This window comes from Diplotaxodon limnothrissa, linkage group LG13 (assembly GCF_057381915.1).
Source record: "Diplotaxodon limnothrissa isolate DT_005_m linkage group LG13, D_limnothrissa_male_GT1.1, whole genome shotgun sequence".
NCBI lineage: Eukaryota > Metazoa > Chordata > Actinopteri > Cichliformes > Cichlidae > Diplotaxodon > Diplotaxodon limnothrissa.
Window position 1 is genome coordinate 27,960,669 of NC_140608.1, and position 121,896 is coordinate 28,082,564.

The 121,896-nt window shown below is 40.1% G+C and overlaps 2 protein-coding genes across 2 annotated transcripts in view; both read right to left on the bottom strand.

The window, feature by feature from the left end:
* ltbp1 (latent transforming growth factor beta binding protein 1) overlaps nt 1-25,516 on the bottom strand; it is a 131,255-nt gene extending 105,739 nt beyond the window's left edge. The window contains exons 1-2 of the mRNA XM_085368952.1: nt 24,846-25,516; nt 15,533-15,603 (exon numbers count right to left, since the gene is read on the bottom strand). Coding sequence (XP_085225078.1) covers nt 15,533-15,603; nt 24,846-25,189 — 415 coding nt within the window. The 5' untranslated portion in view covers nt 25,190-25,516. The remainder of the gene's footprint in view (nt 1-15,532; nt 15,604-24,845) is intronic.
* A 13,268-nt stretch (nt 25,517-38,784) lies between these two features.
* On the bottom strand, nt 38,785-120,890 carry ttc27 (tetratricopeptide repeat domain 27). The gene is made up of 20 exons (XM_085369606.1): nt 120,612-120,890; nt 115,140-115,323; nt 112,659-112,782; nt 109,815-109,958; nt 105,587-105,689; nt 102,440-102,598; nt 101,066-101,205; nt 95,113-95,225; nt 87,128-87,194; nt 78,687-78,800; nt 74,421-74,516; nt 67,012-67,134; nt 60,681-60,908; nt 59,636-59,734; nt 58,481-58,533; nt 53,882-54,047; nt 47,761-47,958; nt 44,002-44,113; nt 40,070-40,170; nt 38,785-39,129 (listed from the first exon to the last, which is right to left on the bottom strand). Exons 1-20 carry the CDS (start codon nt 120,703-120,705, stop codon nt 39,004-39,006), a joined length of 2,544 nt encoding a protein of 847 aa, XP_085225732.1. The 5' UTR covers nt 120,706-120,890; the 3' UTR covers nt 38,785-39,003.
* Nucleotides 120,891-121,896: the final 1,006 nt, after the last annotated feature.

The window sequence follows — 121,896 nt, forward strand, 5'->3', positions numbered from 1 at the left end:
GTAACAAAACACGGGTGATAATAATAAGACAAAGAAAAAAAATGTGAGAAACAGCATTTGGCCTAAACTGTTGCTAACAGGGATTATTTTGACTACATAAATGTCCTGCACATATAATGTGCTTTTCAGTATCCCAAGTGAAATACACATCACATGCACATTTGGTTTGTATTAGCAATTTTCTGTGATACCAACGAATTTGACCCATGAACATGCTTAAAAAGTAATTTGAAACAAATTAATTTAAAAGTGGTTTTTTTTTGTATTTCCTCTTTCTAACTGAGAAACCATTATTCCAAAAACAAGGTACTAGGGGTGCAACGATACTTGTATCGATATTGAACCGTTCGATACAGTGCTTTCGGTTCGGTACGCATATGTATCGAACAATACAAAATTTGTAATTTATTTTATCAACTTTCCTTCTGACGATGCTGTCTGTGTTGAGCGCTCAGTGAATCTGCGTTCGATTACTCCGCCTAGGCTGCACTGTCGAGCGCAGATCCACTGAGCGCTCAACACAGGCTGTATCCCAATTCAGGGTCTGCAGCCTTAAAGGCCGCATTTCAAGACCGATTACGTCACAGCGGCGCGCCGAAGGCTGTCCCAATTCAAAGGCTGCTCGAAATGCGGCCCTGAACTGCGTCCTTCATTTCCCTGAATTTTAAGGCTGTGGCAGTGTAGACTTCGTGGCCCAACATATCCCAGAATGCATAGCGCAGCGGTGCGTGTGGATAATTTTGCCGGAAAAAAAAAAACGGCGGATGAGGGGTGCCCGAAGAGTAAACTTTAAGTAAGTACTGAATATTATGTCACTTATTTATGTGCAAATGTTTAATAACGAAGAACATTAAAACATTACTGTTGGCCACATGTCGGCAAAGTTATGTGACATTAGTGACGTTTGTACTAACTTGGTTTTAAAGCCTTTACTTTAAAATATACGCCGTTCAATAGCTGAGCTTAATCCTACAGAGAATGATCAAAGCTCATGTAGAAAGAAACAAACAAATGAACAAAAGATTTTCTCCTTCATTTCTGTCAAACAAAGCTGTACGACACGTTTCCAGCTGTTAGTATCATGGTTGCTAGGCAACCTGGGCAGCGCAACGGAGGCTAGACCGTCCCATTTCACAAGCCTCGCACTTCCGGCCTTAGCGGTCTTTAAGTATGCGGCCCTTGAGGATCGTTGAGGCTGCGTACTTTAAGGCTGCAGAATCTGAATTGGGATACAGCCACAGACAGCATCGTCAGAAGGAAGAGCGAAGGGCAAGCTAGCGAGACAGAAGTTAAGCTCTCCTTGCAACATGGCAAATTGACCCTCCCCCACCCTCATTCAGATCTGGCGTTTGGAATTATTTTGGTTTTCATGTGAAGTATGACCCTGAAGGTAAGCGCGTCATGGACTAAAGTAAAACAGTATGTTGGATGTGCCACGCAATGCTCAATTACATGGGTGGGAACTAGTGTGTTAGCGCAGTTAGCTCGTTAACGTGTTGGCCGTCTAGCCCCACGCACAGGCAATCAGGGGTAGCTCGTTAACGGAGATTTGCCGTGTTGTGGCGTTAACGTCATTTCAACGAGATTAATGCTGACAGCACTAGTGGGAACACAACGAATATGACTGCTAATTTACGCCGACATCATCCTAGTGCAAAGACAAGTGGAAGCAGACAAAACAACAAGCATGCATGCTACAAACTTTACCCGAGTCATTTAGACAGCCGTTAGCACATGATTCTTCTTATGGGGACCTGATATGTTTAATATTGTGGCGAGCTCAGACAAGGAGGAGACGGAGGTATCGTTTGGTCTTGCTTCCCGTGAGCTAGCCAGGGAGCACAGCCGTTTATTGACATCTGCAGAAGAACACTGCCGCTAGCTAACTGCTCAGCGCGGCAACCGCACAGCAACAACAACAACAACACACAGGGCGCCCTCTGACCCCGGAAGGACACACCGTCGCAGTGAGAGGGCGTCACCCGTCACTATGGCAACATAAACAAAACATAACTGTACAAACAGAACCCCGAACAGCCCTGGCCCGCTACAATATGCTGCTGAGAATATAGCCCAGAAGAAGCGTATAGTATAGCTTTTATTTTGGAAAGAGCCATTTCTCTGTAATAAACTCTCTTTTCCAAAGATGAGTGATTCCTCAATCAGATACAGGGCTCGCAAAATCGCCTGCCTGACGTCCCAGGGCTAGCGATTTTTTCAGTCGGGCTACCAAAATCTATCTCTGCCCTGCCCGTCGGGCTATTGTAGGAAGGAAAAATATATGTCAATGCTTTTGCATTCTTTCGGAAATGTAGCTGGGTAATTATGTCATTGGCATCGGTGAGCCACTGTCAATATGTGACATATTGAAATCGCGTTTGAATTTGCGCTTGTTTTTTGCTTTCACTTTGCAATCGTGCGAACTGTGTATAGAGAGCGACAGCACTGATTGGTGAGTGACGATCATTTGCGCACCAATTCCTCTGACATCGTCTTATCAATCGTTAGCTTACTATGCAAACATGACAAGTGAAATCTCCCGCAGCTTAAACATGTGAGAGGTTGATCGCGCAGAGAATCGCTGACCGTTATGTGTGCGTGTGTAAAAGCAGCAGGATATATATTTTAGTTCTGCTGAGCCAAATAAGACAGGTCAGGGTGAAGAAGTGACAGCCAAAGAAAAGCTTACCACAAAACAGAAAAGTTATGACAAATCAGACTATAAGGCAAAAAGAAAGTGCAGCGTTATGGTTTCATGGACAAAATAATTTCTGTGGCTGCAATATGACGAGCTATATAACCAGGGCTGCACATAAGTGGTCCGCAGGTGCGCATTCGCTGTCAAAAAAAAAAAAAAAAACGCGCACAAGATATGAAGTTGCAACGCGTGTTTGCATACATAGGATTTTCTGGAGGACAGACATTTGTTTAGAACTCTTAAAGATGTCGAAGAAGCTCCTTTAAGCAATTACTTTGGTGTTCCTCCACCTCCAAAGAAATGTCAGCAGGCTGAACCACAAAAGAAGCGCGTATTCTCGGAAAAGTGGTTGCAGGAGGTGAGCTGGCTTCAAACAAATGATGAACGCACAGAGATGTGGTGCAGAATGTGCCGTGAAAATCCCACTCTAGGACAAAAACACTGCTTTTTATATGGACGCAAACGCGCGTTGCAACTTCTTATCTGGTGCGCGTCTTTTATTTTGACAGCGAATGCGCACATGCGGACCACTTATGTGCACCCGTGTAAATAACATAATGTTCTGCCGGGTGTGTTGTTGGTTTTCCCTCGATTTCTGAGTCGACAAGCGCCTTTGTTACTGGGACCAGTCATATTAAGAAAGGCCCACATTAGAACGCATGAGAAATGCAAGAAATGCATTATTGCTCAGTCTGCAATATCTTTCCCAGAACAAACACCAATTGCAAATAACATACTAAAAATAAACCCGAAAAATCTGTTTAGAACAGCTACTATGTTGCAAAGAGTGAACTACCACTGGCACAATTTAGCAGTCTTTGCAAACTTCAAAAAGCAAATGGCCTCGATCTTGGTTCCACTTGCCTCTTACCCGTAACTTCAGTGGAAATTTCAAATTCAGGCTCTGACACAGACTGATTCATGTCCTACACAGTTCTTACAAGTTCATAGACATTTCTGTTCAATTAGAACCAAGTATTTGAGTTGATGATTGTAATTTTTATACAATCTTGTAATTTGTTTTTCAACAATTTTTTGATTAATGTTTTGTTTCCTTTACAATATTATACTTTAATGTATAATATTGTAAAGGAAACAAAACATTAATCAAAAAATTGCTCCCTTTTTTATTCGGGCTACTTAAATTTATTTTGGGCTACCAAAAACGGAAGAGTCCCTGCCCGAAGGGCTACCAGGGATTTTGAAATTTTGAGAGCCCTGAGATTTTTTTTTTTTTTTTAATTACTTTTGTTTCAGCAACATTAAATTTAAAAACTGTACTTTTGAGTTAAAATATATATTTATAATTTTAATAAATGACAAATTAAAAAGGCATGAACATTTTTTTTGTATCGAAAAAATATCGAACCGTGATACCAAAGTATCGAACCGAACCGTGAATTTTGTGTATCGTTGCACCCCTACAAGGTACATATCAAACTGGGAATTCTGTGTAAAGGCATGTATCCAAAACTACAAAATCAAAAGTACTTGAGCATACCACAGAACATGTGGGTACATCTGACCAGCTGTTAATGTGAAATTAATGTGAAATGTCACTTAACAACTGATATTTTCAGGAGACAGTTTAGAAATACTTTTCGTCTATATACTTGACCTAATTATGAAATTTTGTGTGTGTGTGTGTGTGTGTGTGTGTGTGTGTGTGTGTGTGTGTGTGTGTGTGTGTGTGTGTGTGTGTGTGTGTGTGTGTGTGTGTGCGCTTAAAGGTCTTTGTGTATGTTTATAAAGGAGACCAGCCAAAAGCATGTAATTAGACAAGGCACTATTCTTGCCGAGCAGATGATAGGGGCATCCATCTATCAACTACAAAGCCCGTCTCACAGGCAGCATAGCAGAAGTTTACATACTGTACTCAAACACACATGCACATACATGCATAGATATGTTTGGATAAACCATACAAAGGAAACTGACTGAAGATAAGCCACACATCTGGACCTCCATCTGACTATTCACTGCCCAACTTAAAAAGAAAACCTTAGTTCCACATTCTAACCCTAAACTAAATAACTTTAATTAAATTCTGTCTATAAAGTCAAAAATTCTACTGCTTCTGTGTGTTTGTGTGTTTGTGTGTGTGCGTGTGTGTGTGTGTGTCAGCAGCAGGAGAAATGACTCAGAAAGAGTCCCTCTTTTTCTCCCCATGGGCCCTGAGGGTGTGTCACCTCCTCACTAAGCTTGTTAGACTAATTGGCAGTTTTGAGGTTGGTGAAAATGATTAATGAAAGGAAACTAAATGATGGCTGAAAGACATCTCCTGCAACAAGGACAACATACACCCTGTGTGGTCATCCACGTGGCTCACGACAATGCTAATATACTGAGTGAGATCTGTACACATTTCCTCCTCACATGATGGATATGATGCAGTTTCACTGATGACATACAGTTTGAAGTCGCTTTTTTGGGAATACTTCGTTACACTTTCTACATTGTTCAGCCGTGCAACAGCAAGCACTCTTTTGCTTTCACCCTCACAAACCGTCTGAAAAGCTCCAATGCAAGTTAGTAATGCAAGTCCCCCCTTATGGTCACCCCTTGTGGAAGGATTTAAAATTCTTTCACAACACTGGACAGCCACACCCCAAACTTAATTAAATGCAAGACTTACTTTTAGCTGCAATGAACGAGACTGTTATTTTAAAATCAACAGATTGTTCTGTGATCAAGCTCTGATCATCTGTACATATACTGATTACTTCTACACTCTTATTTTAGCCCTAACACTAAAAAAGTTAAAGTTGAAAGATGTATCGTTTTAGGTTAAGCACAAACTTTAGCAGCACTGAAATGCACTAAATCCAGGATATCCACAATACATTTATACTCCAACAACCACAGCCCAAAGAAGTGTGGACTCCCTTTCACCATATAATATCAGTCGAGTTACACCCATCTTCTATAAAGTGATTACCTCACAGATTACATCATTGCTGTCCTTTCTCCCCTGAAGCTGAATTATGTTAGTATTTTGAAACAACCCCACAGTTAATTTTCCAGTTTGGGTGAAGCTTTTTGCTTTCTTTTCTGACTAGCATAAATAGTTTTCATTTCCCCCACCCCTCACTGGCCTGGAGCAAAGGCTGCCATCTGTTCTGCAAATAGTTTTCTCTCTCGCTCTTTCTCTGAGGTCAGCTACATGAGAGCAGCGGTCTGTGACAAGAGTGACGGAATAAGTGATGGTAATTTACTCGTTAGCTGGGGACAGGAAATAGTCATGCTGATGTCCTCACCCTTTTGATCAAACCACGCTGGGCCTGGTGTTCAGAGAGCCCCTTCATATCCTCGCCGGGGTCTGTAAGAGTAGAAATTATTCGTTGTGTGTGCTGCTGTTTTCATGTTGTATGGTTTCAAGGTGAGAGGCAGAAACTGTGAGGCATAATGACTTTCTTTGTGTCTCTGCCTTGATGCAGGAACTACAAATTCCCAAGTGAAAAAAAAAATGCTGAGATTTTATGGGTAAGTGCTAGAGCCTGTTTAACCTTGTATGTGGCTGGGACAGATGTTCACTGAATTCAGAAGCAGGTAGCAGTGGAAAGATATGACATCGATATATGAGATATTGAATTCCACATTATCTGAGTCACTGCTGGCCCTCAAATTCAGATTAGCTCAGATAAGAGTGTCTGCTGAGAATCTATTGGCCTCTCTAATCCCTATCTTTCTGTTGGCCAACAATAACACTAAAGAATCCCTGTTATATTAACAATCCGAATAAGTCAGCGTAATGCACTAAATGCACTTTGGTTTGATGTAACACTAACAGAAAGCAATTCTAACCTACAGCTGTTTAGTGGGTGTTGATAGCCATGTTACCATGTGAACAAAGCCAGCTAGGGATCTCTGGGTACAAATGGTGGTTGTACCCTAATCGCTCAACATTGTGCTATACAGAATCCTGTCAGTACGAAAACACACAACCTTTTCTAGGAATCCCCTGCAGGTGTCTGTCTTAGAAGATACACTTGAGAACATAAGGATTCAGTGCAGTCAGATCAAAGTGCTACCACAATAAGTTTAAGTCTGTGTCATAAGACATTGGGCCATTATACAAACCTAAAAGTCAGGTGTGTATTGCAAATCAGCTATCTAGGCAGATCGCTCACACGAACTTAATGTGTAATGTGACATGTTCGAAAGACAGCCTTCAAAAATTTCCTGACATGATTCTTCTGAAAATGTTACAAATTCACACGTAAAAACAGCCTTGCTCATCAGGTCAGGTCAGTCATTTCTGGTAACAAAGGGTTTCGTTTTTGCTGAAACTGAAATCCTGCAGGTTCACAAACATAAATGGTTGTTTGGTCTGAAACAGGATAAACACAACGTGCTAGCTAATACTGTCAGATTAGCTACATCTTTGCTTACACATAGACTTGTCAAAAACACAAAGTAATTCTACATGCATGTTTCAAGAGCACCATATAATGAACATTCAACACAGAAGGAACAGTCACTTTACTTTTTCAAGCAGATGCAAGATCAATATGCTTCTTGGGAAAAGGCAAAGATATTCATAAAGCTAAGGAACAATTCATTAGCTCTTGGCTGACTTGTACTTGTAGGCTGCCCTCTGCTAGGTACAATTACCAATATATTAATATCAAAGTTTAGAAAATAGGGATCAGAGAATATGCCAAATGGCACATGAAATATTCCATAAGTTAAAACAGCACTCTTTCTGTTAAAAGCTAAAGTTATCCCATATGACAACCGAACCTTATCAGGGGACCAGTTCCTCCTACCCAGGATAGAGTTACCAGTGCCAACCCGTGGATCTTAAGGGAGAGCACCTGATTGCAAGGTCTTAGCCCAATGGAGGAGACATAAGCTTGCTCTCCTATAGGCCCATCACATGCACGGGGGGCCGGAAGAGGCTTTGGTTGCAAAGCATTTCAAGAGGCAGTCAAAGGTGGAGGTCCTGGTGGTGCATGAGGTCGAGAGACACTGATCAGATACAGTCAGGCTCACCTCAATGCACAGTTTGGAGTCTGGTGGAGAGAGGCTGGACTGTTCCAATCTGGAGTTGCCCTCGTTAAGAAGCAGGGGGCATGGGTGGGTATTTTTGTATACCCCAGTTCGCTGAGTGTATGTTTGGGTTTTTTCCAGTGGATGAAGCTGCTAGAGCAGTTAGCTGCTACTGCGATTGAAAGCAGAAATGGGAATAAAAAAATGACAAATTGAAAGCCCTTCCATCAGTGGGAAGAAGAAATCACCTGTGTGAAAAGACCTGAAAACACTCCTCATTTCCATGACTGTGGACTTGCCCACTGCAGTGGTGCTTGTGAGATACTCCTCAATAAATATAGGAAGAGTGAATAGAGGGTAATGGCTAAAATAGTTATTTATACATTTTAAATAAAAAAAACATTTTATCTTGATCTTTGTAAATATCTAATATGTCTTAATTGAAATAAAACACCACTTATTTTTTCTTACAGTGAAGCCACAAGCGTTCTGTTAATGCATACTGATTGGGCCATTAAGTATTTATGAGAGGGAACACAACAGTTAATACCAAGATGCTGCTGCTACAAATTCTCTACTGCTACTTGCTTCATGCCTGAAATCAAAATGCAGTAAAGTGATGCTGTGACATTCCTAATAAAGTATTGTGTTGCAATCAGTCAATTAGAATTTATACTGCAATCAAGACCTACAATTCTTCTTAACTGTTTTCTCAACCCTTTCCATTAAAATAAAAACACAATGACAAATGAGGAAAATGTTCACCCCAAGATTTTGTTTTAACAGGGCCCCATTTATTCTGGACATCCGGACATGTTGCACTCTGTCTTAATAGGCAATAGAAACATGACAACAGATACATTTCATTTTAACCTGCTATCAGCATACTTTAACACAAAGTCAAGTACCCACTATTTACCCTCATGTCTGGCTGCTATCTTCCAGAAAGTAAACTAAGCAGTTCTAAAATTTTGCAAAGCTATTTTCTGAATGAGGTAATCGTAACATGTTTACTTCAAGCAGACTTGACAAAGCACTATTCTGCCCTGCAATTCAATAATCTGCAGACATTTGTTTTCATCCAGAGAGGAAGACTAATCGGAATGTCTCCTGATAATTCCGCCTGAATCAGATGATTCCTGTGTAGCAGAATCACATGTTGTCAGCCACGAATGCCAAAGAGACAAAGAGAAACACTGCTCTGCAGCAGTAACTAAATACCCAACATTCGTGTTTGTCCAATTTCTGTCACTTATTGGAAGCAAGGAAGAACACAAGGAACTGACTGATAATTATTGGGGTTACATGGTTGTTTGGTGGCTTCTTTAATGTATAGCATAATTTTTTTTTAAATTGAACTTTCTTGACTCTTACAGTTGCCTCAGTTGGATGGTGGAAGGATTTTCCACTAAAAAATAAAATTGAAGAACAAATTTCTTAGATTATCTGACTAATAAGTCATGGCATCTTCCCTTCCATTAATAACATCAACAGTGTCCCTAAAGAACAGAGTCTCTCAGTAAGAACAACAAAACAAGGAATCGTAGCTTCAGATATTATAATATATAATAATAATATTTTTAGTAGTAACATTGTTAGATAGCAAGCAAGGTAAGGTTAGCCAGCTTCCTGCCTACTAAGAAGGGACGGGGATCCAAACCTGAACGGTCTTTTTTATGGCTAGTATTAGCTAACACTAGTGTGCCTGCTAACACTGATAAATTCCAAGCACAGGAAATTACAATCTTGAGTAGATAACATCAGATAATATAACAAAACTCTTAGGGAAGATGTGACATGTCTGGGTTTCTAACACTACCATATGTCTGAGTGGGGTTTGTCAGACAAATTTGCCAGCAGATAGGAACTATGATAGTAATTTATGTTAGTATCAGTGTTGATTTTAACTGACAGTTAACCAAAACAAAGCTAACGTTACACTAGCTTTGTAAAGTAATACGCAATGGGGTTAGCTGAGTTAACCACATAAACGTATCCAGCTTTGGTAGCTTTGTTGCATCCAAGTCTGTTTTGTTGAGTATACAGTGCACACTCAGGTGTACCTACAATGATCACCCTGTTTTTGTAAGACACCTGGCATACAGTAGTTATAGTTTTGCCAGATTAAAATGCACAGCAGTCTTCCATATGTCATCATTGATTTAACCAATGCTAACTTGCTCAAGGTAGGTGAGCAAACACAAACATCAAAAACAGAATGCTGACTTTCATTCAGCAAACAGCCAAAAGTGGTAATAGTAACACTTTTCTAAGCATTCACAGAGCTTCTTTGTCATGTCAACATGAAATAACTCCATTTACATGACATAAATAGTCCTGCTCAGAATATGAAAGGAGAGGAGAAGCCTCCAAATGAAAATTAAGCCATAATTTAAAAGAAAGGTGCGTAATACCTTCATACATTACAGGCTGTATTCAGCCACAGAGTAGTAAGCAGATCCAGAGGCGACACTTTAAATGTCACACGTATTACTGTGTGGTTGCTTTGGGGGTGGGAGGGCATTTGCATAATGTTTTCGCCCTGTCTGCCATATGAATGAGAATGTGAAGCTACGATCTAAAGAGCGACCCTCCTCTCTGAACCCAACCCTACTGGCCACAAATAAACTGTGGCTGTTGCACAAGGCATGCACAGCTATAAAAAATATTGATTCAGCTGGTGCAAACTATTTAAACCATGTATTTAATACATGGGAATTGTATTCCACAGTTGCTCCAAATCTAAAAGAAGGAAATGTATGCCTCACAGCCTATCTCAGTATAGAAACGGAGAAAAAATACAGCAAAACAAATCACTACTTACCAACTACAATATCCTGCACAGGCAGAAAAACATTAAAGTTTGCTTTGAGGTGGGTATTATCAATCCAAAGATAAACTATTGCTTCGTCAATTGCATCATAACTTCAGCATGTGATTATGAGACCTCCTATGAACAGATTACAGAGACTGCATACCAAACCACCAGAGGAATGTCCCCTATTGGTCATTGTGCTGTGGGTTTGCAGTGTTTCCTGTGCCTGTATAAACAAAAGCAGTCTCTCCACCCACATGCTGCAACTCTTCAAGTCCAAGCTGATATGAGCTGTTAAGCCCAACGCAGACACATCACTGGCAAGCAAACAAATCGTATCCTTTTGATGGGAATAAAAGCAGTAAAAAAAATTGAAAGACTGGTACTAAAGAGACGGTAACATCAACATCCCTCATCTTGGCCATACCCCTTTACCACCATGCAGTGCAGGGCAGCGAGTCGCCTGCTTCTTCTGGGTACAGTGCGAGTGGCTGTCTGGGCCTATTAATACAGTATTTTTGCAGTATTTCTTTTATACAAAACAGAAAAGCTGCCAGCTCAATGAGATACTAGGAGAAGAAGACCAAGAGGTCCTTAAAACCATCAAGGACTACAGATTTTATGGATATAAGATTGTTGTTGTTGTTTTTAATATCAACATCACAGCACACTGAACAAATAGAAATAATAACACTGTGACAGTTCCAAATGATTAGAATATATTTTCTAGTGCCTTTAAAAGGGATCCTGAACTGCTCCCATATCCCCTTCTATTCAGTCTCAGTGAGGTGGTAATCACAGAAGCTTTTTTTTCTGAAAAGACCTCAACAACCTGCCTGAGATAGGGACTCAAACATTCTGGGAAAAACAAATTTAAGTCTCTCGTAGCAATTACCTTTTTAATCTTATTTTTTCATCTTTATCCATCTCATAATCAAGTTAGGACTGCAATGAGTCCTCTTAGTTTTATTCAAGCTAAAGTCAACCTTCAAATTTTCCTTATAGTTACTTGAAATTTTAACTAATAAAAAAGCAATAACATGATTTTTAAAAACTCATCATTAATGTTTTGGCTATCACCAAAAACGATACTTTTTTCCCCTCAAAGTAACTGTATCAAAAGAGGGGATCCATCCAACCATTCTCTTCTGCTTATCCTTTTCAGGGTCACGGGAGTGTGATGTGCTATTGTCAGAAGGTGTGCTGTGCCTCCCAGCACAGCCTCAAGAGCATCATAGAGCTGTTTTTAACCCATTACAAGGACTGTTATCTGCTCCTTTGTGCAAGAAGGAATGTCCTGTCCTTACAAATTGACTTCTAACAGGCAACTGGTGTGAATCCAATCAGAAACAGACTTCATGAGGATGTCCTGCAGCCCTCTTGTAGGCCCTGTGCTCCCTGCCCGGGACGGTAGAGCAAGACTGGCATTGGACATGAAACACCAGAGTTGGCAGGTCCACCACCCTGTGCTTTTTACAGATGAGAGCAGGCTCACCCTGAGCACATGTGTAAGATATGAAAAGGTGTGGAGAAAGTTATGCTGCCTGCAGCATCATTCAGCATGACTGGTTTTGGTGGTGGGTCAGTGACGCTCTGGGGAGGCATCTCCACTGAGAGCAACAAAGACCTCTACAGGCTAGTCAACGGCACCCTGACTGCCATTACATATTAAGATAAAATCCTGGGACCCAGGGTCAAACCTTACGCTAGTGCAGTAGGTCCTGGTTTCCTCCTGGTGTATGAAAATGCCTTGTCTCATGTGGCATGAGAATGCAGGCAGTTCCTGGAGGATTAAGGAAGTGATGCCATGGTCTGGTCCCATGCTCATCTTACGTAAATCCAACGGAAGATGTTTTGGGTGTCTTTGAATTCAGCCCTCTGTAGGTTGATCATTTTCATCAGACAATTTGTGTTTGGTATCCTTTCACTCCTTTCACATTACTTAGTCTGTATCAGTATAGATATCCAGCATGATTGCTTCCCCATTAAGATCTGATCTGTTTTTTATGTTTGTAACAGTGTTTGGGCACAAACAGCCCAAACACTGTGGATGGGTCTGGTTCAGTCATTTTTATTAGCAAAGGGGAAGCAGATGGATTTGGGTAGATCCACATCCACAATCAACAAAGGTTAGCATCAGTCTCTCTGGCACAGGCAACCAGGACGTGTTGCATCCAACTTGGGTTTGTTTTGTGTGGCAGCTGTGAAGTTAAATGCAGAAGTTTTCCAACAAGAGTCCACAAAACAATACAGACAATACAAAGTTCTCTTTACAGCAACTCTCTTCTACATTTACACCAGCATTTTGTCTCATTATAGTTAATCTCTCTGTGCTGTCAAGCGTCATTTGTACAGAACCCTCCACAATGTTTAGGACAAAGATGTAATTCTTGTGGCTTTGACTTTCAGCTTTAATTCAAGGGGTTTTAAAATATTTTTGCATGAACTGTTTAAGAATTACACCAATTTTTTATAAACAATCGCCCATTTTCATTGGTTCAAAATTAACAGCACAACTGACTAAGGAGCAGTTTCATGACAAACAAAGCAGGAATAATATTAGTTGATTCAAAGTGTTGTATTTTATAGCTGTTTTATAGCTTTTTACTGTACTTTTTAATGCAATTTAAAATAAAAGACTCAAAGAGATGTTAGTGAGAGATGTCATCATGAGGCTGAAAAACCCAAATAGACCTATAAGAGAGAGTAAAAACTTTAGAAGTGGCCAAGTCAACAATCTAGTGCATTGTGGAAAAAATGAATAAATGCATTGATTAGCTCAGCAACACCAAAAGGCCTGAAAGAAGACACACAGAAGACAGAAGTGCATGACGAACAATTATTTCCCTGGTTATAAAAAAAAACAAAAAACTTTTAACCAAGTCAAGAAAGCTCATGAGGAGGCACGTGTACCGGAGTCTACGATCACGAGATGAGCAGAAATACAGAGGCTTACAACAAGGTGCAAACTACTGGTTACATCCAGAACTGAAAGGTCAGATTAGACTTCAACCGTAAAACATTTAAGAGCCGTCAGAGTTCTGTAAAAAAAAAAAAAAAAAAAAAAAAAGTAGAACAAAACCAGGCGACTAGTGTTCATCAATGGTGTCCGTGTGTTGTAGACTTGAGGCACTAGCTGCAAAGTCAATTTAACCCTTTCTCACATTGCGGTCACTACAGTGGACAGCTATTCAAAGGCAGTTTTCTTGTCTTTGTGTCAGTGTTGATGGTATACTTGCAGATAAACCACTACATATGTCACTCCATACTCTGCCATCCGCTGGTCGTTTAATGTTACTATAGATGTATGACGTGTTTCATTGTAATTATTGTTATTTAACCCTTTCATGCATGAATTATGATAACCTCAATCAGGATTTTTTCTTAAGTATTTTATTAATCTTTTCATGCCTAAAGATTAATAAAAATACTTAAGAAAAAAAATCCTGATTGCGGTTGTCATAAATTCTCATCTCAGCATGTCACGTAAGGCCATTTGTCACATGCTGCCTACGTCTCACCATTAAGCACAACTGCTCTTTAAACATCTGGACCACAGCAATGCTGGCTGCTGATAGAAGAACTTTCCCATTTTAGAGGCCTAAAGATAGTTTTAGGTTGGTTGGTATTAGGAAGTTTGTGGGGAAATTGTGGCATTAGTCACAAGTTCATCAGCCAGGAGAGTGTGGTTTGCCTCCCACTTGGACCTTTGTGTTATGCTCTTGGTTTTGCTTTTTCCCCACTTATTGATTAGTTTCTATTTATTTATATATTTTTTTATTTTGCTTTAACTTGCTTTTTAGTTTTAGGCACTAACAAATAGTAGTAGGCACTTAAAGGTCAGGGTTAAGAAAAGGGTTAGGGACCACAGCCCCCCACAACAGTAGCATTGCACTTTGAAAAATGATGAGTTGTCAAAGCTTCATAGGTAATCCACTGCTGCCAAAAGACACGTTGTCTGTTTTGTCAAAAAGCAGAAGCTTTGACAGTATGTCTTAAAGGAAGCCAGAGGCAAACACAGGGAGAGCCGTTCAACGGGACCACATGGCGATGCTCTACAGAGAAAACAACCTTCTTTCCCAACTACAACTGATGGGCACAACACTGGAGAAAAGCTGTTTACTTCCTGAATAGCAAGTGAGTTACCCAAATAAGAAAACAGCCTGAACAATGTTTCTGAGCCAAGAGACACAGTCCATTTCAAATCTGTTTCTCTTTCACTCTGACTCATGTTCTCCCCAGTTGGACGGTACAATAATAACCTCCTCATGACTCTGCAGACAGCAATTTAAAAATGTAAAACATCCAGACACTACGACTCATTCACGAGACGCATGTTCTCCTTGGGAAAAGAATTAAACGAGAAGCCGGCAGATAAAAGATGGAGAGGATTGCAGAGGAAAAACAATGCATGGATGGATGGAAACAATAATGGGAGCTGCTGCAACTGACTGCTAGCGATATGGGAAAAAATACAAGGCACACTGTTAACTGGGAGATCTTCCTCGCTACCACCAAGTACTTGCTCATCAGGCAGTGGTTTCAATTTCTTTCCTGGCCACGTTCCTCGACCACACAATTGTTTATACCATAAAAGCACCAAATGAGGGAATATCTTTTAGAATAATGGTATTATTTTACACCAGAGCTCCATTTAATCAAAGAATCCATGTCAAGATACCCTGAAGCTTTTCTGGTGACTTTTTCTAACACTGCAAACGGGTATATTTTCATAACTCTGAGTATACGTAGGAAAAACACACTTTATATTGTCTTTGCTTTAAAATGTTGCCCATCTGTAGTTCATCTACACAATGCCCATCTACACAATTACAGAACATCAGTTTTTGCTTTGTTAAGTATCCCATTTTTGTGAAAGAAAATGATTTTAGAACTTCTGCAGGAGTCGAACCAGAAGAAGAATGAGAGACAGTTGCAACACAGCATCTAGTGCTCTTACGTAGCCTGGAGTAGCAGTTTTAATGTAAAGGTGCTGTTGTGCTGAAAGGTGTTCAGTGCAAACTTACGCATCGTGCACCGCTGTGATCCCTGAGATTTACTCCAGCCGTGACAGCACTGCCCTCCACAGACATTCACCCTGCAAACACCAAACAAGAAAAGGCAGATAAAACAACTAGAACCATAGAAAGCCAGTTAACGTACATGCTGGCACATAACTTGATGCTATCCCAGCATCACCTCTTTTTCTACATTCTTGCACCTAAACACGTGTGTAATTTGGCAGTCTGGTTTCGTCTTCAAATTTCTTCAGCGTCAGATTTAAATAAAGAAATGGAACATATTAATGTTTATTTGAATTTTTAACACCTAAAAGTTTGATCTTCATGCACATGTTCCATCATAGTTAGGCAGACGTTTTCCAGACTTGAATGCTCACAGAGGGCTTGAGATGTGGTTTGGCCTCGTGACATTAAGTATGACTGGAAAGGCAAGATTTGTCTGTAAAACAGTGTTTATTGTGGTAAGTTTGTTACACTTAAAAAGCGAACTTGAATCTTAAAGAGATTCACACAGACTTGGTTAAGTTAAACTGTAGGAGCTGGATCAGCTAGAGTTTCCAACAAACATCATCAACAAAGAGAGTGGTTAGGTGATGAAGTTAGTCTTAACCTCTTGAGGAGTTTGAGACACATGGCAGAAGCTTGTAAGACACGGGTCTGTTCAAAACAGGATCAAACTGCACTGAGCCATATATATTTGACAGCTGTAATTTCATACACAGATGAATTACTATTCACCCTTTGAGGTGCAAGCCTTGACTGACGATAAGTAATCCTTACCCTAAAGCTATTAGGGTTTTAAAGAAAAATAAAAAAGACATTTTAGGAAAAAAACTGCAATAATTTCATAGAAAAAAACTCAAGTTTTTTGTGTTTTATAACGTTTTAAATGTACGTGTCATAACTAATGCTGACTTTAAACTTATAGGAACTCAGAGATAGACAGGAGATAGACACCATATCTCTGTTCTATCATCACAGACGATATGACATAGCAGGACAATAAGATTGCACAAGCTAACTGCCATAGTAACAAATTGAGTGCATTAATTAACAATGATGTTTTCACTACCTTAACTGCTACTTTCAGATATTTGGACCAGACAACAGTAATTCTATGAACAGAAGAAATGAGGCCAACAAATGGCACAACTCTGATCTCTTTACTGTGAAGGAACATTTCCAAAGTCAGTCAGTCTTCTAGGCTGTTTACATCCCTCTCTCTGCTAACTAACTGCATACATCATCTTGCTGTAACTGACGACTATCCTGCAACTAGGAAATAATTTGTACTTCCTGACCTCGCTTTCTGTCATTTGTGGAAAATGTATTTGAACCTGTTGACATCAATGCAACAATTTGTTGGGAGAGAGTGAGATAGTGTGTTTGCTCAGGGATGACGTGGCAGAAAGGGCCCAAAAAATATCTGCACTGAGGTCACTCCAGTCTATGAGTGTGCAGTGTCGATCTTTGTTTTTTGTTTTTTTACTGAAAATCACGCAATTACGTCAATACCAATAAAACACCTGATGAGGTTTATTTGCTTGTTGTGTATTATGTGAAGGCGACATGTCTTTTTTTATTTTGCAAGTGTATTCATTAGTTTTCTCCTTTGCAATGGAGAGTCTTTTCCAGCTGACTGCGTTAGCAGTTCTGCGGGAATCCCAGAGGAGGCATGGAGGAGACGCTGGGATTTCAGAGCAAGAGCAGTTCCCGTGACAGTCATGGGGTAACTCTTCACTGATAACTCGTCTCTAGTATCCAGGGAAGAGATACCAGATGACATGGAGAGTGCAGCTTCAGTGCTGAAGGAAACTGTCAAGAAGGTGTTCGATATATCCTCTGGACAGAGAAAAGAGGATAAGAAGAGGTGGTAGTGGAATGAAGAAGTGTAGGAAAGTATCCAAATTAAATGATTAGGAAAAAAAGTGGGGAGATGAAGAAAGTAGACAAGAGAACTGGGAGGGTAGGTATATGCCAAAGAGAGAGTTTTAAAGACAGATGGAAAGATGAACATTTAAGGAATAGAGATAGTCAAGATAGATGAGTTAAATTACCCAGAGGTTAAAAGAGTGCAGGCAGGGTGGAGTGGGCCAAGACGAGTCTCAGCTGATTTTTGACATAAGGACAGCAGCAAAGGGGAACAGGAAGATTTACAAGATGGTAATGAGACCTGTTGTTATTAGAGGTGGGAATCACCATACATCCCACGATACGATATTATTGCAATTTTTAAAAATATTTTGCGATATTCAGATTCTGTACATAAAGGTAAACTTTATCAATATTCATTTTATCTAATATCAAAGTCTCACACTCAGTCTTTCTCTCATTTCAGTCAGTTTTATTGTTGACAAACTGAACGGTTTGTATTACAGTCTAGTCCAACTTAACTGAATGCAACCATCTGGCACAATTATAGCTATTCTGAACTATGCAATTTATGAAAACTATGCAGCCCCTTCAGCAACTGAAGAATTTGAAAGTAACTTAAAACAAAATATAATTTTACATTAAATAAAAAAGTTTTAAACTTAATTAAAATAAAACATGTCTTAAATTAAAATAAGTAAACTGTCATGTTTATTGCTGCCAAAAAACAAGTTAAACACATTTGGACAGTGTCAGGATTCTTGCTCAGAAAAAGGATCGACATGCTCTGAAGTCGGAGCACAAAAACCTTTGTTGTAACAAAATATCGATTTCTGCTGTCCCTGTATCGATACATTATTAGCAAACAAAATATCACGATGCTACACAGTATCGATTTTTTCCCCCACCCCTAGTTGTTATGTATGTTTTGGAGTTGGTGGCACTGACAAAACAACAGGAGGCCAAGCTGGAGGTGGTAGAGTTGAAGATGTTATGATTTCCTTTGTGAGTGAGTAGAAGCGACAGGATTAGATACGAGTACATCAGATGAACAGCTCAGGTTCAGCAAAGTTAAACAGGCAAGGTTAAGATGGTTTGGAATGAGGGGTATACTGGTTATACTGGACAAGAATTTTGAATATGGAAGTGCCAGGCAGGAGAAAAAAGGAAGATCTCAGAGGATGTAGTGGAGGAGGACATACAGAGGGCTGTGTGACAGAGGAGTCACGGGGATAGGATGAGATGGAGGTTTGTGATCTCTTATTCTTTTTTCACACTCTTTTCCCTCCTCTGGGGGAGACGTAGCCATCGAGGACAGCAGAGGGTTTTTAAGTTCAGCTGAAAAGTCCCGACCCATTCACACATACTGCCAGTGCTGTTTTGCCTTGCATCACATTGTCAGTGATTGCAGACTAATGTGTGTGAAAACTATAACCACTCTTTGCAGTAATTGACCCCAGAGAATGGGGGAGGGGTTTTCATGCGCTCTTAAGAAGCTCCAACATATGAGTCAGCTCTGAAAGAGCTCTGCTTAAGCATTAGTCTATTCTTCCCCATAATTTAGTCAAAAACAGTTTTCAAATCTATCAACACACACTCATGTATAGCACAGGAACAAGGCGTTCACCAGGAAAAGCATGCTGTAAATTATAACTGCAGGAACAGAAACACACTTACAGACTTATTTTGTAACCAAATCAGGTTATGGAGACACTTCGTACTTTGACACACACTTGCAGCCTTGTGTATTCTGGTAAAAATTCAGACTCTTTTCCTTTTGGTAGGGGTGACAGAAATTCACAGCTGAATTTTATTCACTGATTACACATCCCAACATTTTGCCAGGCCACAGAGTGAGCAGCTGAAGCCAGGCGGCGAGACCACACACAGACTGGTGGATTTGTGTTCCCGTACTGGTCGCTTTCCCTCTTTTCATTCTAACCAAAGATTCCTGAGGACACAACTAAACTACTCGACATGTTTAAGCCAACAAACAAACAGATTGAAATCAGCTCCTTCAGCCACTGGTCTGCAGTTTTAATGACTCACGCTTGGCTGGAAACACGCAAGCTTAACGTTGTAGTTTACTCTGCATGTATTTGTGCAACGTTTTGTTGTTTAATTCACAGATCTGCTTTTCAAACTGTGGTTTGACTTTACTGATTACCTGAAGTTCAGTTCACACACCAAGCTGCTGGAATGCACGCAGAATGTGGTTTTGGCAGTGTCCTGTTAAAAGTCCTTCCCTGAAAGAGACACTGTACAGATGGCAGCACCTGTCCTAATGACCCCCAAACCATCAATACCACCATAGAAGATGGATATTTTACACTGATAGCAACTTCCAGTTACCTCTAATTTTCTGCCTGTTGTCTAAAGATCCTCCAGTGCTGATTTTCATTCTTGTCCTTTGCACATAAAGATTTCTTCAGTTTCTCTAAAAGACATGAAATCCCTAAATGCTTTTCAGTTTTATGTTGTTTGCACTTACAATCTTTCACAGAGTGGTGATCAGAGATGGGCAGTAACGCGTTACTTGTAAAGCGTTACCGCGTTACTGTAATCCAATTACTTTTTTCAAGCAACGAGTAAAGTAAGGGATTACTATTGCAAAAACGGTAATTAGATTACCATTACTTTCCCGTAGGAACGCTGCCTTACTGCGTTACTAAAACCGTGATTTTTTTGCGAGAATGTCTCACGACAGTGACGTAAGCGAGTGCGACGTTCGTGACAACAGCTGTGTGCAGATCAACAATGGATCACATATCGATTGTGGGAGAGAGTATGAGCGTGCAGCGTTTAAAGCGTGGAAGTACTGACCTTACTTTGAGTTTGGTTCCATAAAGAGTGACAAAAACATTAGCGTCCATCGTGTGTGGGAAGAAAACTTCTTTTTACAGCGAAAAAAACCCCTAAACTTCCAAACAAGCACCGAGTGCGCAACGACGTAATGGGAAACTCACAGAGAAACTCGCGGATTCTTCCACTGACCGCTGCACACCTGCACCAGGGTAACCCTCCGCCTACCCCACTCCTGCTTTACAGGTGAAAATAGAGCAACAGGACCGCTGAGTCTTTGACTTTATTTATTTTCTGCTGTGTTTTACTTGCATCTATTTGAAAGAGTGAGTGTAAACACACACAAAAATATATTTTATGTGCTGGAATGTGCAGAAAATAGGTTTAAACGTTAAACAAATTTCTTCCAGTCAGTGAATGTTGCATATAATTAAATTTTTGCTTGATGCATAAAGTTAAAAGGTTAAAACTAATAAAACAAGTTAAAAAAAGAGACTTTTCCATTTGATTACATTTTGTATGATGGATTATGCAGAAAAAGTAGAATTGGGCTGAAAGATCTATCGATTTATCACCTCTTCAGGTTGTAAATCCTGTTTTTAAAAAGTAACTAAGTAATTAATTACTTTTGAAAATAAGTAATCAGTAAAGTAACGGGATTATTTTTTGGGGCGGTAATCAGTAATTAGTTACTGATTACTTTTTTCAAGTAACTTGACCAACACTGGTGGTGATACCCTTGCAAACTGTTTTCTGAAAGACTGGATGAATTATCTTTTTACAGCCTGTAAAAACCTGCTGCTGGAAGGCTACTGCAGGGGCCCAGGCTTGAATTTGCCCTGGGCTTCCCGTGTGTTGTTTCCCTTGCACTCCCTCCCTGCTTTCCCGTCTGTTCTACTGTCCTGTCCAAAATAAAGCCATGTTTAGTGCAACCTGTTGCTAGCTTCAACGTCAAAAGAGGGACATTTGTTTTTTTCACCACTGTGGATCCTGTCACTCTCACCAAGTGACAGCCGGGACAGACTCCAACCCCCTGCTACCCTGTACTGGATGGATGTTCTTACAGGTTAATTTGTCACTCATTTTGTGTGTTGTAGTAAAAAATGTTAAGATTTGGTACTACACTCTAGAGATCAATTTCATTTCAATTCAAATCAGTTCAATGTTATTTATATAACAGCAAATCACAATAACAGTGGCCTCAAAGTGCTTTCTAAGGTCAAGACCCTACAATATCCTGGTACTCGGTGAATAACAAGAACACTGTCCTTTGGAAAATAAGATACAGACCACATCCAGGTCCCATTTAGATGGCACTACTTAAAAATCCCCACACAGAAATGGGCAGGGTCTACATAAATGTATGAACATTTTGTTGTTCATGCTAAATCAGCCCCAGGAGTCAAGCATTAAAAGGCCATCAGTCATGGTACAGACTAATTAGACCCAGTCCACAAAGACCCACAGTTTTATCCGGACAAAGAATGACAACAATATGAGGTATTATGAGAAGCACATCCAAGGGCACAACTCCCCTTGCTCACTAGCAAAGTCCAATCAGAACAGATGTTGGCAGACATGAATACAGCACGGAAAGTGAGCGCTCAGGTTTCACTGACAGTAATCTTAGAAGCACCTGGGTATAAAATCAAGAATGGATGATGAGAACGCTCCAACATGGAGAAGAAGCCTGGAAGCCAGAATCACGAGATTCTGATGAGACTCAAAATGAGAGACGGGTCCTGAATGAATAAGAGGCACAACAAGTTGTACAAAAAGGCAGACCCAACTAGAACTGAAACTGAGCAACACTGGAAGAATATCTGTGAGAAAGGCATTACACACGACCAACACAAAGTGCTTGGTGGACCTAGGAGCAGACCACAGCAACCTCCCAGAACAAGAAGTGGTCAACATCACAATAGCAGACATCCGACAAAGAGACTCCAGATCAACACCAGGGCACAGCTCAGAAGGGCAATGGGAGTAATTGCAGTGTGTCAAAGCACCAGTAATTGGTTGATAGAGCAATACAGCAGAACTTTAACACCTGATTTGAATTGGCTCCAAGAAACCCTACGACTCAACGCCCTGCTCGTGGATCCTGGAGAGCTTGTGTTAAAAACATTCATCAGGTGTTCAGTGGAACTGTGGAAAACAACACTGATTCCAAGGCACACAAGTCACCATCAAGCTTGGAATATACACACTTGATGGTGACTTGATGGCCCACTGCTGTTCTGCATAGAACTAAGCCAGCTCATCACTAAGAGTGGATACAGAGGTAGGCATCATGTAGTGGCCATCAGCCACCTCCTGTACCTATAGGTACCTGTATAGGTATCCCCTTAGAAGGACTGTTTACTAGAGAGCCACCAAGTGTATTTCTTTTAACCAAATCCAATTTCCAATATTTTGCTGACTGTGTGAATAGTGATTTTTGTAGATTCTGAGTTTTTCTCTAAGAACTCTAATTGACGGCATATACAAACAAAAAACAACTTTTCATTAATATGAAATATAATTGTCATTAAAAAAATATTCAACTTTACATTTTATTTCTCCTAAACAGCAGTAGGTCACAGGATCTTCCCTCACTAATAAAAAACTGAAAATCTATTTCTCTGGTACTGGGAGGAGCTACAAATAGTTACCTGTGAAGGTGACTGTACATCCACTATGAGCTCATATAGTTAACCTTACAAAACAATACCAGGAACAACAGATTTATATCACAAAACAAATGTCCATTACTTACATCAGGACCTTTTCTCTTTTTCACTGGTCTCCAAAAATTTCTGAATAACTGCTTTGATTTTTTGCTCATAATAAGACTGCTAGCTTGTGGCTTCTGGCCTTCATGGTTAGCAGATCTCAAACCCACTGAAACCTCATGGAGGCTGTAGCAGGTCACCTATGAATGTACAAGTTGTGAAAAGCACTTTGAATGTTCATATAGAGTAGAAAAGCGCTTTATAAGAACGAGTTCATTTACCGTTTTCAAATAGTAATTAAGAAATTGCCTCTATGTCTCTACCACCATCAAAACATCACATGAAGGAAAAGACTTGTAAGAGAAACTTGGAGTGTCAATACTAAGATACAGCAAATGGACTGGTTCTCATACAGTATTGGGCTTTTCTAGTCTACCTGAGCACTCACTTTACTACATGCCTTAGTCACACATTCACTTCTTTCTATGCTTAAATGCTTTCTATCTAACATTTACACTCCAGTGGATGTATCAGAAAGCAACGGATATTTGGCCTGCAGAGCAGCCTGGGATCAAACCACCAACCTGCTCTACCTCCTCAGCTACAGCCACCCCAAGTAGCATTGAATCTGCTCTTGCAGCACATGCTCAACGCCATACAAACATGTATGTTCATTGTACCTTTAGTTGTGTCAGTTTTATACTGAAAAACAATTACTACAAAATTGCTTTGTGATTCTGTTGGAATACTGCATCATTAGTGCAGGCAGGCCGAGAAGTCGAACTCAGCCACAATCTCAGATCTCTATGCGAGTCCACATTCAGTGTTTGCTCAGCTGATACCCTTCTACAACTGGTAAATCTCATAGTGCATGCTATTTAGGCAGCTTTAGCCTGGCCATAGTTGCTTTGAATGTGCAAGCCACTTTCCAACCCCCTCTTCCATTTCCTGCTGGTTCAGACATAATCAGTGTCATCACTGTTGTAAGTGGTGCCTGCTCTGTTCTGTGCTAATGCTCTTCTCCTTGGATGCAATCCAGATATTCAGCTGTAATAGCAGGCAAGTCAATGAAGAGTGCCATACCACCAAATACAAATTACTGTGGATAAATACTGTCCTACAACTTACCTGAAATTCATTTAAACTGATCGTGACCTATTAAACAGTTAATACAAATGAGTAGGTCTAGTGTAGCTAAGACAACTCTTGTTCTTATTTAGTATTGTTATTCAATAACAACCTTTACAACCTTGATTAAAGAGTCACAAAGAAATTATATGAGGTCGCTGCCAATAAGAATGATGAGAAAGTGCAACTTGTCTGCTGTTGCGGGTAAAGCAAACTAACAGGACCAGGGTCAGTCAACTTCACCCTGAAGAGGAGAGGCCTAACAAGGCATGACTGGAAGAAACACACCTGTGTGGATATTCCAAGAGGATACTAAGCCTTTGCAACAACGCAGGCCTACACTTAGAGTAACAAAGTGCAGCACGGATTCAGTCACATTCTAACTCTGGAAATAGTCTCAGTTACTGTTATCTGTCTGAAGAGTCGTGTGTTAGCCAGCTAATTTTATTGGGCAATCATCACTGGCCTACTTGGTCCATTAGGCGGGTTAGACGATGTTTGACCTGCGCATTAAGAGAGCAACCAAACTCAAATACACACTGTCAGCTCCTGATAGCGTCAAACAAAAGTCAGCACCTGATGATTGCGGTGTGCTCCTGTGCGCAGGAGAGAGCCGCTTCATGCACAATTGCACAATAAAGTTATGCATACCACTCAGATAGCGCTGTAATATAACCTATAGGTGTCTCGATTTTCTGCTTTTCTAAACTATTTGCTTTAACATAAAAGTTTACAAAAAGTCATGAAATCCATTCCCCGCTAGCAAACCCTGTTTCCCTCTTGACACGGTGCCAGTCTCTTACCCGGACAGCTTCAGGAGCTGCTTCTGGCTCTGTTCCTGCCGGACTGCCGGCTGCTGCGGGGCTGACGCCGCTTGCTTCCCCATCCTGCGGCTCCGGACCTGGCCGCCAAAGTTGGCTGTGAGCTCCACATTATACGTGTGCGGTTGCCCCGACAGGCCGTGAAGACTCGAGATGGAGCTGACTCGCACCCCGCCGTTGGCTCCGGCCGTCCCGGGCCCCGGCCCGGGCTGCAGTACGTACAGCCTCCTGAAGCCGCTCTGGCTCTGCTGCCGCTCCGGTGACACACAAAGCGTGAAGAGAAACATCCCAAAGGAAAGGAAAAACCCCAAATATATCCGAGCCATATCCACACACAATGAAGAAGTAAAGATAAAAGTTTGCAAGGGGGGAAAAGGGTCCAGATTCTGTTCTGTAAAAAAAACCTCCTCACTTCTTACGAGTAAGAAAAACGTGTGTATTCCTCAACATATTCTTGTAGATACGGAATTCCAACCATCAGAATGAGCTAACTTAGCCCTGACAAATTAAAGAGAAATTGTAACGTTGCAGTGTTCCTCGGCTGTAGACGAGCCCGTCGCCCTCCTCTGTCTGCCTGTAGCGCCGAGGCTGTGCGGGCTGCAGCGGGTTTCTCTCAGCCTGTTTGACTTGAGCCAGGAGAGCCCGAGAACTCCAAAAAGTTCCTCCGTTGGAGGTGAACGGTGTCAGCAGCGCGAGCAGCCTGCCTCCAGACGTGACGTCAGGAGGGGGGGAGTCTACACGCCAACCCCGAGAACGTTTGCTTCGAGTTTCTCGGGCCCAAGTTTGTCAGGGGACTCAAACCGAAGCCCCCACCCACACAGACTCACTGACTGACCCACCTCAACACCCACACACATTCTCCAGTTAGGCCTCTCTAAGAACATAATGACTTCCAGTTTAAATGACTAAACTCTAAAATAAATAAGCAGACTGTGTTCAACAAATATTACACATGTTAACTGAGTCATCTCTCAGCAGGTGGCACTGATGGAGACCAGATTAGTAATTATTAAAATATTTTTATATCTTTCAGTGTTTCTCACTTGATTAGCTCCATGACCAAGTCGTAAAAAATGTAGTCTGGATAAATCTGGATTTGGAAATCCCCTCTTTGTGCTGTCCATGATCAAATAAGCTGTTACTTTCACACTGTGTTCCCCCCCAACAACACACACACACTGTGTAGGTTAAAGAATAATATATAGAACATATAATAACATATACAATAATTATTATATCTAACATTACTAGTTTTTCTCTCTCTACACTAAATGATACACATGTTGTATTGGTTGACCAGTCTAAATATTAATTATCATTTAATTAATATTGATACTATATATATAGCAGACTAGGTCCTAGTGTACTTGGAGATGTAAACTGCAATTTTGTGGTGCAGTCCCACAACAAATTGTATTTGGTTTACTTCACTTGTATACTGGCTTATGTAAAAGCAGTGTCTGTAAAACATATGCAGCTGATGTGCAGACTAACACTCACCTCACTAATGGTTAAAAAACAAAAAACAACACTTTCATTACTAACATAAACCAAATCAAATCTCCTGTGGAGGCACATTCCAAACTTTGGTGTTTGATGCGTGATTTTTAACTGTGAATCATTAGTTGATTCCCTAACGTGAACCTCAGACATCAAACCTTTGAGACTCATAATGGACTGCTGGACTGAGGAAAATATTTCCAAGAAGAACTCACAGGAAAACAGCACAAAGGATATCTTCTTGTTTCTTTGTTCCTGTGCAGCTTTTAATGCGGGGATAAAATACATGGAAAATGTGATCCACGTGATAGCCTGGTTCTAGAACCAGAGCTTTTTTTGTTGTTGGAAAGCAGATTCCTAAAGACGAATATTGAGGCTACAACCAAGCTTAGCCCTGGCTGTCGGGAACCTCTGTGTACTGGTCTGTTCCCATCTTAGAAATATAAGCAATCCTCACAATTTTTGTACATTTATTCAAGCTTAATGCTTCTTCACATCCTGCAACAACAATTTTGGCAATAAAAAATACTGTTGTCTGGCTGTAAAGTTTAATTCTGAATTTGTTAATGTAGACTTGAATATGTCATGTCAGTCATAGTTACTGTGTATTGCTATTTATGACACATAAAAGAAACTTTTTTGTTACAGGTCATGAAAAATATAGTCAAGTCAACATTGTCAGCCACCAGTAGGTGGCCTCTCTTTCTGTTGCCCCACCCAGTGTTGTGTCCAGTGTCGTTTCCACATTTTCAGTGTCTTCTCTTTTTACTTCAGGTGGTCTTTTAGAACAAGGCTCTGTACACACTACACATCTGTAGCCAAAAGCTTCCCTTGCTTCTCCATTGTTCAAATCTTTTTGTTCTTGTAAATTTCCACCAGGAGCATCACAAAAAAACATTATCCATCTAACGTTTTAGCCTTGAAAGGCTAAAACTAGTTGTAGCCTTTCAAGAGCCTAGTCTTCAAATCATTTGACTAAAAACACGATTTATGACACACTTTTTTTTATGTGAGAGGGTGTCTGACTGTTTATGGTCTTTTTGTCTATGGGAGGCATTATTGTCAAATCTACTCATTTCCATGCAAATATATCCATCCATCCAACCATCCATGCAAATATAAAACATTAAATGCATGTCAATTCCTGACTGGTTGAAGACTTTAATAATTTTCCCAGTATCTGCTTTCTTAGGTAACGTCCTAAAGTGTACCTAAGCCTTGTATGGTGTGTGACTTGTTCTATACTTTGCATCTGTAAAAGCTGTGTGACATCACCTGCAGACATTAGCTTCATGAAAAAATGTAGAAAGACTCAGACAGTTGCACCAGACCTAACAAAACACATGTGCTCTGCTGTGGATCAAGGTAATGGACACGTTCCATAAAGAGAAAAGTGAACATCAGCAGACACACATCTGGTTTGGAGAAATTCCATGCACATAGCTGTCTGACAGGTGTAATGCTGTAAATTCAGATATATTCCAAATGTTGTTATCAACTCCTTCTATGCACATGTAGTAGATCATATCTGGATTCAGTCCACCTACTGTGATCTTTGAGTCAGAAAGTATGTGTGTGTTTGAACAAAAAAAAGACTTGCTTATCGAGCAGTCTCTTTTTATACTAACAGCTGCATTAGTCAGCTTATATTTAACCTGGCATAATTTGTATTCATTCTGTCAAGATAAATATTGTCCTTAACAATGTTGTGGGGATGATCTCTTTTCCACAGAATGCTGGATGAAAGTGACAGCATTTATTTCCCCCAGTTTGTCTCCATGATGGCATTTCTGTCTGACTGTTACAATAAATGATCCCAACCATAACATATGATGCAGAAACAACTGAGCATCACGTTGGGGCAGAAAAGCATCCCCCAAATGAAAATGCATTTTGTCTGTCACAACAGTAATAATATACACTGGTCAAAAAATGAAAGGGAAACGTTGTAATTGTGTAAACTTCTGTGATATTAAACTGGTCCGTTAAGTAGCAGAGGCGTTGTTAATCAGTTTTGTGACCATGCTAGCTTGTTTTTAGCACTCTAGTGCCAGAACTCACTAACATGCTTACTGGATAATAACATGTTGTTCAGAAAGACCTGACACATATAATTGGACAAGTTTTCTATATTCCTGCTACAATAAAAATCTCTGTGCTGTCTTTAAGCTGGCCTTTTAAGATAAGATAAGATAAGATATGATAAGATAGAACTTTATTAATCCCTCGGGTGGGTTCCTCTGGGAAATTCGGTTTCCAAAAAAGCACAGCACCGACAGAAGTTACAGTTACAGAATGTTATATATATATATATATACACACACACACACACACACACATATAAATACAGAGACAAATATAAATAAAATATACGAAGGGGATAAATAGAATAAATAGGAATAAAAAATAAAAATACAAGTGAATTGCACATTTCAAGTATTGAGGTCTATTGCACCGTTGACTATTTACAAAGGTATTGCACAGTGAGGTGAAGAGGCACTACAGCTTAGTTGTTCCCCCCTCCTTTGTCCTCCTGTTTCCCCTCCCTCTCCCCTCCAGAGAGGAGTTAAACAGTCTGATGGCGTGTGGGACAAAGGAGTTTTTAAGTCTGTTAGTTCTTGTCTTGGGGAGAAGCAACCTGTCACTGAACAGACTCTTCTGGTTGTTAATGGCCGTGTGCAGAGGATGCCCGGCATTGTCCATAATGTCCAGCAGTTTTTTTAGTGTCCTTTTCTCTGCCACTGTCACCAGAGTGTCCAGCTTCATGCCAACCACAGAGCTAGCCTTCCTGATTTTCCAGCCACTGCAAGGATTTCTTGTTGACAGCCAGTGCGATGCACTGAGGCTTCCGCCCCAAACTCAGCACTCTGAGGCTATGAAAGGATTTCAGACAGTAAATGAACTGAGGGGCTGCACCAAGGCCCGATATACTTTGGTAGATTCCAGGAATTAAAATATTTAACCCAAAGCTAGAAGAATATATTCCCCTTGAAGGCACAAGGGGGAATTAATTTATTTCATGTGCACAAATCCCCACAACCACTCCCTTAAGTGCACCATTTTCCACCACATCACGCCAGTGGACACACAAAGTTGTGGGTGTAACATGATTTCATTATTAACTGATTCCACAAAAATTATAGCAAGGCTGATTTCTTTCATCTATTGCTACATTTGATTGCAGACGTCTTCTGCTTGCTTTGGTGGCATGAGAAAGTTTCACACATTTTACCAAAAGATTTTCCACAACACTGAAAGGTGATACTCAACAGAACCCAGAAACACATGTTTGAGAAAGAGGGTGGAGGCCATACTGTAGAAGTTGTTTGCTGAAACCAGTGGAAAAGGTTTGAGTGATGAGTTCTAGCCATGATTTCATGATAATCATAGATGATGGTGATGCAGTGTTTTCAGATCTTTTTCATCCAAATACTGTTTTCTTAGTTCCTTCTCGCAAGGATGTGACAGAAAGATCTGAGGAAGGGATGCAAGGACAACCATTCAACTTCATCCAGATGTCTGTTGAGTGGAGGTGGGGAGGTCATTTTTGATTATTATCACCATGGAAACACATGCAGTAACAGGTTCATTTTAACTTATCTCTTACGGCCTCACAACGATGGACTGATTCTTATATAGTGCTTTTCTACTCTCCCGCAGCACTCAAAGCGCTCTATACAACATGCCACATTCACTGACTCTAAACTGAGTGCTTTTCTAACAACATTCACACTCTGATGGATGCATCGTAGAGCAACTTGGTATCGAAGTCAGCCCATGCAGACTGGAGGAGCCACCAACCTTCCGATCAGTAGGTGACCTGCGCTACCTCCTGAGCTACAGCCACACCACTGTAGTACATGTACTATAGTTAGGCTGCCATAAACCCAATGTGTATTTAGCCTTGCTAAACATAAAGACAACTGCAATGTGTATAAGAATGGAACAAACAGCCCATCAAGCACATGTCCTAGCAGACTGACCAGACAGGGTCAGCATACCAAACAAGCACACTCATTTACAGAATTTCTAAAACCACAATTGTTTCCAGTTGACCAGAAAATAGATATATCACACATGCATATTAGAGTGAGAGAGCACATTTTCACATAAATGTTAACGATGTTTCAACACTTTACAAAAAACCCCACAAACTACTCACCCATCAAAACTTGGTCTTTTGGGCCTCCTGCTCAACAAAGACATTAACAACAGTTCTCTGGTGCAAATTCCTGGCGATATATACATGCTCCCTCCTCTTTTGAATACCACTTTTGTTTGATTGTGCATAATTTATAATGCCACTCTGCTTACGAACTACTCTGTAAGAGCTTGCCAAAAAAGCAAATTGTTAAATAATTGTTGTCAACATGTTCACGCGCATTTTCCACCAAATACAAAGAGGAATGCCAGGAAGAACAACTGATGTACTTCCCAGCATGTCCCACATCCCTCACCTCTACCCCTGCCATCAAAACCTTTCAGAAGGTCGCCTATTTTAAATTAGTTCAATGGAAAAATGATGTTGAGGATATATCTGCAAAGGATGTGCACTCCTCAAAAAAACAAACAGCATGCATGCTTTTAAAGGAATTAAGGAATTGACCGACCTCCACACTTGCCTGTTATAAATCCAATAGAACACCTCTGGGATGTTAATATTTGGTCTATCCGACACCACCAGGCTGCACCTCCAATTGCTCAGGAGTTCACTGATGTCTGAGTCTAAATGTGGGAGGAGAACCATGTAATGACACAACCATTCGTTGTCTCATTAGGCCAATGCCCTGATGTTGTCAGTCATGCATACAAATGTGTGGGGGCCATACAAACTGCTCAGTACCATTATGAGTGGCTGCAATGAAATTTCTAGACAAAGGACTAGTGTAAAACAAAAATTTTTTACTTTGGGTTTCAAGAAGTCTTTGAATTTGGCTCTCTGTAGGCTGACCATTTTTATTTCCATCAAAAATATGCCCCCCAACATTCGTGAGATCTGATATGTTTTCAAATTGTCCCTTTAATTTTTTTGCTTAAAAAGTAAATGGACAGTGTGTTTCTTCATTCATCAGTTATCCAACCAGGTTGACTGGTTGGATAACTGAAGTTAACAACCATCAATATTACAACCTTTTAATTAAAACATAGGTTTACAATCAATCAAGTTAACTGTGTCTTCCCGCTAACCTTTGTTGAAAATGTGATTTATGTGATGCTGAGCAGGTTATCTCAAGTATGTGGCTTATTTTGGTGACACTGTTGAGCTAATGTGATTAAATTATAAATATATTGTAATTTAATCACAATTTAATATATTGTGATTAAACTATCATGCATTGGTGTGTAGGGCTGTTATATGCCTTATGGGGATACTGCTGACACATGACAAATTGTTGTGTTTATATATCAACCTTTTAGCCTGTGACAAAGTGGATGAGCAGTTGTAATACTCTCCACTTGTCCAGAAGTGCTGACTTTTTGCACATTATGCACATTATTCTCTCTGTCTTTTTATTTGCTATCATTTGCTATTGTCAAATTAACATTGCTGCACTTACTATCCCGGCTTTGTTTGTGTAAGCCTCCTGTTGCTGGCAAAACAAACATTCAGCAAATTAAAGCAAATGCTGGAGCCTGGATCTCCTTCATCTGAGCATTCATGCCCTGGAGGACGGGGCTATGGCTCCCCACAACTCTAGCAGATACATGTAGGAACCTTTTAAAAACAAGCGTGTCCATGCTCACAGGTGTACACACAGGTGCTCACAGACACAAACTACACCCTTTTTGGCTCCTACCTCAAAGCACACTGTGCGCCGTCGATTCTACGTGCTGCACAATAATATACAATATTTAGTATTTACTTTTATATTCACATAGATCATCGCGATGATGTTGTTTATTATATTGCTTTTTTTTTTTGCTTGTTTTTACCACCGTTCCTCTTCCCCGCTGTTTTTCTTTCCCTATACCTCTCTTTCTTTCCCCCTTTTCTTTCCCCCAGTCATGTCTGTCCCGTGTGTAGCAAGTGAAACTAAAATAAAATAAACAATAAAAGCAAAGGTGAATCAAATAGACCAATACGGCAAGGCTGTAAATCTGTTGGGCATCTTTCTTTGCCTTTAGACAATAATTCTGATGGCAAAAGAACCAAACGGGACAGGAAAAAAAAAAGGATACAAAGGGATTTGCAAAATATTTTTTCTTATATAGAGCCATTTAGTTGCGTAAATGTGTTAATCAGAAGAGTGGGGAGCTTTAGGTAATTCATTCAGTTGTGTTGAGTTTTAAATTCTAGCTAGTGGTACTGGCTAGACTAACTGAAGGGAAATTGATAGCTCTATTTAAAGTCTCTGCTTGATTCACGAGAGGTGAGCTGTGTTACCAAATCCATGTGTTGTTGAGTTTTGTTAATTAAGTTGATTCAGGGGAAGTTTTGTTAAATTTCACATATGTGAGACTTGTGTATCTTATATGTGTGTATGTATGTGTATATATATATATTTATATATATGTGTGTGTGTGTGTGTGTATATATATATATATGATGGGGGTATCATATAATCACATAGGAGAAGAATAAAAAGCCTGATGACCTTCTCTACAAAAACAGTTAAACGTTATGATTGAATCATATCTGTTATTAATCTCTGTCTCTGTTCCACAGCACGTCTTTATCCTGTCTTCCTTCTCTCTCCCCAACTGGTTGTGGCAGATGGCCCTGCCCCGCCCCTCCCTGAGCCTGGTTCTGCCTTCCTGTTAAAAGGGAGTTTTTCCTCCCCGCTGTCGCCAAAGTGCTTGGTCACAGGGGGTCATATGACTGTTGGGTTTTTCTCTGCATGTATTATTGTAGGGTCTACCTTACAATATAAAGTGCCTTGAAGCGACTGTTGTTGTGATTTGGTGCTGCATAAATAAAATTGAATTGAATGCTACTGTAATTCTAAACTGCTTATAATGCAACTATTTAATTCTATTAATTTTATCTACTTTATATTGCTTTGAATTTATGAATGTATTGCTTTTTTAAACATCTGTTCTTTTCAGTTATCAGCTTGTTTAATAATTAGTGAAGCAATTCGAACTGCACTAGCTTGAATGAAGGGTTCTGTACAAAAAAGTTTTAGAACTTTTCTGAATTATTAATCAAACATGATACAAAAGACACAGAACAATAATATCACTACACTGGATCAAATTGCAATTTAATATTTAGTAGAGAAACACCATATAAGAACCAGTTGATTTACACAATTTCAAGAAAACAATACCTTCTGGGATGCTGTAAACATTTGTTTTTCAAGTGCAAGTGACAGATTTTGTTGTTGCTTCTTTTGAGAAGAGATTTTGTCCAACTGAAATAAAATCCCTGCCGCATGAACTAAAGTGTGAGGTAATGGGAGTTTTGTGAATGCTGACATCAGCTTTGCAGCCCCTGCTGAGAAATACCAGGAATTCTGGGAGCGTAAGTCTGGCACGAAACAATCAAACTTGTGTTTTCTTTTATCAAAGCTGTCCTCTGGGTGATGACAGAACAGCAGCAAATCACTCTTGTGGACTTTATCTAATAATAGCATTTGGTAAATTTACAATCATATTAGGAAGATTAGTCACCAGTGCTGAGAGATCCTGTGGGTGTGATATAATGTGGTCATGAATGATGATCCAGAGCCTAAAATAGGTCATTTCTTCTTGCCATTTTTATTTAATAACTGGAGTGAGGCTGGAAATGTGGATTCAAACATGAATATTAGCTCAGAGAATTTACCATGAAGACAACTGTCAAAGTGCAATCATCAACATTTTACATTGTCACAGTGCTCCACTCCCTCATGCGAGATCATCCATTTATAGGGGCCTTTAAGTCCTTACCCATATGGAAAAGATATATATAAATCTTATAAAGTTTGTATCTGTCTTGTGTGAAACTTGTATGAAAAGCATATAAAGTGAAAACAGATATAAGATCCCTTGAAAAATTATATAATGAAACTTGTATGTTTTGGGTACTTACTAAAACAATGTATGAAAGTAATGAGAAAGTGGCCACTTTCATGAGTAAATCATGTAAGCCTTATATGATTTAGAGATGGCACGATACCACTTTTTTTTATGTCCGATACCGATACCGATATCATAAATTTGGATATCTGCCGATACCGATATGAATCCGATATAGTGTTTTTTAATCAACAAAACTGTTTTTTAAAATATCTTGCTGCATTTTGCAAGTCTGCAAGTTCATACTCAAGTTTAAAACAACAACTACACTAAAGCTATTCTGTTATACCTGTATACAAAAAAAATATTTCATAGTTCAGCAATACTGATCAATCTAATAAACTTAGACCTACACCATCCTCCCTATTCTGGTATTTTAAAGAGTACTTAGCGTAAATATTAAGCAACCTAACTAATAGGGTTCCAACTCCCAGCAACAACAAAAATAAATAAATAAAAAATAGGGAACCACCCCTCACGCGCCACCTCATGATGCTTAATCAACGTAATCAACCTTAATTTGATGCAGTGTGAAAAAAAATGCACAGAAATCAATTATTTTTCAAGAAATATTAAATAGATTCAACATCTTTCTTCAACAAAATTGCAGACTGCACAGATGGTACCTTCCCAAAGGAAAAAGTACTATAGCTTACTAGGGTATATATATTAGACTTAATAGTCACTATATACAGTAATTGACTTCTATTCATTTTACATCAAATTAAAACTTTGTGTGTCAGATAATTATTTATTAAAAGCTAGACATTTTAAATGAGAATAAGAAAGAAAAGTATGTCTTTGTGCCCCCTTTTCCCAGTTAATGCCCTATCGGCCCCCCTGGCTAAACTTTGCTAGATCCGCCCCTGCACAGTTACCAGCGTCAGCTACGTAGAAAAAGATCCTCGAGTAGAAAGAAATATTAAATAAATTCTAACAACAGCTTATCAAGCTTAAACGTGCTGCTGTTGTTCAGCCGCTGGTTTCCTCTTTCTGGTGCAAAGTGGACCAAAAACAAACAAGAGAGACTCACGACAGAAAAGCCGATCAGCTGATCATTTAAGCAGTTTCACGATTGAAGTAGCAGCCGGAGAGCGAGAGGCAGTCGCTCGTTAAGCTTAACGCAGGAATGCTTTACAAACATTCAGAGATGGACTTACACACTTGCTTTACTTCTCTCGGGGATAACTTTGTCGGAGATGAAATGCCGGGTTGCTAGCGAAGCTCCAAATGCTATCCAGACCACTGACAGGTCCGGCATGCCACAGCCGCTCTATCACGTGATGCATATTCCTTTGGCTCAAACTTTGAAAAGGCAATAGAATCGTTGCAGAAAGCTTTTGACGTGGTTCAGCACACACTTCTGGAGCTGAAATTGGTTCTCAATGCTGAAAAGACAAAGCTAATGTTGTTTTCAAACATGAAGAGATTTCCTCAAACTGTCCCCTTGGTGTCCACTCTTGAGGGAAACCTCATAGAAGTGGTGCATACGTATAAATATCTTGGCTTTTTAATTGATGATTCTCTGACCTTTAAACCTCACATAGACAATCTTGTGAAAAAACTCAAACTAAAATTGGGATTTTTCTTTCGAAACAAATTTTGCTTTTCTTTTGAGACAAAAAAGCGTCTTGTAAATGCTACATTTTTATCTGTTTTAGATTATGGTGATCTGCTGTACATGAATGCTTCCGCCCAGTGTCTTCATAAGATTGACTCAGTTTATCATGCCTCCTTACGGTTTATTACAAACTGTAGGGCCTTGACCCATTGTTGTGATCTGTACGCTCGAGTGGGATGGCCTTCGTTGTCCTCCAGGAGGTTTGCTCACTGGTGCATCTTTATTTATAAGGCCCTGCTTGGACAAATGCCCACCTACATTTGCGATCTGCTCACACGGAGAAGTACTGTTTCTTACAGCCTGCGTTCAAGCGATCTTTTATTGCTCAATGTTCCATTTGCCAGAACTGAACTGGGAAAGAGGGCTTTTACTTATGCTGCCCCTTTCACATGGAACATGATGCAAAAAGACTGGAAGATAGCAGATCTTATTTCATTAAATGCTTTTAAGTCCAGATTGAGAGAGCCAGAGAAAAATGTTTTTAAAATGTAATTGTTATTTATAATATGTATGTAACTTTGTAATTTCAACGTGTTGTCGCCTCTTGGCCAGGACTCCCTTGCAAAAGAGGTTTTTAATCTCAATGGGACTTTTCCTGGTTAAATAAAGGTTAATAAATAAATAAATAAATAATACTGCTCCGACATGCTAACGTTCTGAGGTGAGTTACGGCGTGTTGCAAGTTTTGTGAGGTGCTTTCGTGATATTTAATGGATCGGATTACATTTTTTATTTTTCTCCGATATCCGATCCAGTCATTTAGGTCAGTATCGGACCGATACCGATACGTAATATCGGATCGGTCCATCTCTAATATGATTTATATCACATATAAGTTTTTACTATTTCTTTTCTGTATGGGTATCGCTGTGGTAATACTTTCAAAACAGAGGTTCTGGCTCTTGTGACAAATGGGCAGAGAAAAATAAAACACGAGCTCCAATACAGTGAAAAAAGAAGGGAGATAAAAAACCTGAGCAATGTCAAGGTCATTTTCCTTCTAGTTGAGGAAACAAATGGTGGTCTCCTCCCTGTATGAACTGCAGGGCAATGGGATGCGTGTGTGTGTGCTCACCATGTCGGATGAGTTGGGAAATGATCTCGCAGAGCATCAGAGCATGGCTCGTGGTTTTTAATAGCCTTTTTATTAGTGAGAACACAATGAGTGGAGGTGGTGTTCGAGAGCTGAGTACTAAACTTAGGTAGTTAGGAGATTAAAGGGAAAGGTAAGTCTGCTTCTCTAGTATACAATTTTTCTTTATGCAACCAATTCTTTAAGAGATAAGACTTGGTGTTAGGAATTTCATTTAAATATTCATGAAGGACGGAAAAAGTCAATCATTTTGAGTTATTCTAGAAAGAACTTACACTGCAGCTACAATATCAAAACAACTCCGATATAATAAAACATTCTGCTTGGATGTTTTTTTAATTGCTGCCATTTATGTATCTATCACTTTGTTGCTGACATAAGCACCTTAATAGCAGCCTCGCCTTTCTTAATATGAGTCACTGTACTGTTGTGCTACTGTTGTATCTATAGAAAATAATTTGACTTCAGCTTTGATGTGTACATTTATAGTACTTTACTAATCTGTTAGTTACTATTGTATAAAGCGCTTTGAGTGCTCGAGTAGAAAAGCGCTATATAACCAGTCTATTTTCCATTTACCAACTAGCATGTAAAGTTTATGTATGCAAGTTGTTAAGCTAGTGGCAGTTTATAAAATAGCACACAACTACCTCATACAAATCTAGTCTTAGCAACTATTTGGATACATACATGTGTTATTGGCTGAAAGGGGAAGACAAGACAAACACCAATACATCCGTTTGTTTATTCCAGGCTGGTTAAGATCAGTGCCATTTCCTAGTTGACTATAAAATTATTTTAGCACAAATAGAGCTATATTGGCTTCCCTTCATTTATTCAAAATCCTGCTCCTCACATACAAGGTCTTGAATAACCAGCCCCCATCTTATCTTAATGACCTTATAGTATCATATCACCCCATTAGTGCACTTCCCTCTCGAACTGCGGATTTACTTCAGATGAGGTAGGGCTGGATCAGGAGACCCTGAATCCTTCCTTATTTATGCTGCAATAGGTGTAGCCTGCTGGGGAATCAGTCACCTTTCTCACTCACTGTGTGTTAATAGACCTCTCTGCACTGAATCGTCACTTGTTATTAATCTCTGGCTCTCTTCCCTGTCTTCCTCCCCTCACCCAAACTGGTCGTGGTGGACGGCCATCCCTCCCTGAGGCTGGTTCTGCTGGAGGTTTCTTCCTGTTAAAAGGGAGTTTTTCTTTCCCACTGTCGTGTTTCCCAGTGCTTGCTGATAGTGGGTATAAGTACAATGAAACTGAACTAAATAGGTATAAAAAAAACGAAAGAGCCTAGATTTAATATTTTTAGAGTATGCATTTTGAAATATGTCCGACAAAGAAGTTGGAATAGAGGCTCGATTTTTCTTCCATGTTCTGTTCTGCAGAAATTACCACAATGGGTACAGTAACCTACTGTATCAATCACATTTTTACAATCTAGGTCTATTTCTTTTACTACATTTACATGTGTCTCTTCAGTGGATGAGAGAGGGATCTAAATATTTACAGATACAGATGACCTAAAGCTGCATCCTGTCCCGAGAGCCTATTCTGTATGGATGCAGCTTCAAAATCTGTCAACTGATCACTTTGTTTATCACAGATAAAGGTGATTTTATCACTTCATTTACAACAACAAAAAAATCAAAGCAAGCATTCAAATTTTTAACACTGTATTTTAAGATGCCACCCAGTAAGTGTTTACATTTCAAAGTGGACATAAAGGTATGAAAATAGGATTACAAATTCAGTCCTTTGGCTTGCTTTATTTAACAGGTTCAGTAATACACTGTGATGATAAATGCAGGTGTAGAGCTGGTTTGGGTCTTTATTACTCAGTCTTACTGAGGACCCCTGAGAACCAAAGGTTGTCTCTTTTGCCACAAAAGGGGCATATTAGAGATGGATGGTCACTGTGACTGGTTACGCAGCTTCCCACTCAGATCTTGCAGCTCGGTGATGACTTGCTCCACAGCAGTAACGCCGTCCTGCAGCTCAGCATGGATCCTCCCTGTGGCCACGTCTGTGTGGATTTGCTGGAAGACGATATACAATGGAAGAGTCAAGTATAAAGTCATTAATGTTAACTTATACCACTGAGAAGAACGACTTAACAACCCAAACGCCTGTGTCTAAATCTTCACGTCTGACATTTGTCTTGATCGCCTGCTGGAGGAGTTTGTTCAGGCAGAACAGATGCTTTGAATGGTGTCACAACCTGGTAAAGACTTTGTGTCAGGCTGCATGCTGACAACATCTGCATGAGCATGTGCTGCCGTCATCACTTACTGAGTGAAGACCACGAGCTAAAGAGGTTCCAGATACCTTATTGTTATTTTGCAGTTTAAAATAATCCTTATTTATCTTATACTAGGCCTTGATGCAACCATTGACTTCACCCTGTGTCTGATGAAAGTAATTTAGTCTTGCCCCCTTTAAGGTCTGCATTTCTTCAAGCCAACTTTTCTTCTGATTGGCTGCCCATGGTGAAGTGAGGCAGGAAGGTGTGGCTTTCTTGCTCATAGCCAAAGCTGTACACCTAGAATGACCATATAAGGATGCCCATTCTTACTAATATCATGGAGAGCCAAGAACAGAAAGAAAATGAATCAGTGATCATAGCACTCCTAAACCTAAGCTTTTACTTATATGGATGGTATGAAAATGTACTTATCTTTTAATATCAGCGTTGGTATACAACATACATTAAATGTCCGTAAACAAAGGGAAATGCAAAATAGGTGCAAACAAGGTTTAGTGTTTAATTTTTCAGGGCAGGTCAGAAGTACTTGACAAGCAGTAGGAACAACCCGAAAACATCACTGAAAGAGGTCCTATAGGAGCAATTGCTACAGTAAGAACACACACAGTAGGACAGGCTAAACTCAATCCTCCTCCTAGTTCCTGATCAGGAAAACTGTCTATAAAGTGAGGCAGATATCTGCTTCGTGCTAAGTGGGGGTCTCTTAATGTTACCTTGGCTTTGGTGGCCAGACTCCTGAGACTGAGGCGTGTAGAGGAGAGTATCTGAAGAGCTTCTGCTGGATTACTCTTCTTCACACTGCAACTGAGTGCCACTGTGATGCAGAGAAAGAGAGACTTAGAGAATGCAGGGAAAAGCTTCTGCATCTGCAGAAGCAGCATTTAGAAAGTCAGAAATCAGATTTATTACCATGGTAGTTAATTCTTTGGGACAACCGTGCACAAGCGCAAATATCAAATATAGGAATCCTAAAGGTGTCTTCCAAAACCCTCAAAAGTGTTGCATTTCATTGCTTGTGTGAGCTGTATCACTGGAGGGTGTTTGGACCATTTTGCAACCCACAAGTATGCCCCCAACATGGAGGGGATTAGGAGGAGATTAAAGGGATTAGAAAGAGTTCAACCAAGACCTGTAGTCGAGTAACAGCAACACATTTTCTAAACTCACTAGGAAGTACTATTTTGCTATCTTTTCTCTAAGCCCTCTCCATTTATTCTTCTGTCTTTAAACAAAATCAAAATCTAATCCTACAGATGGTAACACTCGAGTTATTCTCCATTTCAGATTGATTGGGCATTTCTACTGTATGACAGTGTCCAGCTCATTTTTTGGCGAATGTTTACCTCTATTTGAGTATTTCATAGAGTGTGTATATAATCAACTCCTAACCTTTTAGTACTTTGGAGGTGCTGATTCTCATTCCCACTGCTAGGATTCCCCAAATCTGAGGCCATGGTCCTCAGCTGGAAAACGATGGATTCCCCACCCCGGGTCAGAGACGAGTTCCTGCCCCAAGTGGAGCAATTTAAATATCTTGGGGTCTTGTTGACGAGTGACGGGAACAGACGAATTGGTGCTGCGGCTGCAGTGATGCGGATGTTGTACTGGGTCCAGTTTGGGGAAGAGAGCGCTTAGTGTAAAAGCGAAGATCTCAATTTACTAGTCGATCGACATCCCTACCATCACATATGCCCACGAGCCGTGACTGAAAGAACGTGATCGTGGATACAAGCGGTGGAAATGGGCTTTGTCCGAAGGGTGTCTGGCCTCTCCCTTAGTGATAGGGTGAGGAATTAGGGGCTCAGAGCAGAACCACTCTGCTTAGGTTGCTGCCCCTGCGACCTGGCCACGGATAGTGGAAGAAGATAGATGGATGGAATCCTAGATTCAAGTGTGGCTGATGTTTGTAGCTTTCCCAAAATGTTTTGTAATTTTTAAGTGTCCCAGAAGCCATTTTCTGTACTCAAACACTATTAAACAATGTGTACTTGGACTTAGGCTGTATAGCTTCCGCTTAAACATAAAAGCGTCTGGTTGATAAAACTCTTGATCACCTCCCTGATTAAAGCTGCTGTTGTTCAGTGGTTCAGTTTGGACGCTTTCATTTAACAGTAATTGTTCCACCCCTTTTCCATTAGTGGACACTATAAGAATTTATGCTAGCCAATTTCAGGGGTTTTTCCTTGAAAATTAAAGTTTTTACATCATTGAGTGTTTTTTTTAATTTCACAGATTTTAAATCAGGTCAGGGGGAGATACCAGCATGTCCAACTGTGAGATTAGGTATCAATCCCAAAGGACAGGTAATGCATCGAACGCACTGAATGCTTCTCCACCTAAAAGAGAAGCTCATGACAAAGATCTGCTCCTCCATGCCCAACTGCCAATACTACATGAAGTAACAGGCCCCATCTTACTTAGAACTCATACTACCACATCACCTCAATACAACACTTTACTCTCAGTTTACTTGTGAGAGCAAAAAACTATATTAATGTGGAGTTTTGTAACACTATCAGTTTTACGTGGGTGAAAATCACCTGACATTAGTGTTTTAGGGTTAACAGTAGAATGGGAGGTAGAGGCTTCAAGTTTCTCTGTGGAACCAGCGCCCAGTTTGTATTTGGGAGACAAACTGGGCGCTTACATTTTTTTAAAGGTTATTGGCAGGAATAGATCAGGTGACCCTGAACGCTTACCCAATACATCACAAAAGTATTCTCAGCACTTTACTTGTTTGTCGTTTTGTCAAGTAAGGGAGGTGATCAAGAGTTTTATCAACCAGATGTTTTTGTGTTTAAGCAGAAGCTATACAGCCTAACTCCAAATGTTGCATGTTAAAGCCTCAAGTCTAACTATTTTTGAACAGGTTCTTCCATTCTTCTTTGCAGAACCTCTCGAGCTGCATCAGGTTAGATGCAGAGCGTCATTGCACAGCCATTTTCAGATCGCTCCAGATATGATCACTTGGGTCGGGGCTCTGGTCCTGAAGCCACTCCACTGTTATCTTGGCTGTGTGCTCTTGGCATATAAACCTTCGGTCAAGTCCGGCCTAGTGAGCACTCTGGAGCAGGTTATCATCAAGGCTCTCTGTACATGACTGCATTCATTTTTCCCTTGATCTCACATCCTCACAGCATGTGGATGTGTGCCAGCGATGGTATTGGCCAGATGATGAGCCCAATTTCCTTGAGAGAGGACACTTTGCATTTAGGCCAAAGAGTTCACTCGTTGTGGCCGGGTGGGGCAGTGCCAGGAAGCCTAGCAGGGCAGCTGGGTCTGATCAGGCTCTCCCTATATCAGGCTGCACAGCACCCCAAAAACTAAAAGCACTCTAAGTAAAAAGTCACCAATCCCGCAATATTGTGTACGTGAATTAAAACTGAACGTATTTCCATTTTGAAATAAGGGTGTAACGTGACAAAATGTGGAACAAGTGTTGTGGATACTTTCCAGATGCACTGCATGTATAATTTACCCTTTTGGTATTTGGAATAATTCATTTGCTGTTTTTATCTTAGAGGATGTAATGGTTCCTCTTTCAGATAATAAAACATTGTAAGTAAAATTTATTTATACAGCACTTTTTAAAACAGGAAGTTATTTCAAAGTGCTTCACAAGGGAATAAAAGCAAACCAAACGAAAAATAAAACACTATAAAGAGGGTATAATAGCATATCCACTAAAACAGTACACTACACATGAATATTACCTAAATGCCTGTCTAAACAGATGTGTTTTGAGTTGTTTTTTAAAAGTAGCTACAGAGTTGATGGTGCGTAGGGGGGGAGGTAAACTGTTCCATAATATTCGAGCCAAGGTTTGAAAAGCGGGATCCCCCTTTGTTTTCAAACGAATCAGTGGATCTAAGGATCTGGTTTGGAGAGTAGGGTTGGAGAAGCTCAGTGATATAAGTGGGGGCCTCACCTTGTAGGGACATGAATGTAAAAGTGAGGATTTTAAACTGATATCTATACTCAACCGGAAGCCAGTGCAAGGATTTTAACACAGGGGTGATATGGGAGAATTTTGGTTTGAACATTGGTTTGAAGAGAGCTTGCAGATGAGCAGATGGTACTGTGATCCTGGTAGAATCAGATGATCAGAAGTACCTCTATAATGCTGCATCACAGACAGCATACAAAAAAACCCACAGACTATATGTAGCATGAGGCATTGATCGTTACTATTATTATACTGAATACAAATATTAACTAAACTAATGTAGACATGTACAAAAATCCAGTCTTATTCACTGACAATCAAATCTAACACACAAGTATTTAAAAGTATCTAAAGTATTTAAAAGTGAAGGGATTTGAATTGTGTTTTAAAGAACCCAAACATCACACCCAGGAACATGGCTAACATTAGTTGAGGGAGGAAGGATAAACTGATGGAGAATGCAAACACATTTAATACCTCACAGCATTATTATTATTTTTTCAAAGTCACTTCTGATTGCCTCTCCAGTGTTTAACTCTATGAATCTGTCTTACTGTAATGAAAACATCAAAGGTTTGAGGAGATTATCATCTAAACTGTAATCAGATATCGCTTTTCCATCTCATTGCCATCCTTTCATCTTCTCTGTTCCTCTGAGAAATGGCTGTGAGGGCATACAGAGCTGGGTGGTGAGCTAACCTTCTCCCATGTGGACAGCTTGTTTGATCACCTCCTTGAAGAGAGCAGGTTCTTTCTCCCAACCGCCTCCCTGAACCTCACAGCGATGGGCCTTGGACAGGAACTGCAGTGCCTAGAAAAACAAAACAAAACAAAACACAGAAGCTGCAGTACCATTCTGGTAGTCAAATGCAGCCCCCACTTTTACCCTTGACTTGTTTTAAATTTCCAAACAAGGAGACTGTTGGAAACCAAAAGTAGTGAATAATTGATGGTGATTCACTCGAGTGCTCAAGGAATCCGGTTGTTCAGTGATGACGCGACGAATCCTACTTCCGGGTCTAAAGTAGTCTGCGTTTAATATGGCTTTTGTGTTGTTAACATGTTTAATGTTATGTATTTTCTTCTATTTGATCTCAAAAAGCTCCTAAAACAGTCAGTGATCACTGTTGACCTCCCTCGGCTTTTATTACCGCTAATCATTTATTTAAGCTCAGTTTTTAAAACCTTAGGATGTAACTACAGCCCAGCCCATGCAGCAGTATATGAATGACTAACCTCGTATTGTGGATGGATTATCTCAGTTGTTCTCCTGGCTGAAGTTTGGTCCTTTTACAGCATCCTGCCATGCGATTACATTTGTTCCTGACCACCGAGAACACTCACGTTAACTTTTATCGAGTGGAAAAAAGTTAGCTTGTTTATATTATGCTAACATAGCTGTGTCGCTAGCGGTCATGTAGCACATCATCATATACCAGCTAGCCCAACTTCAGTAACCCTACAAACATCACTGCTGTTTAGTTTCCTGTCTTCATTTATGCTGGAAGTGATAACAGAGCTGTACGTTTTAATTTGTTTCCAAAACCCCGCAGTCAGGACATGCTATATTGTATTTATATAGAAGCTAGCTAGCTAACTCCCTGCTAACTTCTAACTCCGTTAAATGTCATAAATCCCGTTTTCATGGATGCCTGGATGTTAAACTCAATTGTTACACCTGGTAGAGCAGAACGCTGATCATTTTATTAAAGATGAAAGACTTTAGACAGTTTTTCAACTCTCAGTAATGCCACAGTGATCGTTTGATATATGGACCTGCAGCGGAGTTTAGACCCAGACACGGCTAGTGACGTCAGACTGAACAACCGGATAGAGGATTTATACGAGACCTTCTGTTAACAGATGGATCATTAGGCATCCAAACCTACAAACGGGTGTTTTCAAAGCCATCTATTGCCACTTTGTGTGGCTCAACTAAATACATGATTCAAGCAGCAAAGTTAAACAACAGGGATTACACTACAGATTTGACTTGTGAGGCCATCATGGTAACATTTTTCCACCATATGAGGTTTGTAAATGTTATTTTAATGTTCAAATGTGTTTTATGCGGTATATTACATCAGTCAGTGGCATTCTGTTAGTACAAGGAACTTTGTATTATTTCATTTTGTAAAACAAAATAAAAATTGAAGAAAAAAAAAAGCTCCACACCAGTCTGCATCTATCCTTTATATTACTCCGATCTTGTGGCATGAATGTAAAGGACAACAGGCTATTGTTGCTGAAAGCTGCGCTTGTTTCATACTGATATATATACTGTGGCAGTCTCCATTTATGGGTGTGTTCGTCTCACTTTGTTAATGACTGGAACTGGACAAACAGAGAGCAGTAGCTTTTTTCTAATGATTTGCACATACACGCCACACAATGCTCAAGCCTTTTAATTTAGCTGATTTTTTTGATTAATGTACATTTCAAAATCAAGATTTAGCCTGTTTCTGAGCTCAGCAACAACCTTTCCCCCCCCCCCCCAGAGATGTGTGGTCCTTAAAAGATTAAACGATTGACATATGATTTAAAGAATAAGAATTTACAATTCTTTAGTCAGGAAGGAGTGCAGAAAGCTGAAGATGTCTAAGCAGAGTGCTGAAAGGCACAAATGTAATTCAATACAATGTATTTATATTAGAGGTGGACCGCTCCGATATTACGTATCGGTCCGATACTGACGTAAATTACTGGATCGGATATCGGAGAGAAATAAAAAATGTAATCCGATCCATTAAATATCAAAAAAGCACATCAAAAAACTTGCGACATGGCGTAACTCGGCTCATAACCGTAGCACGTCGGAGCAGTGTGCTCACATGATAGAGCGGCTGTGTGTATTTGTAGCCTCGCTACCAAACCAGCATTTCATCTCAGAGGAAGTTATCTCACAGAGAGGAATAAAGCAAATGTGTAAGTTCATCTCTGAATGTTTGTAAAGCATTTCCACGTTAAGCTTAACAACCGATACATGGAGAGACTGCCTCTTCTCCCTCCCTCTCCTGCTGCTACTTCCATGTGAAACTGATTAATGATCAGCTGATCGGCTTTTCTGTCGCGAGTCCGTCTCTCTTCTTTGTTTATCGCCCACTTTGCACCAGAAAGAGGAAACCAGCGGCTGAACAACAGCAGCACGTTTAAGCTTGATAATCTGTTGTTAGAATTGATTTAATATCACTTTCTACACCAGGATCCTTTTCTACAGCTGACGGCTGGTAACTGTGCAGGGGCGGATCTAGCAAAGTTTAGCCAGGGGGCCGATAGGGCATGAACAGGGAAAAGGGGCACAAAGACATACTTTTCTTTCTTATTCTCATTTAAAATGTCGAGCTTTTAATAAATAATTATCCGAATCTTACACCCAAAGTTTTAATCTGGTGTAAAATGTATAGAAGTCCATTACTGTATATAGTAACTGTTAAGTCTAATATACCCTAGTAAGCTATAGTAATTTTCCTTTGGGAAGGTACCATCTGTGCAGTCTGCAATTCTGTTGAAGAAAGATGTTGAATCTATTTAATTATTCCTGAAAAATAATTGATTTCTGTGCATTTTTTTCACACTGCATCAAATTAAAGTTGATTACGTCGATTAAGCATCATGAGGTGGAGGGTGGGGGGTGGTTCCCTATTTTTTTATTTTTTTGCTGGGAGTTTTAGAGCCCTATTGGTTAGGTTGCTTACTCTTTAAAATACCAGAATAGGGAGGATGGAGCAGGTTTAACTTTATTAGATTGATCAGTATTGCTGAACTATGAAATATTTTGGGTGCAGTGTATGTTTTGCATACAGGTATAACAGAATAGCTTTAGTGTTGTTGTTTATTTAAACTTGAGTATAAACTTATACAAAAAGCAGCAAGATATAAAAAAAACAGTTTTATTGATTAAAACACACTATATTGGATTCATATCGGTATCGGCCGATATCCAAATTTATGATATCGGTATCGGACATAAAAAAGTGGTATCGTGCCATCTCTAATTTATATAGCACCAAATCACAACAACAGTTGCCTCAAGGTGTTTTATAATGTAAGCTAAAGACAGTACATTAATAGAAAGAAAAACAAATGGTATGCTTTAATTTGATCAAATTTATCTAAGATGATGACAAATGTTTGTGTTGAGGATTATCTTTCTGTAAAAGTCACCGCACACCACTGATTTAAGTGCATTTAGTTTTTATTAATGTTTAGGTGCCTTTACTTTGGTTTTTTATATAAACAAGAGGCAGATGAAAATGAACTTGTATGTGAAGTTGTTTCCTGCAGATTTCTGCATTACCTGTTAGGAAACAAACCGTTTGGAATCACATGCTTTGAATGAAGAGCTGGTCTGACCCTTTGTATAGCTGTAAAGTAGAAACTGGCAGATCCAAGACTTGTTAGAATAAAAAAAAACAACAAAAACAAACAAACAAAGACATGCGAGTGCATGTTACTGACCTTGTCGTCGTTTTCTGGGTTGGAGCTGTGGCCGTCACCATACAGCAGGGCATACTGTCGCCATATCTCAGCGTCACTGCTGTGGCGAGAACTGACCCGACCTAGGAGCTCCTTCAGTTTGGACTGGAGGGCTCCTGCCTGCTCACCCTGGCTGTCTGTCAAGTTCTCAACAACTGCTTTCACCAAGATCTGCAGAATCTGATGGGGAAAAAAACAAGTTTAAACATCATCATGGAAGATCTGATTTACTGATTTAAATGTGTTGCTACAACCTTAATCACTGTTAATCCAACCAGCAACGTTGCTCAAGACCATTAAAACCCCAATGACTGAGAGGCTGGATGGAAAATAATGGGCTTATGGGAAATGTGGTTTTCAGTTTTTATTTTTAAACTTGAATTTGTGATGGTATTACAGAAGTCTTTAAATAAATAGAGTTACTAGTCTGCTCATAATTATGCCAGTTTGCCACAGTTAGTACAGTTATTAGTACAATAAATAAATAATACAGTCAAAAAATAAATAAATGAAAAACAAATAACACAAGGAAGGAAACTTCTGCATGTAATACGTCAGCTTACTATTGGAACACAGATGAGTAATCAGAGGCCAATTGCACCAATAGAGTTTCGGTCTGATCATAAACTAAGCCAATCATGACTTTTTAAGTCATTCTAAGTCTGTTGCAACATCTAGGTTTAAGCCGCCTTCTTGGTATGACTGGGTGTAAATCTTATGGCTAGCCAGGAGCCAAAGTCAAAATTAGTACCGACATTAGGCATCACATGTTGACTTTACAACAAGCAAAGGTGGTAAGGACAAAAGCCATCAGCTGGACATATACAAACATGAGGAGATTACAGGTTTCAATAGCTGTCATGGTCAGGTCCCATCTTATCTTAAACACTTTTATAATACCGTATCAACCCATTAGAGCACTTTGCTCTGAGACTGCAGGCTTACTTATGAGTATATAAAAGGAGAATGGTACCCCTTTTCTGTGGAAGCAGTTTGGATTCAGGAGACAGACACCTTCTCTACTTTTAAGATTACGGTAGGCTTAAAATGCTCCTTTTGTTAAATAGTTAGGGTTGGATGAGGTGACCCTGAATCCTCCATCAGTTACTTTGCAATAAACTTGGCGGTGGCTATCATGGAAGATATGATTTACTGATTTGTGTTGCTGCACCCGTTAATGTACCGGTACCACTTTGCATGTAGGGCCTTTACCTTACAATAATAAGAGCCTTGAGGTGAATGTTTGGGGCTTTCTAGATAAAAACTGACTTGAAATTGATTAAGCCTGGTTCTGTCGCAGATTTCTTGCTTTTAAAAGGGATTAAGATTCGTGTTGAAGTGTCAGGGTGTGAAATTAGGTGCAATAGTACTACGTAATTTCTGTGTTGAGAGAAAACAAGAATAACAGGCAAAAAGTTTCTAGGAAGTTCATTTCAAGTTCTATCCAAAAATGGAAAAGAAAATCTCCTCCCTGTGAACAGTAGCTGTAAGGAAATGAATGCATGTGCAACTATAGCCCCCATTAAACCCCATGAAGCACATTCTGCTGTAGATTTCTTGCTGTTAAAAGAGTGTTTCCTTTCCAGCATCAAGTGCTTGCTTATAGGCATTTTGTCTAATTGTTGGGGTTTTCTCTGTATATACAGAGTCTTTACCATCCATCCATTCGCTTCAACTGATCTTTTTCAGGGTCACGGGAAGCGCTGGGGCCTATCCCAGCTGTCACAGGGCGAAAGGCGGGGTCCACCCTGGACAGGTCGCCAGTCTGTCGCAGGGCCAACACACAGAGACAGACAACCATTCACACCTATGGGCAATTTAGAATAATCAATTAACCTATCCCCACAACTGTTAGGTAAAAACCCTGTGGGGTCTTTACCTAACAGTATAAAGAGCCTTGAGGCAATGGTTGCTTTGGTTTGTTGCTGTATGAATAAAACTAAAATTAAAATCAAACACTGTCTGATATATCTCTCTGACCTTACTGAAGCGCCATCTCTGCACTGTAGTTTGTGTTGCACCACAACTCAGCCCCTGATTTTTTTAAGCTGACAAAACTGTATTCATTTTGAATTTTTATTTCTTTGTACAGTGTGACTCAGTGTGTTGTCCTGTCATGAGCCTGGCAGAGTCTAATGCATAACTTTATGCTAACCTTACCGGAACAAATGCATAGCATTTCCTTTATCCGTTTCCCTGTGATTGGCACTCGTAAGCTTCGTAAGCATCAGGTGTCAGATCATATTCTCAAAAATGTTCTGAAACCCAGTAGCAGAAACCCTGACTGGCATTATTCTCATCCATGGACATGTGGAGATTTTCCAAGTTTTCCACCTCAGTGGGCAACAGAGTGCAGTGTCAGCATCAGTCTGAAGACATTTTGTCTTTCTGGTCATTCATTTGTCATTTTTGCCTCATTCCCCTGAGTCTTATCTACCATTTGCTTTCGTTATGATTGACTTTGAGTTCTAATAAATATGGCTCACTATCAAAATGTAATGACTTGTGGCTATAATAGAACCTAGGTCACAATAACTGGACCATGTTCTGGATTCGAACCCCGACCTGTTAATAGAATTTGACAGACCATTTCTCATATTGACAGTAACATTACTTTAATCTACACAGCATCTGCCTTTTTGTCTTTACAGACACTGTGTGTCAGAAGGTTGCCGGTTCGAGCCCCAGCTCCGACAGTCTCAGTCATTGTGTCCTTGGGCAAGACACTTCACCCATTGCCTACTGGTGGGGGTCAGAGAGCCCGGTGGCACTAGTGCTCAGCATCCTCGCCTCTGTCAGTGCGCCCCAGGGCAGCTGTGGCTACATTGTAGCTGCCATCACGTGTGTGTGAATGGGTGGATGACTGGATGTGTAAAGCGCTTTGGGGTCCTTAGGCACTAAGTAAAGCGCTAGACAAATACAGGCCATTTACCATTTATTTCTGCCATCTACCAGTTCTCCAACCCCCACCAGTTAGTGAACCATCTGCCAGGTTGCACTGCAGTCACAATTAAGATAAATCAACTGCAAGGCTATGGAGCAGAGACTGTAACATCACGTTAGACATCCTGCAAAACACCTCAGAGGTGTGCTGACGGACACATCCTCTACATCTGTTCAAACTCCAACACACTAAGTGTGATTTTAAGAGGGTAATCTGTAGTTCAGTCCGTTTGATGGGATTTTCCAGTGAATTCTTGTGAATGTGGCAGTGCAAGTACATCTGTAAGTATTAGTTTTGTATTTTGGTATTTATCACTCTGGTGAAAAGTGATATTTAAAGGAAAAAACTAAATGAATCGATTAAGATTCCTGTTGAAGTGTCAGGGTGTTAAATTAGGTGGAAAAGTACTAATTTCTGTGTTGAGAGAAAACAAGAAAAACATGGATAACAGGCAAAGAGTTTCTAGGAAGTTCATTTCTACCCAAAAATGGAAAAGAAAATCTCCTCCCTGTGCATAGTAACTGTAAGGAAATGAATGCATGTGCGTCTATATCCCCCATTTAACCCCATGAGGCACAAAAGCTGAGTCATGTGACCACCAGCTCCTCTTGTCAGTAGCCCTTTCCACATTCCATAGGACAGCAATCCTTGGTGGCCCCTCCCACCTTCTGAGCCTGCGATGAAAAACTAACACAAAAAGCACATAAAATGAAATAAGGCAAAAACGTTGCTTCTAAATTTGTTACTGTGATCTAAGGAAATTAACATAGTCTGTCACCACCAGTTATGCAAAGCAGCATTTTAAGGTGAATCGAAGTAAAAACAGACGGGTAAAAATAGAACAGCTATTTAAAGTACAGACTTTCAAGCTTTGACAGACTTTTCGGTGATGAACTTAGGGGACAGTACTACATTTTATTAAAGTAGTCATATAAAAACATTTAATCATCTCATACACGCCAGCACACACGGGCCTGGCTGTCGCAAATCGGCATCCAACATCGCTAGTGCTGTTGAAATGACCCAGTCCAAAGTCAGGTGCCGCTGACTTTGGACTGGTTTTAATCGCGTTCCCTTGATGATGATCTGCACGAGTTTGACATCTACATTATACAAAATACAGAAGACTGCAACATCAGCCATTGGTTTCTGAACTTTACCCTTTAAAGCCTTATTTGCTTTTATTATTCAAATGTTTTTATTACATAAAAAGCACCTTGAATTAATTGGAATAATTTAACAAGAAAAAAGATCGAGTAGAGGATTAAAGCAGGAAAAAAGCCAGAAGTTGAAAATGCCACAAATGAAGAGGGATGGCTGTCAGAAGCTACTCTTAAGGAAGGGAAACAATCAGGACAGGCAGGTGTATGCCAAATTACACAGGAACTGGACTGAATATCAAAAGCAGCAGCCATCTGTGAAACACAGTGGAGCTTCTGTCAAGGTTTGGTGCAGCACTTCAGGCAGTGGTAATGGCGAGCTTGTCAAAATTGAACAAGTTCTATGTTCACTGAATTATAAACACAGAAAAGTACAGTGAGATTCTGATCCACCAGTACCATCTGTAATCCAGGTCAAACAGATTGACCTGGATTTAAAACAAAGTTGAACACACATGTGGGCAGTGGGCCGGTCGCGGCTGGCCTTTGCAGAGCCTGAATCTCAACATTATTGGAGCAGTGTGGGGTTATCTAGACAGAGAACAGAACAAAAGGCAGGCAAGATTCAAGGAAGAGCTTTGGGCCATCGTTGTAGAAGCCTGGAGTCTGAGTCAGACTGCAGCTGTTCGGGGACCGAATTCTAACACACAAAAAAGTGGTTGCTATGACTACTTGCAATCTGTTGCTTGATATTTTAAAAAAATACAATTCCCAATTTTTCCTAGTTGCAAGGAGGTTGTAGTTTTGTTCTCACTCTAGTGTGACTGAGCTATCATTAGTCACAGTTGATATTACTAAACACTCCTTTTACAGCACTCCTTAAATGTGCAATTTCATGCTCTTTTCCATGAAAGGGCTTTGGTGTTAGGTTGTCTGTAGGAGATTGTCGGCCATTAATAAACTGTTCAAGAAAACTGTGTTCTGAGAAGATATTTAAAAATGAGGAGGAGGCAAGCAGAGAACTAAAGACTGAGTGAGCTGCTCTGAAGCTGCTGCTGCTGACCTTTTCAACCGGTGTGCTTTTACATCTGCCAACCTTATTGATGAGGCTGACCAGGACACAACCTGCATAAATGACCATTTTGGTTGTTTGAAACAGAGACGACAAAGAGGGACACAACAAAAGAGAGAAAAGAAGAAGATCATGTATTGTGGGATAAATGTGACTGTTTGTATATTTAATTCCGAGGCCCACAGGATCTCTGAGTCAGAGCTGTGATTTTATCCATTCCCATTAGGCTGGAAGACGTCTTCTTCAAAGTTAATTGCTCAAAACTATGTGAGTAAAATGACTGCAGGGCTGAAGCAGACCATTAACAATGGAAATACTACCACTGGCTGTCTCGCCTTGTTTATTCAAAGCTGATGGTTAATTTCTTATTTAGAATGCATCAGTTGCTGTGGAATTAATGAGCTGTGACTACAAGAGGCTTTTCCTTCAGAGTTTCTAAATGACTCGGCATGAGTGACCACAGTGATAAAGATTAACAGTTTCACCTGCTCGGTGTGTTGTGATTGGACAACAAATCACGTTTCCCCGTCTCACAAAGCTCTGAGACTTTGCACAGAGTAGAAGAGGTGGATAAAGCCAAAACGCTGAACTTGAGCCAAGTATTCCAGAATTTAGAGAAATGTATATCTTTTGTTTCAAAAGTTCTTCCTTTCAACACAGACAAAGCTTCATTTACAGAAAGTCAGTTAATTGGTGCAACTTATTAGGAGCACTGCAAGGTGAAAGAAATACAGAGAGCAAAGGGACCAATTCCTGCTTCACAGCTCTGTCTCATGTGTTCAAGTCAGACATTTTTATTTGTTATTTTTGACCATGGTGAGCTAAACCTAACAGATTTCAGGAGACATAGATTGCCCCTGAGAAGCTTTATCCAGCCAGGTATAGTTTATTGTTTGCCAAGCTGTGTCTCATTAGACACGCAGCCTAGAATAAATGTTTTCCCCATTCTACATGGAACAAAAGAAGAGACTAAGTGCAGTCATGTACCTGGATGTCCTTGTAGTTCTCCCTCAGGTCCATAAGACGGTGGTATGCCTTGATGGCTTCAGCAAAATCTCCGATGTCAGTGCTAACAACAATGAAGTTCTCCCAGATCTGCCAGTGTTCGTAATTACACTTAAGGGCTTCCTGCAGGGTTCGAAAAGCCTTATTTCTGCCAATGACAAAAAGGAGAGACAAGTTAGAAGTAGATCATTAAATGTGTTGAACAGAGTTCTAGGAAGTTCTAGGCTTGGTTCATTTCAAAACTGCTTGAGCTTAACTGGCAGTAGAACTAACCAGGTATTAATTAAAAACTCGCCTGCTTTGCTTCGGTTTCAGGCCCGAACGGACAGAAGGCTGCTGTCAAGGGCTAAAAGTCTACCTCTGTATCTGAAAAGCCCCCACAGCCAGAAATTACAAAAAAAACAAAAAACACAGAGACACGAACATGGGCTGGAATGAAGAACTTCACATATTTTTATTTGGAGTATTTTTATTGTTTGTTTGTTTATCTGTACATTATAAGTACATAAATAAATATCTGAACACTGTCTGGATGGTTACAAAGTTCTGGGAAGTTCTGATGCTTGTAACGACTGCTGTGAAGACTGTCTCAGCAGGCAGGCAGAGATGACTGTAAACTGGGACAGGTGAGATACTATTTTACAGCAAAGCTTAAGAATGCACTGGATTTACTTCTGAATGACTAAATGACAGCATGGGACACCCTGAATGAGAGCGACTTCACTCATCTGTAATGGCAAGTTTGTCATACAGTTCAATTCAGAATTACTTTGGTCTAAATTCCTTTTATAGACATTAGGGAAGAAAGACAATGGTTGAATATTAATAAATTCCATTCCACTAAGCTGTTTCCCCCCCACACAGATTTAACGATGAAGCTAGATCAAAAAGAAGCTCACAGTTCGCACGCAGTCCTCCACAGTAAGCAGACACTGACACCAGCTGAGGACTGTCTACACTAACTACAGATGAACAACAGCCTCCGTTTTAAAGCAGTTACTGCTGACAACAAAAACAGTTAACTTCTGCTCTGTTTCATGAAAGTCTCAGTATATTGAGAAGCAATAATTAGGGTTTCCCCCTAAAACCTCAGCATGATGACTAAGTGAAGAGCTTTAGGACAGAGCAAGTTTTGGCGATACAAACTTTTGAGCTGCAAAGCACACCAAGTGCAGACTGCACACTTATTCAGAAAACATCTCCCTCTACTAAAAACCAACACTCCTAGCAGTAACTATCACAACTACAACAGGCATAAGACGTGATTTTTGTTCACAGATTTTATGCAATATGCAGTAAATTCAGTACAACTGATTCATTTAAATACTCTTTTCCTGAAAGGGAAACTCTTTATGCCACAAGGCTGCAAAAACACTCTTGTCCCAAACTATCAGCCACAGAAATGACCCTCTTTAATACATCCAGTAGCTTTTTAATGTCAAGAGAAGGCTTTTCACTGCTGTCCACAGTGTGTTCTTTTGTTGTGTCTCTCATAACATCTGCAGATGGCCGCCCCTCCCTGATCTGCCAGAGGTTTCTTCCTGTTGAAAGGGATTTTTTCCTTACCACTGTTGCCAGGTGCTTGCTCAAAGAGGTTTGTGTAACTGTTGGGGTTTTGTCTGTATTATATAGCAGCGGTCCCCAACCCTCGGGCCACGGACTGGTACCGGTCTGTGAGTCGTTTAGTACCAGGCTGCGAGAGGTGAGGCTCGGGTGTGAAATTTATGTTTTTTGGGGTTTTTATCGTTTTTTTATCTTTATTTTTTATCGTTTTTATCGATAACTTGGTTTCTCCTGGTTCTTTTCACGTGTTTTATGAATATATTTTCTTGTTTTTTGGTACCGGTACTGGTTTTATTTTGTTGTATTTATCCACGACACCTTAAAGGCCGGTCTGTGAAAATATTGTCGGACATAAACCAGTCCGTGGCGCAAAAAAGGTTGGGAACCGCTGTTATATAGGGTCTCTACCTTACAATATAAGGGGTCTTGAGGCAATGGTTGCTTTGGTTTGTTGCTGTATAAATAAAACTAAAATTAAAATGAACTACTGTCTGAAATATCTCTCTGAACTTACTGAAGCGCCATCTCTGCACTTTCAGTTTGTGTTGCACCACAACTCAGCATCTAATCTGTACTGTTTGACCACTAATTGACCTTCCATTCAAGCCCAATGACATGCATGTTGGTTAAATTAATTAAAAGCTTTACCCATATGTGCATTCATGTTACAATGCTTAAGTTGGGAAGGTTCAAGTCCATTCGTAAGACTGGTCTTAACATTAAACAACTTTCCAGTTAAATCGCTGATTTTTTTAAGCTGACAAAACTGTATTCATTTTGAATTTTTATTTCTTTGTACAGTGTGACTCAGTGTGTTGTCCTGTCATGAGCCTGGCAGAGTCTAATGCATAACTTTATGCTAACCTTACCGGAACAAATGCATAGCATTTCCTTTATCCGTTTCCCTGTGATTGGCACTCGTAAGCTTCGTAAGCATCAGGTGTCAGATCATATTCTCAAAAATGTTCTGAAACCCAGTAGCAGAAACCCTGACTGGCATTATTCTCATCCATGGACATGTGGAGATTTTCCAAGTTTTCCACCTCAGTGGGCAACAGAGTGCAGTGTCAGCATCAGTCTGAAGACATTTTGTCTTTCTGGTCATTCATTTGTCATTTTTGCCTCATTCCCCTGAGTCTTATCTACCATTTGCTTTCGTTATGATTGACTTTGAGTTCTAATAAATATGGCTCACTATCAAAATGTAATGACTTGTGGCTATAATAGAACCTAGGTCACAATAACTGGACCATGTTCTGGATTCGAACCCCGACCTGTTAATAGAATTTGACAGACCATTTCTCATATTGACAGTAACATTACTTTAATCTACACAGCATCTGCCTTTTTGTCTTTACAAAGGCTACTAATTCCTATAGGTGTTCCAACTTTTCTGGATTACTTACAGCCCCCTCTGTCTGCATAAAAGCAGTGTTGGAACACACTGTGGTGCCATAGCCTCGTGAGCATCAGTTGAACAGTATTGACTACAGAAAGTAGTGTGTTGCTACAAAAATGTTGAGAGAAAGGTAATTAACAATGGAAGAGAGACAGACCATCATGACACTTAAAAATGCAGTCCGTTCCTACAGAGAAATCACAAATAAAGTCAAGATGTCAGTGAGCACAGTTTCCTTCACCATCAAAAGGGACTCAGAAACTCTGACAGGAAGAGGTCTGGCAGACCCAACGCCACAAATGAATCTGAGGACACGTTTCTGAGAGTTCACAGGACAATGGCTTCAAGTACAGCTTAGTCTCAGTTTCAACTGTGAAGAGAAGACTTTGAGCTGCAGGTTTGTCTCTTTGTCAGAATAAGACAAAGAGGCTTGGCTGGGCCATGGAACACCGCCATAGGACTACTGAAGTCTGGAGAAGGTATTATGCACTGATGAATCAAAATTTGAAATCTTCGGTTCTTCACGCAGGATCTCTGTAGGCGAAGGGATGGCTCCATACTGTGTGGCATCAACTGTCAAACATGGAGGAGGAAGTGTGTTGTTCTACCACAGCATTCTGCAGCACCATGCAAAACCCTCTGATCTGCCTAGCTGGTCAGGGGTTCATCCTACAGCAAGATAATGACCCAAAACGTACATCCAAGCTGTGCCAGAACTACCTCAGAAGAACAAGATGGTAAGCTTGAAAACATGGAGTGGCCAGCACAGTCTCCAGACTCAAACCCCATCGAGCTGGTTTGGGATGAACTGGACAGAAGAGTGATAGCAAAGCAACCTACAAGTGTCACACATTTATAGAAACTGGAAACGGATATGAGAAGAACTTTCTGAACAATATTTGATTTCTATTGTAGAAAGAATGCCCGGGTGTGTTCAGCTGTTATATCTGCCAAAGGTGGCTACTTTGAGAAGTTTAAGATACATTTTGATTCCATGATTTCTTTGATAATTCCAATTGATTATTTGTATTGTGCTTTCTTTTCAGAGTGGAATGAGGCATCAAACTGCATAATTTTCAATAAAAAAAATGGAAAAATGGGGTGTGTTCTAAAACTTTTGACCAGTAGAGTACGTTGAGCACGTTTTGTAGTCAGTCTGCACATTGTAGTTTCAATAAGGTGGACATCCAGCGTCATATTGAAAGAAGACTAGTGTAAAATAAGAAGCATAAGGAAGAACCTTAGGAATGCTCCCAGAGACTGTAGTTTAGAAATCTGAAGAGATAACTAAGGTGGGAGGTAAAATCCACTACATGGAGGTGTATGTCATTCTGTTTTAGAAACTAAATACCAGCAATAGCAATTTAGAGAGATATGGACAAACTTAGATGCAGTTGACCTCTGACCTTTCTGTCATCATCACCTTTGGGCACATTTATCCTGCCCAAGTTATTTTGAAAGACTACTGGAGCGTTTTCCAGTCTGCTGGGTGTGGATGGTTTCAAACACTTTGCTGCTTACGGCAGAAATCCTATTGGACAAAAGTCAACCCATTCTATTACCTGGCACACACGTTCTTACACCAACAAGTTTCCAATATGCACTACACTCATACTCACTTCATTTGGAGGCGAATGTAAGCTGTAGAAAGGTTGTTCCATGCTTCTGCATTCTGGGTGAAGGTGGGGTAGGGGGTTGGGCGAGACACAGGTCAGTGAGGGAAAGAAGACAGTGGGGAAAAGGAAGTAAAGAATAACAAAAAAATCCTACAAGACACAATTTTCAGGTTTATGCACATAAAGAAAAGCTGGAGTGACTATTAAACCCTCACCAAATGAGTTGAAATGAGAGACGGCTAGCGTCTATATATTTGCTGTGCACTAACTGTGTGCTATGAACATAAATTTATTGAAACGTTCACTTTGGGAGGACCAAGCAGAAACAACCTCCGAGACTGAAAAATAATCACAACTGCCACAAACTGCGTTAGCTCAGTTAGCACTTCAGGCTGTCTAGAGACTCCCACAAACTTCACTTCATTAAAAAGCATGTTTACAGCCTGTTTAAAACATTTTTTCCAGTGGTCTACAGAAAATCTCCCCTTCGTAACAGTTGTCTGCAGGGTGCCCTTTTTCCATTACGCAAGGCGTAAAGTGAGCCATGTAGTTCCTTTGACATCTATACACATGCAACAGTAGTTGATTGTTGTCTACTAGCTTCACATCTACTTGTTCTACTCACTGTACTTGACATCTCCATGTCTGTCACTAAAATAATGTTATGTAATATGTAATTTAATATGGCCCTCTGCTTGGTACAACCATCCAAGAAGTGAAATTTGAGTATTTTATTAGTCTGTCAGTCCTGCAAGCTTACCAGCATTAGGACAAAACACTAAGGCTGCTGAGGTTTCAAAATGTGGAGCTCAAAACAAATAGGTGCTGTTACAGTGGCAATGTCCACTGTACAGTGGTACATGCCAACCTGTGGTGTCGCCCACACCAACACAACTCTATGAACCACCTGCCAGATTTGCCTCCCTGTGACTTTGTCCAGTTCCCAAAAGTGAAAGATGCAGCATAAAGCTGTAGTTGATGCTTTGGACATTACTGAAATAAACTGCATGATTTATTTGTGTTAAAGAAATCTCCATGCACTAGCAGCCTCAAGCAAACCCACATTACTTGGCCTTTAAAACTAAGGATGGACTTGGAGAAAAGACATTATGTCAAAGAGTGTCCCTAAAAAGAAAAACTGTGTGTGTAGGTACTCACGTCTGGCTCCAGTCCCACACACCTCTGGAAAGCCTTAGCAGCTCCCTCATAGCCCTCCAGGGCAAAGTAGGCACAACCAAGAGAAAACCACACACCGAGCTGTACACACACACACACACACACACACACACACACACACAAAAAGGTTTGTATTGAAGTGTTAAATTAAGGCACAGATATTTCCCTGAAATGAAAGTGTGTGTTAACAAAGCAAAGAAAGATTAAAATCCTGACCAGGCTGAGAATCTATCCCAGCTGCTCTGTTAATATGTACTTATGCATAGAGGTGTTTTAATTAAATATCAGTGATCCCACTTACACTGATGGGTTTAATTGTCTTGTATCTTGTACCTGATGTCTAAAAATCTGAACATGTAACTACATTTTGAACAAATTAAATTCATGACTAAATCTGGTTGCTGTGCCTGTGGCTCGTGCCATGCTTGCTCTAACTAGGTAACGCATGGCTGTATAATGGTGACCTTGTACATGTCTATTATCCAGTTCCACTGCTCAAAGGTTTCAGACAGTGTTTCTCCACCAGCTGGATCACTAGGTTGTAGTGTTCTTTGACATCCTTCAGGTGCTTTCACAAAGAAGATCTTGTGCTAGCAGTTAGACATACTTTACTGAGTTGGACTGCAACTAGTACAAAACTTCTGTTATGTCACCAGTTGCATTGCACTCTAACAGCCTCCTTAACAGGAATACAGTCACCAACCACAGTCCAGGATGGTGGAGTTGAAATTCATCTGCAGGATTCTAGACTCACTGAATTTACACCTCAGCCAAACTAAATCTGTGGAAAACACTGAAAGGTGAACAGGGACCAGTGTAGAGACTACAGAACGGGCCCAGCATTTTAACCACCTGTAGGTCTGACCCATTCTTACACATGTAATAGTGATCACTGGCACACTCAACTTTTAGTACAGTTGAGAAAATAATTCATTCTTGTGCACTGCTGAACATGAAAAAAGTTTAAAAGAGTAAATTATTATTAAACTTTATAGACAAATGTGAGAGAATGATGATTTGCTTGTACCTGCATGCTGTTGATTTTGAGCGACTGCTCAAAGCAGTTGACGCACTGCTGGAACTCCTTGTGGCGGAGGTGTAGCAGGGCTTTGGAGCGCATAGCTCTGGCGCTGCGTTGACCTGACAGCTCCCATGCACGGTCGTAATACTGATGCTCCCTCAAGATGTCTCCTAGTAGACAGTACAGACTAGGTGTCTCCTTCTTCTCCAGCTCCCTGCACACAATCTCCTCGGCCTGAGCACAAACAGAGAAGAACAAAGGTGAGTTCAGATGAGACATGTGAAACTGCATTCAGCTCCCATGTTTGTTGGATTTTAGGTGGAATTTAACTGATTTCATTTCCAAACATAGCAACATGAACACTAATATCTACCTGTGTTAGATGTTAGGACATACGGAATATACCTCAGCGTCGACCTTTTTGAATGCCTCCAACTTCATCTACAATTTAATACAATCTTAGAAACAGTGCATTTTTCTTTTCAATATAGGTACTTGCTTACATAAGTTAACTAATCAGGTCAACCATTAATAGCTTAATTTAATGTCAGGATGGCCAGCCTAAAACAAAGATGAACTTTTGTGATATATCATATTAATCATGCATGTAACAGCAAAATATGTTCTACCTTATAAAACCCTTGTCGTGATTTCTTGGAGCACCAAAAAGCAAAACAAATATTTGGCATTTTATATGAGGATAGGTCAGAGGCAGCTGACACACATCTCACCAGCTCAGACTAGGCTTGTGAGTGTTTTACATGTAGTACATAAGCATGTCTCAAATACATGTGAATGATCCCCAAGAGTCGCCCTAGATATCATGTGGTGTTAAATAGGTTCATAGTGTCTTTATTTGTTTTAGGGGCATTTTTACACTGTCCATTTTAGTTGACATCCTACCGGAATAGCACCTCTTGCTACTTCCTGCCTGCCTTTGCTACCTTTTAAGCCAACACAGTCTGTTAGTTGGCAGTAATGTTGTATTTTACTATTGTGTGTTTGGCACTAGCTGCCGTGAGTTGCTTGTAATAGTTTGTACAAGTGAGTTCACCTAAAGATGTGCTGTATCAGACATTAGCCTAGACGCTAATTAGCCATTAGCTTATTTCGTTGTGCTTCAATTTATATGGTAAGGAAGTATAGCCTATGATGCTTAAAGGTCACAGCATTTTCTAATTGTAAAAGAATGTTTACGCATATCAGATCACACATGATATTTTGTGTCTTATTTACAGTTTTACAATTTATTCTTTCATCAAAATCCATGCTATGTATCCAACTGGACATAAACGACCACAAAAGAACAACGGTGTGGTTTTTATTCGTGTGACGATTGTTATCTACCTGCCTAGTTAAGTGCAGGGGAAGAATAATAACCAAGTGACATAAAACTGCAACACTTAGTAAAACTTAATGATAATCAGATTGATTATATTTCTTTACGCTGCAAATTTAACACCTACCATCAATTGATGGCAAATTTCAGATATTCTGAGGACCTTTTGAAAAATTGTCATTTCACATTTTCTAAGACTTTTTAATGACTTGTAAGAGCTCTATTAAAAGATCTCCTCTTCACCTCTCCTCAGGAGATATGAATACCTTATCCTACCCATCTACTCATAGGCAGGACATAGTTTAACACTACGAGAAGCAAAAAAAAAACCCCAAACCAAAACAAAAGTATCAAAACACAGGCTGAGATCTAGGAATGAAGTCTGACAGAAAAACAAAATTAACATAGGGATTATGTTACAAGTATAGTAGCTGTCAAATTACCTGTGGACATTTGCACTCGGTGCACTTTGTCTTGCCACTACATGTTTTGGATTGCAGCTCACGCACTTGTGAGGGTGGAATAATGAGATTGTTTTCTCTTTCCAAATCCCTCTGTCTTGATTTAGGTTGTGAAGAGTGCCAATCTAACCACTGCTAGCGAGCCGAGGGCCTCTGAGGTTTGACAGAGCCTTAGGTTCACTGCATTCCTTTGCTGTCATGGGGCTGATGCTGGGCCAACAGCCCAGCCCGATTAGGAACGAGAAACCCCATCATACTTATCTAAACTACACAACGCTGAGCAGGTTGTACCCCATGCAACATTCCCTAATTAAAGATAATACGGTAACACAGACACACACACCTATTAAGACCATTACTTTGAATTTTAATCTAAACTATAACTCAAACATGGAAAACAAATTCATCTGATCTGTCTGAAGTTAAATGTCGCTCCCAGACTCGAGCGGGTGCGTCTCAGATTAATTTAGTATTTGCATATTACATATTAATGCGTGAGGCTGATAATGACTGTAGTCATACTGTTTTCTGAGAAAATTCAACAGTGCATAAAACATTATGAGGATAACTTCAGGTCATTTTAGTTTTAAGGTTGAACAAATTTATTCTGAAAAGTACCCCCAGAAGTGCAGATCAATCACGTGGACTTGAAGGATGGTGGCTGAGCAAGAAGACACTGTGAAATGCAGTATACCAAGGGTAATTGCTATTCCTGTGCTAACTGCTTTTCTATGAAAACAAATGTTGTTAAAAAGACTGGGACCTACTGGGATCTATGGAGGAGAGAAGTCCAACTTGTGAAACATCAGTACCAAGACATCCAGACTGAAGTCTCAGTTTTTAATATAGATCTTTTGAACCCGTTTTTGCTGTTGGTGTTTTTAAAGTAATTTAATGGAAATATCTCATAAATAAATTGTCAATTCTTGACATCTGTGCTTCATTTCTGATGACTGGATTTCTACTTGTTTATTAGTTGGCATAATTAGCAGGTATCTCCCTGCAGACTGCAGAATACAGTCATTAGTTAAGAGCATAGCACTTCACCCTCTTTTCCAAATATGGTCATTTTAGGCTCAGAAAAAACAACATGCCAGTGGCTGAAATACTGTTTTATCTGTTAATATTTAGGAAAAATGTGGAGTTTAGAAACTAATGGGATGGTTTCCACATGCTTGCTAGTAAGAAAAAAAAAACAAAGAACAAAACAAAGTGACATTTTAACAGCAATGAAGATGTAACGTAACCACTAAACATCCAAGTGTTCAGCCTGCAACTTCTACTGCAGCTGGGCAAATGCAATGCAAACATTTAGTTAAACAGAGACGAGCTGTGAGCCATGCTGAACACAGCAGTCTCTTTCATTATTTATGTCCGACATTACATTACGTCATGAAACAATGTCATTATGACAGAGCAAAAAGGGAGTGTAGGGGATAACGGAGAAGCAGTGCTGGACAGAATCCCAACCACTCCAGACAAGTGGATCGGCCTTGTTATTTTGGATCTCAGTGAGTACATAACACAGACTATTGGCTGGAATTACCACAGCACATGGTTTAAGACTAGAGAAGGGCACTGCACTTTTTATTAGCAAAAAGCAACCTGACTAATCAAATCAGACACAATAGACACTGTAACTGACAAACAAAGAGCTGACAGGCTGTTAGAGTCCTGCTGAGAGCTCTTCACAAACAGACAGGTTAAATGTTCAGGTCAGTGCTCAACATCCACACACATCATTTATGCACATCTGCATTTCATAACCGAGTTGGATTTGAGTACTGGGTATGTTAAACACATAATTGGCGCAATCTAGTGTTTGATCCGTTACCTAGACCCAGTAGGAATTTAATTTCATCTTTCTAGGTTTTTGCCTTATGAACAGTCTAAATCAGTATGGAGAAAACAGCATTTGGCCTCTCAATTTCCCCCAGTTCTTCCACTTTTTGCTGTGATTTTGCATCTTTTTGTGTTTCATTCTGTTTCTCTCTGATCTTTTTGCATTTCACTGTGGTGATTGTTCCTGTTGTTGTCATTTTGCATCTGTGTTAACTGTTTGTTTTTAGCTCTTTGTTTATTGTTTTGTGTCTCCCTGTAATTACTTTTTTGTATTTGTTGCCATTTTGTATCCCTGTGTGCTCATTTTGCATCTGTTTGTGATTGTTTTGAATTTTTCCGTCATTTTGCATCTTTTTGCAGTAATGTCATTGACTTTCCAACAAGAAACGTTACCCAAGCAGTCATGGGGCCTGTGTCTGCTAGGTCTGTTAAGTAGTCCATCCATCATATTAAACTGAAAAGAAAACATTTGTCATCTGGTGTTTCTGCTGCAAATGTGTTTACCAGCACTAAATCAGTGCCATGTTTGTTTTGGCTTTGCTTATTAGTGTCATATATACATTATACATGTATGCATATATAATGCATACATAAATATGTTGCTAGTTTTGCACTAATGCTTCTCTGTGCATGCATATAAGAGATAAGAGGAATATTAGTAGTGTACACACAGCTGCAGACAGCATACGTGCTGACATCTGCTTTTAACCGTCTCTGTAGTTGTACTGGGTCTCTGTCCACACTTCTGCATGGCTGACTAAAATCATCGGAGTTAAAACTATCTGATGCAATAGTGATCAAAACTTAGTAATGTTATGACTGAGTGAATGACTGAATTATTTCTAAACACGGTCCTCACTGGATGTCTTTGGAATTAAACTCAAACCTAAATCTAAACGCCGAGATCACTTCTCGCAGCACAATCACAGCAAGAATTGTGTTGTACTCTTGACAGGCAGGTAAGAATGTCCTTGGTGAGTGCTGGCCTATGAATTGGTTATACTCCCAGACTGATAATGCTTTTATGAATATAACAATCTCTTTGTTCAGCTGGAGGGTGGAGAATGCGCCCTCCTTAAAAGAACATGAAGTAATAGGACTTGGTTAGGAGCCACATGGTGATGTTCAGGCATCAGAGCTTTTCCTCTGCGACTCCCTTTGTGGTTTGTGGCTATGTGTAAGTGGAGATCTCTGACAGATCCAGAGCCTACAGGGGACATTACCCCTTTAGTTTAAAAACAATACAAAGTTAGTCACGGTCAGCATTTGCAGCTGCAGTACAAGTTCAGATAAATTAAATACTTTACAATTTTTTTACCTTACAATGTAAAGCAACTTGAGGCAACTGCTGTTGTGATTTGGTGCTATTTAAATAAAATGGTATTGAAGTGAAGTGAACCGTAATCCTAGCATCATGCTATGAGAAGAACATTTTTTGGCAAGGGATTAAAAATCACATGCTCCAGTCTTGGAAGTCTGTAATCCTGATGGCTAATCCAAGGGAGTTCTAACAAAAGGTAAACAAGCTAACAAATGAGGCTCATGTTGTAGTGAAAGTCAACATTATACTTCCTGTTTACATTCCCGAAGGATTATGACAAAGTTATCAGTAAAACAAAATTAAGACCAAGAAGATACACAAAATCCAGTTCTTCAGATTAATCAGAATCCATTAATACCCTTTTCACTGTAAGATATCAATATTTCTGTTACTCTTATATGCTGAAGTAAAGTAATTAAGGATATGTCTTCTGCGTTGAAACTATGAATAAAAAGTCATTGCAATTTTGAATAATGACCAAGGGAAAGATGAGTGGAAGTGCAGTTATCCTGATTTTTGACTTTTTCCCCCCGATCGCTTCATCACTAATTACTGACAACCTCTAATTTGGCCTTGACAACCAGTTTAAAATACCGATCTGCCAAATGAGCATCAAATCATTTAGTTTGAAATCTACAATTGACATGTAAATCACACCATCTGTGCTGCTGTGAACAGAGATCTGCAGAGAGTTAACCACAGCTTGGAATAGACAAAAGTTTTCCAGTCTTATTATAGGATTAAAATCTTTTTCTGACTCTTTTTTTCCTGATAAGATAAGAAATATTGTAGCTATCCCATAGCCAGGAAATTCTTCAAATATCATGGAAACCTTTAATGTTTTTCCTAGATGTGAAAAGGTTTCTCTATTACACGAGATAAGAGAATCTAGAATTCAATAAAGATGATTTAATCCAACAAAACCCCAGATAGAAGGAAAAGAACAGATAGTGACTGTGGGGGTTGTGATTAAAAAATATGTGTCATTTATGATTTCTACCAAAGTAACTAGGGTCTGTTTAAGAGAAAATGAAACATTTAATTTGATTTTACATTACTCTTGCCTACATACAGTAAGTGTTACACTATTTATGTGAATAAAGAAACCATGAAGTATTAAAACAAATTCATATCAACTCAAAATATAGTTAAAAAATGTTAAACTAAGCACTATTGCTTTTAGATGATTTTGATTATTCAAACAGCAAGCTGCTGGAAAAACCTCTTCTAATAATACAACTTAGAAATGTTGTCTAGATTAAGTGAAGGATTTAGGGAATAAGAAAAATTGTATGAACATTAAAACGACTTCATTTACATAGATTAGTGGTTTAATATTCAGTTAAGTTCAGGAATGTTAAGATCAGCGTGTACCTTTCCGTGTTGGCCGAGTCTCTCGTAGCAGATAATTGCATCTTCCCAGAGCTCCAGCCTTTCATAAATGAGTACAGCTGAACTGATGCAGCCGAGATCCATCAGAAGGCTGGCCAGCTGTTTCTGTACACAGGGAGAGAATAAAGCGAAGACGTCTGAACCATGTTGAGGCTGCTGGCATGCTAAGGTGCTCACTATGACAACGCTAATAGAGTGACAGAAGAGGCACATTTTATATTAGCATGCTAGAAAGCTAACATTCATGCAAAATACTGTTTGCAGATCTTTAACAACTTCTATAACCATGAAGGCATATAAATGCATCTGATGACGAAATCAGATAAAACTTGCTCTGACTGACTGATATGGAACAAAATATTCTATACCAATAATTTATGTCCATCCATTTGTTGTATGTGTATGTATGTATGTGTGTATATATATGTATGTATGTGTATATATATATATAAAAACACCCAGCACGCCCCTGCGGGCGGTTTATCCTTCAAGCTCGGGTCCTCTACCAGAGGCCTGGGAGCTTGAGGGTCCTGCGCAGTATCTTAGCTGTTCCCAGGACTGCGCTCTTCTGGACAGAGATCTCCGATGTTGTTCCCGGGATCTGCTGGAGCCACTCGCCTATCTTGGGAGTCACCGCACCTAGTGCTCCGATTACCACGGGGACCACCGTTACCTTCACCCTCCACATCCTCTCGAGCTCTTCTCTGAGCCCTTGGTATTTCTCCAGCTTCTCGTGTTCCTTCTTCCTGATATTGCTGTCATTCGGAACCGCTACATCGATCACTACGGCCGTCTTCTTCTGTTTGTCTACCACCACTATGTCCGGTTGGTTAGCCACCACCATTTTGTCCGTCTGTATCTGGAAGTCCCACAGGATCTTAGCTCGGTCATTCTCCACCACCCTTGGGGGCATCTCCCATTTTGACCTCGGGACTTCCAGGTTATACTCGGCACAGATGTTCCTGTACACTATGCCGGCCACTTGGTTATGGCGTTCCATGTATGCCTTGCCTGCTAGCATCTTGCACCCTGCTGTTATGTGCTGGATTGTCTCTGGGGCATCTTTACACAGCCTGCACCTGGGGTCTTGCCTGGTGTGATAGACCCCAGCCTCTATGGATCTTGTGCTCAGAGCTTGTTCTTGTGCTGCCATGATTAGTGCCTCTGTGCTGTCTTTCAGTCCAGCTTTGTCCAGCCACTGGTAGGATTTCTGGATATCAGCCACCTCCTCTATCTGCCGGTGGTACATACCGTGCAGGGGCCTGTCCTTCCATGATGGTTCCTCGTCTCCCTCCTCTTTCTTGGGTTTCTGCTGCCTGAGGTATTCACTGAGCACTCGGTCAGTTGGGGCCATCTTCCCAATGTATTCTTGGATGTTCGTTGTCTCATCCTGGACTGTGGTGCTGACACTCACCAGTCCCCGGCCCCCTTCCTTCCGCTTAGCGTACAGCCTCAGGGTGCTGGACTTGGGGTGAAACCCTCCATGCATGGTAAGGAGCTTTCTTGTCTTTATGTCAGTGGCTTCTATCTCCTCCTTTGGCCAGCCTATTACCCCAGCAGGGTACCTGATCACGGGCAGGGCGTACGTGTTGATGGCCCGGATCTTGTTCTTACCATTCAGCTGACTCCTCAGGACTTGCCTGACCCTCTGCAGGTACTTGGTGGTTGCAGCCTTTCTAGCGGCCTCTTCATGGTTCCCATTTGCCTGCGGGATCCCCAGGTACTTGTAACTGTCCTCTATGTCTGCAATGTTGCCTTCTGGTAGTTCAATCCCCTCAGTTCTGACTACCTTCCCTCTCTTTGTTACCATCCGACTACACTTCTCCAGTCCGAACGACATTCCAATGTCATTGCTGTATAGCCTGGTAGTGTGGATCAGTGAATCGATGTCTCGTTCACTCTTGGCATACAGCTTGATGTCATCCATGTACAGGAGGTGGCTGACAACTGCTCCGTTCCGTAGTCGGTATCCGTAGCCAGTCTTGTTAATGATCTCACTGAGGGGGTTCAGGCCTATGCAGAACAGCAGTGGGGACAGAGCATCTCCTTGGTAGATCCCGCACTTGATGGTGACTTGTGCTATGGGCTTGGAGTTGGCCTCTAGTGTTGTACGCCACATCCCCATTGAGTTCCTGATGAAGGCTCTTAGGGTCCCATTGATCTTGTACAATTCTAGGCATTCCAGTATCCAGCTGTGGGGCATTGAGTCATAGGCCTTCTTGTAATCAATCCAGGCAGTGCACAGGTTGGTCAGTCTGGTCTTGCAGTCTCGGCTGATTGTTCTGTCTACCAGTAGCTGGTGTTTTGCGCCTCTGGTATTCTTGCCAATTCCTTTCTGTGTCCCGCTCATGTATTGACCCATGTGCCTGTTCATCTTAGCCGATATGATGCCTGACAGGAGCTTCCATGTAGTACTGAGGCAGGTTATTGGTCGGTAGTTGGAGGGGACCGGTCCCTTCTTGGGGTCCTTGGGGATCAGGACCGTCCGACCTTCGGTTAGCCATTCCGGGTGTCTCTCGTTAACTAGCAGCTGGTTCATTTGTGCTGCCAGACGCTCGTGGAGTGCAGTCAGCTTCTTTAGCCAGTAGGCGTGAACCATGTCGGGCCCTGGTGCTGTCCAACTCTTCATACTGGAGACCCTTTCTTGGATATCTGCCACTGTGATGGTTACTGGACCCTGTTCAGGGAGGTCGCTGTGGTCTGCCCTCAGATCCACTAGCCACTGAGCATTGCCGTTATGGGTTGCGTCCTTCTCCCATATGCTCTTCCAGTATTGCTCTGTCTCCAGCCTTGGTGGTGCTGTTCTCTTATTATTGTTCCCTTGCCACTGAGAGTACACCTTTGCTGGTTCTGTGGAGAACAGCTGGTTTATTCTCCTGCCTTCTATCTCTCTGGTGTACCTCCTCAAGCGGCTGGCCAAGGCTGTGAGTCTTTGCTTGGCAGTTTCCAAGGCCTCAGGTATGGACAGCTTGCTGTATTTCTTATGCACCTTCTTTGTCACACCTTTCTGCAACTCCGTTAGTTGGCTAACCTCCCTCCGTGCTACTTTGATCTTGCCCTCTAGCCTCCTTCTCCATGGAGGGTACTGCCCCTTGTGGCTGTTCAACTTGTAGCCAAGCATCTCACTGATCACTGCTGCCGTATTGTAGATCAGCTTGTTAGTGTCGGTAATCGTGGTTGTAGGTATTGCCCGTAGTGCTGCATTAACATCATCTAGCAGACCTTCTGAGGGTACTTCACGTAATCTTGGTAACCGGCTACGGGGTATCCAGGTTTCAAGCTTGGCCATTATCCTATTTTTCAGGTCAGTTCCTCTCGCACTCAACGATCCTTCTCCTATCGCACTTGGGGCTATGTACCCAATCTCGGGTGGGGGTGATGATATCTCCCCCCTGACCTGGCGTCCTGACTCCTCCTTGCCGTAGCATTTGTGTTGTACCTCGTCAATCTCTAGCTGTGAGAGCAGTCCCTTCTTTCGAATGTTGGAACACTGAGCTACTAGTTGTTTCGCCGTCATTGTGGATGTTGGGTATCGAAGAATCCATAGGTCCGTCATCCTATTCATGTAGCCCCTTCCGCCGGGGTTACTTGCGTAGTAGCATTCCAACAACGCCCTGTTTTCGTCTCTTGCCCACCGATGCCTTCTTGTTCCAGTAGCCCACTTTTCGCCAGGGTGCCCTGGTTCCTCAACACCTGACGCGGACCTTGTTGATCCGGGCGACGTCCGAGCCGGCATGCCTTCATATTTATCTGTCTCGCTCATGTCTGCGGTAGGCTTGCTTAGCATAGGGGGTCTAGCCTTAGGACCCTTACTGGATACAGACGCCCCAGGCAGGAATCGAACTTGCGATCCTCTGTTCCAAAGGCGTGTAGTCTAACCACTACGCTATCCAGCTCTCTCTCTCTCTATATATATCTATATATATCTATATATATATCTATATATATATATCTATATATATATCTATATATATATATATATATATATATATATATATATATATACACACACACACACACACACACACACACACACACATATGCATGTATGTGTGTGTATATAAATAAATAATCTATCTACATTCAATTTCACTGTGTTAGTTAGTTCTGTGTGACCTGTGTTAGCGTTAGCATGGAGAAATATAATATGAAAGTGCTTCTAGCAGTTGTAGACTTATGGGAAAGAAGACAGGAAGACTCTATTGTTTTATTCTCATTTATGATGAATAGTTATCGTAATTTACAAAACGACAGTTATACTGATAAACTGAACAGGAAAATATTTGCTATGGTCACAGACCAGCCACATGCTGATTTTTTATATATTTTTTTTTAAAGAAAAATGCAAGTTTTAAGACATTTTTACGCCGGGTTCAGACATTTGGGTGTCTGCAATTTTTTTGTAACCATCCACACTCATCTGTAAGACATTACAATAGTATGATGCGCCAACTACTGTACATCCATCAGGCAGGCTTGAAAACAGTGTAAAAGACATGAGTGAAGATCCAACCTCACCACTGTAAGAAATCACAAGTTTTTAAAGTACCATGAAATTAATGGAAATCAGTGAAACATAGGGAAGCAACTGATGGCATGCTTTAGAAACTGGTTAGTAGCAATGTAAAATATACACTACCTGATGTGTGGTTATTGACCAGAAATGTGCAAAACCAGCTGTAAGTAAACTATAAAAATGGCCTCACCCTAAAGGCATAAAAATGAAATGGCTTGTCATGAAAACGAAGTGTGAGACGGAAAAAGCAGAAAGCCACCCCCGGCAGAAAAATGCATTGCAGTACCTGCTGCAATCCTCCTCCTCAACAGACTTTCAGCTCCCCAGACGGTAATACAGACTCTTCAATTCCAACTTCATTGCTGTTATCAGTTATTACCGGCTGCCTGTGTGATGTTTCCTCCCAAACTGATTTCTCCCTTTCTCCAACACTCCTCCTACTTCAATCTTTCTATTACTGCCTATTCAACCTCTTCTCTTTCCTTACCCTACCTGGGACAACACTGCTGGCAATAATGTCAGCTGGATCTGGCTGATCACTTGCTTAATGGTGCAACATAGACACAAAGAGGCAAAGATTTTATCAAAATATGTCACAGCTAGTTTCTCCTTTTCAGGTGCAATTTATTTATCAAAATGTGGCCAATTTGCCCAGCTGGGCCACTCTGATGTGGAGTTTTCCCTGTGACTGAGTGGGCTTCCTCCGAGTCCTCTGGCCTCCTCTGAACTCCATCCTCCCACAGCCTAATGACATGCACGTTAAGTAAACTATTGATTCTAAATTGGCCATGGATGCAAGGCAGATAAAGTGCTTAAGGTGTACAGGTGTGGTTAAGGTGTGAACTCCAGAGGTCAACTATCAATCTAGTATAAAATTCCCATACACATAAAGTGCTTCTACATCCAGTAACTCGCTATAACTTTACAATGGGATTAAAGGTGACATTAGAGTTTTTGATACAGATATGGGGGCAACTTTTGTTACTCTAGCAAACAAGAAACCTTAAACAGTGGTATGCAACACTCCTTTCTAGTTCTATTATGGAAGAACTAACGTAATATAGGTAATATCATGCTTACTCCTTAACCTGACATCTCGGAGTTCTAATGTTTTTTTTTTATCTGAATTGAGCATCACAGTATGTATGCAGCCAAAAAAGTTATTTACATACACGGTTTTTAAGTATGTAAGTTAGATGAACGTTTTTACAACAATCAAGCTGTTGTCACTCGGTGCTTTTCTGTTTTTGTCATGTTCTCTATGAAATAAAATCATCATATCATTACAAGTAGCTGATGTTCTCTTTAAGACTGTAGAGCGGATGTGTACGTTAGCAAACTGGAAATCTTAACAGACAATGTGGCAGCAAGGAGTGGATTTTCTTTTAAAATTTAATCCAGTATAATAACAATTATGTCACATGCGCTGAGTAAGCAGAGAAGAACTTCAGGGTGATAAAGTTTGTTCTTGAGAGAGTCAGAATTTAAATTAGGAGAGTGCTGCTGAGAGGTGCCCCTCCATTAGAAATGCAGATGAATAGAAGCTCTGACCGCAGAATCAAATATTATCACAAACATTTCTCAATAGCCAAAAAAACGTATGAGATCTCATGAGAACTATATAAGCTAAGGACGACCTGCCAGAGAGGTGGAAAGATTTGTCTCAGACAATGATAAATATTTGTCTACATTACATTTTAATGCCTTAACGTGCTGGCCAAGAGGAAATTGGCTTATTGACCAGATATCTGCCTTGGTTGAATTATGTAAACAGATGATGTCATGTAAGAGACTTTGTGGTTAAATGTAACTATGCCATGAGAATTAAGGCACTTGAATTCTTATTAAAGGCAAAGAATCTTCATTATAAATAACAGCTGAACTGTCTTGTGTTTAGTGTTTTCTTTGAACATTGTGCCAGCAGTGACCAGTACCAGTGTTCTAGTGGTACACCCACCAGAATCATAAGGTGATGTAAGCTATTTGTTACTGGTGACCAAAAATGTTCCAAGCATGCCAAAAGAATGGCAACGATAAAGCCAACAGAGCTGATTGTTGCATTGCTCTTCGTTCTGTTAGCCAAGAACAAACAGCAGTTAAGCATTATTGATTATAACCTTTGACAAGGCTGCTACTTGAAGAATGCAGCACGTGGGCAAGCACTAGAACAGCTGCTCTTTTCCCCTACACCCCGCCCTGGAGGCCTTTTGTCGTATTGTTCTGTCCCTGTTACGGGCATGACACCGCTTGATTTCAATCCAAATGTAATATTAATTTTAATCTAATTTGCCATTCACTTATCTATGCTTAAAGAGTTAACTTAATTATAACTTTGGTTATCTCTACTTTTTCTTTAGTTTATTTTGAAACAAAAAAGGAATTTAGAATAGGACAAGACAAGGTATGATAACAACAACATTAAGTATACAAGCTATGAGCTCTGGAATGAAAGAGGATGAAGTCAGCCCTGTGACAACATTCACAGTATTTAGAAAGTAGCTCTCAAACCCTTAACAGCAAGCCTAAGGGGCGTGTCAGCGGTTTAGTGAATTCTTGTTTTAAGGACAGCAGACGCTTTTTCTTATGGTAGAACAATCAAGGCAAGGTTTATGACCAAATAACAGCAAAAATGTTATTGTATTCCATCTCAGGTGCACTTATGTGACATTAATGCGAATTATTCAATCTATGCTTAACCGAGACATTATCGTTTCGTATCATCAGTGACATTATTAGTCTCTGTCCAAAAGATCTTTTTAATGATAAATTTTAAAAAACACAGACTCTCACAGTCAAAGTGAATAAAGTGCTAGTTAATTTCCTTTTAGTTTACCAGACGGAACGTTTTGGAAAAAAACAGAAAGGGACCTAATACCTGGACAGCCCATCTGGGTGGTGCTTGGCAGCAGTAAAAGACTTTGAGGCGCTCCGTCACAGGACAACTCTTGTCTTCAAAGTGGTCTACTATTGCCTGGAAAAGAAAGAAACTCAAATAAAGAAGGAAACCACAAAATGTGCTGCAGAGTCTGTAACAACAGAGTTCATCCCCCAAAATGACTGAGTATTACTTCCATCAGTTGAAGATGTAACCAGTATCTTTACTGCTAGCAGTGCAAATATATGTATATATTCTGTGCCATTGACAGGGTTACAGGGTCATTAGGCATGAAATGGGCAATGAGAGGGAACATTCATGGAGACAAAGAGCAAATAGTGAACACAACTCTTGTAGCCTACAGCTGTTCGTTCTCCTTTTATGATTTTGAATTAAATAAAATGCAAGGAGGAACAAACAGACACGTTTTGTGGTTTCCTTCTGCCACCATCCTTGCAGAATCTTGGCATCTTTTCCAAAGGGTCAAAACTGATCAGATGAGCAAATTAAAATCATTGAGACACGTTTTAAATGTCCCCCCCATACAAAAAACGTGGTTTATCTCCAATGGTACACATAAAAAACACAAAAGTAAAGAGGAATGTTTTTGTAAACACAGAGTTGTTGCTAATAAATTAGAAAATGGCAGTGGAAAGCCAACTTTATTAAATTAAATAATTGATTGCTCGTTTTGGGTTGTGGGAGAGTTGCTGCCCCATCCGAGGGAGTTGAAGCACAGCATCTGCTGTGATGAGGACATTGTGGTACAGATAAACATGAGCTAGAACACGAAGCCCTCAATTTACCGCTTGATCTACGTTCCAACTCTCAGTTATGTTCTTAAGCTCTGCGTAGTGGCCAAAAGGATGAGGCTGTGGATAAAAGCTGTCAAAATAAGCTCCCTGGGCTCAGCCTTTAGAGGCAGGATGAGGAGCTCGCACATTTGGAGGGAGTACAGCTACTGCCGCTTTGCACTGATAGAAACAGCTGAGGAGGTCAAGGCATCTGATCAGGATGCTTTGTGGATTCTTCACTTTGTAGGAGGCAGACCGAACAGTCAGGAGACTCTAAGGGTAGTCCCATAACCTTCTGGAGAGATCATTTCTCTCTCATCCAGGATCCTCCATAAAAAAGCCAAAAACCATTTTATCTGAGAGACCCTGTTAGCCTGCTTTCAAAGAGAAATTATCTCAGAGCGGACTGATGGGCAGACTGATGGATGATCCTTATCTTGAGAACTGGAATTATTTATCCAAAATCAAGCAAAACAACGTAGAACAACACTACATGCCAAATTGATTTAGATGCATGTCATCATATAGAATGAAATAGAAACCAAGTGCATTTTATTTGCTCAATAAGCTTGAGACCTTTATAGGAAACCAATCCAACTACACAAAATCACAAAATACATCTTAAAAAATGACATTCACTGCTTACAACTTTACTCTCTACCAGCCCAGGCTGTGGCAGCTAAAACAGCCTCGTTTTACTTCTGTAAGGAAGACTTGTCTGCAAACTATGTCCTCGAGTCCTCCGTTTGTGGCTTTTTTTTTTTTAATAAACCCATAATGCACCTTGTGCTCACTCTTTCAGGGATGTTATTGATCAACATCCACAGTAACATTTGGAGCTGTGCAGCATTAATGGTTTGGTTTGTGCTCAGGGTTGTTTGGAGAGAAAAAGAACAAGGTTACTCAATAACTCACTGGGACTGTGAGTCTGCAGAGCTCTGCGGCTCTTAACTTTGTTTGTGGTCACACTAATTTTCTTATTCTGTAACATGATGGCGAAACCATTCACAGATGGGCAGATACGATTACACACAAAATGAAAACACAGCAACAAACAGTATCCTTGGATGGACTTGCACTAGAGCAAAAACCACTCATGAAATCAAGGCTGCAGAACTTCTAGAAGCTTCTGCCATGATACGCGAATTGTCTTCAAAAACAAAACAAGAAAACTAGCTTCCTTCATTTCAAGCAGTTCAGATTAATACTCAAAGTTCAATTAGATAATTGAACTTTGATAAACCTTTATGATTATTAACTTTTTTTAATGGGCTGTGATTTAATTATCCAAATCTGGGCAGGGCAGATAAGGAAAGCATGTGCATCCGCAGAGTACTGTGGAAAACCTGGCCTTTGATTTTCCTGCTATGGTTTTCACTAACATACCACTCCCCAAAGGTGATCAGGTGACCAAAGAGGCCACTTATATCCACTGTCACATTTATGAAACAAGCCTTTAGAAGATGCTGCACTCTGCCCACAACCAAGTGAATACAGCAAACAAAAAACTGACGAATTGAGATTCAACCAGTGATTTGTTATTATTTAGGTGTATGAAGAATGGCAAGAAAACATTCAACATATCACAGCAGCAACCTGGACTTTCTCCATGAATTCATGGAGCCTCAATTTTGGATATCAGAAATACGGGTTCATTAATCCATGTTTGCAGTTTTCTATTCTCCAGTTTTGCTCCAGTGCCCTGTGCCCACTACAGGTGCAGATTTCTGCTCTTTGCTGATTGGAAATTATTTCTGTTATTGACAGCTCATTGCATAGCCCATGATGAGCAGCACTCATCATTCCAGATGTGCAGCTGATTGTGAGTCAATCAAAAATCATGACTCAGACGACTGTTACCAGGTGTTATCTCCTGACAGCAGGTAGCACACTACTAACTTACATACGTTTTTGGAATGACATTCATTTTTCTGATAGATGCAGTTACAATACAAACTATCCAAAATAAACAAGTCACAAGAACAATGTTTTTACCAATTCCAAGACGATTCATGTCCCCGTCTGCCTCCTTGGGACTGGAGGTGGAATGTTTGTACTTACAGACCCTTTCCAAAAAATGTGAATATCATGGAAAAGTTTATTTATTTCCATAATTCCATTCAAAACATTAAACTTTCATAGATGATAGATTCAGGGCCCACAACTTAAACGATTTCAAGTACTTAGTTGTTTATTTGTACATAATTTGAGCTTAGAGCTCATGAAACCCATGAAAACAGGCAGACAGAAGATTCAAGAATCTGGCAGAGATCCAGAAAGAGTGAAACGAGGCAGGAGTCAAAGCTTCAAAACCACTTCTGAGTCTGAGCCAACGTCGGAAGCGACTCAACTGGGACAAGGAGAAGATAGACTGGACTGTTAGCCAGTGGTCAAAGGTCCTCTTTTCCGATGAAAATAAAGAGTGCCTTTCATTCGGGAATCAAGGTCCAAGTGTTTGGAGGAAGACAGGTGAGGAACAGAACCCAAGCTGCTTGAGGTCCAGAGTGAAATATCCGCAGTCAGTTATGATTTGGGGTGCAATGTCCAGTGCAGGTGTTGGTAAACTCTGCTTTCTTAAATCCAAGGTCACCGCAACAGTCTACCAGAATGTTTTACAGGGCTTCATGATTCCTTCTGCTCAGGATCTGTATGGAGATGCAGATTTCATCTTCCAGCAGTACCTGGCCCCTGTCCATACCGCCAGAAACACCAAAACTTGGTTTGCTGGCCATGCCATCACAGTGCTTGACTGGCCAGCCAACTCACCAGACCTAAACCCCATTGAGAATATATGGGGTATCAAGAGGGAAATGAGGTCCACCAGACCCAAAAACAAAGAAGAGCTGACAGCAAGCATCAAGGAAATCTGGGCTTCCATAACTACCGGGCAATGCCACAGGCTGATTGCCTCAATGCCACGGCGCATCGAGGTAATGATTAACGCAAAGGGATTCCCAACCAAGTATTGAAGATGTACTTTCAAAATTATAAGTCAAACATTTTGATTGATTTGATGTGATCCTAATTTCTATCTTTTCTTTCTGCAAAAACTGAGAAGTAAATGGTGATGTCTTCACAGTATTCTAATTTTTTGAAATCCTGTTTTTGTGGATTTTATGAGCAGGAAGCCCAAATGATGTACAAATAAACAACTAAGTACTTGAAATCGTTTAAGTTGTGGGCCCTGAATCAAAATGTATGAAAGTTTAACGTTTTAAATGGAATTTTGGAAATAAATAAACTTTTCTGTGATATTTTAATTTTTTGGAAAGGGTCTGTATAGCAGTGACTGGCATTATTTTTGACATATGGTGTGATAGGTGGTGGTGCTGGAAGAGACTCTGAATCTTATTTCAACAGGGCGACTTGTATGGCCATTTCTACAATAAGCTGGATTGATTAAGGCAGGCAGACGCTTGCACACACTCTGCTTTCTGTTTATTTTGACCTTCCACCCCGAGTAGATATTTACCTGGGTTTGCATCATGGCTCTTTCTACACATCGGGATTTTCCTTTTTCCAGTTTCGTCCTGAGGCAAAGTGCTGACACTTGCACTGGCCAAAACTTGGGTTCGGACAAAACACACTGCGGAACAATAAAAGAAAAATACAGGGTCAAAGATAACACTTTATTCACATCATCAAGGAACACATGATTGTGTGCAACAACAGTATCATTCTGGTGACAAAAGCCAAGGAGCTCAGGAAATAGTGCCTCATCCTCTAATCAGAAGGTGGCTCAATCCAAAGGTCCAAAGGATAGAATTGAAGGGATGCATTTAAGTATGTATGGCCGAATGAAACGTGACTTGTACGTAAAAAGTATTTTTCTTTATTTTCTACTAACTATTAAACCCTTAAAAGCAAACGCAAGCAGATCAATCCAGATTCATAGTCCATAAAACCAATTACATTACACAAAAAAGAAGCAAATGAAAAAGCAAACCTGGCATTACCTTCCCACAAACATAGAACTATACAAGAGCTTTATATACCTGACAATACAAAGATTGTTGTATTAACAAATCTGTGTGTGTGTGTTTTATTTATTGGTGAATATGGAACATGACACACTCATTCAGCACTTCAAATTACCGACATCCTTCTGAACAAGAAGTAAATTGATGCATAACCAAGTTTTCTTTTAAACACAAGCATATAAGTTAAAGGATGCTTTGCCCCAAAAATCATAGCTTACAGATGACAAATGAAGTATAGTACTCATGATTTTAGTATAAACAGTATAAAACAGTACAGACAAATAATAACATTAATAACCTAACATTATTAGGTCAGAATTGTCTTTTTTTTCCTTATCAAATTCTGCAGCTTTAATAATAAGCTCAGAATGCATCCATATGCACTACTAAAATAGATAAGACAGGGATTGAATTGTAAACTATAAACTGATCTGTGTTGGTCTGTTTCAAAATAAAGTGGATTATACAATATTTGTTCCTCCAGTATTCAAGTTATTACTGTTACATGTTGTGTATATAAATGTGCACAACTTTAAAGGTTGTCACAGATGGATCTCGCTTCTGATTCTGGGTGTAAGTATTAAACTAGACGATGATCAAAGTGAAGATTAGACATCAGTATATAGTTTGGCAGCTAAACCCAAAAAAGATCTCTTTGCTTTTAGGTTTTTCAGTCTGTGCAAGTATTGTCCCAGTATCATTCCAGTTTAGAATATTCTCCAAAAGCTGCCTTGCACTGAGCCATGCTGCAGAAACAAAAGTACAGTCATAATTGAATGCACTGTGAATGCACAGTGTGCTACATAAACAATAATAGGTTCACCTTTTTGACCTTTACAGCATATACTATATTATTCTGGTGGAACCTGAACTTTAGGTCTAATTGCAATCTTATTAATCAAGTAGTATTTTGGTAAGCTTAGTTTTTGTTACCGCATCCCTTCAGATCTTTTGTTTTTATTTTTATTTTCAGTTGGGACTGTATGGGCGGGGATGCACTGCTTACGAGTTTGTTTTGTTATGGTTATACATGGGGAGGGCGGTGGGGGGTGAGGGTTGGGGCCCATATCTTGACTGCAGAAGTATGGAGAGCACCAGAATTAAGCCGCCTTAATTTATTCAAATGCAAGACAATGGAAATGGAAATGAAAAGAGTGTGGATCTGACCTTTTGTACATGGAATGTTAAAGGTGTAAATGAGCCTGTTAAGAGAGGCAAAGTGTTATCACACTTGAAATCTCTTAAAGCGGATATTATCTTTTTACAAGAAACTCATCTGAAAATTGCTGCTCATAATAAACTTGGGTGTAGATGGATTAATCAGGTGTATTACTCAACATTTTCTGCTAAAACCAGAGGGGTAGCTATATTAATTAAGAAAGATACTCCGTTCAGGCACACTTCCACTATAGCTGATAAGAATGGTAGATATGTATTAGTGACCGGGGAGCTGCACGCCATTCCGATTATTCTACTGAACATTTATGGACCTAACCATGATGACCCAGAGTTTTATAGAAAGGTTTTCAGCTTAATTCCGGATATACCTAATAATAATTTAATAATTGGAGGTGATTTTGATTTAGTGTTAGACCCATACTTAGATAAATCCCTCTCCAAAAAGAAAAAAAAAAAAAAAAAACACATTGTGTAAAGGTAGCAACTTTATTAAAACATATATGAACAATATGAATATTTGTGATGTGTGGAGAACTTTAAATCCATCAGGTAGAGTATTCTTTCCACTCTTCTGCACATAACGTTTATTCAAGGATTGACTATTTTCTGGTAGATGGAGAAATGCTCTCCCTTGTTCGTAACATAACCTATCACAATATTATTATCTCTGATCATTGCCCTGTCACCTGCTCCTTTGCACTTAGCAACTTCACAAAAGCATATAGGAATTGGAGATTTGACCCACAACTACTGAGCGATTTAAAATTTCAACAGTATATAAACTCTCAGACCTCTTTATTTTTCGATATAAACGATAATGCCGAAATCTCACCTGATATATTATAGGAAACGTTTAAAGCCTATATCAGGGGGTGCATAATATCATATCAGGCCTCACAGAATAAAAATAATAAACTAGAACAGTTAAAATTGGAAGAAAATGATCCACGATTTGGACGCCAATAATGCAAGGGCTCCCTCTTTAGATAAGTACAACACTATTTGTGCACTAAAATATGAACTAAATCAAATACTAACCAGCAACATTAATAGAGCGTTCACCTTTGTAAGACAGAAGTACTTTGAATTTGGGGACAAGCCACATAAGTTGTTAGCTAGACAGCTAACAACTTATGTGGCTGTCTAGCTAACATAAGTTGTTAGCTAACAGGGCTAGCTAACAACTAGCCCTGTTAGTTAACAGCTAACAACTAACAGAATGATTCACAAAATTAGATCACGCAATGGAAACCTGGTTACATCACATAAAGACATTAATGATAACTTTAGACAGTTTTATGAATCTCTCTATACTTCTCATTCCACTGCAGGGCCTAAAGATATGCAGGACTTTTTAGATAAGTGTGACCTCCCTGTGTTAGATCAGGTGGGTCGCAAGATTTTGAATGCCAAGATTACAAAGGAAGAAATTATTAAATCTATTGGTTTATTAAAAAATGGTAAGAGTCCAGGCCCAGATGGGTTAGGGAATGAATTTTACAAACAGTTCAAGATTAAACTTGTTCCATATCTTGATTAATGTTTCAAGTAGGAAACAGTGACAGGAAAACTGAAGAATAAAAAGCTTTAAAAAAAAAAAATGGAGTAATTCAATCAATACTTGAAAATTTATTGTATAATTAATCAGTCTATATTCGAAGCTGCCATCCAAGCTTCTTTTGGACAAGATTTATTTCTCTGTTGGAAAGTGGAAGGACTTTATTATTACATGGTCTGTGATTTTAATCCAGTCCACACTGTGTGAGTATTAATGGTGCTATTCTCTTTTGAGTGCCATTTTTGACTTGTATTTTTTTGGCACTTACTTAGCATTAAAAGTTAGTTACTGAATCAGATGGATGTACAGAGTGAGATTCTAAGAAGACTAAAACTTAATGAAATATGATGATTTCTAAGCAAGACTTAGAAGCTCATGTTCAGCACCATCATAAAATAAGAGCTGCTCTCCATGAACACTAAATATTTCGGTGCATACCTTTCGTCTATATTTGCATAGATTTTAGACATTATAATCTCAACATAAAAAAGCCCACCTGTTAACAGTCAGAGGTACAGTTAGCAGCTATATGCTGTTAATAAAGTCTGTAACACAATAGAAGTACAAAGTAATCCAGAAAAATCTGAACACACCACGCTATCCTTCAAAATTAGTACGTCATTAGTATTTATGAATATAGGAATAAATTAACAAATTTTAAAAAATAAATTAATTGAAACAGAATGCAATGATCTGCAAATCTCGTAAACACATTTTCCCTTACAATAGAAGACCGAAACCATACCAAACATTTGAACTGAGAGAGTTTACCATTATTGGAAAAATACCTTCTTTTTATAAAAGCTTTCCAGCAGCTGCTCTGAAATGTTGTCAGATTCTAGTCTGACGAAAGATTTTACCTGCTCAACAATCCTGGGTCGTCTCACGGCGCTTTTTTATTTCATGATGCCCAAATGGTTTGGTGCAGTTAAGCCAGTTCAGCAGTCAGACTCTTTTACTATGAAGCCATGATGTTGTTATAGATGCTGTGTTTAGCATTGTATTGATTAAATATGCAAGGCCTTCCCCAGATGGGAGCATGTGTTACTTCGAGCTTTGGCCCAGAGAAGAGGGCAGCATTTCTGGATCATGTTCCCATCTGGTTTGTTATTTGCATGATAGAGCTTTTGGATGGCACAGACGATACCTTCTGGAAGGGTTCGTGAACACATGCAGTGTCTGCATAGCAGGATGATGTTTTTCTTCCTAATGCAGTGCTGCCTGAGGACCCAAAGATCATGGGCAGCCACTGATTTTTAGATATTCTCATTTATTTATTTTTTTAATACAGACACTCTGAATATCTGATGATCTATCATATATGATGACATAAAAATTTAAAGTCTTCTTTATTATGTTGAATGACATTCTGAAATGAATTCCCAATCTGTAGATACAGGTTCTTCTGCTCATTCATAAATACAGCCTCTCTAAACTGCAAACACGTCAGTGACCTGTTGTCAGTTAACCTACTTACATCTGAACACCTCTCAAACGTAACACATTTTAAACATTTAATATATTTCTAATGCTCTATTATAGAATATATATGTTCTGCAAATTGTTGCCGTTTTAAAAAACATTTTAATTCCCAAATTATTTGGCGTTGCGGTTGTACCGCAGCACTGTGGAAATGCACACAAGAGTAACTTTCTTTTTCCTCTTCTTCTGTAGCTGAAATAAGCACAGGGCTCGCCTGTCTGCTGTGCACTGTAGTGGGAAATCAAGCAGCAAGCTTTAGTGAGAACACCTAATTATTAAAACCTATTACAGCCACAAAGTCTTTATCTGTGTGCTGTGGTGATAATCTGCTGTATAATAGCTGGCACAGCTTAGTGGTTTAGCTTTAGATGAGCTGATTAAAGGGAAAGCGGGGAGGGTGTGTTCAGCAGATTTACTGGTAGGTAGAGGTCAGAGAGAGACGACTGAAGCTTTTCATCTGAATTCATGTCTCGACTCATCTTTAATCAGAACAAGTTATACAACAGTAACTTTCTACACACTGTATATTTATGACAATGGAAATGCGTGATAAAAGAGATACATGGTTCGAGGTGAGATAAACAAACACTAATGATCTTTGTGGATGCTTAGCAAGTCTTGCTGGAGTCATTAATGCAACAGTAAATTGTCCTAATTATGCAGTTATTCCTCTACCAACATCAATCGTTGAGCAATTTAAAAAAAAATCAAACGATAAAGCATCCAAAGCGTTTGTCATGTCGCTCCTGACGCAAATGGGTGTTTCTTAACAGCAACGAGAAGACAGAGGAAGTTTTGATGGTGACGACTAAATCCACTTATTATATTGATTATTTTCTGTTATGTTTGACTGAATGCTTTGGAGTAACAGAAAAAAAGCTTAGAAAAAAATGTTGCATACTTCATAATTACAAGTAGTAAAACCCGTCCAAACTCGATGCTTTTTAGAACCTTAAAGATGCGTACAAACTGAAAGCAGTGTCCTTGTTGCATATCATTACTACATATCATTCACTCCTATTGTGCATAAACAAATACCCACAATGAAATGAAGAGGGGGTCAAAATTACAATACAACAATTTGAGAGACTGATGAAGTCCGATAGGGACAGATTCAATACAGCAGACAGCTGTCGACAAGAAACTGAGACTCTGTTATGAGGAGACAGGTTTGCTTGGGAGCAGGTTATACTTAAACTAAATTTATGTATTTATTTTTGTAGGTACTGAGTATGGTGATCAAAACTGAGTTAATGTGAGAGGCATTTAGGACAGTGTGTAATGCTGCAAAGAGTAGACTGGGGCTGAACAAACATCTGGATGTGAGAGGAGACATCAGGCTGTGTCACATGGGAATAAGACCTGTGTGAGTTTTTACTGCAACCCTGAGATGAGGTTCAATTTATTCATTAACTGCAGAATACCATGAACTCTTATTGTGGGCCAGGCTTTCACCTTCTTCAGTTGCAAAGGGAGTCAGGCCAATTTACCCTTCTTCCAGCATAATTCATGTCCTGCAAACGCATCGATCTGCATAAAGATTTCTGTTCGGATGGTAGGGCAGAGCCTTGTCACCTACCGTACACGTGCTTTGGTACAGTTCTCCAAAATTAACAGATTTATTGAATTAAAGCCAGGGCAATAAATAAATCCGTATTGCTACATTTACGGTCTCTTTTTGTTTTTGAAGATCATTGTTTTTCTTAAAAAAATAATAAAAAAAACCTGACATATTTACTATGCAGTGTTCTGATGTACGAGTGGTGCAGAAATAGAGATCAGACAGAGAGATCTGTGAGGAAGCATGTTTGCAGAGATGAAAGGGATATAGATATAATGGTCCTAACTGGAACCTAGACACAAGTCAGATCCTTAAATCCTCTTTGTTGGGTTTCCAGCAGCTGGTAGTTTGCTGAGGTGCATCATCAATCCCTGTGATACTGCTGCCTGAACCCTACACAAGCTGCCAAAGTCTCATAAGCTTCTCTCTAGAATGAATTCAAAGTTTCACTGCAGAGATGAAACAACTCGGTTGATTTTTGTGCAGCTTATTATTAGTGCCTGTAATATTCCCTGTTACACTCAAATCATGGGCGAAAAGCTCCTGTAATAACTGACACATTAGCAGTGCTGAGAGATGTTCTTCTAGTAAGGTGATAGGATTCAGGTATCGACGAAGACAGCCAGACATGTGACAACCATCTAACCAGCCTGCAGATTCCTGGATCTACATGTAGGCTGGGAAGATGCCTGCCCACAGAGCCAGCAGCTGCTTGCAGCAGCATTTCCAGCCAACGCAGTGAGACACAGATATGCTGCCATCTTATTTTGTATACACAGCTGGCTTCATAATAACTACTGCTCAACTTCAAAGAAAAGTGATGAACAGAGAATAACCACTGGCATAGTACAAATGTACCCACAAATATATTTGTTTCCAATTGGATAGCACCAATAAACATGGACACGCAGACTTGCATATTGCCTTATCTTGTTAGGATTTCAGGTAATGCACCAGGATTAAAAATGTAGGTACAGGACAAAGTAATTAACATTTTTCAAAGAAATACAGAGCAGCTGTTCTGATCTGACTTTGACTGCCACATACTCTTCTTTCTAGTATTTCCAATTTACTTTCTTTGCAAAACAAAGTCTTACATATCATGAGCTCAAAAAGTTACAACCACTCATATCCTAAGTGTAAATAACAGTGCTGTGTCAATTTACAGCCATAGTGACAAAGACTGAATCATTATATTAGGACCAGTGGTGAGAATGTGACAATGTGTCATTTTAACAATCAAATCTAATGTGTTCCAAGACCTCATGAAAGGAAACAAAAGCGTTATTATCAGGCTTAAGCAAGCCAGAACAACTAGTAGGACACACTGAACTATTCAATAATCCCACCAGTACAGTATTTGTTGCTTCTTTTTGCCAAGTACAAATTTAAAGTGCATCCTAGTGGCTAACCAAATAATTACAGCAAAGCTAAGGTTTGAAGTTTTGAAGACGTGCATGCTCTCCAGAGTGAATTATGGTGACAATATTCATCTCAAATACAGCTTTATTTAAAAAGGGATTTTTAGGTTATTTAATTAAACAATTATGTTGTACTCATGAATATACATTGATTAGCGTGTAATTATATCTTCCAACTAACATCATCATAACGATAAAATCGTAGTAGTGGTCCCACTACAGTTTGTCTGCCACTACAAAAAGTTCCATTAAAGTTTTCAGGAATTGCCTTCATAAAAATTACTGGTTGTTTTTGGGAGTGTCCCTAAAGATTTATGGTTACGTTTCCCTCAACATGAGCTCAGCTTTCTTACTGCTCACCTTTGGGTGAGCCATTTCATCATTTTTGTATTGTGGCTTATGTTTGTATGTCCACTTCAATTTGCTGGTACGACGATATTTTCAGCACTCTGCTGAAAAACTTACATTTAGGATGTTTACCAATCTAACTGCAAGTCTGGTTGTACATATCTTATTTATTGCCTGTATAAGCAAGATGAATGAGGCCCAAATAGTGATTTATACACTGCTGCATTATTTTTCATTTTGTTAATTCTAAGTTTCACTGTTAATCAGAGGAGTGTATGTGTCGGCTGGGTTAAAAAAGGCAAGGCATACTACCAAAGTCATTTCTCTTTAGTATTACAGGGAAAACTTACAATGCTGGTCATAAAAAAGTAAACAATGACTTACAGACGTGAAGGCCAGGAGTTCTTCTTCTGTTAGTTTGTGCACAGGGTTATTCTTCTGGAAGTCAGTGCTGCAGACAAAAATATTTGTGAATAAATAGTGGAAAGATTAATACAAATATCCTATTTAACAAGTAAAACAACTGGTAACTTGAGCTTTAATTAACCAGATCCCCTCGGTGTGTCAGGGAATTTGGGTCGTTGACCCGGTGTTTTCGGCTTTGCCCCCGTTTAGTTTCCCATGCCTATTTCCTGTTTTATTTTTGATAACCTTTTGTTATCAGAGTCCCAGCAGAGAGGCAGAGCACCCCCAGAACCCCAAGTCTCCAAGCTTGCCCCAGACCCACCCTGGGGCAGCTAGGCTACCAGGCCAGTGTCCTACGTCCACCAAAACAGACCCTCCAGGCAGCCGCCAGAAAAACACCATCCAAGAGCCACCAGAGCCCCATCCGGGTCATGAACACAGCCCGAGGTTGAGCCCCCCAAGAAATCTGTCCCTAGAGAATCCCCAGACACCCCAAGCCCGTACCTACCCCCGCATCAACCACAGTAATGAAAGCGGAACACCCCCCCCCCCCATCCCCACTAGGCGATGGAGCCGACTAAAGGAGCCCAGAAGGATTGATCTATAGTGGTGGAAGAGGCTGTATTCAAAACTAATATGATCTATCTGACAGTCTCTATATTGGTTAGAATTAAGATTATTTTTATTTTTCCAGTTCATGAGTACAATCTTATTCATCTCAGTAGTGATGTCATCCAAGTTGACCAACAAGATCAAAAATGGTCTTTTACACAACTCTTGAGCCAATGTGGATAACATCAGCCAACCATGCAAGCGCCTGGGAATGATTTATGATTTGTTACAATCAATAAAGGGTAGACCGTTAGAAATTGTTTTAATTATTATATATAAGTCAGCGTGGGAATTAATCAGAATCCACAGTGAGCTTTAAAAGTACTTTTTCTAAGAGGTAAATTTCAGATCTGCCAAGAGCTCAAGAGGGAGAAAAGAGAAACCAGACAAGGTCACATTCCCAGAGTTAAAGGGACCATGGAGAATTCATAACCAGAGTCTCTGCTGTTTAAGCCCTTGGCAAGGAATTAATAAATACTGATTATATCCTGGGATTAGCACTCATTAATACAAAAAGCAGTGACAATAAAGACAAGTTATTAAAATGTTTAAATATACTATACAGGGCTCGCAAAATCGCTAGCCCGACGTCCCGGAGCTAGCGATATCTATATTTTCTCAAGGTTTCTATACTAGGTTGAGTGTCAAATGACTACCTAGCTTAATTTTTGAATAAATGTGGTCTGCTAACACTCTGGAAGACACACACTATACAAGAGACTTGTTCTTAACACTGTTTTGTAGTGGTATCAGGGTGTACAGATCTTCCTTTAATTTAAACAGACCTGCTGCTCATCAATCATCTCCTAGCAATCTCACTGACTGCTCCACTGACCTTCAGTTGGCCCATTCAGTTCCAGCACCAGCATAGAAAATTAATCACCAGGTTACTGTGAAGATAACTATTTTTATATATTACATTTTAGTCTCTATTTTGTTTATCCCTTTGCCTGGATTAAACCACCAGGACAAACACGTTCACAAATAACAGTCACTCAGCTATAAATTTAGAGAAAACTACAGGTCACAAAAAAAAGAAAGGGTTGGGTAAAAGAAGTGTTGATGAACTCTAAACTTTACATAGAAAAACATACAACTTATTAACTGACTCTGGAAAAATGTTTGTGCAGGTGGTAAATGTACACAGTCACACATTCAGTTTAGTACCCACTGCACTATATTCCAGTGACTGTCATCTAAGACCAGAGCACAGCCCTTAGTACACCACTGATAGACATAATTAAATCTTAAGAATCAGGGAATTCGATCCATTGACGGACCTTTGTTTGGTTTTGATGCTGACCCCATATTGGCTTTTTTCTGGTTTATGTAAGTTAATACTGCTCTGCCTGGTAACCAGGCAGAATTCATAGCTATGTAACATAGCAAAACAGTTGGGACGACATCAGCTAACTCATGCAAACTCCTGGGGCTTACTGGCTGAAAAACTGCCTGGGGTGTCACATATTTATGAAATATAAAGGATCATGAGGTTCCCTCACCCCCAGAGCTGACAGGGGGTGAGGGCCAGGTTAGCAAAAGAGAGAAGAAGTGATAAAGAGATAAATAGAAGAAGGAAGAGGAAAAAAGAGAGACTTAAAAACAGTAAAGACGAGTGGGGAGCGTATAGCACAGGTTATCCTCCACCCGCGACAATCATGTCCCACAAGGGCCAAAGTCCAGTGCCAGATAGTCATGGGCTATCTATTAAGGTGTCTTGTTTGGTAACACACTTGCTCAATTTTTTTTTTTTTTCTGCCTGTCCCGTTTGGCTCTTTTGCCATCAGAATTATTGTCTAAAGGCGAAGAAAGATGCCCAACGGATTTACTTTACCAAATTGACCATCCCAGCCTTGCCGTAATGGTCCATTTGATTCACCTTTTATTGTTTATTTTATTTTCACTTGCTGAATACGGGACAGACTTGACTGGGGGAAAGAAGGGGAGAAAGAAAGAGGGAAAGAGAAACAGCTGAGAAGAGGGACGGGGGAGAAGGGCAAAAGACAAAAACCAACAGAATGAGCAGAAGAAAAAAAAAAAAAAAAGAAATAAATGCATATATCAATCACCTGGGTCACCTGCTGAGAAAGAAAAAAAGAAAACAAGCAGAAGAGAACAAGAGTAATAGAATAAACAACATCACAATGGTATATGGGAATATGACAGTAAATACTAAATATCAAACATTATTGTGCAGCACATAAGATCAACAGAACACAGTGTGCTTTGAGGTAGGAGCCAAAAGGGTGTAGTTTGTGGGTGTGATCACCCGTGTGTACACCTGTGAGCATGGACGCGCTTGTTATTTTAAAAGGTTCCTTCATGTAATGATCTGCTAGAGGGTGTGGGGGGGCCACAGCCCCGTCCTCCAGGGCATGAAGCAGGTATGGAGGAGATCAAAACTCCAGACATCCAGAGGCCCCCAGAACACAAGAGACCAAGGAAGACCAACAGAGGGGCAGCCGCGCCACTGTCCCAGTAAGAGCTGAGGAGAGTCCCAGATGAGAGCTCACTCAGCAGCCGCGGAGCAGAAGCCAGGGGGGTTGCAGTGACGCGCCCGTGAGCTCCGCCGGCAGCCAGTCGTGCCTGAGTGACCGAGCCCCAGGCCGAGAGGCCGGGGGCACCCCACCTCCGAAGTGGCCCGAGCAAGCCCCAGGCTCCAGGCCCCGATAAGCGGCCGCCAAGGAGTGAGCCGGTGTGTACCCGAACGCCCACCCCCAGACACAAAGAACCACCAACGCACCGATGTCTGAGGGAGTCCACCACTGGCAGGGGAAGTGGTGGTGGGGGGAGATAGGCCTCCAAACCTTGGAGGGCCTGAGATGTCCCCAGAGAGGTGGCGTCTGATACCCAACCTGACATATAGACACAGACATACAGGCACACACAGACACAAACATCCATTCCCACCCTCATGCTCTCATATGCACTTACTCCACACTCAACCAACGTGGAGACAGACATAAAGAGACGCTGTACTAGGGCTGCTCAATTAATCGAATTTTAATCACGATTACGATCTGGGCTTTCAACGATCATTAAAAATGACTGAGCCGATTATTAGCCCCTCCCTCATTTATCCGCGACACCTAAAGGCCGGTCCGTGAAAATATTGTCGGGCATAAACCGGTCCGTGGCACAAAAAAGGTTGGAGACCGCTGATTAAGAGGACCCGAGGGAAGCCCGGAAAGCTAAGCAGAAGTTATTTGGAGAGGAGAGTGACTGCTGTTGGTTGAAAAGAGAGGTAAAAAAAAAACTTCAGTGGTGTTGCACACTATTTTATATTATTTTTTAAAGTCATTATTCAATACATTGTTATTGTTAACCCTTTAAAGCCAGTCAGAGCAGCACGCTCTGTTTTGCGTAACTATTTTTAAATCCCTGTAGAACCTGAACCGCGTAAGCTAGCGCAATAATTTTTTTTGCATATGAAACCGGAGGAGTTGTACTTACATCTGATGCCATCAGCTTGTCCTCGGTCACGGTTTCCTTCCACATATAGCTTTGCAAAAATTGCATAAAAAGCACTTGCAGGAACAAAAACATAATATTCCAGAAACACGCTTTGCCGATCCGATCAGCTGTTCGTAACACTTCCCACAGTGAAACAGACGTCAGCGCGAACTGTCGCATGTCCGCCATTTCCTGGCCGAAACCGGAAGTGACGTCATTTTCGCGGAAAATGTATTTTTTTTACTTGTACGCCTTAAAAACCTATACTGGTCATGTTTGACTTTTCTGAATAGTTTCTGGGATGCTTAGAACTCGAATTGCACTGCTGGAAATAGTTTATTTTGATGCACCTGCTGTTTTCTTTGCAAATTTGCATCATAGGATTGTTTTTTTGTTTTTCCTGCAGTATATAAAAATTGGTGTATCTCCAAAATAAAACTATGAAGACACTCAAAATAAATTTCCTGTTGTTGTAAACTATTTTTTGCAACTTTTTTGTATTTAAAGTTTTGAGGGATAAACCTCTTAAATTTCTCCAAGTAGAAATATATGTAAAAAACAAAAACGATTTTCAATTTTTTTGTAGTTTATTGCACTTTTTTGCAATTAATGTAGTTACTATGGACTTAATGCATACATATTATTAAAATATGGGCTATAACAGTTGCATAGCAACTTGAAATGCTCCCACAAACGGCACTACAACATGTAAAACCGTTTCTTCGCCCGCTTTGAGACGACCAAGCCCTCAGCTGCCACACCACTTCCACCCGCCCCCAGCACTGGCACACTAACACTTAGGGAGCACCAAGTGAGGTGTGTTCTAAGGTCAGTGAATCCCAGGAAGGCGGCAGGTCCTGATGGAATACATGGAAAGGTTCTCAGAGCATGTGCTGACGAACTGACCGGAGTCTTCACTAAAATCTTCAACCTTTCCTTGTCATCAAACACCGTCCCGCCCTGCCTCAAAACCTCCACCATCATCCCGATCGCCAAGAAGACAGCTGTGGCCAGCCCAAATGACTACAGGCCTGTTGCACTTACGCCTGTAGTGATGAAGTGCTTTGAGAGACTGGTCTGTCAGCACATCAGGGCCGGTCTGCCTCCCACTCTGGACCCCCACCAATTTGCCTACAGGAAAAATCGTTCCACCGAGGACGCTATCACCATAGCGCTCCACACTGCGCTGAGTCACCTGGAGCACCGAGGAAGCTATGTGAGAATGCTCTTTCTGGACTTCAGCTCAGCATTCAATCATATCATCCCGGAGATCCTGGTCCAGAAACTGTCTCACCTGGGACTCTCCACCCCCATCTGCCTCTGGATCAAGGACTTCCTGACAAATAGACCACAGTCTGTCAGACTCCTGTCAGTCCCCTCCTGTTTACGCTCTACACATCCGACTGCTCCCCTACCCATCTCTCAAACACCATCATAAAGTTCGCGGATGACACCACAGTGGTTGGACTCATCTCAAGGGGGGAGGAGTCGGACTACAGAGATGAGGTCAACAGACTGACTGAGTGGTGTTCAGTTAACAACCTCCAACTGAACACCACGAAAACTAAAGAACTTATCTTGGACTTCAGGAAGGGCAGAGCAGACCCGGCCCCACTTTACATTCACGGGAGCTGTGTGGAGAGGGTACACTCCATGAGGTTTCTGGGCGTGCAGATATCTGATGACCTCTCCTGGACTGCAAATACTACAGCGGTGGTTAAAAAGGCCCAGCAGCATCTCCACTTTCTGAGAGTGCTCAGGAGGAACAACCTGGAGGAGAGGCTGCTGGTGACATTTTACAGAGCCACCATAGAGAGCATCCTAACGTACGGCATAACAACATGGTATGCAGGGTGCTCAGCTGCAGACAGGAAAGTACTGCAGAGGGTCATCAACACAGCCCAGAAGATCACTGGCTGCTCTCTGCCCAGCCTGGAGGTCACTGCAAACTCTCGGTACCTCAGCAGAGCTGGCAATATCATCAAGGACCACTCTCACCCCAGCAACCAACTGTTTGAACTATTACCGTCAGGCCGACGGTACAGGTCACATAAAACCAGGACAAACAGATTCAGGGATAGCTTCTTTCCCAGAGCTATCACCGTAGTGAATAAGCACAAAAACAATTGAACCTATTCCATACCGTCACTGTCATTATATTATGCTGCTATTCATACTGTCATCATATTAATGCTGCTATCCTGTATATATTGTACATACTATTGTTTGAGTACTTACGATTGTTTTTTTTGTACTTTTTATATTTTACATTTATATTTATTATTGAAACTTGCACCAAGGGAGTGGCACTCCAATTTCGTTGTACTCTGTACAATGACAATAAAGGCTATTCTATTCTATTCTATTCTAAAAAAAATAATATAAGCTCTGGCGGACTTGGTTCTATGGTGGGTCTTAAAGGGTTAAATAAATATCGTCAAATAATCGCGATCTCAATTTCAGTGAAAATAATCGTGATTATCATTTTTGCCATAATCGAGCAGCCCTACGCTGTACACACGATCACACTCCCCAAGCGTACTCTACGAACTGGGTCTAGGTACCCTTGCCCCTGGAGGGGGGAACTGCACCCAGACCCAGGTGGTGTTACCCTTTTCCCTGCGGTGGGGGGGCAGACCGCCCCGACTCCGCAGCAGCAGGGAGGCCCCACACTCCAGACCGCAGTCGGACGGCCAACCTATCCTCCTACACCCTCCCGCTCCAGCAGGTCGCAGAGAATGGGGGTGAGAGAAGACTCCAAACCTCCCTCCACCCGCTCATTGTAGTGTTGATGCATGTGTGTTCTACGGTGCATTTAAAACCCAGGAGGGCATGGAGCTACCTGCCAGAGAGCAGCAGGTAAGCGCATGGTCCCTCCTGCTAGCCCTCAATGTCTACGTGTATTTAAAATTGAGAGGTGGGCAACGACGCCAGGGGTGAGGTTGTACACCCTGATGGTAATTTGGAGTCCATGTAGCGTGCCCACCCCCAAGATCCTATATGTATGTGTAATGAGAGTGTGAGTAATGTGAATGTCTAAGTTGTGGGATAAAATTGAGGCAGACAGAAGGGGACGGGGGGGGGGGACGGGGTAGCCTCCTCGTCTTATTTGGAGAGGAGAGGATAATGGCTGCTGAAGAAAGAATGCCGCTGGTTGAAAAGAGAGGTAAAAGAGCTTCAGTGGTGTGGAAACATTATGGGTTCGCGGAGTCAGACGTGGATCAAGACAGTGTGTAAACTTTGCTACGGTGTCGTAGCTGCACCACAGAGCCGGTGCTCACACGGTAAATCGACATACCTCAATGTCAGTTTGATGCAATTGTACACTGTGTGGCTACACAGCTTGCCTTGATGTTTGGTTATTTGTATGCATAAATATTATGGAGTATTTTGAAGTTCACTAAACACAGATGTTTACATTTTTCATTTATTTTTTATATTGCAAACATTTGCACTGTTATCAGTATTTGCACACTATTTTATATTATTTTTTGACCATCTTTTAAGCCATTATTCAACACATTGTTATTGTTAAATAAATATCGTCAAATAATCGAGATCTGAATTTCAGTGAAAATAATCGTGATTATCATTTTTGCCATAATCGAGCAGCCCTAGAATATGGCATATATTCATGCAGGGGCAAACTGAACTGAGGGGATCATTAGATCTAAATAGATGTGCAGGATGGTGAGAAATTATTTCAGTCTTCAGGCCTGAGACACAATTTCTTCTGACATCCAACAGATGAACTATTAACCCAATGTTCCTTATGAGGCTACCGTCGTCGTTATGTATTACAATATACCTGCACTCTTAGTGGTTTTCCCACTGTTTTAAACAATTCTAACTGCAATTTTACGCACAGCTACAGTTCAGCTCTGAGGCAGCAGACTTACCAGATACCCAGGATGACGGCCTGTTCTTCAGCAGTTAGGTCAGGCAAGTGGTACTGATCTGGCTCTGCTAAATTGATTTTATCCAGTAGTGTGTCATCCCCCAGACTATAGTCCTGTAGGCAAAGAAACACAATGTGTACAATCAGCAGCCATAAACCACTGAATATGAAGACTATAAGGTTCTGCCAAGCGACTAAGCATACATTTTTGAATGTAGCATTACTTTTCAGAAATTGCTTGGAGCTACAATGTTAAGAAGGGTAAGGGTTTTAAATTTGAAGACTGTCTCAAACATGCTGCTACTTGGGGCCATCACTTCAATATGGATATTAGCAAGAAAATAACTCGTTTTACTGAGCATTCAAAGATAAGCTAAACAATCAAGATTTCAGTTAACTGCTGGTAACTAGTGATTCTGTTAATATGGTCACATAGATTGGAGGTAGAGGTAGGTTGCCACACAGTGGCTGCAAATTAGGACTTCCATATTTTAGGCCTCAATTTTCTCAGGTTTCTGTGCCAAACTGAGGTCTGTTGTGGTAAAGACAGCTGAGTATGAAGTCAAGGCTGATTTACTGCCCAAGCCACATGCAGTGGATTATGACTGAAAGAGTGTCTGGAATTCCTCTAAAGACGATAAGGTGATATGTCATTCAGGAACGACCCATAGTATCTCTGCATCAAGAGAAATGTTCTCTTGCACCTCACCTATTCTTAAAGAGCTTTAGAATATAAGGTATATTAAACCATACATTAATGCAGTGCTTTAACGTATAAACTTTATGCATTTCTGATCAACCTCATTGCTAAAAGAAAATCACCAAACAACCAATACTCCATCTTTTTGCCCAGAGAGGGTGTGCTTTACTCAAATGGACTAGCAGTTCTCACTGGACCAATCAAATCAAATCAAAATTTATTTATATAGCACATATTAAAACAACAGTGTTGACCAATAACTGGAATGAAATACCAACCATACAACTATAAGCCTATTGCATGTAATAGCTTGGATCTTTGAAAGATCTTAGAAATGAATTGATTTAAAAGACCTGTTTAACTGCGGAATATATTTAAAAAGAGATGCTGTTTGATGGCTAAGAGGGTAATGTTCAGAGGTGATTAGTACTGGTTTAATAATATTTAGCTTGGTATTCCCCAGAAACAAAACAAAACTTCTAAGGTGCAAGTTCCACTTCCAAAGCTTTCAAAGCTGAATTTGAGTTTGTTACACTGCTGATTGCACAGTCACATTTGATTAAACCATGTCAGATGTCACTCACACTCACAAGTATCAGAAATAAAGGCACAAAAATCAGTATATGTAATTCTGCCTTTTTTTTCTAAAGATGTTTTTGGTAATTGAGGTGCTTCATTAAGACAGACTGCCTTGCACCTACCAACCAACAAGCTAATGGGTAGGCCTATATGGATAGATTATTCAGACATAACACACATAACATCTTTAACCTTCACCTACACGTGTACACACTCAGTTTGAATTTTTAGAGTCCTGCATAAGAACACCATGCAGTCAGGATGAGCTAAGGCTCAAACTACTTTACCAATTATGAGGTATTCAAAAATTCTGGACTTAATGATCAGTAACTGTCAGTGACAGGCAAGTGCATTCCTCTGGTCTGAGCAAACTCAATCAAATCCTCTGTTGTGATAATGTGGTTTGGCATCAGCAAAAAAACAGAAGCCCTGGATCTGACTTCTAAGTCCACTCAGACCCACAGCAACAGAAATGGCCCCGTTTCCCGGTTGGCACTAGGTTTGATTGGCCAGTGATAAACAGTCCCTACTCCTTGCCTCTCTACTTTCCTTCTATCCACTTGAGATGGGGAGACTGTGCTCTAGTTAATGACAGCTTTGATTGAGCCAATTTACTCCCCTCCACCAGTAATGAGGGTATTAGTGGTTTGAACATAGCACAAGGAACTGGACCTGAGCCATGGCTACAAGACTAAGAGCTCTATGGGCGCACTACAGGTAAGGCTCGAAAGATTTCAGAAAATGTATGTAAGCTAGAACCAGTGTCTCATTCCTAAATTCTTTAGCACCGACTACCAGTATCTTGGAATGTACATGGACTGAACTACATAGCTAATAAGGTTTTTGTTAGCATGATATAAAAAAAAAAAAAAAGAAAACACAACAAAATGTCCCTGACAGCTTTCAGTGAAATGTTAGCCCCTAGATCAAGGAAAAGTTCCACCTTTGTAATTGTGTTTTGCCACTGCTACGGTTAAATGTTAGATTAGCTTGAAATATGTGATTAGCTGGAAACAAAAACACTTAGTAAGTGAAATATTTGGGAAACTGATGGGGAAAAAAGAACTATTGCAATTATTACAAATCAGAAACAGAGTTTTTTGGCTTGGCTACTTCTGAATGGCAGATGACTAACTGGGGAATTATGCTTCAATAGGAACTGCAAACCACTCTGAAACCTAATCTCCCCCCCCCCCCAGAAGAGTGAATGCACATCTGGTTGATGCAGTCTGCAACTATTGCTATTAGCCTGCTGAGTACCATTGATTCCTCCTGTGAATTTCCAGCAAATATTTTGGAAAAGATTTTGAATTTATTAGATCAGATCAATAAAAAAGAAAATATGAATCATTGTCCATCAAGGGGGACAAATCAGGTCTTACACCTGATTTAGACCTCTGTGGTCTAAATCTGGCTTAATATCGGTTTAGGTCACAGGTTATAGTAAGTAGTTTAAGAGGGGTGTGGTTCCAATGTCACCATAGCATAGATTTACAGATGAAGGATAAATCCCCAGTGAGAAAGCTAGAGAGACGGTTCTGTCCATTGTGACTTTTTCTAGGTCTTAACAAGCTAGACAACGTATATAATCTCTTACCATGTTCTTGATCTGATTAACAATCTCATACCAGTTACACATGATAGGAAAAACCACCAGAGGCAGACACTTTATCAGATACCAGACAGACAGAGTGGCTCCTTTTAATGCAAAGGAAGTTGTAGCATGAATCCTGAATATCTAAGCTTTTTATCCTAAGTCGAAGGCTCAGCCTAGCCACCCTGTGCTCCAAAACAATGTTAACATGGACAATAAAACTCTAGCAAAAAAAAAGTGGAGGGTTTTGGTGTCACTTTTAGATTAGAAAAGGGGTTTTCATTTCCTTATCCAATTATACAGACTAGATGCCTGAATCTCTGGATACTAAGCAGGATTACTATCACAACAACAACACATTTCCAGCAGGGTACAACCACCCTGCCTCACATTTGTACAATCCACTTTACATCCAGTTCACAAGAGGACACGGATCTGCTTAACATGTAACAAATCAAGACCATCACTGTGAATAAAATGTGTTACAGTGATTGTTTTCGCTTGATTAACTTGCTTTTAATGTTAATGTTTTAAGTCAAATTCCTGTCTGAAAATGAAATGAATCACCCAGCCCGAGCTCACTGCCAGACTACACAGCATCCAGCAGTGTGAGGTAAATAAACCACCTCCATGTAAGCACACAATGCTGGCAAAAAGAACAAAAGGAGTCAGCCAGAGAGAGTGATTGACTGTGTAGGGACCTAAAACCAAACCTGCGTAGCGTAAGGATGAATGGGAGACTTACCAGGTATGATGGAGGGAAATTAGACAGTCATTGTGCAGTGTGTGTGGGAGATCGTTTAAATCTCTGTGCTTTACAGACCATTTAAAAGCAAGTTTCTCTCTGCCTGGAGAGCATAATGAAACATTTAGACAGTAACCATTCTTCTCTTTTCTGCTTGTTGGTGTTTTTGTGCGAGAGTGTGTGCGTCAGCACACTGTGGTGGGCATCTGACCAGTACTTCATCATGAAGTGGCTGACACATTTGAGCACTAGAGATCTGACTGTGCAACTTTGGGAAACACCAGAGAGGGAATTTAGGGAAGCAAAGTGATATTTTAGTTTTCATAGACACCAGGAAAATAGGTTGTCACACACCAAGATCTCTTTCGTACACACAAACTAAACTTAATATAAATGTAAAGAGGACCGAACTAAGGAGGACAATCTGATTTTGGCAGAGTGGATAGCAAAGGATTGTTTTGTCAGCCGATTTACGCAAAAAGTCAGACAAATCTATACCAGAGGTATGAAAACCACATGAGAGGTAGATCTTAGAAGCGGTTACCTTTTAAAGTCAAGTTTAATCTAGAACTAGACCCAGGATGTTTGAGTAATTGTACAAATACATATCAAATAGAAACAAGGATAATTGACATTCTTCTGACATTCTCAAAAAAAACCCAGCAAAAATCAATCTGGATCATAATATCTTTGCTCTTGTTTAGTTTATTAACAGTTGTTGTAAAAAGGTTTTATATGAGGATATCAGCATGCAGTTCCTGTCAAATGTGGCCAAAATAAAGACAGAAAAAAAAGTCTGGGCTTTTACAGGTTCTCCTCTCTATAAATAAAAGTTCTTAACCATTTACAAAAACTTGGGTCACAGCAAAACCAATACAGTTTTAAAACAAGGTTAAATTTTATATTCACCTCAAGAAAAAAAAGAAATAATAAGAACAGTGTGGACGGACACCATGAAGGAAACAGTGGGTGGTACATTGGTTCAGATGTTCAACTCAGATGATGATAGCTCCCACTTCAAACTCTAAACTATTCATGTGAGGTTAAAAAGAAAGTAGTTGAAGCACTCTGAGTGATCAGTAAGACTAGAAAAAAAGTGCTAAATAAATGTGAGTTCATTACATTATACAATGTGTCATGGTACATTTTAGAGCATTTCTAAGACAATGTTCATTGGGCACTAATATTAACTTTTCCTAAAATTTTAGAAGAACAGTGTGCAAAAACAAACAAAACCCGTCATTGTGACACAAATGCATAGTGGTGGGAACTCCACGTATCAACATCATGGTTTAAGGTTGCTTTGCTACTTCAGGTTCTGGTTACCTACCAAACAATCAGATTCATAAGCCACTGTCAGTTATCATTCACTTGGTTAAGTAGGCAACCTATATGCCAAAAGGCTACAGGGACCGGGTTTGATGCAGCCTAAACCATGCCTCTCTATAAAGACTTACGTATGCATGACTATGTGCATGTATGTCAATAATCAAAAATATTATGACAACACCTGCCTGATATGCTGTTGGTCTTGCACATGCAAAGTATTAGAGGTAGAATATGAATTTTAACTGCACTCCAGCATAAAAATTTTCATTTCTTTTCCCATTTCAGGAGAAAGATTGAGTTAAAGGCCTATATATTGAGAACTTGTAACTTGTAACAGAGAACTAACAGGGTCAACAGTATCAACAGGTTTCACAGGGTATTATAAAAGGTCCAGAAGTAGACACCCCCCTCTGCTGATGATGGTGGGTATTAAAAAGCATTTGCACCTCTGTAAATTTTGGCTAGCAGAAAAGGTTAAATGGGCAGACTGTTGCCAAGTCAACGAGACAGCTTCCATAAGCTATCCATTTTTAGAGGAGTCAAGGTTAGACTCTTGTCTGTTTATAGTATGGCCCCTGCCATTAAAGATTTTCTCCTAGTAAACTCAAACATACCCATTTTAAGTCACACATCAAACTTCAAATACTTATGCAATCACAAAACTGAATAAGAGAGACAGTTCAAGTACAAATGGTCTTAGAGTGTATAAAGGCAAAATAAAAAGGTTAATTCAAGTTAACCAAGAATATAAATACCAACAATAAACACATAGGTTTCATGGAATCTCTCTCAGTTTTGAAAGGTAAATTGTGAGTGTGTGGACATTAGCTTAAAGGTGGAAAAGACGATGTGTTATCAATGTGTGTGTAAGTGGGTTAACTTAAGGGACATGTTGCAAGTTACCGAACTTTAAATAAATGTGTCTGAAACATAGAAGATAGAGGCTCAACAGTCAGTCAGCCGAACAACCAAAGTGCGCTGGGAAGAAGACAAACAGACGCTCATACCTTGGGAAGACTAGCCTGAGGTGTAGGGGTGGGAGTTTCCTCATCATTGATCTGACAAGGCTGGTCCTGCTTTCTTTTGACTTCAAGGATGAGCTGAGCCAAGTAGTTCTGCTGGAACCGGGTACGTTTGCCAAGGGCACCTACAGATGAAATCAGCTTAAAAGGTTTAGATATACTATGGTTAAATTTGGACATTTTATTCAGCATCACCACTGGTAACTACATTTGCATTATTCAACAAATAATGCAATAATGCAACATGTTGTCAGTCCAGCTTAGAATGTTGCTCTGTCCATACTTCAACACACCCAAATCTGAAATCAAGGATATCAAGGATTTATGAGGTTATGCTGAATATAAAGTTAGCAAAAAGCTAGCTAGCTACAGCAGCTGACATCTAAAGATCTCCTGAATATCTCTGAATATCAATTTCTTACCAAAAAAAAAAAAAAAAAAAAAAAAAAAAACACACATCAACTCTATAACTTTTGAAATGAAAGTTGATTGAATGATTGAAAAATGCCGGTGAGAAAGATAATAGTTATGTTCGTTTATATAAAAAGATCTTACTAGTGTAGACACTGCAGCAAAAATAACATATCTGAGAAGTTTAATTTATGGGCTAAATTGTTCTTAATAAAAGATAAAGGTAAAAGGGGTGGCTGTAGCTCAGGTGGCAGAGCAGGTCACCTACTAATCAGAAGGTTGGTGGTGCTCCAGTCTGCATGCCAAATATCCTTGGGCAAGATACTAACCCCGTGTGTGAACACATGTGAACCCCATGTTAGTGCTACTTACATAGAAAGAACATAGAAAAAAAAAAGCGCTGTGTGGATGAGCGCTTTGAGTGCTCAGAGTAGAAAAGCGCTATAAAAGAACCAGCCCATTTACCAAAACGGGAACTAAAATATAAAAATACAGCATAAGTATTTAAAAACTTATTTTTCCCAATAAAAAGCTGCACGGGTGTAAAATGATAACTGGACAGTACTTCATAGAGTCCTATAATACAGCGCTGCAGCACACTGGAAAGATGAGCCACAGCCAGGGCACAAGGTTAATGTTACTTTATCACTTAAGAAGCTAATAGTTTATACTTTATCCTGTTTGTAGAATTCGAGAAATAACGAGTCACTGACTAAAACTAAAGCTCCTTCCTAAACAATAAGATCTCCAAGAGTTCAACATAGGCTAAACTACTGGAGACCTAATTCTGCAGCTCTAGTAGCTTTGGGTTTGCTAATAATAATTTGTTAAACTGTCAAATTGTGTTTCATGTAGAACTCCCTTTTGTCAACTCTCCCTGATTATAGAGGCCTCCTATGGTTCTCTGTCAATTCAGCATTCTTTTCTCCAGGTGTGTACTTCAGTTACCAGTCATGTTGATGGTGAGCCCCGAAAGCTCCCGAGCCTTCTCGATGTGTTCCTTGGCACGCTGGTACTCATAGTAGGTGAGACTAGTGTAGACGCACTCGAGGTGGAATTGAATAGCCAGGTTTCTGTGTTGTGATAACACAGACTGGCATTTGAGCACTGTAAAAGGAAAGGGAAGAACATTCCAGTGAGGATGAACATGAAACACAGATTAGCCATCTTACATTGTGATTTTGCAGTTAAAATGTTCAGAGATTGTCAAAGTAGCTGAGAAAACACCAGGGGTCCAGTTTCTTTTCTATGCATGAACCAAATATATCTATGCTCCTTACAACCCTGCTCGAAGAACTCAGGCCCTGAAATGAGACATTAAAAAGACACACTGAGCATGGAGTCGATGGGAATGGACAGAGGAAAGCGCAGTCTCATTCCCTCATTCTTTTATTTTGACAGCGAATGCGCACCTGCGGACCACTTATGTGCAGCCCTGCTTATATTTATGCCTGGCCAACATTCTTATCATTTAAGGTACCCCACCTTTCCAAATAGACAAGACTAACATTAACAAATCAAATATAACCCTCGATAAATATATTTGTAGTGCATTCTTTTGAAGACTGCAAATGAATTGCATTTTTTATTTTTAAACACATATCAACATCATTCGACAATTAAACCTCAACAACAGAAGTACACCTTTGTTTAATCTCTTTATTTGCTTTTGTTACAGTAAAATGACAAAAATCTCTAATTATTGAGAAAACCTTTGAACACAGTTTGGGAGTAACTTGTTTTTTGCTTAAACATCATTTTCATTACTTTAAAAACACCAAATCGTTCACTTTCATTATGTGTGACCTTAGAAACATTGCCTCAGTGTGATCATAACCAGTCTTATTAATGACTCGGATTATTTTTTTTTTTTTTGTAGTATAAGTATTGAATTTATTATTGTTTTAAAAGCCGACTCCCACAACTCCACACAAGAAAAAAATACAAGTGAACAGGAAATTATATGTAAAGCTCTAATAGATGCTTAGTGTTATAAAGAACACATAATAACTTTGACATTTTCCCTATAATATAATGAAAATGTTGTTCATAGGATTTTACATCACTGACTGTTTTAATTTTGGTATTAAAAACCTTTAATTCAATATTTTCTTTACATCCTTTTTTGGTCACAAAAAGCATGAATTGAGTTTTCTTAAGGGACAATCTGTTGATATCAAACCACATGTTAAGAATGTCATACTCACGTTCTTTTGCACACAAAATATCCTTTAAATCTTTAAATCATCTGCAAAAATAACAAATTTAAACAATTTACTCATTTTAGTAAATTGTTTATATCATTAATGTAAAGTCTAAAGAGTTTTAGACCAATCACTGATCATAGAGGTAACCCCACATTGAACCTTTCTAAATTCAAACAGTTTTGTTAATTTGCACACACTGTTGTCTATTTTTCAAATGAGCTTTAACCAGGAACAGGCTATTCCTCTTATTCCACATCTCTCTAATTTCCTTAATAACTGACAATAATCTACTGTATCAAACACTTTCTGTAGGCCAAGATAAATACCGACATCATTTGCAATGGCTTCTGTTAAAAAAAAAAAAAAAAAATTTGGAAGTTTACTAACAGAAGCAATGCAAAGCAAAGCCAACCATATCAGCTGGCTAGCAGGATCATTTGTAACAGGTGTTACTGCGCTGTCGCCGGTTGGCTATTTGCACGTTAACTAAAGCGAGCACATCGTGTTAACAGTTATATACTACAGTTTGATTCACAGAAGCAAATAAACATGCAGCGTTCATACTGATTTGCTTACTTATATGGTAAATCTCTGCAAAACATACACATCACAAATGTTTCTAGCTTCATGGGACTTCTTTTAACATTTTTGGTACAAACTGTGAGCCATCAAAGTACTGGGTGCCTAAAGCTGCCGATTTTGTTCTTTCCAAGTGACAATAACCTCAACCTTTCATATTAAAATAGACTTATATGTAAAATATGTCTCACACACACCCTTTGTAGATATTTATAGGTGTGTTTTTTTCCATTCTAACCCAACAACTACTCTGATCAGCTAAGCTGTGACAATATCAGTGGGCACCTTCAAACATGCAGACACTTTGACTTTGCGGCTCAGAGTAAGTCTCAAAGAATGTCCTTACAGAAAAAAAACCTGTTATAATTAAAGGCAACTGGCCAACAGTAAAAATGTTCAGGACATTAATTCAGCAAAAATATTCCTGTTGCGCACCAAACAAAAGGAAATCAAGCCAGACATGGCAGCACCTCCATGGGCAGAAAACAGATGTGCATGCTTGTCACAGCATCACCTTTCTGCTCACACCACTCGTAAAAGCATCGTGTCCAACTGCTCCTCTGGAATACGGATCAGTATGTTTTGTAGTATGTGCAGTCGGCTCGCCCTTCACACTCTGTTAACTGCCACACAACAGACTGCGCTCCAACAAACCCACTGCCTTTAAAAAACAAACTCCAGCAAGCAGCCATTTGGAAAGGCTGTGGAAAAAACCCAACAATAATTACATAAACAATCCAAATGCTGATAAAAGCTCTGCTGGGACGATGGGAAAGGGAGAGTAGCTTTGCTTTACGCAGAACAGTTATTTCACATACTGAATTTGATCTGCCAACAAACTAAAGCCTGTCACCCTGAGGCTGTTTGTGTCCTCCCAGCCTCTATATAGTTTTGGCATTTATTAAATTTTCTGCCTCAACCAACCTTAAAACATTTTGCGATAATTCACGATTTGTTTTTTTCGTTTCATGTACGCAATAAATGTGCATTAATTTCATCAGCCAGTTTAACAGTTAAATAAGATACTGATACATATCAGCAGCACAGCAGCTCAGAGTGAACTGCTGACTATGGTGTAGTCCAAATGGACCACAAAGAATTCACTACTTCTGACACCACAGACGTAGCTGGAAACAACTCTATCGTCAATTTGTCCAAACTGTAGCACACACAGCGCGAATACACTGAAACGGCTGATGCTTGACGTGGTAAACTGGCTAAATGCTCACTTAGGTTTGAAATATTCTTTCCCACATACACTCACGAGCATATAACACAACACAATAACAATAACAAAAAACAAACAGACCTTTGTCCATGCTGATCTGGGCCAAGCTGAAGAGTTGTGGGGAACGGGCCTCTAGAATTTGCTGGTGTAGGTTAATGTAGCGAAGGGTCCAGCAGGGCAGCAGCTGCATGTACATGTGAACAAAGTGAGTCAAGTTTTTATTAAACGAAAGCCACGACCCAACTTCTCTGACAACAGGGTTGTAGCTTATTACCATTTCATCTGATTTAATACAGAGATGAGATCATTTGTGCTTAAGCTTCTTACACGCTTCAGTTTCTTGCTTGTTAGTCTGAAGACCACAAATACCATCTAAAATAATGCAATTAAAATATTGATAGGCAAGACTGAGGCCATGATACAAACAGTATTGTGTCACAGTTCCAGCCTGTGTGCCTGGTAATCTACTGAAAAGCTGGAATGTTTAAAGATCAACATATCTGGAAACTACATCACAATAATGTTTTGATTTTCTTTTTTATTTCTACATTATCAGTTTGTTGTGTTTTTGGTTAGTGAGGGTAAGTGTTTTTACACAGCAACGTGTGTTTAAAGGGAAGACATTTTTACTCTGTTCTTAATGTTATAACAAGCACTCCCCTCAGAGCATAGGTGAATAAATAAACACATAATGCTGATCTCGAGGCGCCTTCAGGACAAATACAACACCAGCATTTAGAGTGCTGCATCCTGGAGCTAAGTGCTGAGCATGCACTAAAAACAGCTCACTCCTTAGCTTTTTGCATCTGAACAGAACAGAAAGTGGCAGAGAGAGAGGAGGAGTGTTTTATTTCCCCTTACACCAAAACCTCCTTACACCTTGCAACCTCCCATTCTTGTCACACACTGGTAGAGTGCAAGTGAACCATGTTAAAATCTTACTCGTGTGTTAGCGAGGATGCACAGTCACATGGAGATTTAATTGCCCGTCTCAATGAATCAGTATGCACTCACATTTTTTTCCTTCAAACCTTATGCTAAAGAGAAATTAAAGTCCACTCAGTGTGAATAATGATGGGCCTTGATGGATAGCAAGGAACATGATCTGTACCACTAGGATCTAAATCAATGACGTAAAACAAATATTTTCAAACTACTACTGTTGGGTCTGTGTTTCCACAAGCCCTGCTAGTTTAGAGACTTATTCATCATGAAGAAAACAAGACATAACAGAACATCTTCAACCGGTTTTTCACTCGCTAACGAGGAAAGTTTTTGGTCAAGAACCAGCTCTTGGAGCTCACGCTCCTAACCTGTCTCATGCCCAAAATCCTTCAATCCTTCAAAGAGCAGCTGTCCCCGTAGCTATTTATTGACATGACAGTTACAACAGGCACGTGCGGGGGGGGGGGGGGGGGGGGCTTGAGCGCCCGCCCCTTTCCTGATGGGTGCCCAAAGTGCCCTTTTGTTCATTTATTTTTTTATGTGTGTGTGCGTGCGGAGTCCTGTCTGTGCCCCTCAACAATAATATTTAACTATTAATCACAGTTTTGCTAAATAAAAGGATCTGGCTTGCATCAGTCACATGATCACATTTAACCAATGATCGCCCTTGACGGCAGAACGCGCTGGTTACGAGCCGGGAACGAGCTCACAAAGAGCACGCGCATTTTTTGCGGTCCGGAGCTGTAGGAGAAACACAAGTTAACTCAGAGACACAGACTGATGCGACAAAACCAGTAAGTAGGTGTACAGCGTACACTGTAGTGTGTAGCACCCAGGAGTATCAGCTTATTACGTACACGTTGGTAAGTTGTCTTGTTGCAACTGACGAACTGAAACAAACGAGCGTGCTGTGTGTGCAACAGCGCGACAAACATTACCTGTCCTTTTATTAACTGCACAAGTAGTGCTGGTCACAGCTGCTGGCTACCTGTGTAAGGCTGTCATGGGTCTGTAGCTCTGTCACCGTTTTAGGGAACATATTTAGTTTTAAAGTAAGTTTCCGGGCTTTTCCTGCCTTTCTGGAGGGATTATATTTCACTAAAAACGATCTAATATGCATGTCCACATAATTATGCATTATAATATTTAAAAAAACACGCTGTAACACAAGCAGATTATATTAGATTTATATTTTAAATAAGACAAAATTTTGATTTTACAGCAGTAAAATGATTGTATCTCTACAGTTTAAAAATGTAATAAGCTTTGCCCCTGCACAGAGTGGATAGTGAAACAAATGGAATCATCATAATGACATTATTTCATATTTATTACTTCCCCCTCCTCTTTGCTTTATTATTGTAGCTCTAGTAATGAATAATAATGTAAGGATTCTGGATCAGCACACTGATGCCCATAGTATATACAGTATTCTGAAGAAGGTCTAAAATGTCACTGTGTGTGTGTGCATGTGTTTGTTTTATGTGTATGGATTTTTTTTTTAATTATTACTCATGATATAACATTGTCCAGACATGCCTGGTAAGGACATGAGGAGGAAACAGCAGGACCTGTGTGAGGCTACTAAAGGCAGGGCTATAACATTTTTCTGTCATCATTTTATTATAGATTAAGTGCAGGAGTTGTTAGGTGTGGATAATTAGATTATAGTTTATTGCAATAGCAAGTTGTGCCTTGTTCTCACATAGACAGCAAGTGGAGAGTGATATATGAAATGATGGGATGGAAGGAAGAAGAGAAGCAAAGAGTGATTCACAGGCAGAGCCTAAATTATTTCTCACAGTTTTTTGTTGCCTTATGGTTCCAAGCGCTGTCACCAATCTTTGCATTTTGTTATTATCTCATGACACTTGTTTAATCAGCTACCATCTCTCCTGTGGACTTTTTACTGTCTACAGTCTCAGATCAACACAGCCCTGCCCTCCAGCACTATCAGCAGCAGGAGCAGCAGCAACCCCTCAACAGCAACATTGTACCCATCAGGTAAAACATCGGCTACATTTGCTTTGCCTTGTCGCCACCTCACAACAGTGATATAGTATGATGCGATCCCATATTAAGAATCTTGATGAATGTGTGTTGTTGTTATTCAGCCTGGTTCAATGTGCCCCTTTTTAACTTTGAGCACCCGCCCCTTTAAACGTCACTGCACGGCCCTGAGTTACAATATGCAATACAACACAAGCACCTCCCACCGTAAACCCCCCCCCCCCAATGGTTCTAAGGCTACGTCCACACGTACACGGGTATTTTTGAAAACGGAGATTTTCCGTTTTGGTTTTAAAAAATAATCCCGTCCACACATAAACGCAGAAATGAAGGAAAACGCTGCTATGAACATGCCATATATTCCTAACCGTGCAGAAATGTTGGCCAATCAGAAGTCTAGAAGCCTCGGTGGGAAAAAGTAAACAAAGCTGGGGCATAGAAGCAGAACCGAGTCGTATGTGTGGAGGGACAGTAACTGTGTGTATATGTAAGCATTTAAACACTGCAGAGAGTAGAATTAATAGTAACAGTATTGAAGAAATTCATTTCACCGAAACAATAACGTGGCGCACAGTGTGACGTCAAAAAAATGCACACACCTTTAACGCTGCGTTTTCTCCGTTCTTCTCGTCCACACGTAAATGCAAAAACTGAGTTTTCAAAAATATCCACCCTGGTGGGAGTTTTTAAAAATCTCTGTTTTCAGTGACCGAAAACGCCGTTTACGTGTGGACGAAAGGTGCAAACGCATAGAAAAATCTGCATTTTCAAAAATACCCGGGTACGTGTGGACGTAGCCTAAGACAAGGCACTGTGTGTGTGTGTGTGTGTGTGTGTGTGTGTGTGTGTGACCTCCTGCTGACCAAAAGGATCATAAAAGCAGGAAGCTTACAACACAAGAAACAGATCTTTCAGATAGCATGAATCTGCAGTAAAACCTCCCCCAGCACAGAGTGGCTGGAGAGGTGGTCAGGAACAAAGGAATAGCTTTGATCCTACTGCTTGAACCAAGACTGTACAAATTTAAGAAACCCAATGACAACATTCAACAATTAGACTTAACAATTACAAACACACATCCTATTGATGTAGTGACCGTAAAATTTATGAAGTAGATGTGAGTTGGTCTCCAGTTTTCATCTCTGGTGTAGATTGTGTCATCAAGTGTTAGCATATATTTTTGGATGGATTCGTTATGTATGGAAACAACACAATGACTTGTAAAATTGATTTAAAAAGATTCTGCAGGCCACGAGTAAACATCAATGAAAATTATTATTATAATGCATATATTTATAATGAATACATAAGTTCAGATAATTCTACGATCATTGTAACAGAAAGACTGACTTACCTGAAGCCTATCCATCTTGGGGAAGCATTTGGTGACAATTACCCTGGCCAACAGTAGGAGAAAGGGGTTGGCCACCTGGCTATACACCGATTCCCCATCCAGGAGCAGGCTGGAGTGGATGGCATCAACCAGCATCTGAGGCTCCTAGTCAGGAAATTAGGATTAAGTCCTCACACTGACAAATGGCTGACTTAAATGAAGGTCTGACATTAGGACTGCTTTCTTACTATTGCTGAGTCGCCGCTGCTGCTTCAGCCTAGCTCTGCAAATCAACTTTGTTGATTAGAAGCCTAAAGGCACATTAAGGCACAAAAAGGACCTGCCTATACTGCAAACACTAAGTTAGATGGCATTTCAACATGTTTTGTCAAAATCGTTTAGCTAGATCTGAGTTCAGCTTTTACTGAAGTTTCCCAGTTTTACAGCATGTTCTCTTCTCAGGTGATTGTGCCAAGCATACATGCAGAATCATTTCAGTTACTTAAATTCATTGTGTCATCCTCTCCGTCACACTCTCTCGTCTCACTAACATGAATGAGAGATGAAATCCAGGCTCCCCTTCACAACAACAGTGCAAGAAAAACTCATTTCACAGCAGGTGCTCAAACTTGTAGGAAAACAGTGTGTTTATTACCATCACATTAAGAGTTGTTCTATTCAAGTGTCCTAGCAGCCCATGACTAAAACGGATTTTTAGATGAGTTTTTTTAACCCTTCTCCCTAGTTTGTTTGTTTGTTGTCACAATTCATTTGAAAAAGATCATCTACATTAATCGGACTCAGAAGTGCATTTAACTTCGTTTTTTTTTTTTTTTTTTTTTTTTTTTTTATTATCAGAATTAATTCCACACGATTATGGCTCTGCCATGTTTGTCCTCCCTTTCACGCATGCTGCCACGCATGTATGGGTGACCTGCTTCATACCGCAGCCTCCTTCATGTGACAGCAGAGATAAATCACTGACACCAAAGAAATTACTTTGATAAAAGGATTGGTCCTCTCTTCTGGTGTTATGGCAGGGTGAAATGCTCTATTGTGCTCACAGTATCGCAGTGCCAGGGGGAAGCAATCTCCTAAACCCAAGTAATTAGGACTCCAGAGATGCTTCAGTACTGAGCTCTAGTCCACAGAGCTCCGTCTGGCTCTGCTCGATTCAGGTCACTTTATACACCAACTTAAAAGGAAGCTTTGACCACTTTGACAAGACTATGATTCCTTGATATATTTTATAATATGCTAACTTACAAATCAGTAGGAATTGGGATGTTATTTAGATTGTAATTTAAAGTACCTTACTCCTTCAAATAATAACTTAGTCAATTAAAAGTCTGCTCTCATAATTCCACTATATTGCTAAAAGTATTCACTTCAATATGAACTCGAGTGACATCGCATTCTTATTCGATAGAGTTTAATATGATCTCAGCCCATTCTTTGCAGCTATAACAGCTATAGCTTTTCTGGCAAGTGTGGGAGTGCGTTTATGGGAATTTTTGATCATTCTTCCAGAAGCACATGTAAGGTCAGGAAATGAACGAGAAGGCCTGGATCGCAGCTTCTGCTCCAATTCATCCCAAATCTAAATCCTGACTCTATCAGGTCTTTATGGACCTAGCTTTGTGCACTGGTAATGTTGGAGCACAAAGGTGCCATCCACCAAACTGTTCCCACAAATTTACAAACATGAAATTGTCTGAAATGTCTTGGTATGTTGAAGCATTAAGTTCCAGTTCCTGTCACTGGAACCGAAGGACTGAGCTCAGCTCCTGAAAATCAAGCCTATAATCTTTACACTTTGACAGTGAAGTCACACAAGTACTTTCCTCCTGGCAACTGGCAAACTCAGACTCGTCCATCAGATTGCCAGACAAAGAAGAGTCCAGTGGTGGCATGCATTACACCACTCCACCTGCCTAGGTGATGCAAGGCTTGGACGCAGCTGCTCGGCCATGGAAGCTCTTTCACGAAGCTCTTTACACTGCTAATCTGAAGGCCACATGAAGGCCTGTAGTGACTGACATCAGCACATTATACACCTTAGTGTTTGCTGACCCTGCTCTGTGATTTTACATGGCCTACCACTTTGTGGCCAAGTTGTTTTCGTTTCCAAATGCTTAGCAGTATTATAGCTCTTCCACTGCTCAGAGCTGACCGGATAAACAGATTAAACAGATAGTTTAGCATCCTATCACATTACCGGTGGAATTCACTCAGATCCTGAAAGTGCCATTCTTTCACAAATGTTTGCTTTGTACTTGATTTTTTACACCTGTAGAAGCAACTGGAACACCTGAATCCAATAGATTGTGTGTGTGTGTGTGTGTGTGTGTGTGTGTGTGTGTTCTAATACAAAAGCACAAATCTTAAGTTGATTTGGTTCTTTAGGATTTCTGTTAAACAGCAGTGATGCTGTATGGCAGACTTGAAATTTACACATCTTTACTTTGTCTCCAAAGCATTTTTTTTTTTCATTTCAGAGATTTTGCTGTGTAAATTCTGCTTTGAAATTCAATAATGCAATAACCTTTATACAATCAACAAGGTCAATCAACCTCAAACAACCTGCATCCCCAAACATGAAGAAAATCACATATATCTGTTTCAGTTTAGCTGACACTCAGCTCCTTTGCTTCTCCCAAAAGACTATTCAAGTTTCCTCTATTACAGTTTCACCGTTTAACTTCTAAGCTAACTGACTTAATTCCAATATATGTTGACATTTACTGATAAGCCCATGGGAAAAAAATATCAACAAAACCTTGACAAAGGTCGGTTCAAATTTTCGCCAGCCTATAAATCACTGCAGAACGGACAGGATGATGAAGGAGAAGGAAGAAATCATACCTGAGATGACAACAGGGCTGGGGTCAGCAGATCACAGATATCGAAGGAGACCGGAGGACCGGTCCAGTTACTCTGGGCAAACATGTGGAGACACGAGACAGCCAAGGCCAAAACTGCCAACTCCCTGCAGCCAGAAGGACAAGACACAGCAGATTTACTGCACAGAAATATTGCAGAGAGATTTTTCAACAATACTTTTCAGAAGTGAGGAAAAACAAGTGAACTTTTTTTGAGAGATGCTCACTCAGGTCTTTAGGAAAAAACAGACTACAGCCAGTAACTCTGGCAATGGAAGGGACAACCATCGACATGTTTTGCTGCATTTCAATTAGGATGAGAAAATGATGGAGGGTGATGGAAGAGACAAAAAATTATGAGGGGTGAAGGAGGACGAGAAGGAACGAGAGCTGGATTCAACATTTACTCACGTACAGTTCTGCCCTGAGAATGAGAAGTGAGAGATGTTAACCTGAACTTATTAAAGAATTAATATTTCATGTCAAAAGGAATATTGGGGGTGAATGGAGAGAAAGAAACAATGATGTACACTGTCCATCTCTGGGCCACCATGGACATCTTGGTGTCCTCAATTCAGAAAACTCACTTTTTTAGTTTACAAAAGTAACAACAGAGATACTCGTTGACTCTTCAAGCTCTAAGCTGCCATGTTGGTGCTCAGGCTTGATTGACACATTAATACTGCAAGGTAATAGAAACAGACTTTCCCTGGTACCCATTGCTTACAAGGAAAGGGCAGGCTTTTTAATATTAGCATTAAAAATAGAAGAACCACAACTTAATTACTTTGTCAAAATAGGAAAGTGTTAATATGTGGTTTAAAGTAGCTGTGCCTAGTGCGACTGTGCCCTGAAAGTCTAGTTCTTGACATGAGTATACTCGGATGTAGGAAGATTAGGTAACAGCCACAAAAGGCTCACCTGTAAAAACAGGTGATAGGGTTTGTCTTTATGAACAAAACTCAGTTTTTGTACTTTGCTGAATTTACAGCAAATGTAAAAAATAACTGAAGTTAACATGCATCATCTTAATTTATTTTTAGTGCAGCTCAAACAAAAGCCACCCAGACCAGATATATGCTAAACACATATTACCAGCACAGTATATTTGCTGTTAAGTGATTCATGTAGAAATGAATGACTGAAGGGAGCTTGGCTCACTACTGTTGTGCAACTCCCCTTAAACTCTCCATCTAATTTAGCATGAACCATATCAGCCAGATTAAATGGGAAAGGTCTTTAAAAGCCCCACAGTAGTAATTTACAGTAGTTTTTGCAAATACTGATATTTATAAATGCAAATAATTGAATTATTTAATTATTATTTTGGTTGGCATAGCCATAGAGTTTGGAAAAGTCTATGAGATTCACATAAGTCATACTATTCCCAGTGAAATAAAATCCAGCCATGTGGTGTGTGGATTTCACATGGAATCCAAGAAGTCACTTGGGTGAGTGACGAAATGTTTATCAACGTCCAGATCAACACAATCTGCGATTTCCTTACCTGGATAATTGAGCATGCATCAATAAAGTTTGCAAAATGCCAGTAATACACAATAGCAATTTTCCGATTCAAATCGATTTTAGTTTGAATAATGCAATACTAAAATGTTGAATCGATTTTAAATATAAATATATTTTGCCAGAAACGCCAGAATCTCAGTTTAAAGGTCATGAAACATTTCAAAAACTGCCAAAGAGTTAAAACACCAAACAACTGAAAAAGCAGGTCAATGGATTCCGATCAAAGATGCAAACACAAAGCACAACCCAGCTGCACATACACGGACAGTGCTGAAAGCCGACAACTCAAAGATTCTGAAGCTGCAGGTTTTGTCACTCGGACCAGAATTTGCTGAACCAGCAGCAAAAGAAGATCAAAACTACGCTTCCCATTTGAAAAACATGTCATGAATTCTCTCTTACTTTTGCTGTTTTGCATCCATCACGGTTAAAAATCACACTTCCTGCACAGTGCTCTCTCGCTCAGTGTACTTCAAGACCAGTTTGCCATCAAAAATCTGTTTTCTGTATTATTCGTTCACTTATTATGCACCAGTCTGTGTTCACTGCTGGGTTTTTTTAAATGATGGATATGACTTTGTGGGGATAGGTTAATTGACAAATCTAAATTGCCCATAGGTGTGAATGCGGGAGTGAATGTGAGTGCGAATGGTTGTCTGTCCCTGTGTGTTAACCCTGCGACAGACTGGCAACCTGTCCAGGGTGTGCCCCGCCTCTCGCCCTATGACAGCTGGGATAGGCTCCAGCACCCCCCGCGACCCTGAAAAGGATAAGCGGAAGCGAATGGATGGATGGATATGTACTGATAAACGATTAGAATTATAATATTTCTGACTGAGTCAAAATTGAATTCCACTTGGAGATCGAATTGAATCAGGACCTTGTGAATCAGAATTGAATCGGTTATAGACATCAAGTGACCCAGCCCTAATAGTACCTGCTGGTCTGGTTATCATTGGTGCCATCGGTCAGGTACAGTAGTAAACGTCTCTCCAGGTAGGACTCGATGTTCTCCCCTTCGTGGTAGTCGCCATGTCCGTTGAGCAGATCTGTCACTCCCGTGCTCAGCAGAACTGCTTCAAAGTCCCCTTCCATAAGGGACTCCAGCAGAGGGCCTGCCTCTGGAAGACAATGTTTGGAGAAGTGAAGTTTACCGTTTGGTTTCTGTAACTAAAAAAAAAATAATGCTGTGTACTGCAGTTAAGGAAATTTGGATCAAGTACATGAATGACGATCCCAATATTGCCAGGAAATATCATACATTGCTTTAATACAGCATGTTGTGAATAAGAACAGACTTTTGTTTACTGCCAAAAGAAAAGAACATGTTTAGTGTCGCTGCTTCTTAGTCTAGAAAAGACTCATTTGCACTCATACGGAAAACCCTCATACCCCAAGGACCAAAGAACATTATACCAACACAGGATTGACCATCTCATAACAATTACATTGTTTCAATGTTTACAAAAAAAGCCTAGTGACTGGTGCAATCATAGACAGGCAAAAAAGGAGTGTGTGTGTGTGTGTGTGTGTGTGTGTGTGTGTGTGCGCGCGCGCGCTAGAACAAGTCTTTAGCAGTAATTGCAGTTCTAGAGTTTCAGATGTCTTTAAAACATCTGAACTGCCATCTTCGGGTCTTTCCATCAGTGTTCTGTGGCGCTGAGTCCGTGTTTTGACGGAGTCCGTTGCAAACTTCTGCTGAAGAAGCTCCATTGTGGTTCTGGCAATTTGCTATGTGGTGTTGAACTCTAAACCATCACGCCAGCCTTTGGTAACTGGTTAGACCTGAAAGATCAATGCCTTGGACACTCACTGCTCAAAAGGATATTCCAACGTATAAGAGGTTTTTTTTTTAGGCCGGTACTGATATTAACTCATTCACTGCAATTGACGTCTATAGCCGTCAATTGCAGTGAATGAGTCAATGGGTTTAACTCATTCACTGCCAATGGCTGGCAGTGAATGAGTTAATACTTGCAGTTGTCAAGCTGTCAGATGATGTCAAACACTGTTTGACTTCTTTTGCAGCAAACAAAGAAACAGGTAACACCTTTTATGCAATGGCAATTTTATTTATGAGTTGCATTTCATGACACACAAATTCACTGTACTTAACATAAATGACAGAAACAAAACTATGTAGATCTGCTATACCCAAATGCAAAAAACAAAAAAACAATTGCTACAAAGAAAGTGTAGTTTAAGTTTGTGTGTAAAGCTGAATCGATTGGTCTGATTTTTTGTTTTTAAATCCTGTCTGGTCTGGCAGCTTTTGCAATCAGAACTGTGATCTGACTGCACTGTGGCACCAAACACATTGTGCTCTCTATAATGAGTCTTTTCTTTAAACCCCTTAAAAGAACAAGAAAGCTTTGCTTTGCAAAATCTAGCTGTATAACAATGTAAACAGGGACAAAGTTTGATGTTGAAACAATGACCAAGCCCAAGTTGACATCAGTGGTGCTAATGCACTTATTTCCACTGTAGCCTTATTCTGCTATAAACAATCCCCTACCTATACTGCATACAGTGTGTATTTACCTTGCTCATGCTCCAAAACCACCGTACACTTGTGAGATAAAGAGGACATGCTGAAAAGGCTGATACCGAGATGATGAGAAATGTCGATTTATTGAAAGACAGAGGGCAGCTGCTGGGCCACCGCTTGCCAACAAGAAATAATTGTGTTGCCCGAGTGCTCCGTTCAACATCTCCCCGTCTTTCATTAGCTTTTTATTTGAGCGGGGAGACTGGCTTGGCTCATTAGCATTGATTACTTTGTGTTACCCTGGTGGAGGGAATAGAGGGGAGGAAGTAGATTGTGCTCTGAGCTGCATAACAAAGCCTGGCCAAGTTGAGAAACAGACAAGATTGTCTCCATCACAAACCAGGTGTGGACAACAAATAACCTAAACACTAATAACAGATGTGTCATGTCAGAGAACCTGTGCCAGCTTCACTGCTCTCTACAACCATTTTTCTTTCTTTTCTTTTTTAAATTAAAAATAAATAAATAAAATATCTCTATATCCAAAAGAGGTTTGCTTAGTTGATTTCCAGACAGCTGTTAGAAACAATAAGACGATGCATCCCCCTTACCAATGACACGCATCCTTGAATCCAAACACCATAGTTTTGTCAAAGATGGAAAACTATTTTCATGTAGGAGTGTGAGCCTATCCCACATGCCCACATCCACAGGTCAGTCACATGGTCGCTCAACTGTCCACTTGGCTTTAATAAATGCTTGCAGTGTGACTGGTGCTGTAAAAGAGGTGTGGAGATTTTCATCTGACTGCCGATCTAATGAAACCCAGGGGCTGCCATAGTAGCGCAGTGAGGTGGGAGGGAGAAGACGGGAGGAGGAAGGCTCTGGCTTTATGAGGGGAAAATGAAAGCCTGAGGTATGTATTTAGTATTTAGTATTTATTTATTTATTGTCATTGTCAAGAACAATGAAATTGCGTTTGGGGCTTCCATACAACCCTTCCACACCAAACATGAGCCAACAGAGTAGCCAATTTCACATTGGCAAGTTTTTCTTAAGTTAGCAGAGTTGATTTTTTCATTTTTAGTTGTGCTGCACATGCATTTTCCTTACTACGGGGAAACACGCAGGGTTTCCAGCAGTATATGATTTACTGCCAAGAAGCATTGTTACAACAAAGACATAATTAACCAAACACAAATTTCCTTACTTTTTGTGCTAAGTTTATAAAGAAATCAGGGGTGGCTCAAGATTTATGCACAGTATTGTAGGTTGCAAACTATTTGGCAAACATCTTAAACTGTTAGATGAACATGTTAGCTAAATGTAGCTGCTATGTTCATTTCTTCTTATAGTTCTCTCTTTCTCTTATATTAAAAATAATAACACTACGGTCGGACATGCGACTGTTTTACGTTCGGTTTGTTAGCAACAACGACGTTAAAACCATCGTGTGGCTCCGCCGTCCACTTGTTTATTTTCCGCATCAACCTTTCACAATAAAGCTCAACAACCTGTTGAGACTTTCCAAAATAAACTGAAATGATAACAATATACATTATTCTCAAACATCAAATTTCATCAAAAAAAATTACCTCAAATGAAAACATGAAGTAACTACAAACAGCACTTACACTAAACATAACTGATAATGTAGTTGTTGAATAAAAGTATGCAGTTTCAATTTAAAGTATCAAAGAGTGGCAGTTAAACTTAGGTAAGAGTACAAAAAACTGTTACCTGAATACCTGTACAATAAAACAGTGGATCGGGTAAACAGAAAGACCTCTCGATCTGATACGAATAACAAGTTTTTAAGAACAAATTTTTAACAAGTCCATCTGTACAAGTACGTACATCAAATGAAGCACATCAAATAAAAAAGAGAGCAGTGCCTGCGGTTTTTTGCACCAAATTAATTACATCTTCAAATGTGATTCATCACATGAAACCATCGACAGACTTTTCTTACCAACAGCATGAACACATCTCGCAATGACAGTGCAGGAAGGAAACTGTTTTTTTGTATTCATACCTGGATAACATATAAAGATCATGACAAACAAATTTGTGGCACTGATGCAGTTTTTCAGCTACATTTACTGATTTTCCATCCATGTTTTTTTGTGTGAAAAAACCCAAAATAAACTGCATACAGATGCAATGGTGTACAGAGGACTTTTCATTCTTTGTACTGTAGAGCACCTTAGATGCAGCAAACTACAAAACTCTAGAGCCAGCTATGAAGAAAAGGTGTCTGATGACGTTAAATGGAGAGAGAAAAAGTATCTCTTTCAAGGATAAAACAGAAACCAGTATGACTGTTTCGGGATCTTGCAAAAGATCACAGCACTTAACCATGCCACTCAACCAACAAAGCCCATAAGAAGACAGTGTGGATGTCAGAGAGATGGACCATGCCTGCACACATCCTGGCACATAGAGCACCTTAGCAGAGCGCATCGAACCATTTACAGCCCGAGAACAACAGTGGTGTCACTCACTGTGAGCTGTGTCCAATTTAAAGACATATCTGTTTCATTGTCAACATAGAAAACGTGTCACACCGAAATCAAATGAGGTACAGGTCATTAAGTACTTACCTGGCTACAGTGGGACCCTGTAATAAAGAGCCATCTCTCGTTTCCTTCATTGTTTTAGGCTACTTTATTCTACAGCCTCAGCCTTCCAGTATAACAGAGCATCTGGGGTAAAGTCTGACTATTGCTATGCAGTCCAAAGCTAATGCTTTCCTAAATATTTCAATCTGGCCATTTTATTTATTTCAACAGAAAAAAATGACTATCATGTTACCTTTAAACTGACAGTGAAAGGCTCTTTCATTCTTATAAGAAATTGTCTTCCAAGAACTGGATAATAGATTTACAGCTAGTTGCTGAATATTGTGCTTTAAGACTGCAATTTTCGTCCCTACCTTAAGTTTCTTTCATATCTCCACTGACAAATCTCTCCAGTTTAATTAAATGCTAATGCACTGTCAATTACTGCGGCAGAAATAAGACGTGGTCTAGGAACAAACCGTACTGAAGTCACACTAGAGACGGGTTATCCAGCAGGAATCTCGCAGTCTGGCCATTTAAAGCCTGCTGGTAACAAAGAGAGCCCCAGTTAAACAGACAGCACTGTTTAATACAGGATGTCTACCATTGGGGCTTTCTGGCAGTTGTGGATTAGTTTCAGGGTTCTAAACGCAGCTGACAGATGCGGCTCGAGTCGACTGGACGCAGGTGTATGGACAGAAGACGTCATGCTAGACTCTAATGATAAAACCTACCAGGAAAAAAAACAACCACGCTAGCTGTAGTTCATAGCTTTTCAACATAACCATCTAGTTTCCGTCCAGCTACGTCTCCGGTGAACATTGGGACAACTGGGCGAACTAAAGCTAACGTTAGCTAATGTTTAATTTCTTTTAAATCGACTTCATCATTTACTGAAAATCAATCCCAGTATAAGATTAACGCCGAATAGCATAGTTACATACCACATTTTAAATCGCTTTACAATATTACAAGACGCAATAGCTACCGCTGCCCACAAGCAATGCAAGTTTTTACTGCCAAAAAAATAAACGGGATTTGGTGTGACATCCACCAGAGCGCGAATGACACGTACCGTAGCTAAGTTTGCTTAGCAGACATTACATGAACATGAATTCATTTAGACTGTTGCTCTAGCACTCAACACTTTTATTAAGACAACACAGGAAGTCCTGTCAATACCGTTAAAGACTTAGACCAGAGCTGTTACCGTCAAATGCTTCTACATTTTAAATGTGCCTTCGCTTGGCAGGCGAGCACAACCTGACAGCTTTGAGAACCTGAGACAAAACTAACCTCGTTATGACAGTGTCAATAGCTACGTGGTGAATAAAGGAGCAGAATCAAGCGGCTGCCTCACCTGCAATACTGAAAATGTTCTGCTTCCATTCCGCTGTTTCACCGGCAGTTAAAAACCCTCGGAGTGCTGCGATCTCCACGTCTAGCGGCGGCATGACTGAACGGATTTGGTTCTTGCCAAAGTCAAGCTGGAGCTGCTGCCTTCAGTCAGGACGGTCCCAGATAAAAGCCAGCTATAAAGCGCTGTGCTAACGAGCCGATTCGGAGCGTCTCAATCAGTGATAAAATGTTTATTTCTGCCCATGTGGAGCAAGCGGAATCAGTGAGCAGCCATGACAGATCCGCGTTGCATTGTGGGAAAATTAATCAAGGCGCGCACACAGAGATGCAGAGCATTTCCAGTCTGCACATGGCCCGGGGATGTGGAGGAGTCTGGGGGGTTTTTGTTGTTGTTTTTTCAGGATATTAGTAGATGCTACGACATTCTTTGGTCCTTTCGTGCTGTTCGCAAACTGATTAACCTAATCACACTGACAACAATGAAATAACATAAAATAATAAAATACAGGATAAGGATGGGGCTTATTGTATGTTTATAAACAGGAAAATTAATTTACATCTATGAATGATTACGTCAACCATCGACTGTCTTAAAATAAGTGTGCTATACTGCACTCCTCAACCAAACATGGTCCACCCCCTTTGAGTAAATTTGTATTTAAGAATATAGTTAATCAAATATCATTCCCACAGTAAAGAAGGTTTCACAACTTTCACTGTGGTTGGATACTTACTTTTTTACCTATACACGTATATGATGTGCACCTAACAAAAACGCAAAAAATGACATTCGGAAAAGAGGTGAATTTGTAGGCTCAACTAATTCACCTGGCTTGAAATCCCATTACTTGAGTAGATTTAGCCGACATTAAACTTTGATATAGTCCATAAATACAGTAAACTTGACTTCATAAGTTAATGTGTCAATAGTTAAGTGTCAATTTAGTAATATAAGATTGATATTGTAAACATCATAATTTGGAAATATCAAAAATAATTATATTTCATCTTTACAAATTAGATGTTATTATGGTGAAATTAATTATCCCTTATACACCAGGTGTTACAGATGCATGGATACAAAAAAAACATCAAAAAATTATATTTTGTACCTGTCAAACTGTCTTGTCTTGGCATTTACATGTATTCAACTAAAGAAATAAGAATAAATTGTTTAGAATAAATGAATTATTTATTAAGTTGTCAAACATTTAAAGAACAGAATTGTACAATAACTCAACTCACAATATCTCACAACAAATCATCTCAATACTTTTTTTAAATAA

Coding starts and splice junctions, on each gene's coding strand:
- ttc27 (XM_085369606.1), bottom strand. CDS start 120,705: ATGCCGCCGCTAGACGTGGAGATCGCAGCACTCCGAGGGTTTTTAACT. Junction 105,690..109,814: donor CCAAGATGGATAGGCTTCAG/GTAAGTCAGTCT, acceptor ATGTACATGCAG/CTGCTGCCCTGCTGGACCCT. Junction 60,909..67,011: donor GACTCGGCCAACACGGAAAG/GTACACGCTGAT, acceptor GTTTGTGCTCAG/GCCGAGGAGATTGTGTGCAG.